At 38.8% G+C, this 144,179-nt stretch overlaps 1 non-coding gene across 1 annotated transcript; it reads left to right on the top strand.

Moving 5' to 3' along the window:
• Positions 1 to 129,989: 129,989 nt before the first annotated feature.
• On the top strand, positions 129,990 to 130,096 carry LOC127668286 (U6 spliceosomal RNA). Its single transcript, XR_007974058.1, has one exon. It is a non-coding gene; the product is annotated as a U6 spliceosomal RNA (small nuclear RNA).
• Positions 130,097 to 144,179: the final 14,083 nt, after the last annotated feature.

Genomic DNA, 144,179 nt, shown 5'->3' with positions numbered 1-144,179 from the left:
AATAGGCAAAAATAACTCTGCTATTTGGTGGTCAGGGAGAACTTATCTGTCTAAACAGAGCAATAGGAAAAGCAATGCAGATAAAAGATTCTGTTTTACAAAAACTTTGCTTCTACAGTCTTTGTTTCCCATTAATTATTTATTTATTCACTTTACATCCTGATCAAAGTTACCCTCCCACCTCTCCTCTCAGTTTAGATGCTTAAAAATTCCTCTTCCCATAATCCCTTTCCTTCTCTTCAGAGAAGATGGCCTCTTAGGTGCCACCCCACCCTGGGACATCCAGTCACAGCAGGAGTAAGCACATCTTTTCCCACTGGGGCCCAGCCAGGCAATCCAGTTAGGAGAATGAGATCCGATGGCAGGCAACAAAGGGACAGCCTTCCCTCCAATTGTTAGGGGGCCCGCATGAAAACCAAGCTGTACCTCTGCTCCAAATGTGTAAGGGGCCCACATGCTTAATGAACAAATAACTTGGGGGCTTGCTTGTTTATTTGTGTTTTAGGTCCCAGGGTCAAAATATCTAGGTATACTCTTTACACTTCTCACAAAGAGAAAGGAACCACGAACAGACTTTAAGCAAGGGATGCCGTTTTAGCTCCAAGGAGCTTGCTTTTATTTTTAATTAAGGCTGTTGCATTTTACATGGCAAATCTCATGTCTGATTATGTCTTTTCTCTGCCTAGGGGCTGTGAGTTAGCTTCACCATCTTTGCCATCAGTGATAATAGTCACCATCTGTATCCATTATCTGCAGCTCCTTATTGGATCACCTACAAATTTGTGGCTTAAAGCAACGATATGTATTAACTATAACTTATTGTTTCTATGAGACATCACTTTGGAAGTGACTTAGAAAGGCAGTCCTGGCTTTGTGAACTTTTTGAAAGTGGAATTACAGTGTAGTTTGCAGCTACAGTGCTTTAACACTTGACTGAGGCTGTGTCCCCGCATGGAGGACCCATTTCCACAGAGACTATGCAATAGCTGCAAGTTGGTATTGGCTGTCAGCAGGAGTCCTAACTATGACCTATTGTCTCCTCAACAGAGTTCCTGAACAAGGGGGAGGCTCCAACACCTTTCCTGGGAAGTCACACACCATCATTTTCTTTGTATCTTCTTGTTTATGTGAATTAGACCCGTGCGATGTAGAGGAGTCTACCCCAGGGTGTGAAAGCTAGGAGGTGTGACTTTCTAATGTGACCATCTTGAAGGCTGGTCACACCATCAGTATCCACTTTTAGGCAAATGAATGACTTTAGCAATGAGAAATAAACATTCAGGCAAAGTGCTCTCTATATAGACATTCCTTTTTTGTTTCTTTGTTTTTCTTTTTTAGTGAAGTATTTTTATTTCAGTTCTACTCAATATTAAAGTATGCCCCATATTATTCTTCTGTTTAATGCATCTGGCTCTTTAATATTGACTTCCCTTGCCTAGATATTGAAAGTACATTTTTTGCATTGAGAATATATTTAAATTCATGTTCTTTATTCTTCAGCTGCCCTAGGCACTATCTCAATGTATACATTTCTTATTGGATACATTAATTTCATTGTTATTTTCAGGCTTTAATTTACATATCCACTTCTCCATTTTTCTTTTTAATTAATTATTTTATTTATTTACATTTCAAATGTTGTCCCCCCCCTTCCTAGTCCCTCCCCCCACAAGTCCCCCACTCTCCTTCCCTCCCCTTTGCCTCTAAGAGGGTGCTCCCCAACCCACCCACCTATTCCCACTTTACCCCTATTACATCCTCCTTCTATGGGGCATTAAATCTCCCCAGAGTCAAGCACATCCCCTCCCACTGAGGCCAGATAAGGCAGTCCTCTGTTATATAAGTAGGGGGAGCCATGGACCCACCTATGTATACTCTTTGGTTGGTGGTTTAGTGCCTGAGAACTCTGAGGGGTCCTGTTAGTTGATATTGTTGTTCTTCCTATGGCATTGTAATCCCCTTCAACTCTTCAGTCCTCCACTAATTCTTCTATTGGGGTCTCCAATGGCTCAGTCCCATGGTTGGCTGTATCTGCACCTGTCTTAGTCAGGTGCTGGCAGAGCCTCTCAGAGGACAGCCATGCCCGACTCCTGTCAGTGAGTACATCTTGGCATCAGTAATAGACTAGACAGACTTTCTTAGAAGGGAATACAGTCTTTTTTTTAATTCCTGACATGCGATTCTTTAGTTTTTAGTTGAAAGGAAGCAGCAATAATTCCTATCTAAACTTAATGTCAATTAACATGGTAATTACAAGATAGTAGCTAGTCTTACATGATAATTGATGATAATTGCTTCCTGTTTTAATTGGGATATAAACAAGTCTATGCCATAGGAACTCAAACCTCTCCCCAAAGGAAAGAGAGAGAAAAATAAAACAAGGAAATTTGTCAAAGTCACTTGTTAGCTGATAAGACGTTAACAAATCCATCTTACACATCTACAAGTCACAGAAGCATCTGCTGGTGACGCTCAGTACTTCCTGGGAGCTGGCAAAGATTCCAGTGAGAATGAGAACTCTGTGCTGCCTCCAAGCTGTTGCTGGGATACTGTGTTGCAGCTCAGCCTCTCCCAGAAGTGATGCCAGTGCTGGAGTCCACAGTAAGCTCACCAGTCACTGTCAGGTCTTCCTTCTCCTGTTGCTTGTATTCTCCAGAAGGAAGAGCTCCAAGCAAAATCAGGACTAGCACTGTTTTTTCTTTTAGAGAAATGCTCTGCAAGCCTATGTATTATTATAGCATCCTATATTTTGCTTTACCTTAAATCTCAGAAAATATGATTTGCTGATTTTTATTGTGTTTCACTGAAAGCTAACAGTAGTTTTCATCCTTGTTCATTTTTTATATCGCCCATCTTTCCAAGAAAAAGACATATAAAAAGCATAGATACTATCACAGGTACATGGTAGGGACATTTCTCCTCACTGTTTCCCTAAGGACACGAGCCTTAGGACATCAACAATCAATTTTAGTTAGGGAAAAATGAGGACCAGAGGGAAGATACCCCTGGACGTTGATAACATAGATCTAAGCCATTCCAATCAAGAAGCAGAACTGATAAACACTGAGATGGTTGTAGAGTGGAGGGATACTTCTAGGATACGGCGAAGGGAATGCTACATCAGTATCTTTCTTGTTCTTATTTTTACTAAAGTTGGGATACCACTACACACTTGTAAAGGAAAGGGACCTATGTAATATCTAGTGACTAGAGATACCCGCATCATAATTTATAATTTTATATAACATTTACATTATACATTTACAATGTTGGAAAAAGTCTCCCAAGTACTATCCTCTATCAGAAGTACAGTTTGGCACTGATGACACTCTGTTCTTCATAGGTGAGTGGAGATTTAACATCACTTTGTCTGGAGGTCAATCCCAGTCACGTTTGGGTTCCTAGACCATGAACACATGACATGATTAGCCATTTGTGTTTGGGTTCTGGGCATGAACCTTATTCAGTCAGATAGGTTGAGTTTATGGAAGACACTCCACTCTATTAAAATTTTTCTCCTCAATCTTCTTTCAGCTTTTCCTTTGGTGATGTTTATATTCAGTTCCATGGATATCCGTTTTGTGGGAGAAAGGCCCCTTTGAATTGTATATTAAATTACAGGTGTTTAGGACCAGGATAGTGAGTCACATATGTTCTATCAGTTTAGACTCTTGAACAAACGAAGCTCAAAGGAGATTATTTACTGCAGTTCTAAGTAATTAAATGCCAGATGGGATCCATGCAGGAACCCCAGTGATAAGACAAGAACTGGACATGCTGCATTTTACTTGTGGATCTTTTTAACTTTCTTTTGATTGTACTAGATGCTAGTACCATGTGCCTTTCATATGAAATTCTGTTTCTGTCTGTCATTTGGGATAAGAGAATGATGGGGAACATGGGAAGCATAGACTCATGGTTTTTAGTGACATCCTTGGTGGTAATATTCAGGAGGCAGAGGGTATAAGTGGAAAGCAGAAGAAAATGGAGAATCCTGTCCAGGATTTTGTGAGCCTGATTTAGAAGGGGTTTGAGGTATATCATTTCTACCTCCATTTTATTGGCAAGACTTCAGCCCCTCACCAATGCTCGCCTGTCAAAACATTCTTCAGACTTTATCTTTGCAGTTCAATTGCTTTCTGAAAACATTAAATTGGGGATGTTTTAAAAATTCAACTTTAGGAAATGTATACACAATGGATTTTAAGTTGTCAAAATATCTCTCTGTTGTTCTTACATCTTACCACAGGATTTCTTTCTTTCTTTCTTTCTTTCTTTCTTTCTTTCTTTCTTTCTTTCTTTCTTTCTTTCTTATTTTTTAATTTTTATTAGATATATTCTTCATTTACATTTCAAATGTTTTTCCCTTTCCTGGTCCTTGCCCCCAAAGTCTTACAACCCATCTCCTCGCCCCCTGTTCCCCAGTCAACCCTCTTCTACCTCCCTGTCCCAGCATTCCCCCACACTGCGGCATCTAGCCTTTCTAAGACCAAGGGCCTTTCCTTTTGATGTCCAACAAGGCCATCCTCTACTGCCTATGTGTCTGGAGCCATGGGTAACTCCATGTACACTCTCTGTGATGGTTTTGTCCTTGGGCACTCTGGGAATATTGGGTGGCTCATATTGTTCTTTTTTTGGTGCTGCAAACCCCTTCAGCTCCTTGGATCCTTTCTCTAGCTCTTGGGGACCCTGTGTTCAGGTCAATGGCTGGCTGAGAGTGTCCCCCTCTGTATTTGTCATACAGTGGCAGAGCCTCCCAGATAACAGATATAGCTGGCTCCTGTCAGCAAGTCCTGGTGGGCATCAATAATAGTGTCTGGGTTTTATAACTGTATATGGGATGGATCACTAGGTGTGGCAGTCTCTGGATTGTCCATCCCTCAAACTCTGTTCCACACTTTGTCTTTGTATCTCCTTCTGTGGAAATTTTTTCTGCCCTTCTAAAATGGACCAGAGTATCCATACATTGTTCTTTCTTCTTCTTGAGCATCATTTGATATGTGAATTGTGCTTTGGGTATTCCAAGCTTCTGGGCTAATATCCACTTATCAGTGAGTGCATACCATTTGTGTTCTTTTGTGATTGAGTTAGCTCACTCAGGATGATATTTTCTAACTCCAGTGTCCCCAAAGGGGGAGCTAGAGAAAGGACCCAAGTTGCTGAAGGGGTTTGCAATGCCATAGGAGGAACAACAATATGTGTCACCAAGTACTCCCAGAGCTTCCAGGGACAAAACCATTAACCAAAGAGTACACATGGAGCTACCCATAGCCCCAGACACATCAGCAGCAGAGGATAATCTTGTTGGACACCAAATGGAGGGAGGCCCTTGGTCCTGGAAATACTTGATACCATAGTGTAGAGGAATACCAGGACAGAAAAGGTGGGTTGATTGGGGAAGGGGATATGGCTTATGGGATTTTCAGGGGGGGGACCAGGAAAAGGGACATTTGAAGTGTAAATAAAGAATAAACATAATAAAAAACTAAAAAATAAAAAATGAAAAAATTCATGAATTCATTTTTTTAATAGCTGAGTAATATTCCATTGTGTAAATATACCACATTTTCTATATCCATTCCTTCATTGAGGGATATCTTTCCAGCTTCTGGCTATTATAAATAGGGTTGCTATGAACATAGTGGAACATGTGTCCTTATTACATGCTGGGGAATCTTCTGGGTATATGCCCAGGAGAGGTATACAAGGTCCTCTGGTAGTATTATGCCCAGTTTTCTGAGGAACCGCCAAACTGATTTCCAGAGTGGTTGTACCAGTTTGCAATCCCACCAGCAACAGAGGAGTGTTCCTATTTCTCCACATCCTCACCAGCACCTAAGGTTTCCTGAGTTTTTGATCTTATCTATTCTGACTGGTGTGAGGTGAAATCTCAGGGTTGTTTTGATTTGAATTTCACTGTTGACTAAGGATGTTGAGCATTTCTTTAGGTACTTCTCAGCCATTTGATATTCCTCAGGTGAAAATTCTTTGTTTAGCTCTCTACCCCACTTTTTAATAGGGTTATTTGGTTCTCTGGAGTCTAACTTCTTGAGTTCTTTGTATATATTGGATATTAGCCCTCTGTTGGATGAAGGGTTGGTAAAGATCTTTTCTCAATTTGTTAGTTGCTGTTTTGTCCTATTGACAGTGTCTTTTGTCTTACAGAAACTTTGTAATTTTATGAGATCCCATTTGTCAATTCTTGATCTTAGAGCATAAGCTATTGGTGTTCTATTCAGGAAATTTCCTGTGCCCATGTGCTCAAGGGTCTTCCCCAGTTTTTTTTTTTTTCTATTAGTTTCAGTGTATCTGGTTTTATGTGGAGGTCCTTGATCCACTTGGACTTGAGCTTAGTACATTGCTGCCAGTTGAACCAGCACCATTTGTTGATAAAGCTATCTTTTCCCCACTGGATGGTTTTAGCTCCTTTGTCAAAGATCAAGTGACCATAGGTGTGTGGGTTCATTTCTGGGTCTTCAATTCTAGTCCATTGATCTACCTGTCTGTCACTGTACCAATACCATGCAGTTTTTAGCACTATTGCTCTGTAGTACTGCTTGAGGTCCAGGATACTGATTCTGCCAGAAGTTCTTTTACTGTTGAGAATAGTTTTAGCTATCCTGGGCTTTTTGTTATTCCAGATGAATTTGAGAATTGCTCTTCCTTTCCTTTTCTTGTCTTTTCTTTTCTTGTCTTTTCTTTTCTTGTCTTGTCTTTTCTTTTCTTTTCTTGTCTTGTCTTGTCTTTTCTTTTTTTTTCTTTTCTTTTCTTTTCTTTTCTTTTTCTTTTGGTTTTTTGAGACAGGGTTTCTCTGTGTAGCCCTGGCTGTCCTGGAACTCACTCTGTAGACCAGGCTGGCCTCGAACTCAGAAATCCACCTGCCTCTGCCTCCCAAGTGCTGGGATTACAGGCGTGTGCCACCACGCCTGGCTGAGAATTGCTCTTTCTAACACAGTAAAGAATTGAGTTGGGATTTTAATGGGGATTGCATTGAATATATTGCTTTTAGCAAGATCTGCCATTTTTATTATATTTAATCCTGCCAATCCACGAGCATGGGAGACAGTTCCATCTTCTAAGGTCTTAGATTTCTTTCCTTAGAGACTTGAATTTTTTGTCATACAGATCTTTCACTTGTTTGGTTAGAGTCACACCAAGATACTTTATATTGTTTGTGACTATTGTGAAGGGTGTCTTTTCCCTAATTTCTTTCTCAGTCTGTTTATCATTTGAATATAGGAAGGCTACTGATTTGTTTGAGTTAATTTTATATCCAGCCACTTTGCTGAAGCTGTTTATCAGGTGTAGGAGTTCTGTGGTGGAGTTTTTTGGTTTGATTAAGTATACTATCATATCATCTGCAAATAGTGATAGTTTAACTTCTTCCTTTCCAATTTGTATCCCTTTGACCTCCTTTTGTTGTCTAATTGCTCTAGCTAGAACTTCAAGTACTATATTGAATAAATATATATATTAGAGAGGGCAGCCTTGTCTAGTCCCTGATTTTAGTGGGATTGCTTCAAGTTTCTCTCCATTTAGTTTGATGTTGGCTACCGGCTTGCTGTATATTGCTTTTACTATGTTTAGGTATGGGCCTTGCATTCTGTTCTTTCCAAGACTTTTAACATGAAAAGATGCTGAATTTTGTCAAATGCCTTTTCAGCATCTAATGAAATGATCATGTGGTTTTTTTTTTCTTTGAGTTTGTTTATATAGTGGACCTCATGGATGGATTTCCTTATATTGAACCATCCCTGCATCCCTGGGATGAAGCCTTCTTGATCATGGTGAATGATTGCTTTGATGTGTTCTTGGATTCGGTTGGCAAGAATTTAATTGAATATTTTTATATTGATATTCATAAGGGAAATTGGTCTGAAGCTCTCTTTCTTTGTTGGATCTTTGTGTGTTTTTGGTGTCAGTGTAATTGCAGCTTCATAGAACAAGTTGGGTAGTGTTCCTTCTTTTTCTATTTTGTGGAATAGTTTGAAGAGTATTGGTGTTAGGTTTTCTTTGAAGGTCTGATAGAATTCTGCACTAAAACCATCTGTTCTTGTGGGTTTTTTTGTTTGTTTGTTTGTTTTTTTTTTTTTTTTGGTTGGGAGACTGTCAATTACCACTTCTATTTCTTTAGGGGGTTATGGGACTGTTTAGATTGTCTATTTGATCCTTATTTAATTTTGGTATTTCGTATCTCTCTAGGAATTGTCCATTTCCTCCAGATTTTCCAGTTGTGTGGAGTATAGGCTTTTGTAGCAAGTTTTGATGATTTTTTTGAATGTCCTCAGTTTCTGTTGTTATATCTCCCTTTTCATTTCTGATTTTGTTAATTTGGATTCTGTCTCTGTGCCCTTTGGTTAGTCTGCCTAGAGGTTTATCCCTCTTGCTAATTTTCTCAAAGAACTAGCTCCTGTTTTGTTGATTCTTTGTATAGTTCTTTTTGTTTCTACTTGGTTGATTTTAGCCCTAAGTTTGATGATTTCCTGACTTCTATCCCTATTGGGTGTATTAGCTTCTGTCTGTTCTAGTGCTTTCAGGTGTGTTGTTAAGCTGCTAGTGTATGCTCTCTCCAGCTTCTTTTGGGAGGCACTCAGAGATATGAATTTTCCTCTTAGCACTGCTTTCATTATGTCTTATAAATTTGGGTATGTTGTGCCTTCATTTTCATTAAATTCTAAAAAGTCTTTGATTTCTTTTCTTATTTCTTCCTTGACCAAGGTATCATTGAGTAGAGCATTGTCCAGCTTCCATGTATATGTGGGCTTTCTGTTGTTTTTATTGCTATTGAAGACCACCCTTACTCCATAGTGATCTGATAGGAGGTATGGGGTTAGCTCAATCTTCTTATATATGTTGAGGTCTATTTTGTGATCAATCAAATTGTCAATTTTGGAGAAGGGACTGTGAAGTGCTGCTGAGATGAAGGTATATTCTTTTTATTTAGGATGATATGTTCTATAGATATCTGTTAAATCCATTTGGTCCAAAACTTCACCACAGAATTTCTAATGAATTGTATTACATAATTCACCTATACACAACTGAAAGTGGGAAATATTTATAAGTATATTTTGTACTTGAATATAGGTTTCTAGAGTCATATAATAAAGTTATTGTTCAAATTACTTCAGTACATAGACCCAGTCTGGTTGGAGGTAGATGAAAACAAAATCAAATCTCAAGTGTATTAACAGAACCATCTAGAGAGGGGAATAAGTTGCATTTGCTTTTCTCTTCATTTCTTTGCTATAGAAGATATCCTAGTACACTAGGCTTATAATATCTTTATTCCTAGCAGGTTTAGTTTGAAGGGCCTTGGCCTCTTCTCAATTTTGGACTCACACATAAAAAGAAATCATTATAATCTGAACTTTGTTAATATATACAAATAATAGTCCAGCTGCATTCCATTCAGGAAACCTAGTTTGGGTGTGCAATTCAGCTATGTTATTCTACGTAAATTCTCTTGTCTGGTTCTATTATTATTTCTATCTATCTGATACCATCTGACCATATGTTGTCTGACTAGAACCAAAGAATTATATTCTAATCAACAAAACTAAAATTATGAGTTAGGATAAGATCATTGCTATTTTGTCTACCATCTGCATAGTATAGGGAAACGGTTTTTTGACTGTGAGCCTCAGTTTTCTGTCCATTGCACAGAGGTAATAATTAAACTTCTATAGTATTTGCCGTGAATATGTGATATAATAATGGCCAAGTAGTAATTCATGCAATAAATGACATGTCATCAACTCAATAATTAAAACTTTTCAGGAACTTCCGTATTGTGGAGGTACTAGAAACCAACCATTGTTTACTTTTTCTTTTGTTGATTCATGTAAATATATTTATTGCTTTAATTTCAGTAGTGCTGATCAGATTGAGTAATCCTAAGTAATAAATCTGTTTCTTACATTACTGGGGATTGAGTTATAGAAGATCTAGGTACTTGCAGGTGACATATTTGGTGGAGGTCTCTTACTAATAGATAATATCATTTAGGTGTTGTTGATTGGATAAAAAGACAGAAGAACAAACAGGGAATTAATTTAAGGCCCTCTCATGATGAACAATCAGAAAAAATGAGGACCAAAGGCCCTAATGCATCCATGAGGTAGAGGCCTTTTAACTTAAGTTTTTCCTAAAGGATTCAACCTCTTAATATTACCACAGTGTGAATTACACTTCAACACTAAATTTAGAGGGGTTTTAAACCATAGGATACCAGTGCCTGTGTGTTATATAACACTATTCCTGGGGAGATGTAGAAAGACATTTACAGCAAAACAAAGTAAGAACACCATCAAATTCCAACTCAACGGCCTGGAGGATTTTAACGAAGTTACTTATAGGCATATGGGTGAGGCATTATTTACAGAATAATGTACAATTCCAGGACAGTTGCATCACCAAAAGCTCACTCCAGCATGGGTGAAAGCTCACAAAAGCTGTAAGCTTGTAGTTCACTGCCTGACTGTCAGGAAGCTTTCAGATTGCAGAGTATTTCTTTCAGGTACCTCAGCTTGTCTGAGAGTATCTCCCATCAGTCTCTACAGCTTATGTATACTTGGAGATGGAGAGGCCTCCTAAATCTGTTCAGTTTCAGGGACATCCTGAAGCCCCTGACTGTACTTCCCGAGCTTAGTGAATTCCCTTGTTGGAGGGCATGCTTTGCCTATCTTAGAATATCTTGTGGTTTCACCTTCCTCTTTAATATCCGGTGCTTTATTGAGCTTCTCTCCAGGATGGAAGGTTTTTAACCTTGTAGGAAATTGCTGCAAAACACTGTTATCTCTACATATTGAAAAGTACCAATTTAATGGTCAAGTGAGGAATGTTGAGAAAAAGATACATTTATGCTGAGAAAAATTTTCAATTATGTATACCTCAGTTCAATTAAAATAAATGTGTTCATACCCACTGTCTCCATATACTATTTTGCTTTTACCATCTCATTTCTGCTTTTGCAATTTCTAGATACTTCTGTCATGATCAAGTCTGAACTTAAAGAGGAACAAATTTGTCTTACAGTCTATGAGCAATGAATACTTGAAAAGCAGGTCTCAAGAGATATTAGAATCATAGCTAGTGTCATTTCAACTATACTTGGAGAATCTTTCACATTTCCATAACTATAATAGAGCTCAAACATGCTCAGTCATTGCTTCCTACCCCAACATACACGAAGAATAAGATCATCTGCCATCATTGTCTAGTGGTTATTATGGGTACTGGTATCTCTATAAGGAGAGATGTATAAATACATCTTTATGCAGAGACCCAAGAGTGAAGAGTCCTTGGTGGTAATTTGAGCCAAAATGTCCTGAATGACTCAAGGTTGCTTCCACTTGACAAACTGAGAATTTTATGTGTGTTGTGGTGTATGTGTGTGATACATGTCATTTCCCCATGTTTGTACATATAGAGACCAGTAGAAGCTGTTTAGTATATTCCTCTATTGTTTTTAACCTTATTGATTAAGGACAGTGTTCTTATTGAACCACAAGTTTGCTATTTCAGACATTATCACTGTCTAGTGAGCTCTCAGGAGCCGCCTGTCTCTGCCCATTGTTGCTGAGGTCTCAGGCATGTGTGGCCTTGTACAGATTTCTGTGCAGGCATTAGGGACTGAAATTCAGGTCCAAATGCTGAAGACAAATGAAGGCCAGGATGGAGTCTAAGTGGTGGAGATAAATTGAATGAAAAGCCGTATATTGATAATTGACATGGGAAGGCTATTACACAAGCTATCACTGTCTCCTCCCTGGGATTCTGCAAGCATCTGACACTGAGCATTTTCTACTTTACTCACCCACTTTCATTTTATTTCTTACATATACAAAACTTTACTTTTTTAGGCAATAGCTAGGTAAAAGAGCTAATATCATGAATTAATTAAAACTGAGGTTTATATCAAATAATCTTTTTCTATTAGTTTGTACTAGGGAGTGTTATGACAGATTTTGAGTAAGATGTAGATTATTCCCTCTAATCATTTACAGTGTTCATGTGGAGGGCAAGCATTGGCATACAACACCTGCTGGGCTCCAATACCCACCGTGGAAAAGTCTGGAAGATAATGGGAAAAATTAAATATGTTTTCCCTGCCATGGGGTTAAGATGAACACTTATATGATAATCCTCTAGAGGGTAGATACTTGCATTGAAATTTCAAAGTCACAGGAAGTAGGACCTGAAGATCTGGTGACTGAAATGAGAATAAGAGGACATGTAATAACTAGATAAAAAAGAGTTGTCAAAATACTTGAGACAGTGATAAAGTTACAGGTAAAGTCCTTGTGTTGGAAGACAGCTCCATCAAACACCTAGAGAAAAGAAACCAAGTATTTGGGATGGAATAGACTTACAGACATAGATAAGAAATAATTGCTGTTCATCTTTCTAAGAATTTTGATTTTTATCTTAAGAGAAATGAGAAGGATTTAGAATGGAGGACATAGTATTTGACACAAAATTATATTTGGGGTTCATTATATTCATTGCAGTTGTAATAAAAAAACTTGATTGGGTAGCTGAGAGTAAGGAAGTTAGAACATTTGAGCTATTTTACAGGTGATTTTTATAAGTTATCGTTTTTAGGTTTCAATATTACATGGCAAGCACAAAAAATCTGTGGAAAACAGTACAAACTGATAAACTTCAATTAAGAACAAACTAATACAGAAAAATCAATAGTTTTCAAACATAAAATGTCTACTTAGCTGGCTGAATGTAAGACCCCTGGAATGTAGAAGATACATGGCAGGAATCACAGACATAATTTGAGATGTTGGTATAAATTAAGCTAAGTGCTGTTTCATAGTAATAGGGCTGAGTACTCATAACCTAGAATGACCTGTGTAGTCTTGAGTCTTGAGTAGGAAGATCAAATCTCTCTCTCTCCCACCTCTGTTCCTCTCTATCTTTCTGTTTGTCTGTCTGTTTCTCTCTCTCTCTCTCTCTCTCTCTCTCTCTCTCTCTCTCTCTCTCTCTCTCTCTCTCACACACACACACACACACACACCTCTATTGAAGCAACTATGCATTTAATGTTATCAGATGGCATGCTATTTCCTATTGGTTTCATATTTGCTGATTCTGATTGTTTGGTTATAGCTCCATGGTTAGATACTTGCACAGCATACCTGGGGTCTTAATTCAGTCCCCAACACCTCAAACCAAAATGAAATGAATGAGACACATGCAAAAAATAAACAAGAAACAATGAAAAAAAAGGACATTAAGGATCAATTTTCTTTGTTAGAGAGTAAACATGTCAATTGAAAGCTCCCCACTGTTATGATACCATCATGTAAATTAACATACAATTCTAAAGAATGAAATAAGACCTGTAGAAATAGATTTGAATGCATTCAGAGGTTTGGGGTCCAATATAGGTTAAGCCTATAAAAAGCAGTCTTTTCTGTTCTGTTTTATGGCAAAATTCTTAGTATCTAGATCCATGTCTGATGCACAGTAGCACTGAAATAATTGTTGAATAAACCAGTAAGTGAAGAATTGGATTCTTTATTTAATCTTTATGGAATAGCTGTGTAACTATGAATTTAAGCTGATTCATATATTTTACAACAATATTGTTTAAAATAGATTAAAGGTTTAACATGAAACATCAAAGTTGAATAGAAAATTATAATATTTTCATGAATCTAGAAGGCCCCTCTCACCATGACCCAAGTCTACAGTGCAGGAACAGCTACACAGGCTCTATTCAATCTCGTGCCCAACGCCCATTGGCTTTTTCCTTCATTCTCTCCTTTTCTCCTCCTTTATTTCACTCGTCTTCTATTCCTCTTTTTCTTCCTTACCTAACTCCTTCCTTTTTTGTTTTAAACATGGATCAAGACCTTAAAAACACTTGGGACATAATAAAAATGTCGACTTTTTAATGTGTATGTGTGTGGAGGATTCGTGTATATGTGTGTATATGTTAGTACATACGTTTGTAAGTATGTGTATGTGTGTGGGGGATTCGTGTATATGTGTATATATTAGTACATACATTTGTAAGTACAAGCAAGTATGTGTGTGGGGGGGATTCGTGTATATGTGTATATGTTAGTACATACGTTTGTAAGTACATGCAAGTATGTGTGTGGGGGGGATTCGTGTATATGTGTGTATATGTTAGTACATATGTTTGTAAGTACATGCAAGTATGTGTGTGTGGGGGATTCGTGTATATGTGTGTATATGTTAGTACATACGTTTGTAAGTACATGCAAGTATGTGTGTGGGGGATTCGTGTATATGTGTATATGTTAGTACATACCTTTGTAAGTACATGCAAGTATGTGTGTGGGGGGGATTCGTGTATCTGTGTGTATATGTTAGTACATATGTTTGTAAGTACATGCAAGTATGTGTGTGTGGGGGATTCGTGTATATGTGTATATGTTAGTACATATGTTTGTAAGTACATGCAAGTATGTGTGTGTGGCCAAATGATGATGTTGAGTTTCTCAATTACTTTTCACCTTACATATTCAAACATATTTGTTTGGTTTGCTTGCTTGATTCTTCATTTGCTTTTTGCTGAACTCAGAGCTTATGATTTCAACCAGTGGAGGCTCGCCAGTTTGCCATGGGGAGCCTCTATCTCCATGTCTTGAACACTAGAATTAGAGGCAGCAGCCTGTGCGCTCTGGAGGTCGGAACTCCAGTCCTCATACTGCTGATGCATCTCCCAGTCCTTCAGTTCTTGTACATTAAAAAAAATCTTTCCTCAGACTTTGAGTTGGTACACCTACATTATAATTAATCTTGAGTGAACTTCCATTATTTTCCCAAGAATCTCATTCCTGCCTAGTATCATTTCATTAGAGTTAGCATTTCACAAGGGCAAAGATCTCATATATCATTGATTGGCACCTCAGTACCTAAAACTGAGTTTCCCTCATGGTTGGAACTCAGTAATTAGCATTTTACTAATTAATGATTGGGGGAAAATAAAAGGAGGGTAGAAGGAACGTAATAAATCTAGGCAAGTGTTTCTTGAAGAGACCTTGGGACCTGTTCGTGAGGGAAGCCAGATTTTACTGTGGTATTCAAGGGTCCAGGAATGACACAAGAGGCGCAGATGGTAGATATTAGGAACATGCAGGGATTAGTCTAGTAGTACCTGTATCCGAACGCTGATGGAAATTGGCTGTTTGGGCCTGTGTTGGGAGACATAACCTCTTTGCTGCCTCTATACTGATCTAGGGTCCTAGCTTTTTTGGGGAGCAAACTGTCTTTGCTGAGCCAGCATTTCTGCTGTACTTCTTTTTTTATCGCCAGTTGATGTGCCTTTCTACCCACACCACAGATACCGAATAATGACTCGGAGGCTTATTATTTATTAATTGTGGCTTTAAGCTTTAAGCTAGGCTTATTCCCTGACTAGCTCATTAGCTTGTAATTCAATTAACCTGTTTATACTATTCTATGTCCACTACATGGCTGGTTACCTCTCCTCAGTTTCATATGTCTAATTTCCTCCAAGTCTAGACGGTAAACCTCTCCATCCTGGATTCCTTTCCAGGATCCTATCTCTACCATAAATCCCACCTTCTAATTTTTGCCTTTTGCTAATAGGCCACTCACTTTGTATTGATAGATGATGTTTTTACAGAGTACACAAAAGATTATCCTTACAAGTTGATGCTTTATGATTAAGCCTTTTATGCCAATGGTATAAGGAGGAGCTAGAATCATGGGTGGTGGCTTCTGTTTGTAATCTTAGTACTTGAGTGGCTGAGACAAGATTTCAGTGTTTTAGTTAAGCGTGGGTAGCATCATGAGTTCCAGGTCAGTCTGAGCTATAGAGGGAGAGGCTATCTCAATCCAAACGGGACTTAATTGAACCAAACCAAACCAAACCAAACCAAACCAAACCAAACCAAACCAAACCAAACTAAACATAACATGGTACAAATATCATAATATTACATAGCAAAAACCTTAGAGTAATGTGTCATGTAAAATTTGCAATTAATATAAGAATTTAGCACAAAGGCCAAAAGATTCTAACCAGAAAACAGTTTGACAAGGAAGACCTAACCTGAAAGCATATTGATACTGGATTGAAAGTATGGAAAGATGAAAGATGGATGCTTTGCTGAGTCACGAACGGCATCAACTTTCTTTACTTCAACTTTACTAGTCCTGGTAACATGCATGGCCAAGAGAGATTTCTGGAATTCTGAGGTCAAACCAAAAGAAACCTGGCAACTTTATGGCCAGGCCTTTTGGAAACATCTCCTCTGTTGAAAACAAAGTATGGTATCAGAAGTCTGACCACGGAGATCATGCTGTGTGAAAGCCTAGAAACCAGTATGGAGAAAGACAGATGCTCTGGCTTCTCTGAGATATCCCACTCATCCTACTCATGGCTCCAGACATGTGGGTAAATAGCAAAGATCAGGCCTTCAAAAAACAATGCAGAAAGAATCAAAAAGCCCTACTGAAGAATACAATGAGGACCTGGACTCAAGAATCTCTTTAGTTACCTGCATATTTGAGTCTCTCCAGCCCAAGCTCCATTGTGACAAAGAAAAGATGAACTATCTCTATAAGGTCTACCAGAAATCCCAATGTAAAAAGTTGTGAACACATAGGGATGGTGGTAGATTTATGAACATTGAGATGGTTCATTATGTGGAATTGAGAGTCCTGGTTCATTTTCTTGAAGACATTTGCTGAGCACCTACTGCTGTTTAGTGTTTTGACAATGCTCTATCTTTGAAATTTCCACATATTCTGAGGCATTCTTATGTTCTTTTGTTCTGTAAAAAAATTGGTGCTCAGTGAGTTGAGGAAACTTGCCTATGACTACACTGCTCATCAGAGATGGGACTTAAGTTCAGGTCCTACTAGAAGAAACTGAAGAGCTTGGCAAGTAGCTTGCTTAAGAAAACGTTTGAGTTTACAGTTGAGCTGGAAAGGAATGTGCCTGAGATGCCAGCTATTGCAAAATTCCCCTGTGACTCTGCGAGGAGCCCATGAATTCTGAGTGGGCTACTGACACTAAAAGGAATCAGCAGCAGACTGCACACAGATGCCACTACAGAGGATTCTTTGGTAAAATTTGTTTTTTTGGCCAAGTAAGGCACAGGAAATAAAGTGAAAACTGACTTTCACAGTGAATGTTTGTAGTAATTATCTCTACAGAAAAATATCTACCCAGTTCTAAATCTACTTTTCCAAATCGAATTCTTGCTCTATGCATAGAGAATTCATGGTGAGGGGGTGCTTGGTGAATTTATCAGTTGGAGTGGGATAAACAGCTGGTGTTTCTGCTCCATGATACCATTTTAGATGCCCAAGGTGTCAAATTTCTTCATAGTTAATGCATTGATGCCTCTTTCTCAATTTGTTAAAATTGAAGATAAAGATGCACAATATGCCTTGAAGAATAAAGCAGATAAAAGACCCAGCATTAACGCAGGGCCAGTTCTCTCTTTCCCCTAAGGGATTCTCCAGGATTTCTCTAACTTAGTACTTATAGTTATTCATGCCAGGTTCCCACTGGACCATATGAAGGAGACTGTGGAAAGCTGAAACATGGCCTTAGACATTTTATTCACTTTGCTTCAGTATTCTATTCATATCATCACACAGAGGCTCACAAGGATTTGTTCAATGTAGCTGATCATTGTGTTGTTTTTTTGACCTTGACTCTTGGGTTGGTTAACACAATTTAAATTTTTGTAAGGATTATTATAATTTCCTTCTTCATTTTGGGCAAGCTTCATTACTTTGTAGTTTTGATTTGTGTGGACTTCTTTATACCATTCTCTTATCATCCTGTGGCTGTCTGTAAGGTCAGAGGTGACATTCTTACCTCATGTCTGATATTGGGACATTATATCTTCTCCCTACTTTGTCAACCTTCATAGAGGTTTTGTTCATCTTATTGAACCTTTTACAGAGGTATCTTTTTTCCTTTTGTTGATTTTCTAATTTTTCCCTGCTCTAATTTTCATTTATATTTATTTCATTATATTTATTATTTTCATATATATTTAAAAATATGTTGTTTTACAAGTTGTTATGAGAAAGATGCAGATAACTAATTACAGCCTTATATTTTTCAAACCTGTGCCCTTTCATTTTTATTAGGTTTCATCTTCTATAGTTTTGAACTTTCTATGGTTCACACATATTTAAGTTTGCTATGTCTTTTTTCATCCCATAAATGCTTCTTTTTATTTCTGGTAATTTTCTTTCACTCTGTCTATTTCATGACATTTTAATATAGACATCTTAACATTTTTAAATAGTGTGCTTGTTTCTATTATATCATTTTCAACTTAGAAGTTTCATTGCATTTGTAGTGATTTCTTGTAAACAAAATGTAGCTGGGTCATATTCCTCCCTTCTTTCTCTCTGTGTTTCTGTCTGTCATATTCAGAAGGTAGCAATTCATGGTATTCTTTGTCCTTTAACTCATATTTTTTCTGCCTCTTCTTTGGGCTGGAGATGTGTGTGATAACGATGACCTATTTGGGGCTCAGCATTAATAATCAATCACTCATTCTTAACACTTTGACCACTCTCTGCATTGACTACTACTCACTTTAAGAAGAAGCTTCTTTGACCAAGATATACCATAAATATTTAGAAGGTAGTTTGACAAAGATACCATTTTACCAAATAAAAATAGTATCTCTATCCTAGAGCCTACAACTCCCACCCCATTCATGGAGTTTTGACAGGTTTACAGTACCAGGCATGAAATTCCTCCTGTGAATCAGATCGTGGTTCCAATCAGTAAGTAGTTGGTTGCCCCTTAAGAGTCATACCATACTGCTAGAGGAAGATTTATGTATAATGTTTTCATATCTCTAATTAGTGTGTGTACTGGGTATTGCATTGCATATCCGTAATTTTTTCAAATATACTAGTATACACACTTAACTCACTTTTTTGTGCCCTTCCCTAATTGCAATTGTTTTAGATTTTTCTTCCACATATGCTGTATAGTATTCTAAGTTTGGCTTAATTAAATTAAATTTAGACAAGTAGAGAACAGAAAGGAAGCTCACTCTAATTCCTCACTGCTTTATCTTTCTTGGGGCTATTTTTTTCTGATCTACCAAAACCCTTCTTTTATTACCACTTTTCTGCTTGGAGACCTTTCTTTAGTTATTTTCGAAATTTTCAGTTTCAAAATTTCCTATTAGTTCCCCCTTCTAAACTTGCTTGTCTGCTGAGACTTCCAACTTGAGTCTGAAGCTTTCTTTAATTTCAATTATTTTTCAAATGTGCTTACTTAGTAACAAAACACTGGGGTATGGTTGTTTTATGCTTCTATTTAAGATTCTTAACCACTTTAGTAATGACATATATTGATAAGATGTTTTTACCTTGTTTGAGCCCCTCTCCTCATTTTCCATATGGTAAATCACTTTGAAATGAAAACAGACATTTTAGATATGATTGGGTGATCTTATAATGGTCACCTTATTTTTAGCAGGCACGTCTCTAAACTAATTTGATGGGTGATATATGGAACCATCCAATTAAAAAGGCAGGTGAAGTCAAACTACTGTTCCACTCAATCTCTACTGATATCAGTGAGGGAAGGGAAGCTCTTATTTTAAAGCTGTATTTATTTATTTATTTATTTATTTATTTATTTATTTATTTATTTAGGTTGTGGGTAGGGACTTGAGCGGGAGGGTGCCACAGGACTCTGTGAAGATCAGAGAGCAGTCTTTTGGAATCGTTCTTTTTCTTATTTATGCATCTTGTGGATCAAATTAAGGTTCTCAGACTTGGCAGAATGAACAAGCCTTGTTATTCAATCATCTTTCTAGCCCTGATGAAGAAAGCTCTTCGCTACTGCAGTGTGGATGATGGAACTCTGGGCCTAGCTTAATTTCTGTTCCTATTTGTCCTCCCCTTGACTCTGTGAGTAGAGAGCTTACACATGAACAACGTTGTTTTCAGGGTCTTCCTTGATACTAACGCTGTAGGGCATAAGGGCGGGAGGGGGTTCTTGTTATTACATGGTCACAGTAGAAGCCCAGCTTCCTTATATGGTCCCCTCTGAAAATCAGAGGAGGCGAGTAGAGAAGAAAAGAGCAGAGCTTCTTCGTTGCTGAACTGTGGTGACAGCTGGCTCCCCACTAAGCCATTTCTGACTGCAGTTTAACGAAGGGTTTAGGGGTGCCTTGTCCTAGCCTGGCAAGTATGGATTTTGTCCCTTACTTAATATTCGTTGGTGGGGTTACTTTATTGGATCATTTGATTACAAAAAAAGATATCTGAAGTCTTTTTGACTGCATTTAGTCCAAAATATAATACGTAAGAAAAAAAAAATAAAAGCTACTACCTACCAAACAAACAGATAAAATAGGAAACATATCATGGTGCTTTTTTTACATCCCAGTGTCATGGCTTGTCTCTTTTTCTCTCCATCTTTCAGAATCATCATTTTCTCCTCCCCTTCTTCTTTCCTACCTCCTCTCCCTCTCCCTGACATATCCAGCGATTTTGATTGCATTCAGAAGGGACTAGAATGAAGTCCGTATAATCCATCTTCCTGGAAGAAGAATTTGTGCTCTTTATTAGGTATTTTGAAATGGCTCCATATTGAAACTTCAATCTGGAGTCCTGTGGTCTGAGGTCGCCACCATCTTTGCTCCTGTGAACAAGCAGCCAGCTCAGCCAGGTACACAGGAAACACCAGAGTGAAAGATTGCTTGGGACACAGTCCACCAGGGCTCTACCTGCACCTAAGAACTGGGCAGACCCACAGTTATCTGGGCACATATCCTGCCAGGGAGCATCTGACTTGCAGGGAATCCCACTGTTAGAGGGAGTCCTGCGTTCAGAGGTGAAAGATCTGTATGACAGGAACTTCAAGTCTTTGAAGAAAGAAATCGAAGAGGACCTCAGAAGATGGAAAAATATTCCATGCTCTTGGATTGGCAGGATTAATGTGGTAAGGATAGCCATCTTGCCAAAAGCAATATACAGATTCAATGCAGTTCCCATCAGAATCCCCACTCAGTTCTTCATAGAGTTAGAAATAGCAATTCTCAAATTCATCTGGAATGGCAAAAAATCCAGGATAGCTAAAACTATCTTCAATATCCCCATCCTCAGGCAGTACTACAGAGCAATGGTGTTGAAGACTGCATGGTATTGCTACAGTGACGGGTGGGTGGATCAATGCAGTAGGGTTGAAGACCCAGAAGTGAGTCCACACAATTATGGTCACTTGATTTTTGACAAAGGAGCTAAAACCATCCAGTGCAGAGAAGATGACCTTTTTGGCAGATGGTGCTGGTTCAACTGGAGGTCAGCATGCAGAAGACTGCAAATCAATCCATTCTTATCTCCATGTACTAATCTCAAGTCTAAGTGGATCAAGGACCTCCACATAAAACCAGACACACTGAAACTAATAGAAAAGAAAAGAAGCTGGGGAAGTGCCTTGAGCACATGGGCACAGGGGATTTTTTTTATTCGATATATTTTTTATTTACATTTCAAATGATTTCCCTTTTTCTGAACAGAACACCAATAGCTTATGCTCTAAGATCAAGAATTGACAAATGGGACCTCATAAAATTACAAAGTTTCTGTAAGGCAAAGGATACTGTCAATAGGACAAAATGGTAACCAACAAATTGGGAAAAGGTCTTTACTAACCCTACATCCAACAGAGGGCTAATATCAAAGATATACAAAGAACTCAAGAAGGTAGACTCCAGCAAGCCAAATATCCCTATTAAAAATGGGGTACAGAACTAAACAAAGGATTTTCACTTGAGGAATATCAAATGGCCAAGAAGCACCTAAAGAAATGTTCAACATCCTTAGTCATCAGGGAAATGCAAATCCTAACAACCCTGATATTTCATCTCACACCAGTCAGAATGGCTAAGATCAAAAAAATCAGGAGAAAAACAGGTGTTGGCAAAGATGTGGAGAAAGAGGAACACTCCTCCACTGCTGGTGGGGTTGCAAGCTGATAGAACCACTTTGCAAATCAGTTTGGTGGTTCCTCAGAAAACTGGGCATGATATTACCAGAGGACCCCACTATACCACTCCTGGGCATATACCCAGAGGATTCCCCAGCATGCAATAAGGACACATGCTCTACTATGTTCATAGCAGCCCTATTTATAATAGCTAGAAGCTGGAAAGAACCCAGATGTCCCTCAATGGAGGAATGGATCCAGAAAATGTGTTATATTTACACTATGGAATACTACTCAGGTATTAAAAATAATGAATTCATGAAATTCTTAGGCAAGTGGGTGGAAGTTGAGAATGTCATCCTGAGAGACATATGGTTCACAAAAGAACACTCATGGTATGCACTCACTGATAAGCAGATAATACCCAAGAAACAATTCACATATCAAATGATGCCCAAGAAGAAGGAAGGAAAGGCCCCTGGTCCTGGAAAGGCTCAGTGCAGCAGTGTAGGGGAATACCAATATAGGGATAAAAGAAAGGGGTGATTGGGGAACAGGGGAAAGGAAAGGGGCTTGTGGGACTTTCAGGAAGGGGAGATCCAGGAAAGGGGATATCATTTGAAATGTAAATAAAGAATATATCAAATAAAAAATAAAGAGTTTCATTATTGCAAAAAATGTATATCAACAAGTAAAAAAAATAAAACTTCAATCTGAAATCTTAAACTTTTGCATTGAGTGAGCTGAACAAAGTGAGACTACGGTTTGTGATTCACACTTTCATTTCAGTCATGTGGAGAATGTAGGTGTGTGTGAATTCAAGGTAGGAGATCAGAATTTGCCTTGTCCTGAAACAAGACAAGTGCTTACAGTTCTCTCCGCATCCTGCTTGATCCTTTGTGGGGTGGAGGAAGCAGACCATACATTAGCAGTGGGGAAACAATCCTAGTCACTTTTGGTCTTGGTACTCTTGGTCTTTTCGCCATGAACCTGAGATGTGAGCCACTGAAGAATATGGGAGGGATATTGAATATGTGGTACTCAGCTTCAGTTGGCTAAATCAGAAGCTGACTACTAAATCAGAAGTTGGCTAAAACAGGGCTCACTATTAAAAAAAGAAAGCTTCTTTATTGGCAATAGGGTTTTCATAGTTAGCAAATTAAATAGAAACTAGGCAAGGTGGAATTTCATCTAAATAGCATGTTTAAGCATAAGCCTATACCATGTAACATTTTGAACACACTTAAATTTATCTTTGTCTTAAATAAAAGGCTAGTTACTCTTTTCTTTTCCTTTGTTCATCTTTCCTTTTTATAACACGGGAAGGAAACTTCGATGTCTAAGGCTATTCCAGGTCAGTTACATATACCTCCTACTAAGGCCTGGGGGAGGCCAGGCCTGATTGTTTCCAGTACCCTTTAGAATGTGGGGTAATTAGGGCTTTCTTGTTCTCCACTCTGAGTCTTAGTCTTAGGAAAAAAGAAAAGTCATATTTGGCATGCTATTACAGAAAGCAGGATTAGACACCCTGTAATCAAATGCTAAACTAAATGCAATCTTCTTTCGAAATATATAATTCAGGTAATGAGTGTTGTGGACGCTGAGGAGCAAAAACATGGGGGAGGCTCGGGTTTGGCTCCAGGTGCTGATTTCTGTGTCAGTGTTTACTCATTAGAAGATGAAATGATTGAACTAGGAGACATCTGGGTAATACATGATATTAACTGCATAGTTTCCTGTTGCTTTTCGGTTCTGGCTAAGGACCTACAGCTGTGGGCAATAATGAAAAATAGCGAACATTTATAATTACGGATAAGAAACCGCTGTTGGAGTATTTCACATATTTATGTTCTCAGGCATTCTATACAATACTCCCTGGGGCAGAGACTATTATCACCATGTCTGTTTTATTTATCAACAAAGAAACCAAGAGACAGAGAGGTAAAGAAAATTGGTCCTGATAATTGTGGATGACAGGTACCTTCACACAGTAAGCTCTGTCATGTTGGGCACTCCAGCCTGGCAGGAAAAGGAGAACCTTTGAAAGACAGCTTTGAACGCAATTCTGAGAAATAAAAAGCCTGTCAATTGCTTCCTGTCTCAAAGGGAGGAGGGAGGCGCAATGCTCCACAAGCCAGTCATCAGGGACTATGAGAAGTTGGATGTATGCATGGAAACCGTGGGGACATCTTCTGTGATGTGAGGCAAGAATGCTCAGAACCCTACCAAGTCTTCTAACCAGAAAGAGAGCATTGGTAAGTTTGCCTTAGCAATGCCTTTAAAAGTAAAGGGAGGCTCGAAAAAAGATCTTCCATTATTTCTGAATGCTGGATCTTTGCAGGGGAACAGGTGGAGTTGGAGAGGAAAAAAAAAGAGAGAGAGAGGCAGTCCATATGTTGATCTCTAGTTGTACTCCTGGTTCCTCCGCTGCAGAGGAGCCATGAAAGCATGCTGATACTAAGGGTTGATTCTGTGGGATTAGGTTTCCTCCCACTTGAAAATGGAGCTGCTCTTATGGTGATGCTAATGTAACATCAATAATAAACAAAAAGAACTTCATTACTTTACCTTATCAAATACACACACTCATTGGTGAGCTAGTGGACCGATAGACTCTTCTAGTATATCTAGGCCTTGATTTCTTCATTCTTAGATTGTTTATGTTTGGCAATTCCCACATTTCCTACATGATTGGAACTTAATAAGAATGAAACCAATTCAATGTTGAGCCCAGACCTCTGCCTTCCAGAGGCTTATCACTTGCTGTGAGCATTCTTCCCTTTACGATTTGAATCTACGTTCCTAAGTCCATGTGGATTTTCCCTTTCCTGGATTTCTGAGAACCATGGAGTTGCTGTGTACAGGGGACACAACCACTGCCTTGTCTTCTTGCTAGTCCGGGATGCATTAGAACCATTGCCTTCCAGCCCAATTTAGATCTCTAATAATGCAGTACTCTACTTCTCCCTGCCCCTTTCTCCTTTTTCCACCTCTTCTAAACCACTTTCACATACTTGCATGTCTTAATTCTCTAGGCTCTAAATTCTTTTTCTCTAGTATTCTTCTTTTAAAACTTAAGTTTTACTCCTTGTAGTCCACCAAGTCTCCTCTTTGCCTCTTAGTGCATGAGGCTGAGAGGGGTGATGCTGCTCCTGATTGTGATGAGATAGTGATGATGATGATAGTGATGATGATGATAGTGATGATGATGACAGTGATGATGATGATGATGGCTATGATCTTCCTGTCACCATGAGATACACAGAGTGAAGTAGTTAACACATCTGACATTCTGTAAGTTGATCCCAGCAGACCACATTGTTTATTTCAAAACAGGGACAGAGATGACAGGATTTTTTTTTTTCTTGAGAGTTGTGTTCTTTTGAACATGGGTAACCATGAGAAAGGCAGCTATAAACTTGGATTCACCCTTTGAAGCATTATATTTTTTTTAAAAAAATTTTATACATCAATCTTGTGTAGGCATGTGAGTATATGTCAGAGTGTATGTCTAGGATGCTTGTGTGTGCCTGCTGTCTATATATCCCAGAACATGTGTGGAGGCCAGAGGACAGCTTTGTGAAGCTGGTCTATATCAGCTTCCATACCAGTTCTTTGTTAATACAGAGGTCACTATGTGAAGTGCAAAGCAAGGACAAGGAATGGATGTGTGCAAAAATCCTGGGTTGATATCAAGAGATGATTACACATTCTTAAGCCTGCCTTTTTGTTGTTCTTCTTTTACCAGGTTTTCTACGTTTATCTTAGGAGAACATTAGGGGTTTCCCATCTTAGGCGAAGGGAAAGGCAATATAAGTTATAGGTCCAACTTCAGAGCTCGAGTTTGTGTTTTCAAAACACACACACACACACACAATCATCATTACATATGATATAATAGTAAATAATAGGCTCTAATAGCAAGGACATAGTTCTCTGGAACAGTATGTCATTTGCAAAGTATATGTGGAGGAGAAAACATTGGCTAAAGCCTTGGAGGAGAACATATAATATATTAATTATCTTAGACAAGGACACTTGCTTTGAGAAATTTGGGAAACCCACTTGCTGCGGAGTATTTATAAAACATTCCTCTGTTATTTCATGCTATACCATGGGACAGAATCAAAATGCATTTATAAGTTTAACTAAATCACACTGGACGAAGTGGTATAATGTGTACCAAGTGCCAACCTTGAACCAAATGAAATCCATACAGTTTCTTAATGGCATGTTAAAGGTTAAGATACTTAAAGAAGAGGCACTTATGTGGTTTGTAGAAGTGAAGTATCCATTAACAATTGCTATAGAAAACAGTTAGTGAGCATGTAATATGTTCCAGACACTTTACATCTTTATTACCTCCACACTCATCGCCAGGATTATAGAAGGGAGGGCCCATTATTATTGGAGTGTGAGGGGATAATGAGCAATAGAAAGCTACAAGGCAGATGTAAGTCAGCTCAGCTAAGATATCAGTGAAAATGGTGGTGAGCAGGATGTAGGTGTGTGGATGTGCTGTGGCTCTTAGTGTTCTTACACACAATTTTGACCCAGGAAAAGCACACCAGTGGATATCAGGTCTACAGAGCTGACATGTACACATCATGGCATTTTATTCATCCAGGTAAGGTAGAAAACAAAAATGCATGACAAAAACTTTTATATTGTCATCATTAACACCCAAGTAGCTCACTGTATTTCCAGTTGGTGGGAAGGGTGGGAGAAAGGGATTGGGGAATTTAGGCACCATTTTCTTTCCTGAACATCAAAGGCGAAGGGAAAGGCAAGGAGAGGTGAGGGAAGTCACTCAAAGTTACATAACTGTTCTGTGGCAGATGCAGTAAAGCTGGCTCTGGAGTTAATGCCCAAACCAGGCTGCAATGTTCACAATCCAGTCTGCCTTGTTGTGGTTTCTCCTCTATTGTGTATTACCTGGCTTAAAGAGCTAAGACAATGGGATGAAAGTATGTTGACTGCCAAGTCTTCCAAAGGATCCAGGAACAACTCCCTGTGTACAGGGAACTAGAAACAGCTGAACTAAACTGCTTAGCTGTGTTTCTCTTTGGGCTGGATTTAAGCACAGCTGCTGGCTATCATTAATGATTCACTTCAGCAACCACTGCCTGTGTCTTTACTGACTCTCCTTATTCCTACTTGGAGCATTTTCAAACTTTATGAGCCCTTCACAGTCTCCCAGAGTCCAACCTGGGAACCATGTAGAACTAACAGAAAGCCAAGTTCTGGTTCAAGTTTAATGTAGCAGCATTGTCCTTGGCTCAACACTGTGACTGTAATGCCAGTGTAGGAAGTAGTAACAAGATGAATACAATGCAGGTAGAAACAATAGCCCTAGAAACAATAGCCCTACAGTCCTAAGACTAGAAACAATAGCTCTATGTTCCTGTGGCTAGAAACAATAGTGTGATGGTCCTATGGGAACCATCTTTCTCTGCTCTGGGATATTTTAATATGCTAAGTAAGATGTTTCTCTTCCTCAGCCTTTGTTACATGGAAAAACATTCTCTCTCCTATCAGGATCCCTTGCTTGTCTATGACTGAAGGGAAGGAAGGTATGGTTCTAAGTTGCCCTGTTAATTAAGGTCAAAGTCTCCTATTGACCAGATAGCCTTGTGAGCTCTATGCCATATGGAGAACTCCTTTCATTGGCAGAGCTTCCCTTTCTCTGACCTTGTCTGGGGAGCTCATTATTGTCATGCAGCCTTGGTTAAGATTATAGGTTCAACTTCCTTACTCCGAATAAGAACCAGTTCAGCTAACACTGAGACTCCTGAAATGCTTCCCTGTGCTAATGAAGCATTTTGGTATTTTTTTCAGCCTTCTACCAATGACCCTTGTCTATCCTGGATGTTTCTACCATCGCCCCATGTTCCCAAAGCTATATAAGCCTTGAATCATCCCAAGTGAAGTTGATCTGTCTCCCTGCAGCTGGTCCTGGTGTAGCCATTCACTGTGAAGCCTGTACTCATGGGGCTTCAGCCTGCCCCGCTCCTACCCCCCCACAACCTGTCATTCTGTTCCCTTTGCCCTTGTGGATTGATATTGGAGGCCAAAGATCCTCAGGGATAGGGAGGGCCACAGTTCTAGAGGAAGAAAGACACTGAAGTAACTGAGTAATTGATGTGTCTCTGGATGATACACTAAATGATTCCTCAGACATTACAGAAGGAATTATAGGGAAAGGACAGATACTACAAGGGTTCATTGGGGAACACCATCTCTCTGCTCCTCTGTATAGGCCAACAAGAGGAATGGTATCAGAGAAAGTCCTGCTTGCTGATGGCATCCAGGTAGAGGGATGACTTTTCCCAGGTGTGTTTGGAGGAGTATTTCTTTCTTTCTTTTTTTTTTTTATTTCTTTTTTTTTTCTTTTTTATTTTTTTATTCGATATAATTTATTTACATTTCAAATGATTTCCCCTTTTCTAGCCCCCTCCACTCCCCGAAAGTCCCGTAAGCCCCCTTCTCTTCCCCTGTCCTCCCACCCACCCCTTCCCACTTCCCCGTTCTGGTTTTGCTGAATACTGTTTCACTGAGTCTTTCCAGAACCAGGGGCCACTCCTCCTTTCTTCTTGTACCTCATTTGATGTGTGGATTATGTTTTGGGTATTCCAGTTTTCTAGGTTAATATCCACTTATTAGTGAGTGCATACCATGATTCACCTTTTGAGTCTGGGTTACCTCACTTAGTATGATATTCTCTAGCTCCATCCATTTGCCTAAGAATTTCATGAATTCATTGTTTCTAATGGCTGAATAGTACTCCATTGTGTAGATATACCACATTTTTTGCATCCACTCTTCTGTTGAGGGATACCTGGGTTCTTTCCAGCATCTGGCAATTATAAATAGGGCTGCTATGAACATAGTAGAACATGTATCCTTATTACATGGTGGGGAGTCTTCTGGGTATATGCCCAGGAGTGGTATAGCAGGATCTTCTGGAAGTGAGGTGCCCAGTTTTCAGAGGAACCGCCAGACTGATTTCCAGAGTGGTTGTACCAATTTGCAACCCCACCAGCAGTGGAGGAGTGTTCCTCTTTCTCCACACCCTCTCCAACACCTGCTGTCTCCTGAATTTTTAATCTTAGCCATTCTGACTGGTGTAAGATGAAATCTTAGGGTTGTTTTGATTTGCATTTCTCTAATGACTAATGAAGTTGAGCATTTTTTAAGATGCTTCTCCGCCATCCGAAGTTCTTCAGGTGAGAATTCTTTGTTTAACTCTGTACCCCATTTTTTAATAGGGTTGTTTGGTTTTCTGGAGTCTAACTTCTTGAGTTCTTTATATATATTGGATATTAGCCCTCTATCTGATGTAGGATTGGTGAAGATCTTTTCCCAATTTGTTGGTTGCCGATTTGTCCTCTTGATGGTGTCCTTTGCCTTACAGAAACTTTGTAATTTTATGAGGTCCCATTTGTCAATTCTTGCTCTTAGAGCATACGCTATTGGTGTTCTGTTCAGAAACTTTCTCCCTGTACCGATGTCCTCAAGGGTCTTCCCCAGTTTCTTTTCTATTAGCTTCAGAGTGTCTGGCTTTATGTGGAGGTCCTTGATCCATTTGGATTTGAGCTTAGTACAAGGAGACAAGGATGGATCAATTCGCATTCTTCTGCATGCTGACCTCCAGTTGAACCAGCACCATTTGTTGAAAAGGCTATCTTTTTTCCACTGGATGTTTTCAGCCTCTTTGTCGAGGATCAAGTGGCCATAGGTGTGTGGGTTCATTTCTGGATCTTCAATCCTGTTCCACTGATCTGGAGGAGTATTTCAATGAAGATGGGGCTCCACGGTGTGGGGCATTGTAAATATTTTTAACAAACTCATTTAGTAGGTACAGGTGGTCAGGTGGAAGATGGAGGGACTGAAACTATTTCTTTGACCTCACAGGAGCTCTAGGAAAGCTCAACAAGCCTCTAAACCCAGAAGGGTTGAGTTCTGTGGCTATGAGACAAGATCTGTTTTCCAACAGACCAGTGTACAAAGGAGATCACAGAGAAAACATTTTAGTATCTCACAGAACATGGGGTAATCATTTGAATCTTCACCTCTAAGTGTCTTAGAAAACTCTCAGGATCCATTTGATGTGTGTGTCTGTGTGTGTGTGTGTGTGTTGTGTTTAAAATGAGAATTTTATCATCTGAACTTTGAAATAGTAGAGGAGAACAGTGGAAGGTGAGGACCCCAGGGGTCCTCACAAATCAAGACCAGACAAATGAAGTTCTATGAAGTGATAATGCATTGGCCCAGAAATGAAGCAATCAATGGTAAAGAGACAACCTCTACCAAAGAAGGGGACAAGTGCAAACTGTTGAGAGGAGAGTATTGATCTAGAGTGGATAAGGAACTTAGAAACACCAACAGCAAAATTTCCAATTTATAGACAGAGTAAGTGTGCCTCTCACTCTCAAAAAAGAAGCTTCTTTTTTTTTTATTAGACGTATTCTGTATTCTTTATTTACATTTCAAATGTTTTCCCCTTTGCTGCTCCCCCCAGCCCCCACCCCGAAAGTCCCATAAGCCATCTCCCCTCCCCCATTCCCCAATCAACCGCCTCCTGCTTCCCTGTCCTGGCATTCCCCTACACTGCTGCATCAAGTCATTCCAGGACCAGGGGCCTTTCCTCCCTTTGATGTCCAATAAGGCCATCCTCTGCTGCCTATGTGTCTGGAGCCATGGGTAACACCATGTGTACTATCTGGTTGATGTTTTTGTCCCTGGGAACTCTGGGAGTACTGGGTGGCTCATATTGTTGTTCCTCCCATGGTGCTGCAAACCCAGTCAGCTCCTTCATCCTTTCTCTACCTCCCCTATTGGGGATCCTGTACTCAGTGTAATGGCTAGCTAAGAGTGTCCACCTCAGTATTTTTCGTGCACTAGCAGAGACTCCCACGTAACAGCTATATCTAGCTCCAGTCAGCAAGTCTTTGTGGGCATCAATAATAGTGTCTGAGTTTTGTAACTGTATATGGGATGGGTCCCTAGGTGGGGTAGTCTCTGGATGGTCTTTCCCTCAGACTCTGCTCAACAATTTTTCTTTGTATCTCCTTCTGTGGGAATTTTGTTCGTGCTTCTAAGAAGGACCAATGTATCCATACATTGTTCTTTCTTCTTCTTGAGAATAATTTGATATGTGAATTGTGTCTTGGGTATTCCAAGCTCTGGGCTAATATCCACTTATCAGTGAGTACACACCATGTGTATACTTTTGTGATTGGGTTACCTCACTTAGGATAATATTTTCCAGTTCCACCAATTTGCCGAAGAATTTCATTAATTCATTGTTGTTAATAGCTGTGTAGTATTCCATTGAGTAAATATATCACATTTTCTTTATCCATTCCTCTGTTGAGGGACATCTGGGTTCTTTCCAGCTTCTGGCTACTATAAATAGGGATGCTATGAGCATAGTGGTACATGTGTCCTTATTACATGCTGGGGAATCCTCTGGGTATATGCCCAGGGGTGGTATAACAGGGTTCTCTCTCTGGTATTATGCCTAGTTTTCTGAGGAACTGCCAAAATGATTTCCAGAGTAGTTGTGCCAGCTTGCAATCCCACCAGCAGTAGAGGAGTATTCCTCTTTCTCTACATCCTCACCAGCAGATCTTAGCCATTCTGACTGGTGTGAGGTGAAATCTCAGGGTTGTTTTGATTTGCATTTCTCTAATGATTAATGATGTTGAACATTTCTTAAGGAGCTTCTCAGACATTTGAAATTCTTTAAGTGAAAATTCTTTGTTTAGTTCTGTACCCCATTTTTAATAGGGTTATTTGGCTCTCTGGAGACTACCTTCTTGAGTTCTTTGTGTATATTGGATATTAGCCCTCTGTCAGATGTAGGGTTGGTGAGGATCTTTTCCCAATTTGTTGGTTGCTGTTTTGTCCTTTTGACTGTGTCCTTTGCCTTACAGAAACTTTGTAATTTTATGAGGTCCCATTTGTCAATTCTTGATCTTAGAGCATAAGCTATTAGTGTTCTGTTCAGGTAAATTTTCCACTGTGCCCGTGTGCTCAAGGCTCTTCTCCAGTTTCTTTTCTATTAGTTTCAGTGTGTCTGGTTTTATTTGGAGGTCCTTGATCCACTTGGACTTGAGCTTAGTACAAGGAGATAAGAATGGATTGATTTGCATTATTCTGCATGCTAGCCACCAGATGAACCAGCAGCACCATTTGTTGTAAAGGCTATCTTTTATCCACTGGATGGTTTTAGTTCCTTTGTCAAAGATCAAATGACTATAGGTGCATGGGTTAATTTCTGGGTCTTCAATTCTATTCCATTGATCTACCTGCCTGCCACTGTACCAATACCATGCAGTTTTTAACACTATTTCTCTGTAGTACTGCTTGAGAGACCATTACAGAAAGCCCTGTAGCAGGCCACCTGAAGAGGCCTGCCTTTCTGTAATAGTATTTATTCCCTAGGGACTCCACAAATCTTTTCAGGTTAAAAGTCAGAGAACAATTGACTATAGAGAGCCCAGAGCCAGTTGGCATATCCACAACACAAACTCTCTACCTAAGGCCCAGGGAACATTATGGAGTCCAGAGGCCAAAAGATTCTAATCCATTTGGGTCAGGGAAGTTTGCCATGTGATAATATCTTCTGTCTATGACAGGTAAGCTATACCCATGAAATCTCAATAGTATGATTACCTAAGTAAGAACTGAACAATTCCAATACCAGTTTGCATTCCAATGTAGATGGGAAAAATCATGTACGTTCCCACTGCTAGATGTAGAGCTATAAGGAATTGATTATTGTTACTACACACACACACACACACACACACACACACAATGTTCTACTTCCAAAGTATCCATAGGAAATGACCACATGCCCAAAAAATACACAATGCTCATATTCATTTTTACAGTGTTCTGATATCTTAAGATATGGAGTAAACCCATCAAGGGATAAGTGAGTACAACATGGGATATTATTAAACTTTATAATATGTGGTCTACAATTATCTTTGTATAGTAATAGACATGTCTAAACATGAACTGGGGAACATTATATCAAGTGAAATAAGTCAAAGACATAAAGGAAAATTCCACCTGGGTTTGTTCATATGTGGTCTTTAAAAAGTCAACCAGGGGAACCAATCTACCAGCTACACTGGCCTGGAAATCAACTGGCAATCAGATGATCTTCACTCTCCTTCCTGTTCTCAATTTTCAATTCCCCAGTCTCATTCTCAGCCCTGTAGCAGACTACCAAAGGACTCTTTTTTTTCTGTCTCCATTTCCTGTGGACTCCACAAATCCTTCCAGGAAGCAGTTGTTCTTCCTTACCCCATCACTTTTTATCAGCTGCCAACAGATGAGGTCCTCTCTACCGTGAAATCTGCTGGCCATGCCTGTCAGCTGATTTCCACTGTCTATCCTTAATAGATAGTCCTTAATTCCAACTCTCTAGTCTTTTTCCTAGCCCTATAGTAGCCTAAACGGAGGACATGTCTTCACTCTCTGCTTTCATTCCCTGGCAACTCAACAGATCCTCCAGACAAACCCAACTTTCCTCCTTCCTTTGGATTCTTTCAGCTCTTTCCTTCCAGCCCATCCTCATTCCTTCTGTAAGCTCCTAGAAACACATTCTGCTAAGAGTTCATAGTCACCACCCCTGGCAGAGACTCAGAGACATTCCCTCACAGACATCACACTCTCTGAAGATCCAGAGTGTGGGATTATAGGAACTAAGAAATGGAGTACCTACCTAACAAAGACAACATGAGATATAAACATTTAGAATCATAATCAGTCCAAATCCAGATTTCCCAGACATATCCAGTGTGAAGCCACAGTCAATAGTAGATAGAAAATATGTTTTCACCAGAACTCAGCAACTTTATTACAGTAAGGCCTGAGAAATACAATGTCATTGTAGCATAGGACAAACATTTCAGAATAGCTGTTATTACCATGTTCCTTAAAGACCTAACAAAGATATGAAGAAACCTATTAAATAAAATCTAGGAAAAATAAATAGTGAAAGGAAAGGAAAAAAAAACAGTTCAAGTTATGAACATAGAAATAGAATGACTAAAGAAAACCCAGACATAAGTAAAACTGGAAATAAAAAATTTAGAAAGTCAAACAAACACTTTAGAATTTAGAACTTTAGAATTTAGAACCTTGACAACAGAATACAAGAAATGGAAGAAAGAATTTCTGTAATTGAAGATAATATAAAAAAGTAGATAATCAAATAAAATGATAAATCTTAACAAATTCAGGCAAAAAAGATCCAGGAAATCTGGGACACTGTAAAAAGAACAAATCTATGAATTATAGGACAAGGGGAAAAGCAGAAATCCTGGACAATAAGGTATGGAAAATATTTTTGATAAAATTACAGAGGAAATTTTCACTCACTGAAAGAAGAGGTTTCTGTCTAGGTACAAAAAAGCATGCAGAACACCAAATACAAGGAACAAGAAAATTTTCCTCAGCACATATAATGAAAACAGAAAAAGTATAGATCAAAGAATATTAAAAGCTGCAAGGGAAAAAGACAAAGTAACATGTGAAGTCCAGCCCATTAGATTAATACCTGACTTCTCACTGAAGATTCTAAAATCAGAAGGGCCTGAGAAGATGCTCTAGAAACCCTTAAGAGACCACTGATGCCATCCCAGGCTAAATACCTAGCAACATTTTCAGTTACAATATATGGTGAAACGTAGAAAGAATATTCTTTTGTACTATATGCAAGCATCACCTATCAATAAAAAAGCTAATGGCAGATTGGTTGAGGCAGGAAATAGGAGGTACAAGTTCAGGTAGAGAGAGAAGAACTTTGGGTTAGAGTCAGGTGCAGGAATAGATAACTCCCCGAAGCTGAGGACCATGATTACATAAAACAGAGGAGAGGTAACTAAGCTTAGATTAAATGGATAGCTAAGATATGAACTAGTCAGGGGACAAGCCCTAGCTTATGGCCTCGACATTTATTCATAAATAATTAGTCTCAGAATCATTATTTTGGGAACTGGGACATGAGTGGAAAAGCCAGCATTTACAGAGAAAGAAAAACATTCCATGATGACATAAAATTTATCTATCAATTCATACCTACAGAATGTCCTAGAAAGAAATTCTTTACCTGAAGAAGTAAACCACACAGAAGAAAACACAAGAACTCTCAGGCCATTAAATCAAAAGGCAATATATCTACACCAATACAACAAATTTTGGAATCAGCAAATGTTGCTCAGTGAAAACTTTCAATATAAATTGTCTCAGTTCTTTAATAAAAAAAACATAGACTAGTGATTAGAATTGAGAACCAGGATTAATCCTTCTACTATATCCAAGAAACATCTTAACATCAAGGATGAACATCAATTCAGGCTACAAAGATGGAAAAAGATATTCCAAGAAAATGGAGATATGAAGCAAACTAGTACATAAATTTTAATATTTGATAAAATAAACTTCAAACCAAACTAATCAGAAGAGATGGAGAAAGACATAGCATACTTATCAAAGGAAAAACCCACCAAGAGAACATTGCATTCCTTAACATCTATGCACAAAACACAAGGGCACCCAAGTTCATAAAAGAAACACTTAAATTACACATTGACTTTCACACATTTTTAGTGAGTGATTTCAGCATCCTACTCTTGCCAATAGATAATCCAAATAAAATCTAAACAGAAAAATGCTGGAGCTGACTGATATCATATGCCAAATGGACCTAACTGATATTTACAAAACATTTTACCAATTCAAAAAAGAATATACCTTCTTCTCAGCACCTTAAAGGATTTTCTCCCAAACTGACCATATATAGATACAAAGCAGTTCTCAACAGATAATATTCTGCATCCTATCTGACCACCATAAATTAAATCTGGGTATTCAGAGAAACAAGGGAAAGCTTAACAACTCATGGAAACTCAACAACTCACTATTGAATGAAAATATGAGTCAAGACAGAACTTAAAAAATACTTTCTAGAATTGAATGCCCAAACTTATGGGCAATGTAGTTTAAGGGGCAATTTCATAGCACTAAGTGCATATATCATATATAATATATATATATATACATATATATATATATATATATATATATATATCATATGTAATGTATATGAGATATATAGTATTAGTAACTTAAAAATACCTGAAAACTCTAGAACAAAAGAAATCATATCCAAAAGGAGAAGAAACTAGAAATAATCAAACTCTGCTAAAAACAATAGAATAGAAACAACTAATCAGAGAAAAGAAATACAAATAATCAGTAAAGACTTGCTTTTTAAAAAATTGGTAAAATTGACCAACCCTTAGCCAAATTAACAGAAAAGGTTGAGAGAGAAGATTCAAATTAATGAAATTAGAAATCAAAAGGGAGACATAATAACAGACATGGAGAAAATCCAGAAAATCATAAAGACATACTTTATGTAAAAAACCCATACTCTACCACATTGTAAAAATCTGAAAAAAATGTATAATTTTCTTGATATATTCTACTTACCACAGTTAAATCAAGATCATATAATCAACTTATATGGACCTATAATCCCTAGTAAAATAGAAGCAGTATTTATATCCCCTGCCTCCCCAAATCAGCTCAGGGATGGATGGTTTTAGTGCAGAATTCTTCCAGACTTTCAATAAAGAATTAATGCCAATACTCCACAAATTATTACACAAAAATAAAAACAGAAGGAACTTTGTCTAATTATTTTTATGATGCCAAATTTTCTCTGATATGTAAACCACATAAAGAGCCAACAAAGAAAAAATCTACCGAACAATTTCCCTTATGACCATAGATGCAAAACTATAAATAAAATACTTCTCAATAAAAGACTTGCAAATTGAATCCAAGAACACATCATTCATAAAGATCAGCCACCTTGATCAAATAGGTTTCATCTCAGACATACAAGGATGGTTCAACGTACATAAGTCAATAAATGTAATCCAACATATAAACAAACTGAAAGACAAAGAAAACACGTGATCACCTCATTAGATGTCAAAATGTCCTTTGACAAACTCCAACATCCTTTAATGATAAAAGCCCTAAAGAGATTAGGGATGATGCAAGGTACTTGCCTCAATATAATAAAGGCAGTTTGCAACAGTCCTATAACCAACAACAAATTAAATGGAGAGAAACTCAAAGCAATTCCACTAATATTAGAAACAAGCCAAGGTTGTCCACATTCTCTATACCCATTCAATATAGCTCTTGAAATCTTAGCTAGAGCAATAAGACAACTAGAGAGCAAGGGGATACAAAAAGGAAGGAAAGAAGTCAAATTACTTTTAGTTGCAGATTATACACACACACACACACACACATATATACATATATATATATATATATATATCACCAAAACTTTTGGCAAAGTAGCAGAACTAAATCAGGATCAAATAGATCATCTAAATAGTACCATAACACCTGAAGAAATAAAAAGGGTCATAGAAAATCTCCCAACCAAAAAAAGCATGGGACCAGATGGCTTCAGTGCAAAATTCTATCAGACCTTCAGAGAAGACCTAAAACCAATACTTTTCAAACTATTCCACAAAATCGAAACAGAAGGAACTCTACCCAACTCGTTCTATGAAGCCACAATTATACTGATACCAAAACCACACAAAGATCCAACAAAGAAAGAGAACTTCAGGGCAATTTCCCTTATGAATATTGATGCAAAAATACTTAATAAAATTCTTGCCAACTGAATCCAAGAACACATCAAAATGATCATCCACCATGATCAAGTAGGCTTCATCCCAGGGATGCAGGGATGGTTCAATATAAGGAAATCTATCAATGCAATCCACTACATAAACAAACTCAAAGAAAAAACCATATGATCATCTCATTAGATACAGAAAAAGCATTTGACAAAATTCAGCATCCTTGCATGCTAAAAGGCTTGGAAAGAACAGGAATTCAAGGCCCATACCTAAACATCATTAAAGCAATATACAGCAAACCGGTAGCCAATATCAAACTAAACAGAGAGAAATTTGAAGCAATCCCACTAAAATAAGGGACTAGACAAGGCTGTCCTCTCTCTCCATATCTTTTCAATATAGTACTTGAAGTTCTAGCTAGAGCAATTAGACAACATAAGGAGGTCAAAGGGATACAAACTGGAAAGGAAGAAGTCAAATTATCACTAGTAGCAGAATATATATTCAAGTCACAATAAAAGATGACAGGACAAATGGACTGGAAAAGAAATCAGGGAAACAAATACCTTTCACAATAGCCTCAAAAATGTGTTGGGGGTAACTCTAATTATGCAAGTGATAGACTCACATAGAAAAAACATTCAGACTTTGAAGAATAAAATTGAAGAAGATAGAGAAAATGAAAAGGTCATGGATCGGTAGAGTTAATATCATAAAAATCCTACCAAAAGCAATCAGAATCAATGCAATCACGATCAAAATTATATCACAATTTTTCACAGAACTTGAAAGGAAAGGAAATTTAGCTTAACATGGAAACATGGGAAAACCAGAATAGCTAAAATTATCCTAAATAGTGTAAGAACTGCTGGAACTATCTCCATCCCGAAACTTGAAGCAATCCCACTGAAATCAGGGACCAGACAAGGCTGCCCCCTTTCTCCTTATTTTTTCAATATTGTACTTGAGGTACTAGCTCGGGCAATTCGACAACATAAGGAGGTCAAAGGGATACAAATCGGAAAGGAAGAAGTCAAACTATCATTATTTGCAGACGACATGATAGTTTACCTAAGTGACCCAAAAAACTCCACTAGAGAGCTCCTACAGCTGATAAACAACTTCAGCAAAGTGGCAGGTTATAAAATCAACTCAAGCATATCAGTGGCCTTCCTTTACTCAAAGAATAAGCAGGCTGAGAAAGAAATTAGGGAAATGACCCCCTTCACAATAGCCACAAACAGTATAAAGTATCTTGGGGTGACTCTTACCAAACATGTGAAAGATATGTATGACAAGAACTTCAAGACTCTGAAGAAGGAAATGGAAGAAGACCTCAAAAAATGGGAAAACCTCCCATGCTCATGGATCGGTAGAATCAATATAGTTAAAATGGCCATTTTGCCAAAAGCAATATACAGATTCAATGCAATACCCATCAAAATCCCAACTCAATTCTTCACAGAGTTAGAAAGAGCAATTATCAAATTCATCTGGAACAACAAAAAACCCAGGATAGCTAAAACTATTCTCAGCAACAAAAGAAAGTCTGGGGGAATCAGTATCCCTGACCTCAAGCAATACTACAGAGCAATAGCGTTAAAAACTGCATGGTATTGGTACAGTACAAAGGTATAGTAATAAAACCAGCATGGTTTGGGACCCAAAACAGACATGTTGATCAGTGGAATTGAATTATACAATTGAGGTTTAATCACATATAATTGAATATTGGACTGAAGTTCAAATATTTATTGACAACTGAGTTTTTATATAGAAGCACAGTGGAACAAAAAGGCAGCATCTTCAACAAATGGTACTGGTCAAACTGGATGGCTACATATAAAAGAATGCAAATAGATCCATACTTATCACTGTGCCCAAGCTCTACTCCAAGTGTATCAAAAGCCTCAATGCACAAAGCCATATTTACTGTCTGACAGATTCATTGATATATGAAAAGACTTTCTGAACAGAAAACACAGTACAGACACAAAGAACAACAACTGATAACTAGGACCTCATGAAACCGAAAACTTCTGCATGGCAAAAGAAATCACCATTTAGACAAAATGGCAGCCTTTAGAATGAGAAAAGATTTTTGACAACTACACATCCCATAAAGTGTTAATATATAAAATATATAACTTATGACAATACTGCACATTGAGAAAAAATTTGAATGAGGTACAGATCTAAACAGAGAATTCTCAAAAGAGCAAACTCAAATGACTGAGAACCACTTAAAGAACTGTCCAATAATTTTAGTCCTTTGGGAAATGCAAATCAAAAATACTTTCAGATTTCTCCTAATATCTGTCTGAATGGCCAAGATCAATAAAACACATGACAGCTCATGCTGTCAAGGATGTGGAATAAGGGAAACTTTCATTCTTGGTGGAAATGAAAAACTTATAGAGCCATTGTGGAAATCATTGTGGCAGTTCCTGGAGAAGCTGGGAGTTGATCTACTTCAAGATTCAGCTATATCACTCTTGGGCATATACCCAAAGGATGCCACATCTTCTGAGACACTTGATTAATAATGTTCATTGCCACTCTATCCAGAGCCACACATTGGAAACACCCTAGATAACTGTCAACTGAAGAATGGATAAAGAAAATGTGGCCCACTTACATAGTGGAGAATTGGCAGGTAAATGAATAGAGCTAGAAAAACATCATCCTAGGTGAGGTAACCCAGACTTCAAAAGACAAAAATGGTATGTATTCCCTAATATGGCAGTGTTAACTGTTAAGTCTTCAGTAAGCACGGTGAAATTTATATCCCCACAGATGTTAGGTATAGGGTGTTAATGCTCCATTGTTATGAAGAGACACCATGACCCATACAGCTCTTATAAAGGAAAGCAATTAATTGGGGCCATTCTTTTTTCAGATTTCAAAAAATTTTATTAGTTATTTTCTTTATTTACATTTCAAATGCTATCCTCTTTTCTGGTTTCCCCACCAAAAAACCCCTAGCCCATCCCCCTCCCCCCTGCTCAGCAATCCACCTACTCCTGCTTCCCTGTCCTGGCATTTCCCTATACTAGGGCATCGAGCCTTCACAGGACCAAGGGCCTCTTTTTTCATTAATGTCTGACAAAGGCATCCTCTATTACATATGCAGTTGGAGCTATGGGTCCCTCTACATGTATTCTTTGGTTGATGGTTTAGTCGTTGGGAGCTCTGGGAGTACTGGGTGGTTCATACTGTTGTTCCTTCTATGGGACTGCAAACTCCTTCAGTTCCTTGGGACCCTGTGCTCAGTCCGTTGGTTGGCTGTGAGCATCCACTTCTGTATTTGTCAGGTACTAGCCGAACCTCTCAGGAGACAAGAGCAGGAGATTCTTAAAACACATGCATGCATGATAACTCGGGAGACAAAGCCCCAACTTGACATTTCTTGTCACCAAATGAAACCTCCAGAATGGGTTACATTGAATTGAGTTGTTGGCCAAAGGAACCCCACAAACATTCCCAAACAACCCAGGCTATTTCCAACGCTATTGGTTGTTCTCCTCAAACTCATGCTAGGGCCCTATTGCTTGAGACAACACCTACACAAATCATTGACCATGAAAAAATTGAGCCAGGGCTTAGAGCCTTCACCCTGACTAGTGTTCATGGGGGTAGAATCTACTCTGCATGCTACTAATGAAAAAAGGTAAACATCAAAACAGCTACAAACCTTTCAACTGTGATGATGATCAGTCTGCAAGATACTCTGGTACAATATAGGCACAAAACATATAGAAGGAACCAACCAATATCTTATTTGATTTAAAATCCACCCTGTGAGATACTTTACATTGCTTGGGTGACTAGGAATCTGAGATTAGCTTGTGTAGTGACCTAGGGGAAAACAAATTAATACTGTTCTGCTTAAGGAATGTGCAATCAAATGAGTCTTAATGGCACTCTACTATATGTTTCATGGTGTATTTTGTCAGAAAGTATTTTTCTTATCCTCAGGTAAATTGAAAGTATCACATCTGTTTATTAGATTGATAAGTAAATTAGTTATAAGAATTCTGTTTGGCAATTAACTTCACTCAGAAATGAATTAAAATCATGAAATCTCTTTTTACAAAAAGTTATGCTAAGGAGCAGAAGTGGTCACATCCTCACACATCCTACCTGTATGTGAGTTTAATCATCATATGCACAAGTAAGTGTGATGTTTATACTGTTCAAAACTTTTCAACTTAGAATGTGATGGAGACATTAATGACTTGGATTTGATTGTTATATGTACTAAGTGTGTATCAAAGAATTACACTGTAACCATGCATTTGTATCATTAAAGAGAAATTACTAAAGAGAAAACAATGGAATTTCTCATAACATACAGGCAATAGATAACGTCCATGAGGCATGGCTCTGGACCCTAGGTAGAAAATGGCTGGTTGCTGCACATTTCTTTCAAGATCCTTGCTTTGTTGTGTGCATCACCAATCACTGTTGCTGGGTCAGGCACATTGCTTAGGTGAAATGTGTTAATTAAACAGTTAATTGTGGTGTCTGATCAGTATACATTTTTATTGATTGAAAATATGTCTGAATCTTATTTTCATGGCATTATCACATTCTCCCCAGCCAGAGGGTATTTTGTGTGTGTGTGTGTGTGTGTGTGTGTGTGTGTGTGTGTGTGTGTGATAGAATATATATGTACACATACAGGGACATCCATACACATGGATTATTCCAATTATTTTAAATGCAACAAATAAATCAAGGCCCAAAGAAGACAAGTGAGAAAATCCTCCACTGATAGAGATGAATTTTCTCACCATTCAAGGGGTGAGAGTTTGAAATAATTGGTTTGAGTTCAGAGTAAAAACACAAAACAAATAATTAATCTATGGTAAAACAAAATAATTTCCTGGAGGTGTGGGACTGACTTGGAACAGGTGGGTTCAGAGAACTTCCTAGCTATGATGTTCCATCTCTTGAAGTGGACATACATTGTATGGCTGTCGGTACTAATCAAAACTCACTAGAGTGCAATGCAAAGATAAGAATATTTCACTGAATAGAATTACATTCCAACTTAAAACTTCAGAAGTCTTAAAATAAGACTACTTTCTAGTGCTCTTAAATTAGTGACATTTGAGGTCTGAATAATTCCTTGAGGTTGTTGATGGTAGGCCCTTTTGTCTAATTCTAGAGCCATGAACTCTGCTTGAGAGCATTGGGTCTAGGGATCAGACCCCAGGACTGCTACCTTTTGCTGAGTCCTTAAGGAACCAGTGCTTTAGTAACTTTCTCAGCCATCTATGGATACCATCAGCTCTGGCCTCAAATAGTGGTTGGTTATTTATTTATTCATGGTATTTAAATATATAATTGCATGTGCATGAATGCTATGACGTGAGTGAGTATGGAGGTTCAAGAACAGCCTTTCACTTCCTTGGAGACAGGGTCTCTTGTTTGATGTTATGCATGCTGGCCTAGTTGGCCTGTGAGCTCCTGGGGTTCTTAAGTCTCTGCCTCCCATGTTACCACAGGGGCACTGGGATTGCAGGTGCTTGTGCTGTGTGTCTAACTTGTATGTGGCTCTGAAGATTTGATCTATGGTTTACAAGCAGAGCCATGTACTTTACCTACAGAACCCTTATCTCTGGCTCTTTTAATTGTATAGAAAGTTCTGAGACTGATATTGGTCAGAACAGTTCAATATCAGGATGGTTTCCTTGACAGCGATCTGGATCATTTGGGATTTTAGAGGTTAAGGTCCTTAATCAGTGTTACAAGTCACGGGTCTTGAGTTGTCCAAGAGCACCACCAGTGAGTGCCTGTTTGCTCTGCTTAATGAGCACTATAGATATGCATGCTTTGAAGACTGTTTACCAGGCCAGTTAGTGGAAGAGAGAGTGTTGTTCTCCTTACAAATCTGTGGTGACACTGTGTAAATTCTTGAAAGATAAGCAGGGCTGAGAACAGCACATAACCTTTCAAAGCTGAATAAACTCCATAGACATTATGAAAAGTTTTCAGCAAAGATGGAAAAGAAATGCAGCAATAGTTTGAGAGGTTTTAATGCTAGATCAATAATTCTGATAAGCGTTTGCTGGGCTTTTTTCTTTCTTTCTCTAGAGAGATTAAACTTTTGAAAATGGCAGGTGTGCATTCCCCCCTCAGGGAATAAATGCAAGGTGCATTCAAGTGATGTTAAATTAATGTTCCTTCACTGCCTTTATTGAGAGCCTATTATTATCTAGATACAGCTCTGGGAGCAGAGGTAGATGTATAAAGAATAGAAATTCTCTGGGGAATTTCAACTATGGGAGAAGGGACGAGTGTGCACAAATCACTGCAACACCCAAGCATAGCAAGCAGGCTGCCCTGGAGACAGAGTAAACCCTGCTAGGAGGGTTGTTGGGTGAAGGAGTTCTGAATGGGGAGTTAAGAGATGCTTGATAGAGCTGTTGCCTTGTGGGTCCAGTGATAAGGATTTCTCCTTATCACTGATGATCACTTAGCATTGATGGTATGATAGACACAGGGTCCAAGACCAACTGAATCCATATTGTCCATCATTCACACCCTTTCCTTTGCATCTTCAAGATAGGGCAATGAACAAGAATCAAAGTCAAAATAATTTTTTTAAGGGAATGCTGAATCACCTTAGCACAGTGTTTCCACATAAAGGCTAAGAGGATCATATCACTCAGGCTCAAAGCAATGACAGTATTTCTTACTGTGCCTAAACAAACAGTTATTACTACCTCCAAATGTTGGTTGTTTGTGGGGGAAAAGATTATTATATTTAATTAGACCTTTAGTTTCAATTATCATATAATTATGATAACCAGAATCAGGGAAGAATGAATACACCTATCCTGTCCTTAGGAACCAGAGCCTTTCATGATCTAGTTGTAAGCAATAGAGGGTGTATACATGCCTACTTCATGTCCTTTAAGATGAGGTAGAAACACCTTTCAGTGCTAGTCAGTTAGAATTCAACTTCTCCTTTTCTACCTAGAAGGAACACAGAGAGAATGTCCACATGACTTTAATGAATGACAGAGTGAAAGTGATCTCAACACAGGGAGGAATTTGTGCTAAATCTTAGGTCTCTGAGAGAGTGGTGGTATCTGGAGACAGACGAGTGTCCTGTGATTAGCAGGACAAGTAATTGTCTGGCTGTGATGGGTGATATTTCCTCAATGTGCTAGTTTAGAAGGAGATCAAGAATTGACCCTGCGTATTGAAGGGTTTCTAGATTCCATGATTCCTTCAAACATATAATTTCCTTCATTCACATTTCTTTTTTTGAATTTTTAAAATTTATTTTCTATATTCTTTGTTTACATTCTAGAAGCCTTCCCCTTTCCCAGTCCTCCCCCCCCCCATATGTTCCATAAGTCCTCTTCTCTCCATCCATTCTCCTATCTTTCCCCCTCCCTTTTCTCTGTCCTGGTACTCCCCTACAACATAGGATCAAGCCTTTCCAGGATTATGGCTGGCCCTCTTCTTCCTTCTTCATGGGAATCATTTGATATGCTAATTGTATCTTTAGTATTCAGGGCTTCAGGGCTAATTCATGTGTATTCTTTTGTGATTGAGTTACCTCGCTTAGGATGATATTTTCCAGTTCCATCCATTTGCCTAAAAAATCATGAATTCATTGTTTTTTTTTCTGATGTTCTTTTTTTATTATTATTCGATATAATTTTTTATTTACATTTCAAATGATTTCCCCTTTTCTAGCCCCCCACTCCCCGAAAGTCCCGTAAGCCCCCTTCTCTCCCCCTGTCCTCCCACCCACCCCTTCCCACTTCCCCGTTCTGGTTTTGCCAAATACTGCTTCACTGAGTCTTTCCAGAACAAGGGGCCACTCCTCCTTTCTTCTTGTACCTCATTTGATGTGTGGATTATGTTTTGGGTATTCCAGTTTTCTAGGTCAATATCCACTTATTAGTGAGTGCATACCATGATTCACCTTTTGAGTCTGGGTTACCTCACTTAGTATGATGTTCTCTAGCTCCATCCATTTGCCTAGTACTACATTGTGTATATATACCACATTTTCTGTATCCATTCATCCATTGAGGGATATCTGGGTTCTTTCCAGCTTCTGGCTATTATAAATAGGGCTGCTATGAACATGTGGAGCATGTGTCCTTATTGCATGCCAGGGAATCCTCTGGGTATATGCCCAGGAGAGGTATAGCAGGGTCCTCCGGAAGTGTCATGCTCAGTTTTCTTAGGAACCGCCAGACTGATTTCCATAGTGGTTGTACCATCTTACAATCCCACCAGCAGTGAAGGAATGTTACTCTTTCTCCACATCCTCCCCAACACCTGCTGTCTCAGGAGTTTTTAACCTTAGCCATTCTGACTGGTGTGAGGTGAAATCTCAGGGTTGTTTTGATTTGCATTTCCCTAATGGCTAATGATGTTGAGCATTTCTTAAGGTGCTTCTCGGCCATCCGAATTTCTTCAGGTGAAAATTCTTTGTTTAGATCTGTACCCCATTTTTTAATAGGGTTATTTGGTTCCCTGGGGTCTAACTTCTTGAGTTCTTTGTATATATTGGATATTAGCCCTCTGTCTGATGTAGGGTTGGTGAAGATCTTTTCCCAATTTGTTGGTTGCCGTTTTGTCCTTTTGACAGTGGCCTTTGCCTTACAGAAACTTTGTAATTTTATGAGATCCCATTTGTCAATTCTTGATCTTAGAGCATAAGCTATTGGTGTTCTGTTCAGGAACTTTTCCCCTGTGCCTACGTCCTCAAGGGTTTTCTCCAGTTTCTTTTCTATTAGTTTCAGTGTGTCTGGTTTTATGTGGAGGTCCTTGATCCACTTGGAGTTGAGCTTAGTACAAGGAGATAAGAATGGATCAATTCGCATTCTCCTGCATGCTGACCTCCAGTTGAGCCAGCACTATTTGTTGAAAAGGCTATCTTTTTTTCACTGGATGTTTTCAGCTCCTTTGTCAAAGATCAAGTGACCATAGGTGTGTGGATTCATTTCTGGGTCTTCAATTCTATTCCATTGGTCCACTTGCCTGTCCCTGTGCCAATACCATGCAGTTTTAACACTATTGCTCTGTAGTATTGCTTGAGGTCTGGGATACTAATATCCCCAGAAGTTCTTTTACTGTTGAGAATAGTTTGAGCTATCCTGGGTTTTTTGTTATTCCAGATAAATTTGAGAATTGCTTTTTCCAATTCTGTGAAGAACTGAGTTGGGATTTTGATGGGGATTGCATTGAATCTGTATATTGCTTTTGGCAAGATGGTCATTTTAACTGTATTAATCCTGCCAATCCACAAGCATGGCAGATTTTTCCATTTTCTTAGGTCTTCTTCGATTTCCTTCTTCAGAGACCTGAAGTTCTTGTCATAAAGTTCTTTCACTTGTTTGGTTAGAGTCACACCAAGATCCTTTATATTGTTTGTGGCTATTGTGAAGGGTGTCATTTCCCTAACTTCTTTCTCAGCCTGCTTATCCTTTGAGTATAGGAAGGCAACTGATTTGCTTGAGTTGATTTTATAACCTGCCACTTTGCTGAAGTTGTTTATCAGCTGTAGGAGTTCTCTGTGGAGTTTTTTGTGTCACTTAAGTATACTATCATGTCATCTGCAAATAGTGATAATTTAACTTCTTCCTTACCAATTTGTATACCTTTGACCTCCTTATGTTGTCTAATTGCTCTAGCTAGGACTTCAAGCACTATATTGAAAAGATATGGAGAGAGAGGGCAGCCTTGTCTAGTCCCTGATTTTAGTGGGATTGCTTCAAGTTTCTCTCCATTTAGTTTGATGTTGGCTACTGGTTTGTTGCATATTAGTTTAATTATGTTTAGGTATGGGCCTTGAATTCCTGTTCTTTCCAAGACTTTTAGCATGAAAGGATGCTGAATTTTTTCAAATACCTTTTCAGCATCTAATGAAATGATCATATGGGTTTTTTTTTTTTTGAGTTTGTTTATGTAGTGGATTGCATTGATGGATTTCCATATATTGAACCATCCCTGCATCCCTGGGATGAAGCCCACTTGATCGTGGTGGATGATCGTTTTGATGTGTTCTTGGATTCAGTTGGCAAGAATTTTATTGAGTATTTTTGCATCGATATTCATAAGGGAAATTGGCCTGAAGTTCTCTTTCTTTGTTGGATCTTTGTGTGGTTTTGGTATCAGTGTAATTGTGGCTTCGTAGAACGAGTTGGGTAGTGTTCCTTCTGTTTCTATTTTGTGGAATAGTTTGAAGAGTATTGGTGTTAGGTCTTCTTTGAATGTCTGATAGAATTCTGCACTGAAGCCATCTGGTCCCGTGCTTTTTTTGGTTAGGAGACTTTCTATGACCCCTTTTATTTCTTTAGGGGTTATGGGCCTGTTTAGATGATCTATTTGATCCTGCTTTAATTTTGGTGTTTGGTATCTGTCTAGGAAATTGTCCATTTCCTCCAGATTCTCTAGCTGTGTTGAGTATAGGCTTTGGTAGTAAGATCTGATGATATTTTTAATTTCCTCAGTTTCTGTTGTTATATCTCCCTTTTCATTTCTAATTTTGTTAATCTGGATACTGTCTCTGTGCCCTTTGGTTAGTCTGGCTAAGGATTTATCTATCTTGTTGATTTTCTCAAAGAACCAGCTCCTGGATTCATTGATTCTTTGTATGGTTCTCTTAGTTTCTACTTGATTGATTTCAGCCCTGAGTTTGATGATTTCCTGCCTTCTATTCCTCCTGGGTGAATTTGCTTCTTTTTGCTCCAGGGCTTTCCGGTGTGTCATTAAGCTGTTAGTGTATGCTCTCTCCATTTTCTTTTTGGAGGCACTCAGGGCTATGAGTTTTCCTCTTAGCACTGCTTTCATTGTGTCCCACAGATTTAGGTATGTTGTATCTTCATTTTCATTAAATTCTAAAAAGTCTTTGATTTCTTTCTTTATTTCTTCCTTGACCAAGATATCATTGAGTAGAGTATTGTTCAGTTTCTATGTGTATGTGGGCTTTCTGTTGTTTTTGTTGCTATTGAAGACCACTTTTACTCCATAGTGATCTGATAGGAGGCATGGGATTAGTTCGATCTTCTTATATTTGTTGTGGTCTATCTTGTGACCAATTATATGGTTGACTTTGGAGAAGGTACCATGAGGTGCTGAGAAAAAGGTATATTCTTTTGCTTTAGGGTGAAATGTTCTATATATATATATATATGTTAACTCTAATTGGTCCAAAGGTTCATTTAATTTCACTGTGTCCCTGTTTAGTTCCTGTTTTCCCGATGGATCCATTGAGGAAAGTGCAGTGTTGAAGTCACCCACAATTATTGTGTTAGGTGCAATGTGTGCTTTGAGCTTTAGTAAAGTTTCTTTTATGAATGAGGGTGCCTTTGCATTTGGAGCATAGATGTTCAGGATTGAGAGTTCTTCTTGGTGTGTTTTTCCTTTGACCACCAAGAAGTGTCCCTCAGTGTCTCTTTTGATGACTTTAGGTTAAAGTCAATTTTATCTGATATTAGAATGGTTACTCCAGCTTGTTTCCTGAGACCATTTGCTTGTAAAATTGTCTTCCAGCCTTTTACTCTAAGGTAGTGTTTGTCTTTAACACTGAGGTGTGTTTCCTGTATGCAGCAAAATGTGCGATCCTGTATATGTATCCAGTCTGTTAGTCTACGTCTTTTTATTGGTGAATTGAGTCCATTGATATTAAGAGATATTAATGAATAGTGATTATTCCTGTAATTTTTGATGTTATTTTTTATATTTGATTGGTTATCTTCTTTTGGGTTTGATGAAAGAAGGTTACTATCTTGCATTTTCCAGGGTGAAGTTTCCCTTCTTGTATTGGTGTTTTCCTCCTATTATCCTTTGTAGGGCTGGGTTTGTGGTAAGATATTGGGTGAACTTGGTTTTGTCATGGAATATCTTGGTTTCCCCATTTATGGTGATTGAGAGTTTTGTTGGGTATAGAAGTTTTGGCTGGCATTTGTGTTCTCTTAGAGTCTGCATGAGATCTGCCCAGGATCTTCTAGCCCTCATAGTCTCTGGTGAGAAGTCTGGTGTGATTCTGATAGGTCTTCCTTTATATGTTACTTAGCCTCTTTCTCTTACTGCCTTTAATATTCTTTCCTTGTTAATACATTTGTGGTTTGGATTATTATATGATGGGATGTATTTCTGTTCTGGTCCAGTCTGTTTGGAGTTCTGTAGGTTTCTTGTATATTCATGGGCATCTCTCTCTCTTTAGATTAGGGAAGTTTTCTTCCATAATTTTATTGAAGTTATTGCTGGCCCTTTAAGTTGTAAATCTTCGTTTTCATCTATGCCTATAATCCTTAGGTTTGGCCTTCTCAGTGTGTCCTGGATTTCTTGGATGTTTTGGGTTACAAGCTTTTTGCATTTTGCATTTTCTTTGACCGTTGAGTCCATGGTTTCTATGGTATCTTTGGCATCTGAGATTCTTTCTTCTATCTCTTGTATTCTGTTGTTGATATATGCATCTATGGTCCCTGATTTCTTCCCAAGGTTTTCTATCTCCAATGTTGTCTCCCTTTGTGATTTCTTAGTTGTTTCTACTTCTGTTTTTAGATCCTGGATGTTTTTGCTCAGTTCTTTCACTTGCTTGTTTGTGTTTTCCTGTAATTCTTTGAAAGATTTTTGTGTTTCTTCTTTCATGACTTGTGCCTGTTGATCAAATTTCTCCTGTACTTTTTTAAGTGATTTTTGTGTTTCCTCCTTATTGGCTACTATCGTTAGACCCATAGTCTCCTGAATTTCTTTAAGTGATTTTTCTGTTTCACTTGTAAGGGCTTCTAGCTTTTGATCATTTTTCTCCTTAATTTCTTTAAGAGATTTATTTATGTCCTTCATGTGTTCTTGTAACAGGATCACAAACAGTGATTTTACATCCAAATCCTGCCTTTCTGGTGTGTTGGGGTATCCAGGACTTGCTATTAAAGGGGAATTGGGTTCAGATGATGCCATATTGCCTTGATTTCTGTTAGTAATGTTCCTACGTTTGCCTTTTGCCATCTAGAACTCACTGGTGTTAGTTGGTCTTGTTGTCAATGCAGGACTCACCCTTGCAAGATGCCTCCCTGCAGCCAGCCTCCAGATGCACCACTGGCCCTCTGCACTGCTTGGGGACAGAGCATGTGGCCCAGGCTGCTTCTGATCCAGTGGTGGAGACCTGAAGGCTCCCGCCAGAGGCCTCCAGATGGATCCTCTGCTTTGCTGAGTCAGATGGACTCACCCGAGCAAGGTGCCTCCCCCGGGATGGGGACAGGGATGGGGTGGGTGGCCCAGGCTGCTTCCGATCCAGACGTGGCAACCAGAAGGCTCCCTTCATTCACATTTCATATATATTAATTTAGATTTGTTTTCTGTTGATGTGATCACATGACTGCAAAGCAACTTGAGGAGGAAAAGTCTGGCTTATAGGTTATGGTCCATTATTGAGAGAAGCAAAGGCAGGATTCTGGAACAGAAACTGAGAATGTGCTGCTGCTTACTGGTTTGCTCCATCTATCTTGCTCAGCTTCCTTTTTTTTTTAATATAGTCCAGGCACACCTTCCTAGGGATGGTAACACCCATAATGGTCTGGGCCCAACTACATCAATTAGCAATCAAGAAAATGGCCCAGAGATGTGCTCACAGACCAGTCTTTTGGAGGCAATTCCTTAGCAGAGTTTCCAGCTTCCCTAATATAGTAGGTTGTATCAAATTAATGATGAATACTTACCTGCATACGTACCACAAGTGTTTCATTCCACCAATATGAATAATGAGGGTCAGAGCACCAAAGGTATTTATCAAATTCACACAGCATGTGAATAAATGGCTGCTAGATACTCTCAATCTGTTTTTATTTGGTTCTAATATGCCCTTGATGATATTGCCTCAGAAATGTGAAACTGTGGTTCATTCAATGTTAGTAACAAAATGTCAGTACAAAAACGCATGCATGGGAACACAGACACACAAACACATACACACATCCAAACACATACACACACACAGAGAAAGAGTCCTTCACTTTTGCCTAAAGATAGTAGCTTTGATGGTAATCATGCAACTTCCTGGTTTTGTCTTGGGTTATGCCTATTATTTCTAATTCATCCACGGTCTTAGATTTTTTCTTAGACTAACTGTTATGGATCAAAATTTCAATAGTAATATGGATCAGGTTGGGTAGAATTCTATTCTGTATTTGCAGTTTCTGCCAGGTCTCATGTTTATAGAGAATACAGTTCTCTCTTAGCATATAGTGATTCTAAAAAGTCTTTTCTATCTCAGTTCTTAGCAGGTGCTACTTGATAACTGTACCATTCAGCTCTGGCACCAGTAGCACAGCACCTCTCTTATTAAAAATATCTGAACCCATTGTACTTACCAGATAATTATGATGCCAACAAGCAGTGACTGGGTAGTGTGGAAAAGTAGTGTTTGGTAATATGAGAAATGTGTGACGTCCGGGTACAGAGAAAAGGAAATTGAACTGAATTGTTGACTTCATCAACTCTGACACTTAGTGTAGGAGATGGAATTATAATTGTCTTATCTATTCCCAATATTTTCTCAATCAAAAAGAAATTGTAAATTGTGATGCTAGAATGAGTTGGTGGAGGTAGAAATGGCTGTCAGATCAGATCATTCTTCAATTTTAAAATTTTTCTGACATAGTAGCAACTGTCAAAACAATGAATATGAGTCTGGAGGAGCTTTGTGGGACTCCAAGAGTGTCCTGTTTCCCTGAGTAGGCCTGCATGGCCCTAAGAATACCCAGCTTGGGTACTTATTCCACCAATCCCCTTGCAGTCTGGTCTGCTAGAATGCAACCAGCAGAGGTGAGTTGTGCCCAGTCCCCTGACTACCATTAACTGGCACTGGATACACTTTTCGATCCATAGGAGCATTTTAAATATTTTAAAATACTTGCAAATCTAATCCAAGAACACAACAGGATCAAGTAGGAGTCATCCCAGGGATATAGAGGTAGTACGATAGTAATATAATCCACAATATAAACAAACTGAAAATAAAAAAGCACATGATCATCTCATTAGATGCTGAAAAAGCCTTTGACAAAATACAAGACACCTTCATGTTATAAGTCTTCGAGGGTGAGTGATATAATGTGCATACCTAAGTATAATGAGGGTGATATATGCAAGCCAATAGCTAAATCAAGTTTAATGGAGAGAAACTTAAAACAATTCACAAAATCAGAGAAAAGACAAGGCTGTCTACTCTTTCCCTCTCTTTGCAAAATAGTAAATGAAGTTTTATCTAGAGCAATAAGACAAGTAAAGGAGATCAAGGGAGTGAGTACACATTGGAAAGAAAGAGGTCAAAACTTCACTACTCACAGATGACATGAAAGTATGCATAAGTGACCCTGAAAATTCTATCAGAGAATCACTGCAGCTGGTAAACATCTTCAACAAAGTGGATATAAAATTTATCAGTAGCCCTCCTTTAGACATACATAAATAGGCCAAGAAGTTAGGGAGACCATACCCTTCACAATCGTCACAAATAATATAAAACAGCACATGCTGGCAAGGATATGGAGCAAGGGAAACACCCCTCCATTTCTGGCAAACTTGTACAACGACTCCTGAAATCAATGTGGTGGTTTCTCTGAAAATTGGGAATAGAGTTACCTCAAGACCCAGGCATATATCCCCCAAACGCTCTACCGTACCACAAGGACATTTCATCACCTGTGTTCATAGCAGTTTTATTCATAATAACCAGAAACTGGAAACAACTGGGGGGAGGGGAAGGGAATGTAGTGTGTGAGGTGATGAGGAGGGAATGGGGGAAAGATGTGTCAGGGGGGACTAAAAGAAGGGAGCATGGGGAATGATAATGGGATGTAAAGTGAATAAAAAAACAAAACAAAACAAATGTCAAAACCAATGGGCTGGTCAGATCTATTGTGTGCATGCCCCGATCTCTGACTGATAGCTGAAAATCAGTCACCAGGAAGACTGACATTAAGGGACATCACTGAAAATATGATTAGAATGGAAGGCTTACTGTCTGTTCCTCTTCCTGTTGCACAGTCTGCTCGCCGACATGATGAGTGTGTCCATTTCTCTCTTGCTCCAGAAAGGTTTCCTAAGGAAAGTATGCAAATTTATCATATGCTTCCCACTTGTCTGATTTCTTTCCATGTTTATTAAAAATTTAAATACAAACTATATTTGCTGCTCTAAGCTCTGTGAGCACAGAAGCAAATATGACCCAGTCCCTGACCTCAGACACATCATAGTCTAGTTAAGCAGCAAATGATAAGTCCCTGAGTCTTTCCCCTGCATTGCTGTGGTTGCTCCTACACAGATGTGCTGTCACAAATAGTGCTGCTCATCGTGGTAACTCCGACTGCTGTCTTTGTTCTCCTCTATTCCAGATAGAGGAAATCTTTTGAATCTAGAACCAATCACTTTACTGGTGAGGATGCACCTTAGCTGACAAGCAGCTGTCTTGAGTTATTTCCCTCCTTCATGTAAACAGTTTAGAAAAATATGACTCCACCTGATAGCACATCTGCAGTTACAAGAATAGATATAAAAAGAAATATGACTCCACCTAATAGCATAGCTGCAGTTATAAGAATAGATACATAAAGATGCTCTGTAGAGAAAAATTAGTGACAAGTGAAAATGGGAAAGTTATCCCATGATGTCAAATGTCATGCTCTCATGCCCTAGCTATCTCATGACATCAACCATGTACCTGCCCTGATGCATGTAGAATTTTCTAATCAATATTCTCAAAATAAGAATATCTGTATGATTATGTTAGCAGAGATGAGTCTTTTAATTTGTCTTATTTTTTGAGATAGGATCTTCCTGTGCAGTGCATGCTGGGCTTATTGCCCATCAACTCACCATGCAGCCTAGACTACTAAGCCTTCACCTTACCAACTTCTTGTCTGCGCCTCCTCAACAATAGGATTACAGTTGTGCACCATCATGCCAGGCTTAGATTGGATTTTAGTCATTTCTAGTGAAAAGATTCATTACAAATAGTGATAATTGGTACCAAAAGTGGCAATGAAAGTTTGGGGGGTGGCTGAAATATGAAGGTGGATTTATGAGGAAGCGATAAGGAACTCTGTTTTGTTTTGTTTAGAGATAGTTTTGCTATGTCCTGCTGGCTGACCTGAAACTCACTATACAATATACACATTGGCCTCAAATTCACAGAGATCCAACTGTCTCTTTCTCCTGAGTGATGGGAAATACCAAACCCTTTATCATTACTATCCCTCCTCCACAAATACACCTGCCATGCTCATTTACAATTTTGGAACAATTTTATTGCAAGATAGCACAGTATCTTGTTGTAGCTTTCTAGGGTTCCCATTGGACTTAAATGTTATGTCCAAAACTCCGTAATATTAGGGTTTTTTTTTTTTTGATATTTTGGATTGTAGGGTCAGTAATTTAGTCTTTAGTACACGTCTACAACTCTGGGACAAACTGATCCATCTGAAAGCAAAAAAGAAGCTGAGTGCTTCTTTTTCTCTATAAAGCCTCATCTAGGTGACTTCAGCAATTTCAACCTGTAAAGGTCAGACAGTGATGCAGACACTCAATGGAGTTGTGAAACCAAGTTTCCTAACCTCACAGTAAAGTTAGCATGAGCACAGAAAGGATGCTGTGAAATAGGGGGGAGGTGAGCATTTCCTGTGGCCTGGATAGCTGGGACCCAATGTGGGGGAGGAATAGGATTCGCCTTGCTCCATCTTCCTGCCCTATCCTTCACTTCTCATTGAGGCAGAATTCAGGGCAGAAACCATTAATCTGAGGCCAAAGAGGATAGTCGGAATGTCAGGGCTATTGATAAGCCATCCAAAGGGCAGGATCTTGATTCAAAGATAATGATCGGACATGGTGTATAGCCTCGGTCCGGCAGTCTGCAGAAAATGAAACTGTCAGATAGCCAACATGGATTTTAAAGAATATTTATGGCTAAGGAAACACTAAACATCATGAAAAGTGGTCTGCATTTTGCATTCCAAAATACAAGCCTCTGGTTCATTGCAGTATTGGAGGCTCAGCCAGAGCACAGGGTTTCTTGTTACTGTGTTGTTTCTTCCAAGAGTGGCCCAGGATGACAGCTAAGAGAGTTTACCTAATTGGGGGTCCTTGGAAATCATGTTGGTTCTGCAAAGAACATGGGTTTTTTTGTTGTTATTGTTGTTTGTATGTTTGTTAGTTTGTTTCATTTTTGGCACAAGAAAACAGAGGGCCCCACAGTTCTATCCATTACCATTGAAGTACTGTATATGCAGATAGGACTAATGTATTCTTCATCTCTCACTTCATAGGATGTTTGATATTTACATGGACTAATACTTTCAGAGCTATTCATGATAGGAATCAATTATATTTAACACTGGAACAAAACATTGAAACACCTTCCTGGTCCCCTGTAGATCTCAGAGATAGAAAAAAAAATCATGTCATTAACTAACCCTACATCAAAAAAAAATAACATCTGAGGCCAGAGAGATGGCTCAGTAGTGAAGAACACTTGATACTTTTCAGTCCTCAGAACACAAATGGCAGCTCACAACCATCTGCAATGCCGGGCACTGGGAATAAAACTGTCTTCTGGCCTCTGTGAGTAATGGGCACACACATGATACCCAGACATATATGCAAACAATAAACATTTTTAAAGGAGCATATGGAAATGATAAGGTTGGTAGCGGTGATTTTGTCTGTATACAAGGAATCTGCATTTTATTACATGGGTGTATTCAAAATTATATTCTTAAGTAAGGCTTGATATAAAATTTAAAACTGATTTGTATATAGTATGCAAATGTATTTTAATCTTGTGATTAGAAATCAACTCCCTTGACTACCAAAAATCTCTGGGTTAATTTACGTCTAAGACTCTCAAATGGTTCTGTTCCTTGGAGTTACCTCAAGGTTAGTCAGCACAACTTATAGGAGCTATCTTTGACCTTATGCCATTTGAATTGTAAGGAACAATTTTATGTCTCTGAATGTGGCAGCAAGTGTCCTTACTCTTTACTAATCTCACTGGCCCTTTATTTTAGATTATTTCAGTTTAACTCTTGAGAAGTGATTTCTAGAATCAGGAGACTTGGGGCTTCGAGATAAATCTTTAAATAATGGCTTTTAAATCATGTGACTTAAGTTCATATAAACTCAGAGAGACTGAAGTATCACGAACAGGACCTACAGGGTTAAAGCCCTGCAGGCACATATATTATAACTTTAAAGTTAGTGCTTTTATGGGACTCCTGCATGTGTGAATGAGTGAATCTCTGATTCTTGTACCATCTCTTGAGCCTCTTTTCCCCTTGTTGGTTTGCTTTGTTCAACACTGATGTGATAGTTTTGCTTCATTTTATTATATTAAAAAAAGAAACAAATCTCTACTCCATAGTCAGTTTGTTGTTGGGAAGGGAAGACATAATCAGAGGAGAAGAGAGAAATCAGTCCAATACAGATCTTTCATATGCTCCATGGGAACCCAGTCTCTAAGAAGAACTCTCAGCTTCACTGGAATTTTTGGCTCACTCTGGTATTGCCTGAACTAAGGTAGTGTCTTCCCAGATAATTCTATTTTGCATTATGATGACTAAAACATGGATTTTCCTCCATTTCAACATAAAGGAGGACTCCTTATCATTTTCATGGGGGCATTGCACATTAGTGTAATGTAGTCGAGAGTTTTCAACTGATAGAAAAATTCAAACTAAATTAAGGATTTACTGGACACTGTGAATTAGGACAGAATTATTATAAAAGGAAAAATTTATATGTTATTATTAACAATCTTCCAATCAATCATTTATTAACTTCAAAAGTAGGAGAATTCGATCAGGTACCAGGTGTTTTACTCAATAAAGACTATTTAACTAAATCAAAGTGCAAAGCAATGAGACTTCATTAGATCAGGTCCAGTCTGGGCTCCTACTCTATTACCTACTAATCGTATTTCTTTGAAGAGCTTAATTAACCTCTTGGTTTCTCTTTTCTTTGAAACTAATACGGTACATGAATGATGTGAGACTTAATGAAACTGTAAGTAAGGCAGTATAAGTATTCCAACAAGAAATGATGTTCTCGTTGAGGTGCCCAATTACTTTTCAGATCTTATCAACGTATTTTCATTTGTAGGATTATTCATGCTGAGTCAGAAGCATTGATTTTCACAGTGTTTTAATAATTATTCAGAACTTTATAACTGTTGTGTACTAATTAGTGATAGATCCTATCTAACCTCCTTGGACAATGCTCAGTGTCCTAAGAGGTGAAAGACATCTCAAAATAATAACCAACAGAGACTGAAAAAAATGTACAGAGGAAAAATTATTTATACTCAAGTTCCCTATACATATCTCTCCCTTTTTCATTTTACAAGAACCAGTGGAACCTAATTATGAAAACTCAATTAAGATAAGCTTGTCTTAAAAAATAAACACACATCCAATTTATATCATTTCTGAGAATTAGTTTGGTAGGGAAAAAGTTTGCATAATATTGTTGAATTTCTCATTCAACTTGCAGCCAGAGAACAAGGGCTGCTGGCAATAATTGCCTTTTTTTTATGATCCACTGCAATTTAGGGTAAGCTCTGCTGTAATTACAGTCTTGCAGAGGAAGTACCTTATGCTGAGACTTGAACAAAGCCCAAATACCATTTTGTCCTTTCTGCCTCTTTCCATGAAAGCGTTTGGGACATTCATTTCTGACACTTATCTACAGAGTTTATTTAGAGAAATTATCAACTTCCCTTGAAAAGCTAAGTAGGCAAGAGGTTTGCTAGGAGAGCCATAAAAGTGTCCTTCAAGCTGACTTAGGAAGCTCACTCAACTGTTAACTCACCCCCGTTTTGCTCTGGTTATCTGCTTCATTGATCTCACTTCTCAAACCCACTTTTTCTATTCTGCTGTGCACACAGCAAATAAATGAAGTTTTAGCCCAGGCATGGAGCAGTTCCAGCTCTAAGTTAGGTACTGCACTAAACCCACATCTATAAATTCAGTGGCCCAATTCTATATCCCATGAAGAGTAAATGGAATTGAATTAGAGTATGCCAGGGACTCTGCCTCTCACCAATTTCTGCCCAGGGAAAAAAGTTCACGTACAAACAGCCTTCACACCCTGAATGAACAGGAAGAAAAACAGCTTTTAGAGCAAGAAGATCTGGGTTGAAAAAAAATTCTGCAACATATCTGCTGCAAAAGTGTTCCTAGTTAAAGAGAAGTCACAGCATATTAGTAGTTTTTATTGTTTTCCTACAGCATAGTTCATCCTAAAACAACCATGAAAATGAAACAACATAAATAAATCCATGCCTTTACCATAGTAATGGCAGCCTCTGCAAAGGAACAGTGAGAGAGCAGCATACTGTTAAGAGCTACTCTTGTTAATGATAAATCATGCTTCCAGTGAAATATCAATCTTGAGATATTAGCTAGCAAGACCAGTAAGTCAATGCACTTAGAGGGAGGATTAACACCTACGTGAGCCAAACTTGATTCATAAGAATGTGCTTTAGTGAAGGAAAATGTTCCCTCTGTTAGGAAAAAACAAATAAAGTGTAATAATTTAAAATACATTATCAATTTCATCTTTATTTGGTTATATTTCATTTCATTTTTGAAGATTATGAGGACATGTGAGAAAAACTACTCTGTGGCTGATGGGCCCCTTCCATAGATCAAAAGGTTGGATTTTGGCAACTTAATATTGCTCAATCTCTATACTGTAACTGCTGTAGATAATTTTAAGTAAGTAAGTAAGTAAGTATGCATCTAGTCATGAAGTTTTCTAGGTTATTTTTGATAGATGGGGCCAACCATCAGGAAAACTTAGGAATGACTGTCTTGTATCATGTTCAACCAGAGAAGGGCCAACTTCCACCAAACATTGGATAAAACTTTTGGGGAGGAGAGAGCTCTTAAGAGATAGAAAACACTTGAGAGACTTAGAGAAGGATGAACCTTTGGCACAATGGCAGAAAGTGTTTTGCAAAATCTACATTTACCAAGATGGGAGAGTGTGAAGGTACAGGACAAATTCTCTCTTATAGAAGCATAAGGGTACAGACACAGTTGCTACACTACTTCCTTTTCATGAAGTATGCATAGCCTAAGACCTGCCTGAGTCCTCATAGGATCTTTTCCCTATCCCAATTGCCAGGGAAAATCCAGGGAGACAGGTACCAGTGTTTTTAGTGAACACATGCTGTTTCTAGGAACCCAAGTATTTTTTTACATTTACCTGGATAACATTAAAATATGTTCTGTTGTTCTTCGAACGTCACTTGCCCCTGATGACCCTACATTAATACATGATGCATGTTTAGGAGGTCCGCTTTGAGTCCTATGGGGAAAAATAGACAAAGAAAAGGAAGAAAGCTAAATGCTGTTTAAGAGTTTTATTTTTAATTGAAATAATATGTGTCAAGGTAGGATTATCTCTTCCTATAACATCACTCTATAATTATTATCACTACCACTATCACCTGTACAGTCACACTCACATCACCAAAATCACTACAACCATTACTACCACCACAGTTACTTTCATCACTACACCCTATTATCACCATAATCATCACTTTCAAAATCATTATCATCACCACTATCATAATCATTACCACTACTACCACCACCACCCCCTCCTCTACTACCACCACCACAATTACCACTACTACCACCACTATTTTGACCAGCCAGTGACGGTGCTGAGGAAAGGAAATTGAATTTGAGTTTCAAAAGAAAAAAGGGACTGTTGGAATTACTGCTCAAGAGCTCTTTCCTGGACTTTTAGGAAGCTTTTATTCCACAGTACTTCAGAGTTAATAGAAATAACAGAGAAGCAACAATAATTATATACAGAGTATTTTTTCTTACCATCTCCAGATGTGCACAGGATACAGAAGATCTCCTAGCAAAGAGATGCTTTTTGTACAATGCCTTTGAGTGGGCTAAACTGCACTGCTGAGGACTGGGCTGGGAGATCTTGCTTTGGCAGGGGAGGCCTTCCTTACAGGAGAGTGAGTAAAGTACTTTGGAAATGGAGCTCAAACAGTAGGATAGTGTAGGAAATTTTACTGAATGTAGGCTCCAACCACCACCACCACTACCACCACTATCACTTATACTATCAAACACACCATCATCACTGTCACTGCCATGGCGGTCACATACAGTAACATACACAACATCAACACTATCATGTCCACATACATACACATATATTAGCAGTAATGTGGCATTTCATGTCTTTCCTCTAGACACTGGTAAATCATGCATTAAAAATCAGTTAATTTTTGGTCATGTATATATCATAATAGTAATTAAAGACAAACCAATCCCTTAACCTTTACTATGACTCACATCTAAAGCAAAGGCAAACCTCCTATCCTTCAGTGAATTTTTTTCCTCTTCATGCATAAGTGTGTCTGGGGTTCTTTATGATTTCTCATTTGAAAGCATAGTTCAGTAATTTCTGTGCTTTTTCTAAATTCTTCATGAGAAATACTGATGAATTATTGAGTGTCTTGACCCAGCTTCCTCCTACTATCCATGCTTAAAGTAAATCCAAGTATTTTAACTATATTATCCTAATCAGAAATCACTAATCTCCTAGCTTCAACTAGCAGCATGACTCATGGGTATGCAAAGGATTACCCAGGATCTTGAAGGTGGCTCAGAAAACTCTGCCTTTCCTTTTGTAGAGCCCTCACTCATCCAACCACAAGCACTTTGATTTGCTAAGAAGATTAATAGAATCTCAAAACCTTATCAAGTATCAACCAAGTTCAGCTTACAGCATGACTCAGAAAAAAACGCCATAGTAAGGAACATACGCCCAGTACTGTTTAAAAATTACTTTTATGGTGTTGTTTTTTTTTACATTTAACACATAGAATGTATTTGTGAGTGAACATTATTATTACATGCTCTAGCAGGGGGATTGGAAGGACAGAGAAGTCAGTCTCTGTCTCCCTTTCCCTCTCATATGTGTACATGTATGCACATGTGGATACAAATGTGTGTTTGCATGGTAAGAATCTCAAATAGCATAGGAAAGATGGCTTAGTGTCTGGAGCCCTAAGCTTGAATGCCCAGCTAGCACCCATTTAAAACACAAGACAAGGCTTCATCTGCATCTGTTAGAACAGGAAGAAAGAGGACACCTGGGGCTATCCAAAGTCAAACTAGTTCTAGGTTCAATGAGAATCCCTTTATGTCTCAAAGAAAGAAGGCAAAGAATGACAGAACAGGATACATAGTAGTCTCCCTTGACCTCCTTATGTATTCATGGATAGACATCTACACTTGTGTACACATGCACACCCCTTGCCCCACCCTCCACATATCTAAAATAATGCTACACTCACAAAACATTGACAGCACTGAGCCATAGAGCCTTCAAATCTTTGTACCTTATACAAATCATGATGAAGATGCAGAAGCAATTTTCTAAAAGCAGCCCCTGAGTTTACCACATGTGATGGCTCTGTAAAGAGTGAGCACGGTTTTTGAAGTAGATAAAATGGACATCACCTAAAAAGAAAGCCATAGTGTAATTGATGGTCTTAATACATGTATATCGTTTCCAGCAGCTTTTCAAGTTGATTAGGTTGCATTAACATGTCCACAAACCCTAGTGATAAACACAATCAACAAAGATTATGTCCCATGGCTAGATCTACATGAATAGGAAGCAGTTGTACGCTACCCCACTCCATTTCATGTCCTGTAGTAATCTGTGGAAGAAATCAAACATCAATCTTAGAACCAAACATGGTTTGGTTCTTGCTGGTTTGGATTGGCATGGCATGTGCAATTTCCATCCATTTTCTAATGGAAAAAATGAGTAAAATTATGGAAATATAAGATTTGGGGAAGTGAAGCTTTCTATTGGGAGGGATCCTAGGAAGGCTTCTATAGATGGAGACAACTTCGACAGCTTTAGACAATGCAATAATGCTGTACATGTGTATACTAAATAAGATCATGCTAGTTTTTCCCCCGGCATGCAATAAGGACACATGCTCCATTATGTTTATAGCAGCCTTATTTATAATAGCCAGAAGCTGGAAAGAACCTAGATGTTCCTCAGTGGAGGAATGGATACAGAAAATGTGGTATATTTACACAATGGAATACTACTCAGCAATTAAAAACAATGAATTCATGAAATTTTTAGGCAAATGGTTGGAAATGGAAAATATCATCCTAAGTGAGGTAACCCAATCACAAAAGAATACACAGGGAATGCAATCACTGATAAGTGGATATTAATTAGCCCAGAAGCTCTGAATACCCAAGACACAATTAGCATAACAAATGGCTTCCATGAAGAAATAAGGAGAGGGCCCTGATCCTGGAAAGGCTTGATGCAGCATTGTAGGGGAGAACCAGGACAGAGAAAAAGGAGGGAGGTGATTTGAGAATGGGTGGAGAGAAGAAGGCTTATAGGACATATGGGGAGTGGGGAACTGGAAAAGGGGAAATGATTTGGAATGTTAACATAGAATATAGAAAATAAAAAATAAAAAAATGAGTAAGTTAAAAAAAAAAAGAATAGGACCATAACCCTACAGTGGATGTTTGGAAGACATGTCGTCAATGAGTATCTTTCTAGCACAGGTGCCCATCTCCATCCATAAAATTGAAAGCCTTATGAGAGCAAACTTCCATTTTGTTCACAGATGTATTTAGCTACTCTACACAGTTGAATCATGCATAGAATATCATAAAGTTGCTGAATTGGTGTATAACCAAACATTCCTCTACACTTGCAGATAACTGTTATATATTGTTAAATTAGCTTATCATTGCTATGATTTGGGTCTTAAATGTCTTCCCAAAGCAGATTTGCTAATGAAATTTTGAGCTGATGGTGTCATGGGATATCGGGGAGGGGAGGAGGGAGGTTATAGGAGGACAAATCACTGGCATATGGTCCGGGAAGGATATATTGGGATGCCAGACCCTTCTTGCTTATTCTTTGCCTCCTGAGTACCTTAAGGCACGCAGCTTTTCTCTGCCTCCAGTATCTGTCTTGGTATACTACTTTACCCCAGGCTGAAATTCAACTGAACCAAATGGCCATTGGTTGAAATCTCTGAAGCAGTAATCTTCTTTCATGGATGAAGGTGCTGGGAGCTGAACTCTGGTCTTCGGTAAGAGCAAGAAATTCTCTTAATGAATGGGCCATTTCTCCAGCCCCATCTCAGGAATTTTAAAACAGTAATATACAGCTATTTAGTATTATTTTTATTTTATTTTACCCTTTTTTGAACTACTTCATAATTGCGAATTTTGTCCAGTGTCAGAGTGGATCAATTGCATAGAAATCTCTCAAGAAAAAGTTTGCTGAATGAACATATAGTGAAAAAAATGAAAGTTATAATTGAATTTCATTTTATTTTTATAATCCAATGCATATGTTAAATTAGTTTCTTCTTGTTGTTGATGCATATTGTTTCAATTTCCTTTATCTTTATTTCTCCTTTTTACTGTCACTGTTCTAAAATGTACACACTATAGTTCCTTTTTTGCCATACTTTAAAAATTTGCCCCTCCAAATTAAGTATGAAAATGCATATTTGTTTACTTCTATATAGATTTGCCATACAATGTAAAGGTTAGTCTTCCTTTCCCACCGTTTTATAAAAGTTTGAGCATTTCAGTCCTACTTTCAATTTTCTTGCAGATATCCATTACTTTTGCTGTTTCTCTAGCCAGTGTTGCCAGGAGTTGCCCACTCTTAAGCATCATAGTTCTTCAGGGTGTCTCCGGCTTTCTCCCGGGGGTGGGGGGCAGTTTTCTTCTCTGTGAGTCATTCCTCCACTGCTTATTCAGCATGGATTCCTTGGTGGCAGGTTTTTACTGATGTAAAGTATCTGCACTTCACCTTCAGTCTGAGTTCATCATATTCCTGACAAGGGAACCTTGCAGAGTCCTTATTTTCTCTTCACCTTTGAAGGGATTTGCTCTCTGGCCTCCACAGAGAGAATAGGGGGCCGTTTTAGCAATCTGACATTTCTCTTGGGTTGCCTTTGAAACTTTTATCTTTGTCTTTGATGTAGAGCTGTTTAACTACAAAGCCTGGAGTTTGGGTTGCCTCTCTGTAAGCTGACTCTACATCTGATTTGAGAATTTCATCACCAATTCTTTTTGAAGAACACTTCTCCCTCTATACCTTTTGTTTTCTGAAGCAATTAGATAGGGTTTTATATTCTCACCCACTCCTCTTTCTCCTAGTCCCTCCCCTACTTCTCATATTTCTTCTCTCCGTTTTCATTATTTGGAGCTATTTCCTGTCAATTACATTAATTCTTCCAGGGTTTAATCAAATGTTCTTTATGTGACCTAAACTGGTTTTGTTTGTTTGGTTTTTTTGTTTTGTTTTTGTTTCAATGATCATATTTCCTTTTGCAAAGATCACTTGTATTAAGAGATATCTGAAATGGTGTTGGTCATATGTTATTTTTTCTTCTGCCTCTTATTTTTCCATTTCAACTTTTATATTATGTATATATGTATGTATATAAAAATGTCAGTGTACAAAGCTAGATCATCTATCCTGTCTTCTACCGACTCACAAGCATGACATAGTACCTCAGGGTTTCTATAGCTTTGGAGACATACCATGACCAAACACATCTTGGGGAGGAAAGGGTTAATTTTGATTATATTTCTACATCACAGTTGATCATTAAAGGCAACCAGGACAGGAGCTCAAAAAGCACAGGAACCTGGAGGCAGGAGCTGGTAGAGAGGTCATGGAGGAGTTCTGCTTACTGGCTTGTTCTTCAATATTTGTTCTATCTGCTTTCTTATAGAACCCAGGACCACTGGCCCCAAGGTGTCCCTATACCCAGAGTCCTTTCCAACTGATCAAAAATTAAGAAAATGCCATACATATTTACCTACCTATGTCCTAATTTTATGAGGGCATTTTCTCAATTGAGGTTCCCTCCTCACATATGATTCCAGCTTGTGTCAAGTTGACCTTAATACTAGTCAGCATACATAGTGGTGCCCTTTGTTGTATGTTTTGTGGTTTAGGATTGTGAGATGATCTTCTGAGAAACTAACATTAAGACTCTTCAGCAGTTTGTGTTGGAGGCACCAGCTTCTATAGGGGCCTGCCCTTGTGTCTCTAGATTCTCAAGTCTGCTGTCAGGCTACTTTGCTTTCCCTAATTGAGTCGCTTCTGTCTTCCAGACTTCAAAACCAATCTCAAAAAGAAGACTGTCAAACCTTTAGAGGGCTGTCTCTATTAACATTGAATTATAGTATTTTATTTGGAAGTTGGTGCAGGTTTTTTGTTTTTTGTTTTTGTTTGTTTGTTTTTGTTGGACAGGGTTTCTCTATGTAGCCTTGGCTGTCCTGGAGCTCTTTCTGTACACCAGGTTGGCTTCAAACTCACAGAGATCCTTTGGCCTCTGCCTCTTGAGTGCTGGGATTAAAGGTATGCACCTCCACTGCCAGGCTTCCCAGCAGCATTTTTTTTTAAAGTCTCAGTTTTAAGTTTTGGCTTCTTGTGGAAAATTTCAGACTGTATTATCAGTGAGGCAAAGCAGGTTCCTAAGCTCCTTGCAATGGATGGATCACTTTGGGCTTGTCACCAATTTTCTAAGCCACCACACCATTTCTGTGCTCTTGTTTCTCTGATTGCTGTAAATGCCAGATTAGCCTTCTCCAGGAGATTCTCTGTCTTCCATGCTAATTCCTTCATTTAAGCACTTTCCTAGTTCCGTCTACATGGCAGCAAGAACTCAGGCACTTAGATAGTTAATATATGTTTGAAGAGCTCTTTTATTCACTTTTCTCTTTTATATATATGTTCTATGTCCTAGGAGAAGAAAGAGAAAAGTAATAGGCTGGCACCCATTCCCTCTGCTTCATCTTTTATCTCTGAAGAATAGAAAGAGGCCTTAAATCTTACTCTTTTCTTCCTCCTGTTCCCTTGCTGTCTAGAAGTGACAGGGAGCAGCACAGATATTCATACAGCCATGGATAAATCAAGCTGGCCCTAGAAGGCAGAATCAGCCCTGGCTATTCAAGTGCTTGTGTCTGCAGTGAAGTGTCTATGTTCTATTTTCCCTAGGTTATAGAATTATAGATATACAAGAGAGCTCAGTGGCTCCAGAGGGAGCAGCACATCTGAAGCAGAGATAGACAAGCTAGTTAGTTCTCTTTTGCTTTGATGTTTATTTGGAGGCCATCACTTGTTAGACAGTCAGTGTGCTAAATGCTATGACTACAAAGATACACAGGGTATCCTTTGAACAGGCCTCAGCTAGTGGCGACAGCAAGGAGACTCAGAGATTCACACAAATCAATCACTAGGGAGAGAAAGATGTGTTCTGAAATGTGCAAAGAGTTTCCAGTAGGGATGAGACCTGAAATAAATTCTCAAAAATTACCAAGAACCAGAAGAACATGTATTGATTCATTGTTAATTCTGCATGGAGGATAAACAGGTAGGACTTTGGGGTAATCCAGTCAATGACAAAGGGATGAGCCACATATCAGGTACATGCATGAGTGACAAATAACATATCTGAGAGCTATCTCATTCTAAGATACCTGTCTTTTGACTAATTATACATCTTTTTCTATGCCTTTATTTTCTTTCCAGATGTCAATATTATCCTTTCTCTAATCCTAGCCTTCTTCAAGGGGGTGTGACAAATCCATTTAAGGTGGGAAGCAGAACTGTACCATTCCTTGTGGGGAGCTTTGGAGGGGTTAAGTGGAACTCTAGTGATTGTTCACTGAGCTCACTTAGCATTGTTCCCTATGAAGTCTTGCCTTGTTTGAACCACAAATGTGCATATTCTCATTTCTGTATTAGAATCGTTGGCTAAGCAGGACAACTGTGGAAGGGACAGATTTCAGGAAACAGAAGTCCAGACTTGGCACATCTTCTTGCTTCTGGTAGTTATAGATGGGCTTTTCCATGGCCATTTTGGAACAGGGGGAAGCTGTTGTGCTTTCCAACAGAAGAACACTAAATGACCTTGTCTCAGGGGAATTGTATGCTATATAGGGTCATGATTGACAGACTGGCTGACTGACTGACTGAATGAATGAATGGCAAGCTAGAAGAATGCATTTTTCTTCTTCTTAAGTTGATTGCTTTCATTGGATTTTCATCAAAATTTGTTCAAAAAAGCAGATCACAAACTAAAATATTCCCAACATCTGAGAGCTATCTCATTCTAAGATACCTATCTAATTATGCATCTTTTTCTATGCCTTTATTTCCTTTCCAGATGTCAATATTACCCTTTCTCTAATCCTAGCCTTTATAGATTGGCTTTTTCATGTAACCTCTAAAACACTTGAAAGGCTGGAGGAGAGGATGGGGAGGTGGCAGAGTGGGCGAAACATTTGCTCAGCAAGTATGAGGGTCTGACTTTGGATCCTAAGAACCTACATAAAAGCCAAGTGTGGCATTGCATGCCTGTAGTCTCAGCACTGGGAGGGGAAGGGCAGTTGGATCAAGGGGGCTCACTGACTAGCCAATGCTACTGAAACAGTGAGCTCTGGGTACAATAAGAGACCCTGGCTCAAACAAAACAGAATAAAACAAAACAAAATAAAGAAAAGAAAAATGTTATGTGGTGAATGATAGAGAACATGCTGTTGCTCTCCAACCTCTTAATTTATATGCACAGGAGAGAGAGCGCGTACACACACACACACACACACACACACACACACACACACACACAGAGGTGAATACTCCCCTCATCCCCCAACTATAAGAAACAATCTCTAGTATTAGTGTCTTGGCAAAGGGATTTTGAACTTAAAGTAAAAAGTGTGTTTTATGAGAGATTTTACTTATAAATCTTCAGTTCTCTGAATTAAAGAAAAACTTTTACATTGCGAAATTCTATTAGCAGAAGAAAAAAAGACTTGCTACAGATTGGGAGAAAATATTTCCAAATTTCCAGACCATCTATTCAATCAAGGATACCATTTAGAAAGTGAAAAATAGAGCCATAGAAAACAACTAAAAAAAAAAAAGCCAAATCTCTTAAAATTCAACATTTTATATTCAATTAAATCCAAGCATAAAATGGAGAATAGGTTTGGACAGCTCTTTCACTGAAGAGAATATACAGATGGTAAATAAGGACTTTAAAAGACAGATAGCATCATTTGCTACTGGGGAGATCTAGGATAAAACACAGTAATGCGTGGCTGCCCACCTTCCAGAATAGTCAAAATCTAAACTAGTGGAAACATCAAAGGCAGAGGCAGCTGCTACTGGCTACGCCAGAAAACAACTCAGACGATGGTTCAGTAATTTCTCTTAAAAAAGAACAGATGATTTACAACTCAGAGTGTATAGAACTGAATATTTTCCCTAGAGAAATATAGATTTATGTGTACACACACACACACACACACACACACACACCAAAGCAAAAACCTATGTCACATGAAAGTTTTGTTAGGTTGATGTCAGTGTTCACAAACTGGGAACATCCACAGGCTCTAGGTCATTTGAAGGGTTAAACAAGCCACTGTCCATCTATGGTATGACATGTACCGGAAAAGGAAGACAAGAAACCACCAAAGCACATAGTAACCTTGATGGCTTTCCAGAGGAATATGCTGCATAAAAAGCCATTGGTTTCTGTCTTCCATTGGCTTCCGCATATGCTACTGTTACTCTCTCCAAGGCTCAAGGAATTTTCCAGAAGAGAGACGGTTTCCAATGGTTGTTGGAAGAGGGACATTACACTTTTTTTTCCCATAGCTTCACCATTGATAAGTTGTCCTTGCTCCAGTAAATTAACTGCCACCCACACTTGTTCAAGAAACTCATTAAATGCAGTGGGCCACACAGAAAGAAGATACAGAGTAGGAGCAGGTCTCCTTGAGAATGGCTCCGGTAGAAGAGGGCGATGAGAGAAAGGACTGAGAGGGAAGAAAAGAAAGAAAGAATAAATTCATTACATAAATAAGGAATGGTCACTGAAGCTTATAGAGGAGAAAGTGGGGACAAACCTTGAACACATGGGCACAGAGAAAATGTTTCTGAACAGAACACCAATAGCTTATGCTCTAAGAACAAGAATAGACAAATGGGACCTCATAAAACTGCAAAGCTTCTGTAAGGCAAAGGACATAGTCAATAGAACAAAACAGCAACCAGCAAATTGGGAAAAGATCTTTATTAACCCTACATCAGATAGAGGGCTAATACCCAACATATACAAAGAACTCAAGAAGTTAGTCTCCAGAGAATCAAATAACCCTATTAAAAATGGGGTACAGAGCTAAACAGGGAATTCTAAACTGAGGAAGCTCAAATGGCTCTAAAACACCTAAAGAAATGTTCAGCATACTTAGTTATCAGGGAAATGCAAATCAAAACAACACTGAGATTCCACCTTACACCAGACAGAATGGCTAAGATGAAAAACTCAGGGGACAGCAGATGCTTGAGAGGGTGTGGGGAAAGAGGAACATTTCTCCATTGTTAGTGGGATTCCAAGCTGGTAAAACCACTCTGGAAATCAGTTTGGCGATTCCTCAGAAAAATTAGATATAGTACTGCCTGTGGAACCAGCTATACCACTCCTGGGCATATACCCAGAAGATGCTCCTATATGTAATAAGGACACATGCTCCACTATGTTCATAGCTGCCTTATTTATAATAGCCAGAAGCAGGAAAGAACCAAGATGTTCCTCAACAGAGGAATAGATACAGAAACTGTGGTATATATACATATACACACACATACAATGGAGTACTATTCAGCTATTAAAAACAATGAATTCATAAAATTCTTAGGCAAATGGATGGAACTAGAAAGTGTCATTCTTAGCGAGGTAACCCAGTCACAAAAGAACGCACATGCTATGCACTCACTAATAAGCAGATGCTAGTCCAAAAGCTCAAAATAAACAAGTTACAATTCACCCAGCACAGGAAGCTCAAGAAGAAGGAGGACTTAAGTGAGGATGCTATGGTTCCTCTGAGAAAGGGAACATAATACTCACAGGAGCAATAAGGGAGGCAATGTGTGGAGCAGACGCTGAAGTAAAGGCCACCCAAAGACTGCCCTACTTGGGGATTTATCCTATAAACAGTCACCAAACCCCAATACTACGACAAGAAGCGTGTACCAAAAGGAGCATGCCATGGCTGTCTCCAGAGGGGCCCTGCCAGAGCCTTACAAATACAGAGGCAGAAACTATCAACCAACTATTGGACTGGGCTTGGGGACCCCAACGGAGGATCTGGAGGGTGGTCTGGAGGAGCTGAAGGGGTTTACAGCCCCATGGGAAGAACAATGACTTCGGACACCCAGACACCCCAAGACTTCCAGGGAATGAACCATCAATCAAGGGGTACACATGGTTCCAGTCAAAAAGGTGGCAGAGGAAGGCCTTTTGGGGCATCAGTGGGAGGAGTAGTCTTTGGTTAGGTAAAGGCTCAATAGAGGCCCCAACAAAGGGAAGTGGACAGGGTGGGGTGGGGGGAAGGTGGGAGTGTGTCGGGTGGAGGGTCATATATGTGGAGGCAGGGGGTGGGAGGAGGGCTGGGAATCTATGGGGAGGGGGGGGCTTTTGGGAGGGGGGAAGTTGCGAAAGATTTTACCATTGACAATGTAATCAATGGAACAGGATTGAAGATCCAGAAATGTACCCACACACCTATGGCCACTTGATCCTCGACAAAGGGGCTGAAAACATCCAATGGAAAAAAGATAGCCTTTTCAACAAATGGTGCTGGTTCAGCTGGAGGTCAGCATGCAGAAAAATGGGAATTGATCCATCCTTGTCTCCTTGTACTAAGCTCAACTCCAAATGGATTAAGGACCTCCACTCTGAAGCTAATAGAAAAGAAACTGGGGAAGACCCTTGAGGGGGAAAGTTCCTGAACAGAACACCAATAGCATATGCTCTAAGATCAAGAATTGACAAATGGGACCTCATAAAATTACAAAGTTTCTGTAAGGTAAAGGACACCATCAAAATGGCAAGTCGGCAACCAACAAATTGGGAAAAGATCTTCACCAACCGTACATCAGATAGAGGGCTAATATCCAATATATATAAAGAACTCAAGAAGTTAGACTCCAGAAAACCAGATAACCCTATTAAAAAATGGAGCACAGTGTTAAACAAAGAATTTTCACCTGAAGAACTTCGGATTGCGGAGAAGCATCTTAAAAAATGCTCAACTTCATTAGTCATTAGGGAAATGCAAATCAAAACAACCCTGAGATTTCACCTCACACCAGTCAGAATGGCTAAGATTAAAAATTCAGGAGACAGCAAATGTTGGCAAGGATGTGGAGAAAGAGGAACACTCCTCCACTGCTGGTGGGGTTGCAAATTGGTACAACCACTCTGGAAATCAGTCTGGCGGTTCCTCCGAAAACTGGGCACCTCACTTCCAGAAGATCCTGCTATACCACTCCTAGGCATATACCCAGAAGATTCCCCAGCATGTAATAAGGATACATGTTCTACTATGTTCATAGCAGCCCTATTTATAATTGCCAGAAGCTGGAAAGAACCCAGGTATCCCTCAACAGAAGAGTGGATGCAAAAAATGTGTTATATCTACACAATGGAGTACTATTCAGCCATTAGAAACAATGAATTCATGAAATTCTTAGACAAATGGATGGAGCTAGAGAACATCATACTAAGTGAGGTAACCCAGACTCAAAAGATGAATTATGGTATGCACTCACTAATAAGTGGATATTAACTTAGAAAACTGGAATACCAAAAACATAATCCACACATCAAATGAGGTACAAGAAGAATGGAGGAGTGGCTCCTTGTTCTGGAAAGACTCAGTGAAGCAGTTTAGGGCAAAACCAGAACAGGGAAGTGGGAAGGGTTGTGTGGGAAAACAGGGGGAGGTAAGGGGGCTGATGGGACTTTTGGTGAGTGGGGATCTAGAAAAGGGGAAATCATTTGAAATGTAAATAAAAAATTTATCGAATAAAAAAATAAATTAAAAATAATAATAATAAAAAAAGAATTTTTAAAAGACCAAACTTCAAAGGGTTTGTAGACATTATGATTCCGTGTATAAACCAGTTTTGAAGTAGATAAGTTACAAGTTTATAGAATAGACTTGTGGCTGCCAGACTTGTGGAGGGGTCTGATGGAAGTGTTCTTAGAAATGACAAGAGGCATTCTCTTGAGGATAGAACCATTGTATCTTCTCAGTACTGTTGGAGTGGATATCTGAACCCACACTGGGGATCAAAGTGTACACATGTGTAGAGGTAAAACTACAGCATATGAAAGAGGACAGTGGGTGGCTTCACAGTCAACATTTGCCTGTGAGACTTCACCACAGCCCTGAAAGTTGTTATCCTTGAAGAAAAACAGTTAGGAGACACAGGGAAATCTCTGTATGTGAGGCTACAATTATGGATATGAATCTGTAACTATATAAAAAATTACAGTTTAATTAAAGCAATCTTTGAGGAAAAGCCATATGGCTTTCCAGCTGAAGTCAGTGTGTGTCCCGAGATGACATTTCAAGCTCAGCTCTGAGGTTGTCATCCTGTGTCTGGGAGTGCACCTGCCTCCAGCTGCTTCTGGGAAACTCTGGGCACTGACATGTTTTGCTGGAGGCAGCGATGCCAGCCCTGGAGCAAAGCCTACTATAGGCCCAATTCTTCCCTAGTCAGAAGCCTGGTCATAGGCTTCAGTGCTGCAGGCCTATGAGCCTTCTAGGTTTCCTATCCACCATGCCTGCAGGAACTTTATTTAGATTGCATGCCTGCAGAAGACATTTGAAATGGATTTCTAAGTTGAAGAGATCCTACTTGCCTTTGCCTGAAGTCATGTATGCTGAGGAAAAATCTTCAACTTTCTCCACAAGGGACCTTTGTTCTTGTTCTCTGTGTAAGAAGTGCTATTTTGGATTAAATAACTAGAGCTTCAAGCTTACTGTTTGGGCAACCAGTTCTGAATTAGGGCAGCTGGACTAGTGGACCCCAGCTTTCTATGTCTAGAAAGAGCTAATTCAGAGCTTGCAGCTATAGAATGGGCTTGGATATGTGAATATACTCCTGCATTTCCAGCCAACATCTCTGGGGCCTGCCAATGGCCAAAGGTCATAGAAGGCAACACAACTAATGGTCGTTTATCTATCTGTCAGTTCAGGTTTCCAAAATGAAACACTGGAGATGGGGTACCGAAAACAAAAGAGATTTATCTCTACCGATTTCAAAAATCTGAGAGACTCCAAATCAAGGGTCCAGTTGCTTTCGTTCCAAGTATGGGCTTTCTTCTGGCTTGCTAATGGGGCCTTCTCACCTCCATCCTATTTGTGTAGAGAGATTCTCTTCTCCTCTTCAAACTTCTATTCCTTTTTCTTGTCTCTTCCTCGATTTCCTTCTCCCTCCTCCTCTTTTCTTCTCTTTTCCTTTCTTCCTCCCTCCCTTGTTTTTCTTCCCTCCCTCCATCCCCCCTCTTTCCCTCCCTCCCTTCCTTCATTCCTCTCTCCCTTCCTTCTTCCCTCCCTCCCTTTTTCTCTTCTTCCTTTCTTTCCTCCCTCTCTTTTTCCCTCCCTCTCTCCCTTCTTCACTCCCTTCCTTCTACCCTCCCTCCTCCTTCTCTCTTTTCCTCCCTTCTTTTCTTCTTTTCCTCAGAGTCTGGCTACATGGCTCAGGTATGCCTGGGACTTGTTATGTAGTTTAAGTTGGCCTACAAGTAGTTAACTGGCCCAGTCTCCTGTGTGTTACAGACATGCACGATCATTCCATGCCTGTATTTCCCTCTTCTTAAAAAGCAAGCAATTTTTTACCAGACTTTAACCTTCAACCCATGTTAGGTCTTAATTCTCTCTGTAAGTCCTGTTTATAAATAGAATACTCAGATGGATTGGCACTTCAGTATATGATTTGAGGAAAACAGCAGTCTGCAGCAGTTCCCTTGGAGAAGTTATCTGGCATGCAGTGAATAGTCAGAATATGGAGGTGTTTATCATTCAATTATTTTTAATATTCTGACAGTAAATAGCAGGATTAAGTGAATTATATTTACCTAAGCAAAAGAGGAAATTTTTTATATAATAAGAAAGTGTTATCTTTCAAATACAGGTTGGGGATGAAAGTAGCTTTCAGGAAGTTGCTAGAAATGAAAAAGTAAAGCAGTATCTCTTCCTGTCTCTTCCCATCTCCTGTATACACACCTGTTGTACACTGGGTTCCCCTCCCTTATGGTGTTCAGTGACAAATGTCACAATGTTTACTGCCCCCATGATGCTGTTTGCTGTGGAGATCTAACCTAAACTCATTCACTTGCTGGTCAAATTCCAAATGTTCAGTGAGAAAGGAAACTGCTATGCTTGATCCAAGGTCTACCGCTGGTCTATGCTTAGCAGTTAGAGACCACAGCCTTTACAAACTCAGGTATGCATTTTTACAGGAAAAAACACAAAAATCAAAACAAAACCGTCTTCAGATAGTGGTTATCTTAAAATAGTTATTCTCTTATAGGATGTATGTGCTTGAGAACTGGTGGGTTGAAGGTCCTGATAATACCCACAGAGCTGAGCTGATGTGTACCTGACACCTCCCACTGTGTAGCATCTCCATATTGTTAAGCAGAGCTCTTTGTAGGAAGGTACACAACCTTTCCTCTTCTCTGCCTCTCCTTTTCTCTTGCTGAGTGGCTTTCTGGCTATAGACTGCTTTTGAAAGTTCAGGCTTTTACAATACAACAAATTACCTCAGGAACAATTGTTCCAAGGGTTGGCAAACTGTCCAGTCAGTCCTTCAGTTTTGCAAAGCTAAGTTTTAATGGCTCCAAGCTGTCCCCTGTGCCCCAGGGCATCTCACTGTCACCTCCCAGAATTCTCAAGTAGCAAGAGAATGTTTAAGAGACTGGCTTCTTCGGCAACTACAATTATGGGCTCCCCTACCCCACTGTGTATTTTATACATTGGTTCTTCCACATCAGGTATCTTGAGCTAGTTATGTCAGTGATTCATACCAGCTGGGATGGGCCAGTGTCCTCTCTGTCTGCACTGTCCCAAGGGTAGGCATGATGACATCTGTAGCAAAATTCTAATGGATGTGCCTGAGTGGCATGTCCTTTTTGGAGGAAGAGACACAGGGGACCTGCCTGGCTAACCAATAAGGTTTGAGTGCTTGCAAAGCACTCTAGCTTGGAGCATAGACAGTGGTTTCCAGTAGGAGGCCTTGGGGCTTCTTACAGGCAAGTATCATGTAAAAGCTCTATTATAATCCAAGGCTACTATAGGGCACGAAGAGAATATTATTTCTGAAACCACTGAAAAACGATGAACCCTGAAAAGACAAAGCCATTAAGAAATGCTGCTTTACAAATTGACGGTCATTATAAGTAGAAAAAAATTAGTTGTGAAATCAGGAAGATCTAGATGACCTCTATATTCAGAAGGTATCTTAACCACCTTACAGTCTTTCACCTTAGAAAAGACAAACTGTGAGAATAGAAAGTACTGGCATATAGTTTATGCCAGTTAAGTAGGACTCTTGTAAGGAAGCCAAGTTCAAAGCAACAGTCATGATCTGCTTTCCAGGAGGTAAACATGCGCATTAACAGTTGTGTATGTTGAAACCAAATGCTACGATTATAGCTGTACCTTTTAAAGTACTCTACTATCTTGAATATTTTCTTTATTTTCAAAATTTTTATGTACTTAAATAAATGAAATATGATTAATATATACTCTCTTAGTTAGGATTTATATTGATGTAACAAAAACACCATGACCAAAAATGCCATACCCTTAAAAATCACTCACTTTCCCTTCTCCAGAAGCCTTCAGCTGTCTTATAGCTCCTCAGTTAGGGGCAATGTCTAGCAAGAATATTGACTGGTTTGATCTTGTGCAGATCTTAACAGAAAACAACATGAGCAGGAAACAACAGTTCATGACTGCGGTGGACTTGTCAAGTCAAAAGACAATGTTGTTCTGTGTTCTTCAACTGCAACGCTTCTGCTTTTTCTCCTCTTCTTTCTTGATAACCCTCGAACCTTGAGGGTGGTGATGGTATATATGTCCCACATGTGTCTGAGGACTCATTCCACTGACATGAAAGTGTGAACAAAGAGATAATTTAAATTCTCAAAATCTCAGTCACCTTGCCTTAAAAGTGGCTGTAACCAATGCCTCCTATAGGTAGTTGTATTAAGTAATTTCTGATAAGTGCCTGTCATATGTCCTAGCACAAAAGAAGTATGCATTCAACAAGAACTAGAGACAATGACAGTGGTGATATTTCTGAATTCATAAGCAGTGATTGTCAGGTACTGGTGGTCTACATGGTGAGTTCATGAGGCAGCGAGCATGATACTTGTTATACAAACTCATGGGTTGCCAGGAAGCAGAAATGTAGCAGAACAGCTGGGTAGATGCATTCATCAACCTTTATTGAGGGAACACCTGCCAGGTACCAATAAACTACTGTACAAATTGACGTAATTACAGTACCTTGTTCCTGATATCAGTGGCAGTAAAGTCTAGGGGAGGAGACGGGTACTAAATAAATCTCTGCAGGAAATCCACTGGGTGCACATGCCTAGAATGAATTTCCGGGAGGGGGGAGCTATCCTGATGTAGAGATTAGGAATTTTGTGAAAATCTACTGAACAGAGTTAGAAGGGCTATCACTCTACACTGTAGACACCATGACAGAAGGTCTAGCAATGGGATATGAGGTTAGTGTTTGATAAAAGACATTCAAGAAGCTATGGGATAGGGAAGTCTGAATTCATCTGGATTTGAGTAACAGAAAACAACATGAGCAGGAAACAACAGTTCATGACTGCGGTGGACTTGTCAAGTCAAAAGACAATTTTGTATGGCCTCACAAAGCTTTTCAGAGGAAATGGCTTTGTGAAAAAGAAATCGTCCCTGTCCTTTTAAGATAGGGTCTTTCAGTGATAAAGTAATCTATCTCCAAGTCCTACATACATCATTTATATAAGCAGAAATTGCAGAGGAGGGAATTATTGGTACCTATGAAGAGAGCCTCAAGAGAGTCAGAGCAACAGCCACAGAGAAGGAAGCATGCAGAAGTGAAGATAAGTACTCTTAGAAAGAATTGATTTCAGGTTTTATCGTTTTAAATGCTGCACCTGTAATTTAATCTCTTATACTTGAGTACTTAAAATAACATTAATCCATACACAAATGAAAGTAGATAATGGCTTAATATTTTTCATGTGTCAGATAAAGAACTTTTAAAAAGTGCTTCCAACCCTCTATACATAAGAATCTGAGAAATTTAGTTAAGGAGAAACTTGGGTCATGCTCTTTTCTTAGTTCTTAACACAGGTTTGTATTAGACCTTTGACACTAGGGATATTGGCATTTGTGAGCTGTCCTAAGTGAGTGCTGAGATCTGAACTCTGGTCCTTAGGATTGGGCAGCAAGCACTCTTAACTGTAGGGCCATCTCTCCTGCCACTAAAGGCAGGAGAGAGTCCCAAAGTGCCCCAAAGAGCACTGTACTTGAGAAAATGTTTAATTACTTTAGAGATTTGTAACAGGGATTTAGATTGGGGTGGGGTACTGGTGATGTGTAGAGATGGGTTGTTATAGTGGTATGGGGAAAAGGCTGCAAGTATTAAGTCAGCGACTGTCAAGGAAGTTACTCATTGTCTAGGATGAACAGAATTGCAACACAGCTGAGAAGGACTCATCTAATGGAGTATGAATAATACTGAGAGAAAGACACTGCTTTAGATCAGGAAAGAACTCTTAAGATCATCATTGAAAGTATCCTACATCAGATAGAGGGCTAATATCCAATATATATAAAGAACTCAAGAAGTTAGACTCCAGAAAACCGAACAACCCTATTAAAAAATGGGGTACAGAGTTAAACAAAGAATTCTCACCTGAAGAACTTCGGATGGCGGAGAAGCATCTTAAAAAATGCTCCACTTCATTAGTCATTAGGGAAATGCAAATCAAAACAACCCTAAGATTTCATCTTACACCAGTCAGAATGGCTAAGATTAAAAATTCAGGAGACAGCAGGTGTTGGAGAGGGTGCGGAGAAAGAGGAACACTCCTCCACTGCTGGTGGGGTTGCAAATTGGTACAACCACTCTGGAAAGCAGTCTGGCGGTTCCTCCGAAAACTGGGCACCTCACTTCCAGAAGATCCTGCTATACCACTCCTGGGCATATACCCAGAGGATTCCCCACCATGTAATAAGGATACATGCTCTACTATGTTCATAGCAGCCCTATTTATAATTGCCAGATGCTGGAAAGAACCCAGGTATCCCTCAACAGAAGAGTGGATACAAAAAATGTGGTATATCTACACAATGGAGTACTATTCAGCCATTAGAAACAATGAATTCATGAAATTCTTAGGCAAATGGATGGAGCTAGAGAACATCATACTAAGTGAGGTAACCCAGACTCAAAAGGTGAATCATGGTATGCACTCACTAATAAGTGGTTATTAACCTAGAAAACTGGAATACCCAAAACATAATCCACACATCAAATGAGATACAAGAAGAAAGCAGGAGTGGTCCCTGGTTCTGGAAAGACTCAGTGAAACAGTATTTGGCAAAACCAGAACGGGGAACTGGGAAGGGGTGGGAGGGAGGACAGGGGAAGAGAAGGGGGCTTACGGGACTTTCGGGGAGTGGGGGGGGACTAGAAAAGGGGAAATCATTTGAAATGTAAATAAATTATATCAAATTAAAAAAAAAAAAAAAAGAAAGTATCTAAATCTGGAATTGGAAGGTGGCTTAGTGGGTCAAGGGCTCACCATGCAAACATGAGAAACTGACTCAGCACCACCAGAACCCTTGCAAAAAGTCCTATTTGGTAGTAAAAGTTTACAATGCCAATGCTCCTATGACAAAATGAGACAAGGAGACAGGAGCTTATTAGAACAAACCCATAAGGCCATTGGGTTTTCCTATGAGCCTTTGCTATTTTCTAAGAACCACAACTCCAGCATTCCAGGAAGTTACTCAGTACTTGGGTTGGTAGGGCTTACTGGTTAAAGGCAGGTCTTAAACAGGTCGAGGCCAAAGAGATTTGGATGGGACCATAGTCTTTAGCAAACCCCCATGTCCTACAGTTAACTGGTGCTTCTGCAATGTGTTTAATAGAAAAGGATGTTGGATAATAGATTATTGAAAATAAAAGTTGAATCTATATATTGCTTTTGGCAAGATGGCCATTTTAACTATATTAATCCTGCCAATCCACGAGCATGGAAGATTTTTCCACTTTCTGAGGTCTTCTTTAATTTCCTTCTTCAGAGACTTAATGTTCTTGTCATATAGATCTTTCACTTATTTGGTTAAAGTCACACCAAGATACTTTATATTGTTTGTGGCTATTGTAAAGGATGTCATTTCCCTAATTTCTTTCTCAGCCTGCTTATCCTTTGAGTATAGGAAGGCAACTGATTTACTTGAATTGATATTATAGCCAGCCACTTTGCTGAAGTTATTTATCAGCTGTAGGAGTTCTCTGATGGAGTTTTTGGGTCACTTAAGTATACTATCATATCATCTGCAAATCCCAACTCAGTTTTTCATAGAGGTAGAAAGAGCAATTCTCAAATTCATCTGGAATAACAGAAAACCCAGGATAGCTAAAACTATTCTCAACAGTAAAAGAACTTCTGGGGAAATCAGTATCCAGGACCTCAAGCAATACTACAGAGCAATAGTGTTAAAAACTGCATGGTATTGGTAGAATGACAGGCAGGTGGATCAATGGAATAGGATTGAAGACCCAGAAATGAACCCACATGCCTATGGTCACTTGATCTTTGACAAAGGAGCTGAAAACATCCAGTGGAAAAAAGATAGCCTTTTCAACAAATGGTGCTGGTTCAATTGGAGGTCAGCATGCAGAAGAATGAGAATTGATCCATTCTTATCTCCTTGTACTCAGCTCAACTCCAAGTGGATCAAGTACCTCCACATAAAGCCAGACACACTGAAACTAATAGAAAAGAAACTGGGGAAGACCCTTGAGGACATGGGAACAGGGGGGAATGTTCCTGAACAGAACACCAATAGCGTATGCTCTAAGATCAAGAATTTACAAATGGGACCTAATAAAAATTACAAAGTTTCTGTAAGGCAAAGGACACCGCCAAAAGGACAAAATGACAATAAACAAATTGGGAAAATATCTTCCTACAGAGGGCTAATATCCAATATATACAAAGAACTAAAGAAGTTAAACCCCAGAAAACCAAATAATCCTATTAAAAATGGGATACAGAGCTAAACAAAGAATTTTTACCTGAAGAACTTCAGATGGCTGAGAAGCACCTTAAAAAATGTTCAGCATCATTAGTTATTAGGGAAATACAAATCAAAACAACACAGATTTTACCTCACACCAGTCAGAATGGCTAAGATTAAAAACTCAGGAGACAGCAGGTGTTGGCAAAGATGTGGAGAAAGAGGAACATTCCTCTACTGCTGGTGGGATTGCAAGCTGGTACAACCACTCTGGAAATCAGTCTGGTAGTTCTTCAGAAAACTGGGCATGACACTTCTGGAGGACCCTGCTATACCACTCCTGGGCATATACCCAGAGGATTCCCCAGCATGTAATAAGGATACATGCTCCACTATGTTCATAGCAGCCCTATTTATAATAGCCAGAGGCTGGAAAGAACCCAGATGTTCCTTAGTGGATGAATGGATAAAAAAAATGTGGTATATATATATACAATGGAGTACTATTCAGCCATTAGAAACAATGAATTCATGAAATTCTTAGACAAATGGATGGAGCTGGAGAACATCATCCTAAGTGAGGTAACCCAGTCCCAAAAGAATACTCACATTATGCACTCACTGATAAGCAGGTATTACCCTAGAAGCTTGGAATACCCAAGACACAATCCACATATAAAATGATGTCCAAGAAGGAAGGAGTGGCCCCTGGTTCTGGAAAGTCTCAGTGCAGCAGTGTAGGGGAATACCATGACAGGGAAATGGGAAGGTGTGGATGGCGGTACATGTTAAGGGAAGAGGGCTTATGGGACTTTTGTGGAGGGGGAATCCAGGAAAGGAGAAATCATTTGAAATGTAAATAAAGACTATATCAAATAAAAAAATAAACAGAAAAAGAAAATAAAAGTTACCTGACCACGTGATTGCTTTCTATGCTCTTAAAATGCTGCTACACTATCGACGGTGGTCATGGCAAGACCTCTGAAATCAATAAACATTAGGAAGATCAAATATGACTTCCAGGGTCATTGAAATGCCCTGCTCCTGAACCATGTTGGGGCTGAAGCCTTTGAAATCCTTAAGCCTGAGGCTGCTGGTTGGTTCAGTCACATCATTGCTTTGGAACTAATTCTATAATTGCACAGGAAAGAGGTCATCCACAATGAGGCCCCTGGGGAGTAAACACAGCTAACTCTGTTACCAGAATGGTTTTAATATGTGATCTGAAATGCAGACATTCCTTGTGTAAACAAGGTATGAGCTTACAGGGTTTGTTCCCGTTACTGTTTACAACTTGATGCACCTTAAGAGCCGTTACAAATGTTTCCTGGAAAATACTTGACCTTAGAGAAGCAGTGTGACCCTTACTGGTGTAGTGTGGGAAAGCCTGGGGTGTTTCAGACTTCTATTGAGCTGCTGTATCTTATGGCAAGTCAGGACTAAGGCTCAACTTCTGACTTAGTGAATGCTGGTTTAGGAAATTCAGATGACTGAGAAGCACCTTAAGAAATGCTCAACATCATTAGTCATTAGGGAAATGCAAATCAAAATAACCCTGAGATTTCACCTCACACCAGTCAGAATGGCTAAGGTTAAAAACTCAGGAGACAGCAGGTGTTGGCGAGGATATGGAGAAGGAAGAACACTCCTCCACTGCTGGTGGGGTTGTACAATGGTACAACCACTTTGGAAAACAGTCTGGCGGTTCTTCAGAAAACTGGACATGACACTTCCAGAGGACCCTGCTATACCTCTCCTGGGCATATACCCAAAGGATTCCCCGGCATGCAATAAAGACACATGCTCCATTATGTTCATAGCAGCCTTATTTATAATAGCCAGAAGCTGGAAAGAACCCAGATGTCCCTCAGTGGAGGAATGGATTCAGAAAATGTGGTATATTTACTCAATGGAATACTACTCAGCAATTAAAAACAATGAATTCACGAAATTTTTAGGCAAATGGTTGGATCTGGAAAATATCATCCTAAGTGAGGTAACCCAATCACAAAAGAATACACATGGAATGCAATCTCTGATAAGTGGATATTAATTAGCCCAGAAGCTCTGAATACCCAAGGCACAATTAGCATAACAAATGACTCCCATGAAGAAGTAAGGAGAGGGTTCTGATCCTGGAAAGGCTTCATCTAGCATTGGAGGGGAGTACCAGGACAGAGAAAAAGGAGAGGGGTGATTGGAGAATGGATGGAGAGAAGATGGCTTATGGGACTTATGGGGAGGGGGGAACTGGGAAAGGGGAAATCATTTGGAATGTAAACAAAGAATATAGAAAATAAAAATATATAATAAAAAAAAGAATAAAAAGAATAAAAAATGTGGCATCTTTGTGCTTCCAGACAACTGACTTCTGGAAAACTTAGGACTACAGTTAGAATTTTATGAACCTTTTAAAATCTTGCTTAATTTTGGATGTATTTTTCAAGGAAAGAATAAAAGTAATGATTTTTCATTTTATTTATTGAAGTGGTTCATTAACCTTTCATGCATGTGTGTGTTTCATTCTGATTGCTTATCCCCCACTCTCCCCTCCAACCTCCCTGCTTCAACCCCAACACCTCCCTTCAAGTCCCTTTTCCACAATAATGCATTTTTGTTTTGTTTTGAGATACAGTAGATTTGGTCAGGAACTTCTGGTGTGACCTTATGTTCGGAGAGCTCTATTGTAGCCATGTAGGCTCAGTGGAGATTACAGCACTAGTGGCAGTGCCTCCCGAGTTCCCAGAGTTTGTCATTATTTCTTAACATAAGAAAGATACATGGATAATTTGAAGGCCAGAACCAGATAGACACAATGAGCATCAAGTGATTTACTGATTACAAACTTAAGACTCTCAGAGCTCATTGATTAACAGAGAGACAGCCTCAGACTTGAATCACTCCCATATTGTGGGATAAATGGGCCCTATTGAAAGGAATATTCTAAACCTAGACCTGCCAGGAATCACAGAGGTGGGTTCAGAGTAAATAAGCTCAGATTAAAAACGTTAACATGCCCAAGGATGCACTGACAATGAGAGCAGAAAAAGCAAGATGTTTAGATTTCTAGACTGTGTATATGTATATGTTAGAAATTAAGTATTGGTTACATTTACATTTATTTTTACTTTTTAAAAGTTAAAAATGAAATAATAACAAACATAAAGGAGACAGAATGAAGTTCTCTGTGTGAAAAGTCATGTATTTTTACAGAAGAACCAAGTCGAACTTCCAGAAGTGACAAATGTCGCTGCAAATAAAATCCCAATGGACATATTAGATATGCAGAGAATTGAAAAATAATTAGGAAGCTGGAAGACTAAACTGAGCACATTCACTCATAACACAGCAGAGATAAATACCAAAGCAAAGAACAGGCGATAATGAACATGAAAATGAACTCTCTAACTTATGTCTGAGTGTAGGTAGGGTTGGGGAGATTGGAAAGGATCCGAGAGAGAGAGCAGCTGTATATTGTTCAAATTGGTAAATCACAGCAACATTGAACAGGAAGCACAAGGAAGCACTTTGAACTAGATTTGTTATATATATACAGATTTGTTTTATAGAATGAGTAAACCTGAGACCAATCAGGGAATGAATATATGTCTATTCATGAATACACACACACACACACACACACACACACACACACACACATTCTTCAATAGTTTACTTGGATCCAAACAAGTTTATTGGGCCATAACTAAGCAGCACGAAGAGTGAATGGTGTACACACCATTCTATCTGATTTCAACGTAATCAACTTAGAAATAAGTCTAACAAATTTACTTAGTCACTAAAATCATGAGAATGTCAGCAGCACTAATAATTTTGCACTAAGGGTCTCACTGATGGGTCATGAATAACTCTTAAGTATATGATGTATTTCTGTCTCTGGCTTAGTGTGTGGCAGTGAAGGATCTGGGACTTGAGGAGGTTTCTCTCTTTCTTCCCAGGTAATTTCTGCTCACTGATATGTTAGCTAAGAAGATATTTATATTGCAGCTGAACTAAATGTATTCCATGTGTATAAAGAGGCTGTTCCTAGTAAATGCATTATCTTGGATTAGCTAATTAGGTCTTCTGTAGCAATTTTCTTATTCATAAAATGAGGACAATAATAATGCCTGACTAAAGTATGATAAATCACATATTTAATAATATATGTTAAATTCTTATGATACTGTTTCTATCTTGGTGTGCTTATTTTTCTATGGCAAACATGCAAGACTGGGTATTTTAGTGTGGATGCCACAACTACTTGGTGTTTGGTGAGGGTTCATTGCATCATATCCTGACAAAGGTTGTTGCATGCTAGGACAGCAAACATCCTAGATAGAGTTTGTTTGATAGATACTGTTTGATGGTACCTCTAATACAATTGTGGGGTCAACTATAATGAAGTCCTGTAATCTCAGTAGTTTCCCAAAAGCCTTACCTTCAAATGTCAGTAGAGTTAAAAGTACAGCAGCTGAGAGTGTTGTGATTCAAGGGCATACTAAGTGATCAACCCCAGCCTACAATTAGAGAATCTGGTATGAGTGGTCTATAGGACCCAGAGAAGAGAAGGAGTGGGTGCTGTAGGGTGGCCTAGAGGCTCTGGGGTTTATTTTATATGAGATAAAATTTTTGAAAAAAGATGTCAGAAGAATATGTGGACATACTAGATTTTGCCACAATGTCATAATGCCATGAGTTACAAATTTACCAGCTGTATTGATTTTATTGGCTTTGATTCACCAATTGCAGCAGATTAACTTTGTATACATGACTGAGAACAATAAGAAATTTCTTTATTTCAATCTTAATTTCTTTTTTTTCTTTTTTTTTATTCGATATAATTTATTTACATTTCAAATGATTTCCCCTTTTCTAGCCCCCCCACTCCCCGAAAGTCCCGTAAGCCCCCTTCTCTTCCCCTGTCCTCCCATCCACCCCTTCCCACTTCCCCGTTCTGGTTTTGCTGAATACTGTTTCACTGAGTCTTTCCAGAACCAGGGGCCACTCCTCCTTTCTTCTTGTACCTCATTTGATGTGTGGATTATGTTTTGGGTATTCCAGTTTTCTAGGTTAATATCCACTTATTAGTGAGTGCATACCATGATTCACCTTTTGAGTCTGGGTTACTTCACTTAGTATGATATTCTTAATTTCTAATATTACCTCTCAGCTTGCATGTGCTTCGCACAATAATGTGCACATACGAATACACAAAATATACACTATATTCATACATATGTGTTTCAGAATTGCTGTGAATGGGTTAAAGCATCTTCTGAGTTCAGGGGTCCATACTGAAGATGGAGGTAGAAAATAAAACTGATCTTAGGAAGTCTCTATAGGGGACCACAGAAGTTTTAGAATTACAGGCACAGAGATGTTTAGGGAATAGTGTTGTCAAACTCATGTCTGAGTAGCTGGAATTTCTTAGTGTCATATAAAGAGTCTGTGTTTCCAGGTGGGGGACATATGTCCTTTGGCCTAGGGACAATGTCAGTGTCCCTTAACTTAGGTGATCTTCCTAAGTGAGGTTCATACTGAATGACTGTGTGACAGGTCAGTATTGCTACCTTGTCTCAGTCTTAGGCTACTGCTCTTTCTATAGTCCCACATGAGTGATGTTCATCATTCACCAATATATCAGTGCTCAATAACCTCAAGAATCTAGGTTACCTGATATGATTTTGATACTCACATGGATCTGGGTATTACTGAAATAATTTGAGAATTTAATAGGTGGTGATATATTATTTTCATAAATAAATCATTTATAAATCTGTATTCCTAAGATTATGGTGTACAGATGCCCACTGATCCTTTATACAAAAGATGTGAAGTCACTCTGTCTCAGCACATGCACTCAAAATGAAGCTAACTGCTGATATATACTCAGGGCAAGACATAGCTGGAATGCTGCTTATGGTGGTTTGAATAAGAATGCCTCTTATAGGGCTGGAGAGATGGCTCAGCAGTTAAGAGCACTGACTGCTCTTCCAAAGGTCCTGAGTTCAAATCCCAGCAACCACATAGTGGCTTATGACCATCCATAATGAGATCTGATGCCCTCTTCTGGTGTGTCTGAAGACAGCTACAGTGTATTTACATATAATAAATAAATAACTCAATCTTTAAAAAAAAACCGACTCTTATAGAGTCATGTGTTTGATTGCTTGACCAATAGGGAGTGATGTGGGTGTGGCCTTGTTGGAGTAGGTGTGGCCTTATTGGAGTAAGTGTGTATTATGTTATAGATACAAACCTATGGGGGATAGGAAGTGGAATATGGTGGTTTGAATAGGAATGTTCCCCCATAGGTTCCTAAGGAGTGGCATTAATAGAAGGCATGACTGTTTTGGAGTAGGTGTGGCCTTGTTGGAGGAAATGTATCACTGGGAGGGATATGCTTTGAGATCTCAGCTGTTCAAACTAGGATTAATGTGGCATTAACTTCTGCTGCCTTTGGATCAGAATGTAAAACTCTTGGCTCCTCCAGCACTATGTCTGTCTGTAGGCTGTCTTGCTTTGGCCATCAGGATAATGGACTAAGCCTGTGAAACTCTAAGCCAGCACCAATTAAATCTTTTCCCCTTATAAGAGTTGCCTTGCTTAGATCCTTACAGAGGATCCATATTGGGTTCCCACCATCCACAATGTGAACAGTCACTATAATTCTAATTCTGGAGAATTTGGCACCCTCTTCTCTTCTGTCCTCCATGACACACACACACACACACACACACACACACATACACACACACACACACTTTAATTAAAGAAATGCCGAAATAGCTAGAACAGAAAATGGGTGCAGGATATATATGAGAAATAGCGTATTTGTGTAGCATATACAAGTCCTAGGATCAATTCCCTAGCATCACTCAAATAATAAATAAATAAAACAAGAAAAAGACCACTATTTAAGGAAGACCAACAGAGTCAACTAATTTAGACCCCGGGGGCATCTCAGAGACGGAACCACAATCAAAGAGCTGGACTTAGATCCCCCGCATGTATGTAGCAGATGTGCAGTTCAATCTTCGTATGGGTGCCCCAACAACTTAGGTGGGGCTATCCCAAAAGTTGTGGCCTGTCTGTGGAATACATTTCCCTAAGTGAGCTGCCTTGTCTGGCCTCAATGGCAAAAGATGAACCTAGCCCTGTAGAGAGTTGGTATGGCAGGGTAGAGGGATATGGGGAGTTGGGGGTTGGGTGGGTGGGTGGAGCACAGGGCTGGCCTCCACCCTTTCAGAGGAGAGGAGGAAGGGGAAATGAGGGGAGGTACCATGGTGGGGGGAACTATGGGTGGAGGGGAGGCAGCAATTGGGATATAAAGTGAATAATATTTTTATAAAAGAAAATATTTGAAGAATATTTTATATAACTCCTAGTTGTCCTAGTTTGATTCATTGTTGCTGTAATACAACAGTTTGACTCAAAGGTAAAAAAAAAAAGAAAAAGTTGCCTTGGTCATAGTGTCTCTTTACAGCAGTAGAAACCCTAACTAAGATCCTGCTGGTCTATATCGTGTGAGTAACCTAGAGGAGGCAGAGCCTAATCCCACATGAGTTATTTACAGGGGTTTGCACAGGACATACTCAGACAAAGTGCAACAATGGAATGTAGATGGATGGCTGGTAGGCTATACTATTTTCTTTCGTCATTGGGCATTTCCAGAAAAATGAAGCTGCAGACTTGGAAACCATAGGATGTGGAGATGGGTGTTGGGGCCAATTGATGAAGTAAGCAGACTGCTCACAGAGACAGTAAGTTCTGAAAAGAAATGAGATAGGAAACAAAGTAACATTCACTGGCTGATTTTTATAGCTTGTGCCACTTTAAAATAATGACGATTCAATGTGTTAATCAGTTAATGTTTATACACGCAAACGGTACCTGCTTTTCTAAATGAAGCATAAAGGAAATGGATCATAACAGAAGCAATAGAACTCCCCAGCGTAGTTCTTACATCCATAAAGTGGCATGTGAAATGCATCCAGTGGGGCCATCATGAGGAATACATGAGCTCATAGGTGAAATAGACCTAAAACAGATGAGTTGGTAGTAAATTTTAGTAAATGCAATGAACTGCAATGTGTTCATATATTTTGTGTGCTGTGATGTTAGCTATTCCTTGAGATGTTCCCTGTGCATTGTCATTTATATGTATACTTATGGTCATATTGTGTATATAAACTTAGACAGATTGTATGCCTTTGTGGTGTCTTTTGCTATAATTTTCAGTTCACCTAGGGAGTTCTCCTTTGCATTCCATTCCCTGGGTCTCAGTTCGTCTCCTGTACTTCCATCTGGGCTTCTTTCTTATTGTTTTGCTTTCACAGAACAAGAGTTTCTTGGAAGAAAACAATTTTGGTCATAATGAGCTACTTATTTTCAGAGACAAGCAGCCTGTGGTTTTGTCCTGGAGATCCTTGAACATTGTCAGGAGGAGTTATTTCTCTTGTACCTCTCTGCTGGCTGTGCATCTCTGTCTCTTTCTTTGGGAAGAAAATGCATATTGTTCCTAATTGACTGGCTTCCTTCATGGCATAATAAAGAAGATGGTGGGAACAGGTTATAACAAACTAGTTAGTATGTTACCATGAAGGTCTTTGTTTTCACCTCAGATTTCCAGAAGGATCTATAGGATTAAAACTAAAGAACATATATTTCCTGAAGCTCTCAGCAACTCTGCTCAGGTCTTCTGACCTCTCATTTGGCTCTTCCTTTACCAAAGTCAGAACTTCTGAACTAGAAGTTCTATGGTCTATACTCATAGCAACATGGAAACCAAGGGTTTGAATATATAGGGATGTTACACTCAAATGAGCTACTAAAACATACAAGGAACATTTCTTCAGATATTTGTGTCCCATGCTGCCCTTACATTTAAAACACATTTTATTTTGCTTAGAATAGTAATAGTGTTAGAATCTTATTCAACATGAAAATTGAAGGAATCATTTGTGACCCACATGTCACCTTATTTCTTTAAGTCTCAGTATTATTTGAAAAATTTATAAATATAGTAAGTTACATAACAAATGTGAAGACTAAAGGTGATGCTACATCTTAGAAACAAGAGGAATAGTTTTTAAAAAATAGATCTTCAAAATAGTTTGAGTGTTAACGTTTATGTTTGAAAATTGTTTGTATATGGTCTTATTAAATAATTCCTAGTCAATCTATATTTAATCACACATTTTGCAATATTTGCTTTCTCACAGAATATTGTTACTAAAAGATAATATTATCAATATCCTCAAAACAACAGATCATTCTTCTGAAACAAACCAGTGCAGTGCTAATTTATTGCCTCATCAGAAGGTCATAGAATATTCCTGGGTAGTTTGAAGACCAAAATTCCCACATTTCTACCCTCCGCTTCTGTTCTGTAGGCTACCCAAGGTTAAGGAGATAGTGTATCCTCTTGCCTTGCTTCGGGGGAACTGCTGTGTTCTCTTCACATTCTGACAAGTAGAAGCTGTCAATCAGAAGTCAATCAGTCATTAGTTATCTTTCATGCTGTAATAAAACACCATGTCAAAAATAATATCTGGAAGAGAGAATTTATTTTGGCTTATGGTTCCAGGGGGATGAGATCCTCCATCCAGGCAGAGAGACATGGCAATGAGCAGGAGGTATGGAAGCAGGAAGCCCTTCCAGCAGGAAAGACTGGAAGCTGAAGGCTCACATTTCCACCACAAGCATGAAAATAGAGAAAGTAAATTAGAATTAGCATGATGTTTCAAAGTTTCAAATCCCACCTCTAGTGCTGTACTTTCTTTGGCAAGGTCAAACCCCAGAGATCAAGTGTTCAAGTACCAAAGCCCGTGGGGGCCATTTCTCTTTTGAACCATCACAATTAGCCAAGAGGAATAATAAATCAATGTGTTTTCCAAAGTTCTCATCACCTCTGCTGAGAGAGAGTAAAAGTGGCATTGAAAAACAGAGATGATGGAATTTGTGGATCCTTACCAGTCTCTAGGCAAAGCCTCCTGGAGATCTGCCTGTTTACAGGTGCATCTGTTCTCAAATCTAAGAGCCTGAGACTCTGAAGTAAGTGGTGACACATTGCCACCCAGGTGTCCTTAGAAAATTGATGGCATTCTGCAGGGCTCTGTCTTTGACGCAAATTAATCAATTTACTTAGGAAGAAGACACTGCACAGATGGAGAAACAGCGAGGTGCCACAATGGAGCCTGGACTTTGCAGGAGGAGCAATAGGTACAGACAGTACTGACTCCAGAGCCCACTGTCTGACGCCTCATGCAGCTTTGGTTTCTTCCTGGATAATCATGGCACTGGCTCTCACAGTGCATTGCAAGGATGCTCATGCTGAATGGAGAATTTTAGAAATGGTCAACGCATGGTCCACCATAGAGCTTCTATAAAACATGAGACACCCCTATTGGCCAGAAACTACTCTAGAAGCTTTCTAAGGCACAGAAGGAAAGTAACAGGCAGGAGGCGCTGTGAAGAACAGCTTGGCAAGCTGTCCCCATCTTCTGATGTCAATTCTTCTGATCATCTGCTTATCGTAGATGTTATTGCTGAAGGTTCCCTATTGAGTACCTTCTCTCGTGTAGCATCGCTGGCTACCAAAGACTTTCCCAACCAAGGATGTGTAATGTCTTTTCTGTTTGTTAGGGAATCAAAGGTCAAAATCATTTGCTTCTCATCTTTCCTTTCAATCTTTTTATATTTCATTATAGAAGGCTTAAAACACTATTAAAATAGAATAATGACTATAAAGACCCTCCATGTACCCATCTCCCAATTTCAATAGACTGGATTGTGGTAAATCTTTTATCTATTACAGGGCTCTTGCTCAAGTTAGTGATGGTCTTCCAATCTTCAATATCCCTATGAAGTTGCTTGATGCCTCTGTTGGGTTTGCACCTGGAACTCTCTTTGCCCCAATCAGCATTTTTCACTCCTTCCTAGCCTCTGATTCCCCACATCATATCCTCCAACCCTCTGCTTTCTTGTCACAATCTACATCCTGGACTTTTAGTTCAGGGATACCAGCTTCCAGTGAGTATGACACACCAAGATACTAAGATGTATTTGAGTCTGGCAAGAACTTTAACCTGATCCACTTCATTCAAATCTCTCAGGAACCTTACTGTGACTTATATTCCATAAGGTGTTCCAGAGCCAGGTGACATGTCTTATTGATAAATTAATAACTGTAACAACACAGCAATGTGCTGTAGGATTTCTGCAGGCTGTGCAAAGTTATATGGTAGGAATAATTTATCTCAGGGGACAGATGAGACAGCCAGAAGAGGAAATGCTATCCCTTTGGGGATTTCTCCAACATTTCCCTACATTAGTGTTCCCCACAGACATATATGCTCTCTTCTCAGCTGGTTGGTGATTTTGTTTTTAATTTTTCATCTCAGAGCCTCAAATTGTGACTTCATCTCTTGAATTCTTTTGGATTTTATTCACTGGACTATGAGATCATATTAATCCTAAATATGTTTTCACTGTTTATACTGTGTATCCCATGACTCTATTAGATATTGTGAATTTCACTTGTCTGTTATATAGCTCTTTCATAGTTTTTGCCCTCCCCTTTTTCATCAAACATAAGTTCCACAAGAACAGAAGGCTTTGTCTATTCGGTTCACAGTTTCTATCTTCAGATCTAGCATCTAGCAAAGTTAATCAAGTTTTGAAAGAATAGATAAATGCTACACAAAAAGTTTTCCAGAATATCCAGTTTTCATGTCTGGCTTGATTGAATAATGAGTTTAGGTTTAAATTTCCTTGTAAGAAAGAGACAAAAAAATGTAATGTTTGTATTTGACTTGTAAGCTCTTTTGTTAATTTAAAAACTATATGAATACATTTGAAAACTTTTTATTTTATTTTATTTTCTTATTTGATATATTCTTTATTTACATTTCAAGTGACTTTTCCTTTCCTGAATCCCCCCTCCCTGAAAGTCCCATAAGTCCTCTTCCCTCCCCCTGCTCCCCAATCTACCCTTTTCCACTTCCCTGTCCTGGTACTCCCCTGCACTGTTGCACTGAGCCTTTCCAGGACCAGGGGCCACTCCTTCCTTCGTCTTGGGCATTATCTGATATGTGAATTGTGTCTTGTGTATTCCAAGCTTCTAGGCTAATATCCGTTTATCAGTGAGTGCATCCCATGAGTGTTCTTTTGAGACTGGGTTACCTCACTTAGGATGATATTCTCCAGTTCCATCCATTTGTCTAAGAATTCCATGAATTCATTGTTTCTAATGGTTGAATAGTAGTTCATTGTGTATATATACCACATTTTCTGTATCCATTCCTCCGTTGGGGGACATCTGGGTACTTTCCAGCTTCTGACTATTATAAATAGGGCTGCTATGAACATAGTGGAGCATGTATCCTTATTACATGCTGAGGAATTCTCTGGGTATATGCCCAGAAGTGGTATAGTGGGGTCCTCTGGAAGTAGCATTCCCAGTTTTCTGAGGAACTGGCAGACTGATTTCCAGAGTGGTTGTACCAGTTTGCAATCCCACCAGCAGTGGAGGAGTGTTCCTCTTTCTCCACATCCTCACCAGTACCTGTTTTTTTCCTGAGTTTGTGATCTTAGCCATTCTGACTGGTGTAAGGTGAAATCTCGGGGTTGTTTTGATTTGCATTTTCCTGATGACTAAGGATGTTGAATATTTCTTCAGGTACTTCTCAGTCATTTGATATTCCTGAGGTGAAAATTCTTTGTTTAGCTCTGTACCCCATTTTTTTTATTTGATATAATTTATTTACATTTCAAATGATTTCCCCTTTTCTAGCCCCCCACTCCCGAAAGTCCCATAAGCCCCCTTCTCTTCCCCTGTCCTCCCACCTACCCCTTCCCACTTCCCCGTTCTGGTTTTGCCAAATACTGTTTCACTGAGTCTTTCCAGAACCCGGGGCCACTCCTCCTTTCTTCTTGTACCTCATTTGATGTGTGGATTATGTTTTGGGTATTCCAGTTTTCTAGGTTAATAACCACTTATTAGTGAGTGCATACCATGATTCACCTTTTGAGTCTGGGTTACCTCAGTTAGTATGATGTTCTCTAGCTCCATCCATTTGCCTAAGAATTTCATGAATTCATTGTTTCTAATGGCTGAATAGTACTCCATTGTGTAGATATACCACATTTTTTGCATCCACTCTTCTGTTGAGGGATACCTGGGTTCTTTCCAGCATCTGGCAATTATAAATAGGGCTGCTATGAACATAGTAGAGCATGTGTCCTTATTACATGGTGGGGAATCCTCTGGGTATATGCCCAGGAGTGGATATACCACATTTTCTATATCCATTCCTTCACTGAGGGATATCTTTCCAGCTTCTGGCTATTATAAATAGGGTTGCTATGAACATAGTGGAACATTTGTCCTTATTACATGCTGGGGAATCTTCTGGGTATATGCCCAGGAGTGGTATACAAGGTCCTCTGGTAGTATTATGCCCAGTTTTCTGAGGAACCGCCAAACTGATTTCCAGAGTGGTTGTACCAGTTTGCAATCCCACCAGCAACAGAGGAGTGTTCCTATTTCTCCACATCCTCACCAGCACCTAAGGTTTCCTGAGTTTTTGATCTTATCTATTCTGACTGGAGTGAGGTGAAATCTCAGGGTTGTTTTGATTTGAATTTCACTGTTGAAATTTTTAAGGGTGATATTTGGCTCTCTGGAGTCTGCCTTCTTGAGTTCTTTGAATATCTTGGATATAAGCCCTCTGTCAGATTCAGTGTTGGTAAAGATCTTTTCCCAATTTGTTGGTTGCCTTTTTGTCCTCTTGACAATGTCCTTTGCCTTACAGAAACTTTGTAGTTTTATGAGGTCCAATTTGTCAACTCTTGATCTTAGAGCATAAGCTTTTGGTGTTCTGTTGAGGAAAATTTTCCCAGTGCCCATGTCCTCAAGGGTCTTCCCCAGTTTCTTTTCTATTAGTTTTAGTGTGTCTGGTTTTATGTGGAGGTTCTTGATCCACTTGGATTTGAGCTTAGTACAAGGAGATAAGAATGGATCAATTCATATTCTTTTGCATGCTGAGCTTCAGTTGAACCAGCACCATTTGTTGAAAAGACTACCGATTTTACACTGGATGATTATAGCTCCTTTGTCAAAGGAGTCTATGTCAACTGACCATAATTCTGTGGGTTCATTTCCGGATCTTCAATTCTATTCCATTGATCTACTTGCCTGTCACTGTACCAATACCACAAAGTTTTTTTTTTTGTTTTGTTTTGTTTTTTTTTTTAACACAATTGCTCTGTAGTACTGCTTGAGGTCAGGGATACTGATTCCCCATGTTCTATTACTATTTAGGATAGTGTTAGCTATCCTGGATTTTTTGTTATTCCAGATGAATTTGAAAATTGCTCTTTCTAAGTCTATGAACAAATGAGTTGGGAGTTTGAAAGGGATTGCATTGAATCTGTAGATTGCTTTTGGCAAGATGTCCATTCTTACTATATTAATCCTGCCAATCCAAGAGCATGGGATATTTTTCCATCTTCTGAGGTCTTCTTGGATTTCTTTCTTCAAAGACTTGAAGTTCCTGTCATAGAGATCTTTCACTTGTTGGGTTAGAGTCACACCAAGATACTTTATATTGCTGTGGCTATTGTGAAGGGTGTCAGTTCCCTAATTTCTTTCTTGGCCTGTTTATCCTTTGAGTATAGGAAGGCTACTGATTTGCTTGAGTTAATTTTATATCCACTCACTTTGTTGAAGTTGTTTATCAGCTGTAGAAGTTCTGGTGGAGTTTTCTGGGTCGCTTAAGTATACTATATCATATCATCTGCAAATAGTGATAGTTTGACTTCTTCCTTTCCAATTTGTATCCCTTTGACCTCCTTTTGTTGTCTAATTATTCTGGCTAGAACTTCAAGTGCTATATTGAATAAATATGGAGAGAGAGGGCAGCCTTGTCTAGTCCCAGATTTTAGTGGGATTGCTTCAAGTTTCTCTCCATTTAGTTTAATGTTAGCTACTGGTTTTCTGTATATTGTTTTTACTATGTTTAGGTATGAGCCTTGAATTCCTGTTCTTTCCAGACCTTCAACATGAAAGGATGCTGAATTTTATCAAATGCTTTCTCAGAATCTAATGAAATTTTAAATGTGAGAAGTAATTTGTTTGGGATTCAACTCTGATTAAGACTCTAGTTTTGACCATGACTGTCAGAAATCCAGCTTTTAATTTAGTTTTCTCCTAACTAGAGCTGAACACTGTGAATCATATTGCTTTAATCCCATAGATATTCTGGAGATTTGGATTGTCACATTGGAAGGGAGGTGATTTTCGGTCATATGCCAGGTCCTTGCTGTGCTTCACTTACAGGATAAGTGACAGTGTTTTTGTATTAAGACAGAGAAAGAAAAATAATTTTGTCTCCTCTGGCACCTATTTCTCTGTAGCACAGGGAATTCTTTCTGGATATAACACTTCCATGAGGATACAATGGAGGCATTTATCTCACCTCTTACACTCTGCATGGTAGATTTATAAGATTTGTCTGGGAACCAGGAAACTATCTAAAAGATGAGAAATAAACAGACTCTCCAGTGATGCTGTCTCAGTAGCTGCAAAGGACAAAGCATGGACTTTGCAGTTTTCTTTTTCAGACTCTACATGGTAGGCAGCTTTTGTAAGATTTATCTGGGACCCAGTGATGAGGAATAAGCAGGCTCTCCAGTGATGCTGCCTCAATACCTCTCCATAGCTTGGAAGGACAAAGCCTGGGCTTTGCATTTCACTTCTTGGAAACTATATTCTATGTATGATAGTTCATCAAGTCTCTTCTTCTCAAATAATGAAAGTTCCCTAAATATATATTAACACAAATATATAGTATATTAATACACACACACACACACACACACACACACACATACACAAGACATAAGTCAGTCAACTGAGACTCAAGGGAAGGATGATTGAAAAGAGAAAGACAATTAGACAACACTATAACATGACTCAAGCCAGTGCTGAGGCTGAACCAGCTTTATTTTTTCCAGTCTGCTTTTATATCATTCTAAGTACATCCAAAAAAACATGGTCAGTTCTTAGATCAAAGACAAAGTAATCAAGTGAAGTCGTAAACAAAGATAGAAACAGAGATAGAAATCAAGCAAAGTAGTAAGCAAAGAGATCACACAAGGGAGTAATCAAGCAAAGCAGTAAACAAAACCCCATGGTCACTGTTTCTAATATTCTTATCTGAGCCTACTTCCTTTTCCAAGCCTAGTGGAAAATGCCAAATTTCTAGAAGTGGCACCAAAAGCTTTCAATATACACAGATATAGATACATGGACATACTACACATCTGCATATGCATATGTATACGTATATGCATATACATATATTACAGTTCCAGAGTTATTCAACCAATTGGAAACAGGATTCAACCAATTGAAAACAGACCTTAGTGCATTCCAAAGACAGCAAGTGCTTCTTGAGTTAGGACAGGAGAAAGTAGGAGAAGTAAATGCGGTATTTGTCAAAGAGCAAGAGTTGAAGAAACAAGCCCCGATCTAATGTTGGCAGCAAACAAAAAGATATGTTTCATTTCGAGGCACCAGGAAATCTTCTCTGGAAGGAACATAATTAATCAAAGAATGAATAACTGGATTGCAGAAATTTACCATAGACTATACTTGATTTTAGCAGAAAAGTAAAATAATTCAAAGAGTATAAAAGGAGAAACTGCAAGTGATCATGATTGTTTGCAAAGATGGAAGTTGTAAGAGAATAATTAGACCTGAGAAAGAAGTTCACTTTCCTACCTTGTGTTTGAGATTATTGAACATGGGTTTCTCCTTTAGATTTTAAGCCATTTCCTCCCCTTCTCTTTCACTGTGCCTGTACTGAGCCATCTGTATTTCCAGGCAATGTTATCAGGAGGCTCTCTGTACCTATAATCCACATTCATGAACACCAGTGGGAATAGAAAGCTGGTGATCGTCAGGAGGCAAGTTTGTAGTAAGGAAGGGTTGGGTAAATGAGTGTGGTTATCAAGGAGAAAACAATAGTGAGCAGAGTCCTTACCCTCTTGGTGTGATAATGAACACATATGTGATTAAATAAAGATAGGATATTCAAAAGTTAATGATTTAATACAAAAATGCTTCCAAGGAAAACCTATAACACATAGATTACTACTCATTATGGTTTGAATATAAGATGTCTTCAACAGGGAGATATTTGAGGAGAGTCACAGAGACTGGTGGTGCTGATGGTGCTGTTTGGGGAGGCTCTAGAACTTAATAGGAAGTGGAATCTTGCTAGGAGAAGTGGATCACTACAGGGGTGGGAATGGGTGTAGGTTTGTGACTAGGTAGCCCAGATCTACTTCCTCAGTAAGGTCTCCTTTCTGATTGCACATGAATCTTCTTTCTGATTTTATGCCTTCCCTATCTGCCTTTCCCACCATGCTGAAATGTCTTTGGAGAATACTAGGCTACATCAATCTCTTGTCCTAAACCTTACGTGGTCAGTGCACTCTGTCACAGCAACACCAAGTAACTCAGACAACACTGCCTAGAAGACGGCCTTTCAGAGAGTTGTATCATACACTGAATATTGAAAACCCAATATTATCTTGGGAATTTCATATGAAAGGGTGTCTGCTTTTCAGTGGGAGTCATGGCTGCTAAAGAGTTTACCTCAAATGAAAGTGCAATGGTTACATATACATAAAGTATATGATAAAGTGTTTGCCTCTGGGGAATGGGAGATGTGAGCAAAAGCTGTAGGATCAAAAGGTGACAAAGAGGTATAGCAGATATAACAGTCTCTCTAGATTTCCCACAACAGAAATATGTGCACGTGCTCCCTTGGACAGAAGAAATATGAATCATGAAGCCATCTCCTATGCAGGGGATTTGAATCTTCCTAGTGAACTTTCCATTTTGTTGGCTACCTCAACTTTTGTGCGGGGCTTCATGGAAGTATATTTTCCTTTGACAAAAAAAAATCATGTAACTTTTTTTAAATTCTATTTATTTAGGGTCTATTTTTAAATGTTCATTATGTATATTTATTGTATATGATAACCTATTATATAATGTCATTTTCATTAAAGCATGTGTGTGTTGAGAATATTCTCTCCCATGACCCCTAGAGCTCTTTTCAGCACTCCTCTCCCTTCCCTTTAGTCTACTTATGTACCCTAGACAGTTTCACTTTCATATAAAACATGAATACTTGATTTTATGTGCCCATATAAAATCTATAGAGGTATATATATATATATATATATATACAAGTGAGAGAAAACATTCTGTATTTTACTTGCTTAGTTTACTTAATCATTGAATGTGTTTTCCTGTAAACAATATAACTTATTATTATTTCTCCTTCCAGTGAAAGAAATTTCATTGTATACATATACACCAACTTTTCTTTGTACAATCATCTGTTTTTGAACCTTTATGTTGTTTATGTGACTTAGCTATTGTGGATAGTACTTGTAACAATAATATTCATGACTCTGTGATCATTGAATTTGGAGTTTCTTGGATAAACACTCAGAAGTGGTACTCATGCCTGGTACATGAATTAAAAAACAAACCTATGTGCTATGGTCATGGGGAGTCAATTATCAAAGAACATTGCATCTCCAGAAAATCCCTTTGTGAATAACATACAACTTTATGAGTTTTACAAATTGACCAGAACCAGCCAAGTCAATATTTCATAGTTCCATCATTTTTTCTGGTAGCCTTTCCCCTCTCAGATTTAATGTTTAAAAGTATTTAACACATAGATATTCCAATCTTCTTGAAGACCCACTGGTGTCTTTCTTAAACTTATAGATTTGTACAAATGTAGCAATAACTCATCTTTTGTCCTGGATCACTCATTATATCTGACCAAATTCTAATACTGCTTCATCCTTCAGGAGGTATCTGATCAGGAGGTATAGAGTTAGTTGGATCTAACCAAAATTCTGCTTCACCCTCATGTTTTCATGTACTTTTCTAATACAGATACTTAGCTCCTTGTCTATGAATTTTCACTTGCCCATATCTATTCAGAGTTGATCCCAGAATTATATTCACTGTATATGTATCATCATTACGATCCCCATGTATATATGTACACACACATACACACACACACACACACACACACATCATAACAATCCTAAAAGACAACATGAAAAAGTGAATCCTTTGTATCAACTTTAATGGTGTTTTTTCTCTACAAGTACTAACAAAAAAACCAAAAGTAAAAACATCTACTGATAAAGCTTCAGCATAGCATATGAAATGATCCAAGAATGGAAAAGGCAGCATAGTGAGTGGTAGAACATATTTATGCAAACATACACACAGCAGAATATTATCATAAGATGAGATCCTGTCATTTTCAATAGCACAAATAAACATAGATGACATTTTTCTAAGTAAAATAAGCCATACACAAAAAGAAAAATACTCATTTATGCAAATCAAAGAAGTGGTTGAATATGTAGAGAGAGGGTAAACTGAAAGTAAGCAGATGGGTAATAAAAATGGAAGGACTTAGGCCAATGAGTAAAAAGATGCAGGTTTGTAGAATGAGAAGTCTAGTGATTTGATATTAAATATGTTAATAATATTGTTGTGTATCCTGGATATTTGATAAAATAAGAAAGAATACTTCAGGTACTTTTACCACAGATAAATGGTCTTGTTAGATGATGAGTATGATAATATGTCTGACTATAGTAAACACTTAATGATCTATCTATCTATCTATCTATCTATCTATCTATCTAATAATCATCTATCTACCAGTCATCTGCCATGTTTCTATCTCTATACTACATCTCTATGTCTGTCTGTCTATCTATCTATCTATCTATCTATCTATCTATCTATCTATCTATCTATCTATCTTTCAAAACATATATTCTCTAAGCAACTGAAAACCTTTACCCTCATACCTTCTAACTTTCACATTCTTTTTATTTTCAGCAATATTTGATGTATTCTTTGTCAAGTTATTGTCCTGGTCACCTTCTGAAGCAGCCATCACAGTGTGTTCCTGTGCCTCTTTCACCCATTCCATTCATATTATTAAGTCTACTTCCCTCTGTTTTAGTCTGTATTTTCCTTATTCCCCACCTCTATATATTTGGGATTTCCTTTGAACATCCCTGCAGCTCTCCAAGAATCATGTAGGAGGTTAAATCTCTGCTTAGGTTAGCCTCCGCTTGTTCATAAAGCCTAGAACAATATTTCACGGCTCAAGTGTATCAATAGCCTTTAGCAAACATGCAGTTATTGTGTAGCTGGCACAAGATTCTTAATGTCTTCTGGGGGTTTCATTATTTTCTTTGTCACATCAACTAGTCATATATCAAGCATCTGCCAGCTGGCCAGCAGCCAGCCCAGGATGAAACACTGCCAGGTCTTTTGTGCAGGTTCTGTGGTTAAATGTGCTAATTATACATTGGCTATTATGGCTGTATTATTAGGTATCCAAATTCTTTCATATTGCTAAGCAGATCACACAAAACGAATCAAGAAAAATAAGAACAAGTTAAATAGAAAGACATATAAATGGGAAAATAGACAAATACAAATTATTGAAATGAAATACTAATGAAATTGAAAACTTCAGGAACATTAATTTGATAAGGTGCTGACCAAAATTATAGAAGAAAAAATTAGAAGCACATTAACAACACCATCACATTTGGAGAGTACATTAATTTGGCTTCCATGACATGAAAATCACAGAAAGCATAATAAACACAGCAACAAATACAACAAACAAATTAGTGAAAGTAAGTAAATACTTTGAAAGTTAAAAATCCTTGACCAAGTTATCACTGAGTAGAGTATTGTTCAGTTTCCATGTGTATGTGGGCTTTCTGGTGTTTTTGTTGCTATTGAAGACCACTTTTACTCCATAGTGATCTGATAGGAGGCATGGGATTATTTCAATCTTCTTATATTTGTTGAGGTCTGTCTTGTGACCAATTATGTGATCGATTTTGGAGAAGGTATCATGAGGTGCTGAGAAAAAGGTATATTCTTTTGCTTTGGTATGAAATGTTCTCTGTCTATATATCTGTTAAATACAATTGGTCCAAAGCTTCAATTGGTTTCACTGTGTTCCTGTTTAGTTTGTTTTCCTGATCACTTCATTGAGGAGAGGTGGGTGTTGAAGTCACCCACAATTATTGTGTTAGGTGCAATGTGTGCTTTGAGCTTTAGTAAAGTTTCTTTTATGAATGAGGGTGCCCTTGCATTTGGAGCATAGCTGCTCAGGATTGAGAGTTCTTCTTGGTGGATTTTTCCTCTGACCATCAAGAAGTGCCCTTATGTGTCTCTTTTTGATGACATTAGGTTGAAAGTCAATTTTATCTGATATTAGAATGGCAACTCCAGCTTGTTTCCTGAAACCATTTGCTTGTAGAATTGTCTTCCAGCCTTTTACTCTAAGGTAGTTTTTGTCTTTGACACTGAGGTGTGTTTCTTGTATGCAGCAAAATGTAGGGTCCTGTTTATGTATCCAGTCTGTTAGCCTATGTCTTTTTATTGGGGAATTGAGTCCATTGATGTTAAGAGATATTAAGGAATAGTGATTATTGCTTCCTGTTATTTTTGATGTTAATTTTATATTTGAGTGGTTATCTTCTTTTGGGTTTGATGAGAGAGGGTTACTATCTTGCTTTTTCCAGGGTATAGCTTCCCTCCTTGTATTGGTGTTTCCCCCCATTATCCTTTGTAGGGCTGGAACACATGCTCCACTATGTTCATAGCACCCTTATTTATAAAAGGCAGAAGCTATAAATAACCCAGATGTCCCTCAATGGAGGAATGGATACAGAAAATGTGGTATATTTACACAATGGAATACTACTCAGCAATTAAAAATAATGAATTCATGGAATTTTTAGGCAAATGGTTGGAACTAGAAAATATCATCCTAAGTGAGGTAATCCAATCACAAAAGAATACACATGGAATGCAATCACTGATAAGTGGATATTAATTAGCCCAGAAGCTCTGATCTCAAGACACAATTAGCATATCAAATGATACCCAAGAAGAGGGAAAGAGAGGGTCCTGTTTCTGAAAAGAGTTGATCCAGCATTGTAGGGGAGTACCAGAACAGGAAAATGCGAGGGGATGATTGGGAAATGGGAGGAGGGAAGAGGGCTTATGAGACCAATGGGGAGGGGGGAACCAGGAAAGAAGAAAGCATTTGGAATGTAAACAAAGAATATAGAAAATAAAAATATGCATGCTAAAAAAAGAAAGTTAAAAATCAATCCACATGACAAAACATATACAAACTCTGGAAGCTCCAGGCTTTTCATCTTTATGGATATCAATGTTAAAATTCAAAACTGAAAACATACTATTAAGTTAATTATAATAAAATATTGCAGCTTAGAAAATGTTATTCTAATTATGTTACTTTGGACTTTAACATGCTCATACATCAGCACAGTAAGTGCAGGGGAAGAATTCCTCAGAAATCCCTTATATGTCTGAAAAAGAACATAGTTGTCTTTGGGACTATTACTGAAATGTCATCAAAGAAGATTAAATTTATAACATGGGAGAAAAAGACTTACGGTCAAACAACCCCTGTGAAGCCCAGAGAAACTGTTCCACATGATTATCCATTCTTCAGGCTCACACATTTCCCTTACGAACTAATTTTTAACACTCTAAGCTGTCTATAACAACCACTACCCTCTTCTTTACAACGAGGGTATTTAAGACTCAACCACCTGGTCCTTCTTCAAGTTATAATGTTCTCTGTGACATTTGTGTGTACTAATAAATATGTATGCTTTTCCTTCTATTAAACTGCATCAGTAACATCAATTTCAGAACTCTCAGAAGAGAAGGTTGACTTCCATATAAGAATTACAAACAGATGATACTATGACCAAGTAAAATTTACCATGGGCAAGTAAAGCTATATTGACACAAAATCAGTCAATAAAATTCATCGAATCAACAGACAAATTAGAAAAAAAAAGTAACTCCAAACAGAAACCTTGCAAAAACATAGAATTATCTTGTGGCTAAAACAAAATCAAAAACAAATATAACTTGGACTACTCAGGCTGGGCTGGAGAGATGATTAAGTGGGTAAGAACACTTATTTCTTTTACAGAGGACGTAAGTTCAATTTCCAGCTTTTATATGGTAGCTCACGACTATCTATAATACCAGTTACAGGGGATTCAACAGGGATACAACTGGATCACTTAGATGCACAAAAGCAAAACAGCCATATACCCAAGGTAAAATAAGATCTTTTAAAAATTACTTAAGAACAAAAATGGAAGGAGAAGCTCTTAGCTTGGGGGGAGCATACACAATCACAAAAAGTAAAGCTATCGTGATGGTTTGTATATGCTTGACCCAGGAAGTGGCACTATTAGGAGGTGTGGCCTTGTTGGAGTAGATGTGTCCTGTGGACATGGGCTTTGATTCCCTATTTCTAGATGTCTGGAAGTGAATATTCTGATAGCAGTCTTCAGATGAAAATGTAGAACTCTCAGCTCCTCCAGCATCATCCTGGCCTGGATGTTGCCGTGTTCTGTTCTTACCTTGTTGATAATGAACTGAACCTCTGAAACTATAAGCCAGCCCAAATTTAATGATATCTTTATAAGAGTTGCATTGGTCATGGTGTCTTTTCACAGTAGTAAAACCCTAACTAAGACACCTATCATTAACTTAAGTTGAAAGAACAAATTCCTTCAACTCAAGAACAATAGTGAAAACAATGAAGAAAAGGAAGAAGATAGTTCATAAAGATTGAAAGAGAAGAATTAAAAGTCTATTTATACACTCTAGTCTTGCCACATAGACAAGTTTACAAAGGTGCCTGAAAGTTCTGAAAAGTCATTGCAGGAAGCAGGTAAGGTGAATCCTAATCAACAGTGGGCATGTTATGACTGAAGGATGCCCATGGAGAAAAGCTGCAGGGACAAAGTTGAATTAAGGCAAGAGATAAGCCACATAAGCTATAGTCAGCCAAAATAGAAGTGTCAGGCTGACCAAAGCCATTGGAACCTAATCCATTTCTTGATAATGCCAGTATGCCAGACATAGAGTTTTAGAATTTGATGTTTTGCCCTGCTAGAAATGGATCTTGCATAGCCTGATTTGTTTTGTTATCCCCATATTCCTCCTTGCTTGGAATGGGAATGATTTTTTTTTCATGCCATCATATTTTGGAAAGATACAACTTAATTTTTTTATGTAATTAAATTACTTGAGAATCTCACACATGAGTAATATGTTTATATCATTCCCATTTACCCTTTCCTCACAAGAACTCCTCCCATTTGGGGCTCAACTTCTAGAATCATCCAAGCCCTTATGCAACAGCAAATGCATTAAAAGATGAAGAAAATGCTAAAACACAATCAATGCTCAGAAATATATCTACAGTCATAAAAAAGAAATTTGAAAATGATTACAGACTGAACCATAAAGTTAAAATCATTTAGGACAAATGTAGAAAGAGTAAATTAATTAGGTAAAGGGTAGAGAAAGGAAGGAAGCACAATGGGGGAAAAGCTAAATGAAAGTAAAAAAGAAGAGAGAGGCACAAGAAAGAGCAAAAGAGTCAAAAAATAAAAGGATTAACCAATAGTGAGGAAGCTCAAGGGTGACCTGGTAAATTAAGAAGTATTAAAAATAAAAAAGCATACTGTCTTTAAATAAAATGAAATAAGAAAACATTAAAATATGACTAAAATATAGTAGAAAGGAAACACAAGAGAGGTGAATGCATAGAATAAAAAGGAAAAGACTGATAAATAGTGAAAACTGTACAAAATTAGATACATGTATGAGAGGAATAAAAGACTATTTTGCTATTTTAAAATGCAAAATGGATAAACTACTTTGCAATTAATAGGAAAGATAAAGAAGATGTACACGGGTATGTACGGTATGTGTGTGGGGAGCATGGAGTGGAAGATGATGGGTTGAAGCAGCTTCTTTGGGGATCTTAAAAATATACAGACTTCTTGATATGTATATGGGGGCAGTAGCTGGGTGGATGGTAAGGTGGAACCATTGATCCTTTGGGATCTTGTCTGCACCCATGGTTGATGCTGATGTTGAACCTGTAATGGGCAACTTTCTTATGTCTATCAGAGGTATATTTACTTTATTAGATTTCTTCTGAGAGGTCTTATGAAGTAGCTTCAAAGTCTGAACAGCTAACACCACCACTTGGCAGATGGCCAGTTCCAATGGTTGATCCCTTGCTGACCTCAGTCTTATTGCTAACCAATTTGGGAGTCACTGCCAGTTTATGTTGTCTACTCTGGGTCACCAAAGTCAGAGATATCAGCTCCTGTGCACTTCTCTGCCCGATTCCAGCCTCCTGTGCTCCCCTTCCTGCATCTGTCAGCCTTCCATGCCTTTCTCCAGTGCACAGCTGCTTTCCAGTGCTATGATCATCCCAATACTCTGGAAGGGTAAATTCAAATTTTCTGATACGGAGTTGCTCCTTATCCTCAGGGCTTCAGATATCCTTGACTTTAAAAAATAGACTCTTTGCCAAGATGACATCCAGTGACTTCAAGTTATACAGAGTGACAAAATTGTGTTCCACCCTCCTGCTGACCTGTAAGACAAGGGAAAGCAACCGCTTCACCAAAATACAGGAATGGAGTTTGAAAAGTTTTGGAGGCTGTGAGCTTGGCTCTTTTTGTCATTGTTGCTTAGGTTATATTTTGGTGAGAATTTCTGCTTCCTAACATCCCACTGGGGAGCCATATTGCCTCGGTTGTATTTGGCTTGGTTTCTATTTTGCATCTCTCAATTTCCCATCTCTTTTGTACTGTTCTATTATGGGTCAACATTAAGTCTCAGTGGAGTGTGTGAACTCTGCTTGGGCAGACAAAATGCAGAGTGCTAGGCTACATTTTGCCCTATGTCTCTCTCTGGTGAAGGACTTGCAGGAAGCTCCCATGTGGTGACTCAGGGGTTGGAGAACACAACCTAAGATGGGGACCCCAGCCAGGCAGTGGTGCTGCATACCTTTAATTCCAGCACTTGGGAGGAAGAGGCAGGCAGATTTCTGAGTTCAAGGCCAGTCTGATCTACAGAGTGAGTTCCAGAACAGCCAGAGCTACACAGAGAAACCCTGTCTGGAAACAAACAAACAAACAAACAAACAAACAAAGAGAACCCCAGTCCAGGTGAGAAATGATCCAGGCTGAGCCTGAAACAGGTGTTCCCTAACTTTTGGATACCCAGATATCTCTGGGAAGCATGAGGAGTTGAGAATGGGGCCCACCATCTGACGATGGAGAGGGTCTTCTGTGGGAGACTTAGGCTGAATGGCTGGTTAACAAAGACTTTCACCCATGGCAGTTCTTGATGTGAAAGACAGTCCTTGCTTGTCCATACCGTTTATTCACTGTTCATCATGGAAAATGGGTGCATACAACTTCCTCAAATTGTATCAGAGATTAAATACCCTTCACAGGAAGGAATGTTTGGGGAGAGAAGCTTATTGACTAAACCCTCAGGGCCCATGTAAATACCTCATTAGCATGGAGAACTCTGTGTTCTGTGCTATGTGACCAGTGGTCTCTGTTTTATGTGAGTAATCCAGCCCAGTAATCTAGTTAGGAGTAGGTTAAACATGTACAGTCCTCAGGTGGGTACTGGGACTTCTGAACCCACTTGACCTTCCCGAGTTGAGTGGCACAGTCACTCCCTCACGTTCTCTCAGTACCTATGTGACTTTCTGAAGCTCCTCTTCCTCCTTCCTTTGGAATGATCTTTTTCTCATATTGATTATTCACCATAACTAGGTCACAAGAAAGCCATTTCTAGTCTTCCATTTTACACACATACAGAATTTTTATAAAGCCACAATTAACTTATATCAAAACCAGACAAAGACACTAAGTCAGATGCATTTATAGAATATGTACAGTACATATGGATATAAGCATAAAAGTATGGCCAAGTATTATGTTCTGTGTCCATGATAATATATATGATAAACATGATAATATGCAATTCACATATACACAACTCAAGAAAATTAGGTTCTTTTAACATGCAAAAATAAACCTGGTAATTAACCTTCGATACAGAATGAAAAGAAAATATTATTTTAATAGTATGGTATTTTATATATTTTACAGTATGGTATTTTTTATATAAATAGCCATTTATGACTAAACTTAATACCTTTTTATGACTAACCACTCAAAAATACTATAAAATTTTTCTTTTTTTGAAGTATTTTTATTATATATCTTTATTTATATTTTAAATGTTGTCCCCTTTCCTAGTTCCCCCTTCCCCCCAAAATCCCATAAGCCATCTCCCTTCCCCAAGCAATCCTCCCCTGCTTCCCTGTTCCAGTATTCCTCTACACTATGGCATAAAGTCTTTCCAGGACCAAGGGCCTCTCCTCCCTTTGGTGTCTAACAAGACCATCCTCTGCTTCCTGTGAGTCTGGAGCCATGGGTAACTCCATGTGTACTCTTTGGTTGATGATTTTGTCCATAGGAGCTCTGGGAGTACTGGGTGACTCATATTGTTGTTCCTCCTGTGACACTGCAAGCCCATTCAGCTCCTTGGGTCCTTTCTCTAGCTCCCCCATTGGGGACCCTGTGCTCAGTTCAATGGCTGGCTGAGAGTGTCCCCTTCAGTATTTGTCATGCACTAGCAGAGCTTCCCAGGTGATATCTATATCAAGCTCTGATCAGTCAGCACTTGTGGGCATCCACAATAGTGTTTGGGTTTTATAACTGTATATGGGATGGATACCTTGGTTGGTAGTTCTTCAGAAAACTGGGCATAATAGTACCAGAGGTCCCTGCTCTGCCAATCCTGGGCATATATCCAGAGGATTTTCGAGCATATAATAAGGACACATGTTTATAGCAGGCCTATTTATAAAAGCCAGAAGCTGGAAAGAACCCAGATGTCCCTCAACGAAGGAATGGATACAGAAACTGGTATATATACACAATGGAGAACTATTCAGCCATAAAAAACAATGAATTCATGAAATTCTGAGACAAATGGATGGAACTGGATAATATCCTGAGTGAGGTAACTCAATCACCAGAGAACACACATGGAATGCACTCACTGATAAGTGGATATTAGCCCAGCAGCATGGAATACCCAAGAAACATTTCATATATCAAAGGATGTCCAAGAAGGAGGAAGAACAAAGTATGGATACTTCGGTTCTTTGTAGAAAGGGGAACAAAATACTCTCAGAAGGAGATATAGAGACAAAGGGTGGCGCATAGTCTTAGGGAAAGACCATCTAGAAAAGATAACTTCTTAAAACTAATAAATAAGATTACCTTCAATACTTTACAGCTAGTACCATTTTAGTAGGAAAGATGCTTCTGAAATCATTAGGAAGGAAGACATGATACTTACTCTCATGACTTTGTAAACAATTATCCTGGAAAGAACAAGGCAAATCAAGGTGATAAGGCAAAAAGAGAAACAGAGTTTTGAAAAGAAAGAAATAAAATATCTGTATTCATTGGCAGGTTTTTATATATTAAAATTTCTTTTTTTAAATTAGTTCTTTGAGTCAAAGACTTTGATAGTTTCCTACATTTTGCTTATATTCAGCACTACAGCCCCTTCCCCCAATATACTCCACTTTCCTAAGCATCCAATTATTTGTCCTTAAAAAAACACTACCAACAACAATAAAAGCACTGTTCAATGTCCAATTTTTGTTGTGCAAAATAATTATGGTTGTGTGGTCTTTCCCTGGAGCATGCTTGACTTGTGAATGGCTACACCCTTAGAGAAAATTAACTTTCTTTCCTAACAGCTAATAACTGCCAATATTGCAACATCTGGGGCTAAGATTATGTGCCCAGCTCCCTCTCTATGCTGTGTTCAGGTCTGGCTTGAACTCGCACAGGTTTTGTAGATGCTGTCAGCACTACTTTGAGTACATGTGTGGGACTAACTTTATGTGACCAGAGTATAATATTTTCTTGTAACCATTCACCAAATTCCTTAAATAAAAATAATAAAAATCTCTAAAGATAGTCAGTGAGTTTGTCAAAGTTGTGAAATATGAAGTCCATAGAAACTTTGTCTTTGAATAACAACCAATTGTGAAGTGAGACAGAATAAATAACAACAAAAAATGTTAAATTAGAAATTTTAACATGGTTTAATCCATGACTTTACACGGACAGTTAAATTCATTTTTTGGAATGAGGTATATGTGAAAGGAGGCATATTTGAAATGAGATATATCACTTTTGTGGATATAAGGAATGTCACTATTAAGATGTCAATTCCTTATGCAGCAGAGGACACTTTGGAATTCTTAGTGGTCTTGAAGTGGACAGGTTTCCAAGGAGGGTCAGTGTGATCATATAGTTCTTGTGTGAGCGATAGATTAGGAACCAGGCAAAGAAGAGATAATAGAAATAAAGAATGGAACAATTTTCTTAAAGCTATTGGAAGGGAAACAAGTCAAATAATAGAGGCAAGTGTGAGAAACAGAAGGCACAGAAAAGCCTTTCCTCTTGATGTCTACAAAGGGAATCTGCCTGCTATATAACCTGACAATATATTAGTGAAACTGATGTCCAACTTCTGTGCCCTCTAATGAATGGATTTAGTTTAAGTTGCTTAGTATGAGCTTCTTTGGTATAGTAGCAATTAAAAATAATACCTGATATCTAAGCTGAAAAGAAACTATTCTAATTACTGCAATATTCACATACTCCATTGTGTTCCCATTTCACAGGTTAGAATAGTTTAGATTTCCTTATATTGTTTTTGTCCCATATCAGTCATAATCTGACTCCTTGTTCATTTTCACTGTATACAGAGTCAAGTGGAGTCTACAAATGAACAGCAGAAAGATTCTTATCATATTTATGTTTATAATTCATCCAGACCATTACATTTCAGTCCTACATCCTTATCTATGTTGGAACACCACTGTCCGTTCCCCTTTACTCTTATGTTTAATTATTCTGTAAGTGTCCATTTCCCTTTGTTTCCACCAATTGTCTGTTTTTCATCAAAATTCTGACTATTCCTCTATTGTTATTTTTTATTTTTTGTTTTTCAACGATAATGTGCCTTTAAACAAGTTTCTCTCCTCCCACCAATCAATCATGCTGAGAATTGTATACTCTCCTGTAAGAGATTTTTGTTCTTCAAAGAATAACCTGAGGCCAAGATAGGAGGTGGATTATCCTTGATTGAAAAGTGTCCAGAAAGGAAGAAGAGGAACTGATATGAGATTATTTTGTTGCAGGATTTCCCTTTGGTAAATGTCAGGTCAAAGACCATTAGAGTTATCGCACCCACATAATAAGAAAGGTTTGGTAGAAAATCCCAAGGCCCACCAGTCAGTTGCTGGAAGATGCTGAAGAAAAATATTAGTGTCCCTGTTACTTCTGTCAATTGAATAGCAGCAAGGTTGGTTGTGATAGCTATGAGTCCCCTGAAGGCAAGGAAACAAAAGTGCTTCTAGCTGGACATCAAGCAGGTGATCACTGATGTTCACCATCACCACTGACAGTGTTCACACTGCAAGAACCTCCCACAGAATGAGGGAGAGGATTGGGGAGGAGAACCAAGGAAAGGTACGGAGTCTTAATTACTTGATCAATATATTAACAATGCCTATGTAATTTTCAAAATATTCATTAAAAAAAACTGGACAGAAGTTGCAACTAGGTCAGAGAAATCAACTCTGGTGTTCTATAGCCCAGAGAGATATCTGAAACTAACAGTGAGCTCTGTATGAAGATAAAAGAGAAGTTTTAAGAAGTTCTTATCACAAGGACTGCATAAGCAAGTGAAGAGTCAGCTCTATTTAGTCTGATCTGAATGTTACATATCATGGTTATGCACTGAAACATCATGTAATATTTTATAAATATGTACAATTTTTATGCATCAACTTAATTAATTGCACTTAAAATGCACAGAGGACTACTCAGCAGTGTGAGGAACAGGGCTTCCAGCTGGGCATTTCCTCCTGGGGAAGCATAGGCCTGTTGTTTTAGTCCCCACAGGGCATGTGAACACAGCATCTCCATGTCACTGCCACTGCTGTCCTCACATTTAATTTCCCTATTTCACAAGCTGACAGTTTAGCTTGGTGTGCGCTGTAAGAAACCAGACCTTTCCAGGTTGTGCTCTGACTTATGCTATTTCTATTGCTTTTTATTTTATTTTTTTCTCTTTCTTGCACCTGCAGGGGGGAAAAGCATTTCATCAGAGATAGGGGTAAGGTCAAAATTGAATGTAGCAAGAAAATTTGAGTGTTTCTTGTAAAGGTTCAAGAAAACCTTCCCCTTCCAACCTCTGTGCCTTCAGGAGCTGGTTTTGAATTGTTTCTTAACTTGTCTCTGAAATCTACCAAAGTAAGGTTAAGGGCCAAGATTTGTTCTTATTTCTTGCTCTGCCAGATAATGATTTTTAGACTGCTTATCCATGGACAGGTACTACACATTGGGTAGAAGTGGCTGGTCACAAATGTGACACAGACATCTCATTGGCAATATTTATGAATAGCAATGGTCCAAAGGCTTGGCAGAAAAGTAACTGACAAGTGAAAGGTGTGGACATAATTTGAGAAAACAAAACTTCAGTGGAGTGGCTTTGAGAATGCCATTCATATTTTTCCTGAAAGCGTGGGTTAGTTTAAAGCAACAGTTCTCAACCTGTGGGTCACCTCTTTGGTGAACTTCTGTCTCCAAAAGTATTTATATTATGATTCAAAACAGTAGCAAAAATACAATTATAAAGTAGTAACAAAAACTATTTTATGGGCAGGTACCACCACAATATGAGGAACTGTATTGAAGGTTTGCAGCATCAGGAAGATTGAGAGCAACTGCATTAAAGGCATTCTTTTTTTTCATAATTTATGTTTTTCTATTTACATTGAACCCCTCCCCCCACCACCTTCCTCTGCTCCAAGTTACACCCTTACAAATCCCTCCACCACAGAAAGTTGCCATTGGGTACCATCCTACCTTGGGACTCTAGTTCCAGCAGGACAAAGCACCTCCCCTCCCACTGAGATGCAACCAGGAGTCCAGGTAGGGGAAGGGGATCCAAAGGCAGGCAACAGGTACAGAGACAGTCCCCTGCTCCAACTGTTTGGGAACTCACATGAACACCAAGCTGCATATCTGCTACCAATGGGGGAGGAGGAGGCATAGATTCAGCCCTTACATGCTCTTTGGTTGGTAGTTCAGTCCCTGTGAGCCTCTGTAGGCCCATGTTAGTTGACTTTATAGGTCTTCTAGCGATGGTCATGACCACACTGGCCTGCCCAATCCTGTCTTCTACTTGTCCACAAGACTGTGAGGATCGCCATGGGTCTCTGCATGTTTCTGTCTACTATTCGATGAAGCCACTCAGGAGACAGTTATGCTAGGTTCCTGCCTGAAAGCATAGCAGAGAATCATTAATAGTTGGTTCTCTCACCTGGGGCATATCTTATGTTGGGCCAGACTTTGGTTGGCTGTTCCCTCAGTCTCTGCTCCATCTTTATCCCTACACAGCTTGCAGGCAGGACAAATTTTGGGTTAAATGTTTTGTCCGTGCTTTGATGTCCTCCTCCTTTCACCAGAAGTCCTGCCTGTCTGCAAGAGGTGGGCATTTCAGTTTCTATATCTGCGGCTGGTAGGAATATCAGCTGTGGTCACCTCCATTGATTCCTGTAGCCTCTCTAATTCCAGGTCTCCAGCTAGTCTCAGAGATGTTCCCCACAGATTTCTACTCTCAATTCCACCCCCATTCTGTCTCCCTACCTCTATACCTGATTGTCATTTCCATACACCCCCTCACTCCCACTCCCACCCAGTTGACTCCCTCCAAACAAATCCCACTGATGATTTGTTTTTCCTTCTGAGTGAGAGGCATATATCCTCCCTTGGGCCCTCCTTATTACCCACTTTCTTTGGGTCTGTGGATTGTAGTATGGTTTTCCTGTACTTTATGTCTGATGTCCAATTATAAGTGAGTAGATACCCTATGTGTCTTTCTGGGATTTGCTTACCTTACTCAGGGGGTGGTACTTTCTAGTTCCATCCATTTGCCTTCAAATTTCATGATGCCTCTGTTTTTAATAGCTGAGTAGTATACCATTGTGTGAATGAACCACATTTCCTTTATCCAGTCTTCATTTGAGGGACATCTAGTTTATTTCTAGTTTCTGGCTATTACAAATAAAGCTATTGTGAACATAGTTAAGCAAGTCTTCCTGTGGTATAATGTGGCATCTTTTGGGTATATGCACAGGAGTGGTATAGTTAGGTCTTGAGGTAGAACCATTCCCATTTTCTGAGGAACTGCAAATTTATTTCCAAAGTGGTTGTACAAGTTTGCACTCCCACCAGGTATGGAGGAGTGTTCCTCTTGCTCTGCATCTTTGCCGGCATGTGCTGTCACTTGAGCTTTTAATTTTAGCCACTCTGATGGGTGTAAGATAGGATCGCAGTTTCTTTGATGTGCATTTCTGTAATGACTAAAATGTTTAACTATTCCTTAAAGTGCTTAACAACCATTTGAAATTCCTCTGACGAGAATTCTGTTTAGTTATGTACCCCATTTTAAATTGAGTTATTTGGTTTGATGATGTTTAATTGCTTAAGTTCTTTATATATTTTGGATATTAGTCTTCAGTTGGGTTTAGGGTAGGTGAAGATCTTTTCCAATTCTCTAGGCTGCGGTTTTGTACTATTAATGATGTCTGTAGCCTTGAAAAGGCTTTTCAGTTTCATGAGGTTCCATTTATTAATTGTTGATTTTAGTGCATGAGCCATTGGTGTTTTGTTCAGGAGTTGGACTCCTGTACAAAGGAGTTTGCCCACTTGTTTTCCTATTAAATTTAGTGTGTCTGGTTTTATGTTGAGGTCTTTGATCAAATTCAACTTGTGATTTGTGCAAGATAATAGATGTGGGTCTTTTTGTATTCTTCTACATGTAGACATCCAGCTAGACCAGCAATATTTGTTGCAGATGTTTCTATTTTTCCATGTCGTGATTTTGGCTTCTTTGTCAAATAACAAGTGTCCATAGGTATGTGGGTTTATTTCTAGGTCTTTAATTCAATTCCATTGATAAACCTGTATGATTTTATGCCATTACCATGCAATTTTTATTACTATTGCTCTATAGTACAGCTTGAAATAAGGGATAGTTATACCTCCAGATATTTTTTATTGTACAGGATTATTTTAGCTATACTTGTGTTTATGTTTTTCCATATGATGTTGAGAATTGCTATCTCAAGATAGGTAATTAATTGTGCCAGACATATTTCTGGAGGCTATACATTAAGTAGCTATGACAAGCACTGAGGTGGGGATTAAACCCTTTAGAATAAATTTTGTCATGAACTTCTTCCTATGGAAGGAGAAAGGGTCAAAAATGAAGAGTGATATTGTGTGGACACTCTAGGAAAAGAACAAGCTATCTTGAATGGATGGCTTATATTTTGAAAACAGGGGAAAGAAGGGGCATGTGGAAGATAAGTGGGACTGATGAAGCATCTCGGTGAAATCCACAGCAGCAGAATAGCCAGGAGAAGAAAAGGCACAGAGAAACAGATCCCATGGCATTAGACCCTGTTCAGTCCCTCAGGGTTCAGGCATGGGTCACTGTTACTCTAGAATCTAGTACCCTTTATTGGCTGAGAAGTTCCACATCACTTCAGAATTTTTCAAGCATTAGTTAAGTGGAAAGAGGTGGATAAACTTGAGAGATCTTTCATGTACAGTGTGCTTCTTGGGCACAAAGCATCAAAACTTGCCCTGTCCTGAACTAATCCTTAACACTATGCAGAAACAATGATTTTGGCCTAATTTTAACATGAATACAAGAAAGGAGCTATTATAGACTCATGTTGCAACAAGAGATATTAAGATGCAGAGAGGTTTAAGTACTGGTTATTCAGCTTGCAAGTGCTAGCCGTAGTTGAATGGTCCCTGGAGCCCACAACGTGGATGGCTGAAATGAAATCATTGGGCTCATTTCTGCAGTGACTCATATACCAGAAAATGCAGCCTCCACCCATCTGTTCACATTGATTCCAAATGTTCTGAGTTCTACACAAAAAGAGTCAGTGCTGAGCCCAGAAGATTTGAAGATGAAAGAGATTTAGCTTCTTTGATGAGTGATCTCATGTCATGGAGCATTCCAACATTCAAATTGTGGATGAGAGCAGGAGATCCAGGGTGATTAACAAAAAGTGAGTAGTCAGGAGTCCTGAAGGAAAAAAAAAACAATCAAATCTGAACCCAAACCCAAACAACCAGCCAAACACCCCCTCCCCTAAGAATCTTGGTGAGAGCTCCTTCTAGAAATTATTTATCTAATGGTAAAGTAGGGAAGCATTAAATGATTTGGCAAGATATAAGCTTGAGGCTGGGAGGCACGATAAAACATTCCAAGCCCTTAAAAGACAGTACAAAATCAAACCAAAACAAAAGAAAACAAAAATGGAGAGCAAGATTAGCAGGGTTTGTCCCAGGTTTCTTTACATCTCTCAGTGCTCACTTAGAAAAGCACAATTAACAATCCAGTTGGCTCTCAGCTCTCACTCAGTACACAGAGTCAGAATTTCAATGTGAATATGAAAACCAAAAAGGATTCTTTTGACATCATCCCCACCAATTTGAGGTTTATTTGCCTCAGGCCAATGACAGATATAGCTATATCCTGTGGGTTCTGTGGTTTTATGAGGGCATTCTGGTGAGGAATGCTACTCTAAGCACCCTTCGGTTTTGCTCAGATTGTTTTTATGGGGACAGTTATGAGTCTTGGTAATTGCTAGAGTTTACTCTCTACGCCTCCTGCTTAGATGTGATTGTGGGCTTCGTTGCCTTCTTAAATTCTTATCACGATTGCTGTTGCATGGCATCGTCCCTTGGTTGCTAGGTTGATGTTATTTATGAGCTAATGACAGAGTAATAAATACTGTAGTAAATAGTTGCGGGGTGACATTTGCTGAACCAAAGTTACAGGCAGTTGGAGATTGTTTCCATGCAAAATTGCTTTCACTATTCTCCCCATTATAATGATCTACAGCCTAGATAAAAATACCTCTGCACCCCACCCCAAATGCATCACCATTTTCTTGTAAGGTCAATAGAACTTCAGCAGAAACTTGTCCATTCATACTGTGCTATAGGAAGCTTTTGACAGCCTCTATGGTAACCTTTACCGATCTGAAATGAGTACATTTCTAAGTTTTTGTTCAGATGAAATTAGCTGCATTTATTAATTGATTGTGTGAGACATTTAGTAGGTTTCTATCATGAGTGACGCAGTACCTCTGTCTAAAGAGCCTACAATTTTGAAAAAGGAAGAGAACCAAATATAAGCAAATTCAACACACACACACACACAGAGTGGGGGAGGAGGAGGGGGGAGGAAGAGGGGGGAGGAGGAGGGGAAAAGAGAGAGAGAGAGAAAGAGAGAGAGAGAGAGAGAGAAAGAGAGAGAGAGAGAGAGAGAGAGAGAGAGAGAGAGAGAGAGAGAGAGAGAGAGAAGCCAGGAACTATAGAAGGTACAGAGAAAGTGGCAGACAGATTCAGAGAAAGTATTGAGTTTAACTTTCTTTAGTCAGAGAAATATTCCAGCAAAGATCTGCATTAGCCCATGTTTTGATAGATGGATAGGGCATTGTACTGGCTGGTTTTGTGTGTCAAATTGACACAAGCTGGAGTTATCACAGAGAAAGAAGCTTCGCTTGAGGTAATGCCTCCATGAGATCCAGCTGTAAGGCATTTTCTCAATTAGTGATCAAGAGGGGAGTGCCCAACCCATTGTGGGTTGTGCCATCTCTGGGCTGGTAGTCCTGGGTTCTATAAGAAAGCAAGGTGAGCAAGCCAAGAGAAGCAATCCAGTAAGCAACACTCCTCCATGGCCTTTGCATCAGCTCCTGACTCCAAGTTCCTGCCCAGTCTGAGTTCTTGTCCTGAATTCCTTTGGTGATGAACAGCAATGTAGAAGGGTAAGCTAAACAAATCCTTTTCTCCCAAACTAGCTTCTTTTTCATGATGTTTTGTGCAGTAATACAAACCCTGACTAAGACAGGCATAGTTTTTCTCTCAGATGACTCTGGGTTTTAACCATAGTATATGCCTACTACATATTCCATTCCTGTTCCCTATGTTTTCTGTGTCTGTAACATAAGGATTCCTGTAAGGTTGATCTCTCCAGGAAACCTCCCCTGGTAGACCCAGGGTGGCCAGGCATGCCTTGCTTCTCTCACAGGCTGATTTGTACATGTTCACTTTGTGTGGAAATGTCCTGTCCTCCAGCTATAAATGATTCATAACATAGACAATATCTAACTCTTCCCATAGCTCCTGTACATCTCGATGACATGCAGAACTGAAGATGGTTTGACCACAGCAGTGGGCACTGCACTAATTGCAGTGAATTGAAAACGAAGAGCTTTCCAAGTGGATAGAGTAATACAAACAAAGATATCCAGGCAGGAAATTCAAATTATGTGAAAGAAATAATAGGGGGCAAGATCCTAAAAGAAGTGGAATATTCTGGGATGTTGAATTGTTCCTGGGACATTAGAAGATGCCACAGTCTGTTGATTAGAATGTTTGTTCAGATTGCTAAGATGCTCTCCTGTTTGTACCTGCATGCACTCTTCTGTTTAAGAGCTTCCCCTAGTTTTCCTGTCATAGATGGCCTTTGCACATGACCTTCCCTCCTAGATACAGCAGTTGCTCAGAAGTGTACAGTGCACTAACCAGGAAATCCTGTTTTGTCTTTTATTCAAACATATATACAGAACTCAAGTAAATACTGTTATCAGGCTTTTCTGGATCATTTGCCAACCTGCCTCAAGCAAAGAAATGTCTTCCCCTATAAGGTTGTATAATGACATTGATCAGGGCCTGTGCTGCATACAAGTGGATGATGCATAGTTAAGGAAATTTAACACAAAAATGCTAAGAGCAAAGGTGGAAAGAGAGAGGAGCCAGGCTGTCATTTGCTGACCTCAGTCCTGGTGAGGCCAGCTGACCTGGGTAAGATGCTCAAGACTACGAAGTCCCTTTACTCACATGGGAATTACCAATATTAAGAAGGCTTTCGGGAGAGCTCAGGGGCAACTTGTAGGTTTCACACTTTTCTTATCTATTCAAGAAGCACTGTGAGCATCCTCTAACCTGTGTCACGATGAAGGCCATCATCCCTACAGCTTCATCATTTTGTCTCAAGAACCACATTCTGAGAGAGCTTTCCTAGTTAAATCTTCTCGATGTCTCCAGCATTTTATAACATTCACTGAGTCTGATGCCAAAATAGCAGCAAATTTCCCAATCTCACAACATACAATTAAAAGAACATTTGAACAACTATTTATTTTTGCTGCATTGAATGACCCTGTCTGTTAAAGGCCCAGCACCCCATGTGCTATGGGACCCCTATCTCCTCTTCTTTATGATGATTTTTATCCACATTCCATCTCCTTTCCTCTCTACTATCTCATTACCTTCTATCTCTTGAGTTACTCTCATGTGTTTATAGCATTCCCTGTGAAGTTCACAGTGTTTCAAGAAGAGAAAAATGATTGTAATCCTCTTCTCCAACAATTGCTTCTTCTCTATTTTAAAAGCTGAATTTCGTGAAGTAGTTACAAATGGTTAAAAGCTTCAAACCAAGCAATAATAGTCACACTAAACCAAATTGTGTATTAAGAATATGAAATGGGACAACAACCTTTTCAGGGGTTCTTCGAGATCAAGAAGATATCAGCAACTGTGTCCTAGAAAGCTAGTAGTTCAGAAAGATTTCTTATCTTCTCATTTTATGCTATGGAATGTAATAGCAAGAGGAAAAGAAGCAAGAACTAGCTGTGAAATCCAATTTTTTTTTTTTTAAAAAAAAGACATTTTAGACACTCATCTTGGCAAGAATTTGCATCTCATTAACATTGAGCTGATAGGTCTTATTTTCACATTTATTATAGAGAGAATTATCTCTTTTCAATAGCACTTGAGTCCAACATTATACACAGAGGGAATGAATTTCATATGAAGATTTAGGCCCATCATATCCCAGATTTGATGTGAATAAATTATGTTTTAAAAGTTGATAACAATTATGCACCATTTTTTTAAAGCCATAGCCTAAAATGTCATTGAATTTATGTGGCCTTTCCAAATAATCCTGACAGAATTAATCACTTTTTTTCATGTGGTTTTATAAATTTTCTAACACTTCTATATCATGGGGTAGGCTATGGTAGAGGAAGCACACAGCCACACACTGAAATTTTACTGCACCTTTATTTATGTATACAATTGTTAGGTTATAGAAACAACTACTTATAAGTGAGGGAATTTTTAAGTACTAGGGAGCTGGCTCAGTGACTGAGTACTTGCTACTCTTGCAGAGAATCTGGGTTCAGTTCCTAGCAACCACGTGGCAGATCGCAAACATCTTTAACTGCAACTCTGGGGAATCTGATACTGTCTCCTTATCTCCACAGGCACCAGGCACACAGAAGGTCACATACCTACATACAGGCAGTCAAAATTAAAAGCAATGTAAGTGGATTATCAAAATCTTTGCTATGAAGAAAATGGTTCTTAATTTTTCAATATGAGAAGTCTTTCCTTGTATCCAGATAAAAGAGTAAGCTGTCCCTTTCCTGCCTACAGAAAGACATTTCAAGATTGTTTCAGTTGCAATGGCAAGGATCTCTTTTTAACTTTTTTGAAGAAAATAGAAAGGAAGATTAGAAATAAGCCCTCTTCTCTTTTTAAGAGTTGCTCTTCCATAGATGAGCACATTTTTAAACCTAATTTTATGGTTAACTGTCTAAATACAGAGATGATAAATATTAACAAACAGTAAGAAGCAACATCTATAGCAATTATTTCTTTGATCCTTTATTTCATGTGATCATGAAACTCATGTTCTTTGTGTACTGGTACAAGAGGTTTAGTGTGATGTCATTGTCTCTAGTACCAAATGCAGTGGTGTGCTCAGAACTGATGGTAGATGCAGCATGAAAAAGGCTATTGTAGCTATTGATGTAGTGTGTAGGGCTATTTGTCCCTAAACTAAATAGTCTTATGATTATTTTGAGGTTTGTGCCTTCTCTTTATAGCCTGTCTTCTAAAATATCATAGCAGCTGTCAGTTTGTTACAGTCTATTTGCCTTAACTAATACTGAATGTGTTATTACTATCTTAAGGCAAGGGTAAATAGGATCTAAATGAGGCCAAGAAGAATAATTTATCACTACAAAAAAAAGCACAGAGTACAAGCATGTTTTGATGATATTTTGTTTTCATTTACCACTTCCTTTTTGAATAATTGAGGTTGAGTAAGAAAACACTTTTGATAAGGTACGGGTGAGTGTTTATAATCTATTCACCATGTATGCCATTTAGAATGAAATAAAGCACCTAAGGCAAAAAAAAAGGAGACGCCATTATGGAATCACTCTAGCATGTGCATCGAAGAATGAGAATTCGGGCATGCAGCGCATCCAATTTTATCGCACACACATGGCTCAAACACATCCTCTTTCACTCTGCCTTCTATACTCAGCATCTTTCCACCTGGGATTTCACCAACCAGCAGTAAACAAATTGCAAGTTTCATTTCCAAAAGGCAATAGAAGATGGCTCCCCTGAGCAAAGGCTGCCTTCCTGCCTTCATCTGAGGAGTTTAAACTGGCAGGTTTGATAATAAATGTTAAGGGTTAACAATTAACATACAAAGTGGCAGCTGGAAAGGGCACAGCAGACACTCGTCTTGCTGAAGTCACTTCTGTGCCCTGAAGGCATTAAATGGCTAATAAATTCTGTTCTCTATCTCTGCATTACCTGTGAGAGCCTCTGCTTGAGTATTTCTTTGGTAAGGAGTTCATTTGATCTCATGAACTCAACCCCCAAAGATGGAAAGGCCACTCACTGTCTTTAGATTTCTCTAGATTGGCAGTTGGATTAAATGTCAAACTAAGAAATTATGTAAATTCCCTAAAGAAGAAAGGAAGGCTAGGGATGACCCTTTTATGTGAGGCATAGGTTAGTGTGTATGCATTCTTCCAGCTGATATAATACACTTTAAATGTTTACCAAGAATTCATAGGATCCAATTAAGCGTGAAAAATGCTATCATCTTTATTCTCATCATAGGTCATTGCTTGCCATTTTGCTGACTGCCTGGAATTCAGCTTCCAAAGTTTCAGAAGATTTTTTTCCCCAAATTGAAACATTCTTTTATAGATATTGCCCAGAAGATCCTGTAGGATAGTGAAACTCTCAAGACATAGAAAGATTAAAAAGTTATAAGATTCATGGAACTAGAGTGAGTTAGTTCAGTGGCAAAACATGTCTACTTCTCTTTCAGAGGACCAGAGTTTGGTTTCTAGCAGGATGGATGTCACAAAGTCACTTGTAGCTATTCTGGCCTTCCTGGGCACTTATATTCATGTAGTATGCATATACATAGATACATACATATAAATAAATACAAATATCTTAAAAATAAATACAATTATCTTAAAAAAATAAAACTAGGCCTGAGAAGCCTCAATGCCCCAATGTAGGGGAATGTCAGGACAAGGAATCAGGAGTGGGTGGGTTGGTGAGCAGGTGGAGGGGGGATGGGATAAGCAGGTTTTCGGAGAGGAAATCAGGAAAGGGGATACCATTTGAAATGTAAATAAAGAAAATATCTAATAAAAAATCTAACCTTACAAGATTCTCAAAGCTCTTCCCCATGTTACACAGGACTTCTAGGAATGAAGCTTTTTATATAACTCTTGCTGGGGTAGATAGTTTAGTGATGTAGCTTTCTTTGAGTCGTGGTCATGCAGGATCCTGTAGGATGAACTCACATGCATAAACTCACTAGTGAGTTGTAGCTTGAGTTGAATCAAGCTACACTTGGGTAGAATAATTTACTTGATCTGCCATTGATGCTTATTTGAAATGAAAAGACCATTTTCCACCCCTCCCCAGGAAGAGTTACAACATACAAATATTAAATGCAAATAGAAGTATTCAAAAAAATCTCTATGTATTCAAAATATCTGAGGAAATAAACTAATAGGTGCAACACTTGTCTTGGAAGATGCTTCACACGTACTCATGGAGAATGGTACTTATATATACTGGAGCAGCAGAGGAAGTAAAGAGCTTTTCAAAGAGGAGATAACACAGCCCAAGGAGCCATTCACCACTCAGGCAAGAGACATCATCAGTATCAACAAACAAATATCAACAGTGTTCAAGGGAACACAGCAGGGAAATATAATGAGAGCCCAGGACTGGCTTTGAAGAGGTGAGGGGAGACCAGACAAATACGATCAGGGACCATATTGTAGGATTAAAAACTAAGGAATTTGAGCCGTGAATCAGGTGATCCATTTGACCATTTGCAAGGGGAGTATGTCACGGTCATTAAAGGCAATAGAACCTTAAATTTTCACAAATATAATTTTACCTCCATTTGCTGGCCTCCTCACAAATGAAATTATTATTAGAAGGAGTAATATAATAAAGAAATTCTGAAACTGTAGAAAGATTCAGTCTATTTTGAGTTGGCAATAACAGTCTGGAAAGGTAGGGTGGAGATCATCTCATCTTCACTTAGCATTCCTGATTTATGTCTGAGAGTCAGAACAGGTTTGAAACATAGTGAGAACACTGGTGAAGATATTGTACAGCATTCACTTGGATTTGTAATATTGCTATATTGCTGCTGTTGTTATATTGCTGAGTCAAACTCAATGACTAAAATTTGGCCTATAGCTGCTCTTCTAAAAGAGTATCACTTGTGTTTATTCCAGGAATCCATAAGACAAAATTGGATGATGTCTGACTTTTCTTTTTGTAAATAAAGTTTTATTGGGACATGTCCATGCCTAATCATTGATACATTGCCTAGTGTTGCGATTATGCTATATATGAAGAGTTCAATAGTTGCAATGAAAACCGCCTGGCACACAAAGCTGACACTTTTCCCATCTAACTTCTTACAGAAAATGTGGGCTGATCCTTGATATATTAAAGTACAAAGTAAATCAGAACGAAGCTGCTTTTGTGTAGCCTAGACAGAATTATACCTACCTGAAGTTATCCAGGCCAGGTTGGTGCCTATGTTTTCATCAAATTCCAGTTCACTGGAACTTCAATTATTTGATATTCCATAGAGCATCTTGCTGGATCGCTTACACATTTGATCTTTTGTTAACAAGACCAGATGATCAGAAAGTGTCTTGGGAAGATAAATACCACATCATCTCTATCGCATGTAGAATCTTAAAATGTCAAATTCCAAGAAGCAGAAAGCAAAACAGGGGCTACCAGAGTCTCAGAGGAACTGAGGAAATGTTTGGCATGGGATAGAAAATTTGAGGTATACTAGAGGAAAAGTTCAAAAGATCATTTTATCATATAGTGACTGTAGTCAATAATAATGATTGTACAACATTGCTAATGGATTTAGAAATTCTCATCACAAAGATGTTAATCATGAGAGTAATGAATATGTCAATAGCTTGGTTTAGCAATTCCACAATGTTTATATGTATCAAAGTATCCTTTGCACATCATTAACATGTAGATTTTGCTTGCCAGTTAATAAAATTGGTAATAAAATTTAAAAATCATGAAGCAATTTAAGTATCTTGATATATAAGAAATATTGCTAAAGGTAGAGAAGTCTCTCTAATGAGACCAATGATAATGTGAGTCCTTAATTTAGTGCATCTCAGGATGTCAGATGTGAGTACATCTCAGCAAAGATATTCCAGCAGGACAGGCTGCAGCTTAAGATGCTGTTGTAAGACACACTAGAACCAATGGGGAAAAGCATGGCAGTAACCTCTAGGAAATATATGAACTTTCTTGCAAGCCCTAAACAGGAAAATTAATAGTGTATTCTAAGATTCTGAAACAAAGCCAGACACCCTTTTAAACAACCAACAATTCTCTGTTGACAAAGATGTTTGAGCTTGTTATCAGACCCTGATTGAAAGAAAAGTCACCAAATAGCAAACTTTCAAGAACTGGTTTTCTTTGTGCCTTCCTTCATCCTTTTGCCTGGAGAGCAGATACAAGTTAAAGGTCACATGTCAGTGTTGGTAAAAGGAGAGTTGAAAGTAGTTTGGAAGTATGAGGAACTTTTTTAGCAGAAGGGCCCCACAAGGCTCTGCATTGAAGAATCTTAAGCATTTACCCTATGAAGATTCTGATGCTCTCTGGAGGAACATGATACAGTCCAGAGAAGCATGAAATTGCTGCCTTAAATCAAGAAATTACTGCTTTAATCTATAAAGAGGAAGGGGAGTAATGTGTGTTATTTGTTCAATAAAGGAAAACCTAAAGGGGATTGTGATGGATACAAAGAGATGAAAACAAGCTTTGGACTCAAATAGACTGGGTACCACTTATGAACTGTGTGTTCTAGAAAAACACAACTCCTTTTTAGCATCACTGTTCTCACAATATTACAATTACATGAGTTTATGAGACTGAAGTGGTAATCTGTATAAAGACCAGAGATTCTCACTTAATAATAAATGAGAACAATGATCTAGTTCTGTTCCAACCCACCTTCTTTCATTAACCTAAAAGCCAACCAAGCAACGATGCCAACAACTGCTGTGGAGGTGCCACTATTTTTCACTGCTCTGTCTGTAATTATACGATTGAAAGATAATTATTCTTACCAGACTATCAAAGGTGTACTGGTTGGTTTTGTGTGTCAACTTGACACAGGCTGGAGTTATCACAGAGAAAGGAGTTTCAGTTGGGGAAGTGCCTCCATGAGATCTAACTGGGGAGCATTTTCTCTGTTGGTGATGCTCCTTGTGGGTGGAATCACCTCTGGACTGGTATTCTTGGGTTCTATAAGAAAGCAGACTGAGCAAGCCAGTAAGAAACATCCCTCTATGACTTCTGAATCAGCTCCTGCTTCCTGACCTGCTTGAGTTCCAGTCCTGACTTGCTTTGGTGATGAACAACAGTGTTGAAGTGTAAGCTGAATAAACCCTTCTCTCACCAACTTGCTTCTTGGTCATGATATTTGTGCAGGAACAGAAACCCTCACTAAAACAAAAGGCAAACAATGAGTGGAAGCAAAGGTGATTGACATAGAGGTTGATGTTTGTGTATTAGAGTATAGTCTAATCTAGATTATAATCTAGAGTATGATCAATAATATCATTTCTGATGAGACAAAGACATGTAAATGGGATGTGAAAAGTTCTCTGGTTTTGTAAGCACATAGAAGATGTAACTAAGTTACGTGCTTTATGACTTTATTATAAAACCTAGTTCATGATACTTTTCTAACTTTTAAAGTAATGCAAAAGGTCAGATATGACAGACTTAAATAAATGACAGATATAAAATTTTATAGCAGTACTTAAGTACTTTAAGTGCTGTCTAAAATCTGTTGCTATGATAAGCAACAAGACCTAAAGAAACTTGGGGCAAAAGGGTGTATTTCATCTTCCAATTTTAGTACGTCACGGAGGGTAGTTGGGGTAAGATTTGGAGGCAGGAACATGGAGGCAGGAACTGAAGCAGAAGCCAGTGGGGTAACATTGCTTACTGGGTTGCTCAGGCTGCTTTCTCATACCTCTCAGGACCTCTTGCCCAGAGGTTGTGCAGCTCATAGTAGGCTGGGTCCCACACATCAATCAAACAAGAAAATATCTCATGGACTTTCATGTAGCCTAATGTGATAGAGACATTTTCTCAGATGGAGTTTCCTCTTGCCAGATGATTGTAACTTGTGTCAAGTTGACAGAATTTAGCCAGCACAAGTACATATTTAAAATAAAAATAAAAGTAGAGATGGATATGTATTGAAGGAAACATGAGATCTTCTTTTTTTTATACAAATAAGGACAAAGGTTAGGAAACCTAATTGGATTATTACTTTTTTTTATTGGATATTTTATTTACTTACATTTTAGATGTCATCTCCTTTTCCAGTTTCCCCTCTGCAAACCCATCCCATCCTCCTTCCTCTGCTCCTATGAGGGTTCCCCCCTACCCAGCTACCCACCCACCCACTCCTGCCTTACCTCCCTAGCATTCCCCTACACTGGGGCATCAAGCCCCATAGGACTAAGGACCTCCTTTCCTATTGATGCCAGATAGGGCCATCCTTTGCTATATATGCAGCTGAAGCCATGGGTCCCTTCATGTGTACTCTTTGGTTGGTGGTTTAGTCTCTGGGAGCTCTGGGGGTCTGGCTGGTTGTTCTTCCTATGTGGTTACAAACCACTTCAGCTTCTTCAATCCTTTCCCTAATTCCTCCACTGGGGACGCCATGCTCAGTCCCATGGTTGGCTACAAGTATCCACATCTGTATTGGTCAGACTCTGGCAGAGTCTCTCAGGCAGCTATGTAGGATAAGAGGTTGAGTAAGAAAATGCAAGAGACATCATTCTTACAACAAGCTCACTTTTGGAGTAACTCTATACCATGATGATTCTAATATGTTCAGATGGGCTCTGCCTTAGTGACCTCATCATGTCCTAGAGGTCCCACTTGTCAATGCCATTTGTGGATTTGGGAACAAGTTTCTGATACTTTGCTTTGGAGGGCACTTCTAAATCATAGCACCATCCATATTACAACGTGTTAGGGGTACTTGCAATAATGAATCATTTTAGCACGCAAACTGGTTGAGAATTAATACCCAACATGAGGCAGCATCTGATGGTTCAGAGCACATATTTTGGAGTCAGAATGGCCTGGGTCTTAGTTCAGTTCTTCTATTTATTTCTTTTTCTTTCTGCTGTCTCATCACCTAGTATCTTTTTCAAGATGGCAGTGCCTTACTCATGAGATTATTGTGACATAATTAATAAAGCAGTCAATAGACAGATTTTGTTATTATTATTAAGTAGTTAGTAACCCCTAACATTGAATATTTGTGTGAAAACATGTTTCAGAGACATAGTAATTTAGGAACATGCCCATCATGAAGAAAATTGTTAGAGCTGAAAGTAAGAAATGAAAGAACAGATGAAACCTAACGTGAGCAAAGAATATAATGAAACAATAAAAAGATCAGACCAGACACCAAGTAACCTAAAAGAGAATGAACAATAGGAAAATAAACCAGGCCAAAAGTTAAGTACAGTACCACTGCAAAATTCTCATATAGAATGTTAAACAGAACACAGGATATTGTTATTCGGAGTTTAAAATTGATGTTCCTACAAATTCCATATATTGAATGTACGTATTGGATCTATGTATGCATTGAAAAGGTATTCAAAAGTATAGTTGTTTTATAGATATTTCCTCTGAATTGTGATATTCTGTCTTGAAAAGAAGATGTAAGATTTAAAAATGAATTGAAATTGACTAGACTTGGGAAGTAAACAAGCTCAAGTCCTGGGGAACTCCTTAAACTTTGAAGATGGGTAAGCAACCCTTTCAAGGTTATACAAAATATACAGTTTCTGCGGCAGAGACTTGATGACCAGCTGAGCTGCCTGCATATCATGCACAGAACTGTAGAAATGCAGATCATATTAGTTGTCAACTATAGAAGAGCAGTGGTAGGGAGGCTATAGTGCAGCAGCTGCCTTTGAATCATTCTGTTATCCATTCTTCCTTCAGTAAGGGACTCCCAAAACTCAAGGGTTTGTTACACTGGACTTGAATAGAATTGTTTCTTATATCTGTATAGTGCTCTGGGGTGAATAGATATTTGTTTGTCTCTCCCCCAGGAAATGTCACACAACTGTGAACAACTTTGTGCCAATAAATTTGACATCTCATATAAACTAAAAATAAATTATAAAATTACAACTTTGCTAACAGAGTATAAATATAAAATAAAATATAAAATATAAATAAGAATAAATTTTTTAAAATAAAATTAAAATCCTTCCCCCATAAAAAGCATGCCGGGTCTACACTTTTCATTGGTTATCTCTATAGATATGAAAAAGCAATTCTGAGTGCACTTTTGCTCTTGCATAGCATGCTTTATGAATAAAATAAGTGTGACTCTGTTATCTAAACCAGAATACAACATTAAAAGAAAACTGTAGATTAATATCTCCCAAGAACAGCAGCACAGAATTTCTAAACAGAGTATTAGCTGATAAAATCAGAAGTATATAAAAGAATGCTTTATTGTTACCATGTAGGGACATTTGCACAAGTACAAGGATGATGTAGCCTGTGGAAATTAATACAGGTGATTAACAAATCTTACAACCAAAGCGGAAACCACGCAATTTCAATAACTATGGAAAATATCCAGTAAGGTGATTCTTTTATGACATTGTCCACAGACTAGTCACAGGAGTACATTTCCTTCATTTAAAAGCATTTTCTACTGAGAGTTTCATGCTTAAGGACAGAATATCAATAGATCATTAGCAAAACAAGAGTATTTGCTCTCACCATTTTTAGGTAATGATTTCTAGTAACATGTCTTTCTATTACAATAAGGTATAATATTAAAAGAATCATAATTAGATTGAGAGTCTGGTAGTGATAGCAGCATGTGTCACTTGAAGGCTTGACAACAGCGTCAGTGGGATGAAAGACACCAGAAGTAAGTTCACATTCTTACAGCAGGGCCTGAAGGCAATATGGGAGGAGAATCAAGTCTTTTCAGCTGTGGCTAAAAGAAGTTTAAGTCCTTACTTCATACCACATGAAAAAGGAAATAGAAATGGAGCATTAATCTAAATATCGACATAAAACATAGATTGTCTAGAAAAAAAGCACAAGGTAAAAGAGAGCATTAGAGTAGGCCTCTATTTTTAGCAAAGTTTAGAAACCACTCTGAATTAAAAATGACAGACTAAACTTTTGAACTAAAATAAAGTCTCAGAAAAAAGCCTTGTAAAGAAAACCAGGAGAAAAGACATCCTCTGGGAGGAGGCATCTGCAACAAATACATCTGGGAAAAATATTTTCATATAGGATACATAAAGAAAATTTACAATTTAATAATAAGATGGCAACCCAATTAAAACTAAAACTGCAAGAGAACATGTTTACAGTGTGACTCCTTTGCCTCCTTTATATAGTAACTGGTTCCTCTCACATCACTTTCCTGCAATATATGAGCATCTATCCTTAAGACAGGACAGCATCGTGCTCGCTTTGGCAGCACATATACTAAAATTGGAACGACACAGAGAAGATTAGCATGGCCCCTGCGCAAGGATGACACGCAAATTCGTGAAGTGTTCCATATTTTTATTGTACTTGAGGTACTAGCTCGGGCAATTCGACAACATAAGGAGATCAAAGGGATACAAATAGGAAAGGAAGAAGTCAAACTATCATTATTTGCAGACGACATGATCGTCTACCTAAGTGACCCAAAAAACTCCACTAGAGAACTCCTACAGCTGATAAACAACTTCAGCAAAGTGGCAGGTTATAAAATCAACACAAGCAAATCAGTGGCCTTCCTATATTCAAAGGATAAGCAGGCTGAGAAAGAAATTAGGGAAAAGACCCCCTTCACAATAGCCACAAACAGTATAAAGTATCTTGGGGTGACTCTTACCAAACATGTGAAAGATCTGTATGACAAGAACTTCAAGACTCTGAAGAAGGAAATGGAAGAAGACCTCAAAAAATGGGAAAACCTCCCATGCTCATGGATCAGTAGAATCAATATAGTTAAAATGGCCATTTTGCCAAAAGCAATATACAGATTCAATGCAATACCCATCAAAATCCCAACTCAATTCTTCACAGAGTTAGAAAGAGCAATTATCAAATTCATCTGGAACAACAAAAACCCCAGGATAGCTAAAACTATTCTCAGCAACAAAAGAAAATCTGGGGGAATCAGTATCCCTGACCTCAAGCAATACTACAGAGCAATAGTGTTAAAAACTGCATGGTATTGGTACAGTGACAGGCAGGAGGATCAATGGAACAGGATTGAAGATCCAGAAATGAACCCACACACCTATGGCCACTTGATCCTCGACAAAGAGGCTGAAAACATCCAATGGAAAAAAGATAGCCTTTTCAACAAATGGTGCTGGTTCAACTGGAGGTCAGCATGCAGAAGAATGCGAATTGACCCATCCTTGTCTCCTCGTACTAAGCTCAAATCCAAACGGATCAAGGACCTCCACATAAAGCCAGACACTCTGAAGCTAATAGAAAAGAAACTGGGGAAGACCCTTGAAGACATCGGTACAGGGAGAAAGTTTCTGAACAGAACACCAATAGTGTATGCTCTAAGAGCAAGAATTGACAAATGGGACCTCATAAAATTACAGTTTCTGTAAGGCAAAGGACACCATCAAGAGGACAAATCAGCAACCAACAAATTGGGAAAAGATCTTCACCAATCCTACATCAGATAGAGGGCTAATATCGAATATATATAAAGAACTCAAGAAGTTAGACTCCAGAAAACCGAACAACCCTATTAAAAAATGGGGTACAGAGTTAAACAAAGAATTCTCACCTGAAGAACTTCGGATGGTGGAGAAGCATCTTAAAAAATGCTCAACTTCATTAGTCATTAGGGAAATGCAAATCAAAACAACCCTGAGATTTCATCTTATACCAGTCAGAATGGCTAAGATTAAAAATTCAGGAGACAGCAGGTGTTGGAGAGGGTGTGGAGAAAGAGGAACACTCCTCCACTGCTGGTGGGGTTGCAAATTGGTACAACCACTCTGGAAATCAGTCTGGCTGTTCCTCTGAAAACTGGGCACCTCACTTCCAGAAGATCCTGCTATACCACTCCTGGGCATATACCCAGAGGATTCCCCACCATGTAATAAGGATACATGCTCTACTATGTTCATAGCAGCCCTATTTATAATTGCCAGATGCTGGAAAGAACCCAGGTATCCCTCAACAGAAGAGTGGATGCAAAAAATGTGGTATATCTACACAATGGAGTACTATTCAGCCATTAGAAACAATGAATTCATGAAATTCTTAGGCAAATGGATGGACCTAGAGAACATCATACTAAGTGAGGTAACCCAGACTCAAAAGGTGAATCATGGTATGCACTCACTAATAAGTAGATATTAACCTTGAAAACTGGAATACCCCAAACATAATCCACACATCAAATGAGGTACATGAAGAAAGGAGGAGTGGCCCCTGGTTCTGGAATGACTCAGTGAAGCAGTATTCGGCAAAACCAGATCGGGGAAGTGGGAAGGGGTGGGTGGGAGGACAGGGGAAGAGAAGCGGACTTACGGGACTTTCGGGAAGTGGGGGGCTAGAAAAGGGGAAATCATTTGAAATGTAAATAAATTATATCGAATAAAAAAAATTAAAAAAAAAAAAAGACAGGACAGCATCTATTTGGCTCCCTATTGCTTCCTTGAACAACTCTTTTTTATGTATATTAAGATTTATTATTAGATGTATTCTTTATTTACATTTCAAGTTTTGTCCCCTTTCCTGGTTTCCTGCACCAAAAACCCCCTAACCCATCCCTCCCCCCCCCCCCCCCTGCTCACCAATCCACCCACTCCTGTTTCCCTGTCTTGGCATTCCCCTACACTGGGGCACTGAACCTTCTCAGGACCAAGGGCCAACAAGACCATCCTCTGCTACATATGCAGCTGGAGCCATGAGTCCCTCCATGTGTACTCTTTGGTTGGTGGTTTAGTCCCTGGGACTTCTGGGGGTACTGGGTGGTTCATATTGTTGTTCCTCCTATGGGGTTGCAAACCCCTTCAGCTCCTTGGGTCCTTTCTCTAACTCCTCCATTGGGGACCATGTGCTCAGTTCAATGGTTGGCTGAGAACATCCCCATCTGTATTTGTCATGCACTGGCAGAGCCTCTCAGGAGACAGCTATATTAGGCTCCTTGTCAGCAAGTACTTCTTGGCATCCACAATAGTGTCTGGGATTGGTAACTGTATATGGGATGGATCCCCAGGTGGGGCAGTCTCTGGGATTTTTCTTGTACAAGTCTTTGAGGCGAGTGAGACCCTTTTACTGTGCTCCTATGTAGGTCTTCTGATTCTCTCACATTTTGATTAACAAGAGACTCAATCTGTCTTCCAGCCTAGAAATATTTTCTTCTGTTGCCACTGATCTGTTGTTTAATCTGCTCACTCGCTAAACGTGTCTCTCCTATCAGAATTTTTTCCTTATTCTCTAAGGATTTCATAGATGTATAATATGATTATAGGTACTGGAGGTTTCTCCCAAATTCTCCATAGTCTTCACTATTATGTTCTCTTCCCAAATCCATTTCCTTTTATTTTCCTTTTCTTTCTTTTCTCTTCCTTCCTTCTTGCCTTCTTGCCTTCCTTCCTTCTATTTCTTTCTTTCTTTCTTTCTTTCTTTCTTTCTTTCTTTCTTTCTTTCTTTCTTTCTTTCTTTCTTTTTCTCTCTTTCTTTCTCCTTTCATTCTTTCTTTTTCTTTTCTTTCTTTCTCCTTTCTTTTTTCTTTCTTTCTTTCTATACCTTCCTTCCTTCCTTCCTTCCTTCCTTCCTTCTTTCCTTCCTTCCTTCCTTTCTTTCTTTCTTCATTTTTTTCTTTTTTTGATAGCCCCCTATATCTGATTAGTGATAGATATTTGTAAATGTGGGGCTGTTCACTGGCATGTAACCACAGTCCCCCAAAGACTAACTCTTCCTCTCACACTAACTGCCAGCATTGTCTCAGTCAGAGGTGGGGCCTTTTGAATTTTTTTTGTCTATTCAGGAATTTTTGTTGTTTTTGTGTATTTCTGATCATTTGCAGTTTGTTTTGATCTAGTGTTAAACATTTGTAGCACTACATGTTGTGAGTCCATGAATAAGAACAGTAGTCCTGTGAAGGTCAGAAGGCAGCGTCTCATGGCATTTGTCCTGATCCAATGGCTCTTACACTTCTTTCCTCCTTAATTGTAGTGTTCCCTGAACCTTGGCTAAGGGGGATGGCACTGACCTGGTGTCCTAATAGTGTGGGCATTCACTGTCACTTATCCTCAGCACTCAGATCAGTTATGAGTCTCTAAATTAGCTTTTATCCACTGCAAAAAATTAGCAATGTTGAGAACATCTCAGGTCTACAAGTATAAATATTTAGAATGAAGTCTGACCACATGTCCACTCAGCAAATCACAACAGTGGGTTGTTGTAGAAACTTAACTATATCCTTTGTCAGATTTGGTTATATTTTACTTACTGTCTTTTCAGTTGCTTTATTTTCCACATTGTGAATGTAATTTTTGTTTCTTTTTATGACTTTAGCCATATGCTTAATGCTCCTGTTTTCTGACTGTTCTCTCTGCCTCCAGGCAAACTAATACTGCTGTGTCCACAGACTCATGGAGAGTGATGATTTCCAATTTTGTGGTTATTGTTTATTTTAAATATGGGAGTGATATAGTCAAAAGGCCTATGCTGAGCTTCTTTCTTCTCTTGAAAATTGCTCTTGTTGTGAGGTACAAGTATTTTCCTCAAGAGAATTCTTGGACTCCAGTGGGAGTCTTCAGCCCAAAGCCAGATATTTTACTTGTGTGCAGTTTCTAGAACCATGTAAATCATGTCACATGGAGCTGTATGTCCACAGAAGGCTAGTCCTGAATTTTCTGTTCCCCAGGAAGATTCTGGTTCCTGCCAGGTCCCTTGAAAATACTTTTTCTCTCCTCCAAACTTCTTTTTGTTCCATCCCATTGAAATGTTGAATTATAAACACGTTATTTTTTTATTTCAACTTTGGCTGGAAAAAAGTGTAGTGAAGGCAGAATCTAAATGAAACTCATTTAACAGTTAATAAAAAAATCTGTGAAAATGGAGAATTTGTTGACTCAGATACCTTGAGAAGATTAACTCTGAGCCTGCCAATATATCTTCTCAGATAAAAAGGAAGGTATTTTCAAATATGAGCATACCTGTTAGCATAAAATGGAGTTAAATATGAATTCTGCACCCTGTCGTCATGGATTGTAGGTTTTAATTGACTTGCTGAAGTAGGCTGTGGCCCTTTCTGATTATATTGACAGGTTTGTAACTGCTCTACAGTATTACTAGGTCTTTTGATTTGAGTTTGACTCTACTCTGAGCTTGGCACCTAACAAATATGCTTAGGATATTTGTTCCATAATATTATGTTTATTATGTCCTATTCCAAACTATAGGATTATTAAAGGTTGATCTTGCCCACCTACTCTGGCAGTGAATTAACTTATAATTTCCAGAGTGTAATATCTCTGATTTAGACCTAACTAGCTTCATAGATGGAAAAAGACTTAAAATAAATCTTAAAATGATGCAGGCAGATAAAAACCATAGCTTAGGTTATAAAATATTTACAGCTGAAAACAGGTCACAGATTTGTGTGAAAGGGGAGTCTAAGTTCTTGGGTCGGCTCAGTCATCTTTGTCTAGGGAGTTCAGAACTTCAGCAGAGTCAAGGTTCTGATCACCATATGGTTTGGACCCAGAACTCCCCTCCCTATTCTCATTACTCTTATGACCAAAGCCCACAGGTCACAAGTGGTAACTGTATAGTTTGTCAGTTCTGCCTATCTGGAATTCTATTGGCAAGAGTCCCCTTCTTGAATAATTCGTTGATAAACATTATTCTCAAGAGACATTTGTGCAAGATTTAGGAGGTAGATGTTTGGGGTCATTTAAGTATATGTGCAGCAGGTCCATGTGTGGTCACCTTGTCAAGCTCTACCACCTTGGCATTGGCATAAATCTATTCCTGAGCACTTTTCCTGGAGCTTCCTACCAAAGACACCAAGTTCTGCACAAGGACTAATATTTTTGCAAGTGGAATTTGGTGGAAGGTAGCAGAAGTCAGATGTAGGTTTTAGCGCGTCCTTAGTGGTCCCAGCTCACCCCACCTCTCCTCATTTTGTGTCTGCCTTTCTTTCCCAAGTGACAGACTGCTCACTTCCTCTCTTCTCTGCACCTATAGGTGCTGACTTGGTCACCAGCTTCGGTGGTCCTTGTGACAAGCTCATTACTCTGATACCTTCTGAGCAGTGTGCTTCTCCTATTATTTTGCCTTGTGCATTCAGCCCTAGTGCAAACAGAAAAGTATCATGTTCCAAAATCAGTAATTCTTTTGTATCATCAATTCATAATATCAAGACTTGTGAAAATTTTCACTTTATGATATTAACCATTTCTAATGATATAGGTTTGGCTTTCTCTTGACTTTAATGGATCTCTCTCTATCACATTATAGAGAAGAGGGTCAGGGAGGAGACAAAAGAAATGTTCTCATATGGTTGCAAATAAAGGAGAAATGACAGATTCTTATTCCTTAATGAAACTCTGAGTGAGGTCTTTATTAGTAACCCTAGAAACCCCTATGACATTTATGGAATCCACATTTAAGTTTTTATATATGTTTCCATTTTTGATATTTTGCCACCTCATTTGAACATTTCATTTTCTTTCCAGTAAATTTTCATATGCATGTGCTGACATGAATTCTTTTGTGGAGAAGTTGTATTTCTTGGTAGAAGGGGCATTGTTGGTATCATATTATCATCAGTAAATGAAGTCTTTTCATTCATCACCCCAAAATCATCTTTCCAGCATGTGCATCTTCCAGGGAAACCTCCATGGTCAAACTCTGAACAGCATGTGAGAAATCACCCACCCCCTGGCCCTTACCTGTATCCCAAAAATGCTAATTGGCAGAGACTCACTATCTTCCCAAGATTTGGTTCACCTGGAGATCAGTGGCAGGCTCTACTCCTTGGAGCAGAAGGAAAGCACAAAGCTGATAGTCTGTTCATCCTAAGCCACCTAGGACAAAGAGTTGTCATCACAAAGTGGCTTACTTTCCTTTTGAAGATAACACAGTTGAAATTCTTATAGAAAAAAAATCCTAGCTCTCAATATCCCTTATTACCAATTCCGTGCTGAGCCAGCATTAATTATAAAGAGTCATTAGCTTATTGGAGAATGGCTCAGTGTGTGCCATCTCCACAGGCTAGAACAATCACCAAACACATTAATCAGATTGTTTATCCTGGTGAAAGTTGCTTGCTCCAGGGCTGTGGACAAAGGGCAGAAGAGCTATTGAGACAGAATGCTCAGAGAGGTCCATTCTATCTGCAGGAGATAGAGACTGGGTAGAAGTGTGTATTTCTCCAGGACTCACAATGCAGTTTGATATAGCATGGAAACTGCTTCTCCCAGTCTAATTTATGTATAGCAATACTTTTCTGTTTTCATCTAATGGTTGGAATGTCAGCTGAAGATCTTACTATGTCTCTTTTTTAATTGGAATGCTTTCTTCACCTCTGACAGAAGCAGATACAATTATTCCCCTTTCTTGCTTCCAGTACTTGTTGTATTTCCTTTATTTGAATTATGTGTGAGTATTTCTTTGTCTCCCTGGGTGTGTGTGTGTGAGCATGTGTGTGAGCATGCGCCAGTCTTCCCCAACCACCCCCCCCCCCCCGCAGAGTGAGAAAGAGAAATAGATGAACAGAGAAAAAAGAGAGATACAGATATACTCATAGAGACATACAGAGAAACAGAGAAAGATATGCACATACACATACATATACAGCAAGAGAATGAGAGTGATTAAAGTATAGATTAAAAATGTCTTTCCTTTTGTGAGAAAATGTACAGTTATCAACAGGTAAGATGACAGAAGAAATATTCCACCAATCATAGTTTTATAAATTTCTAAAAGGAAAAAATGAATGGGCTTTGAAGATGACAATTTTAGGATTAATAGGACATCTGTGATATTGATATCTATAGTGTTTACTCCAATCCTGTATGACTGCTGCCCTCCCTCACCATGTGATGGAACTCTTGATATATAAGCCAGGTATTTCTTTTTATGGAGATTTTCAACTAAGTCATTTGAGTGAAGAAATGTCCACTTAGTTAATTAGCAAGTTGCAGGGACTGACCTAAAATAATACATCTATTACTTATGGTCTAGTTACCTAAAGTTAGATTACACAGGGAATGAACATTATCTCTAGTCAATATCAAGTTATACAAAGGATAATGTTAGGAATGATCATATTCCCAACTGGAAGAAACATCCCCAAACCAAGATGTCATGACATCTCTTGGCTAAAGTCTATTCTCCCTGTATTTGACTTTGACATCATGTATTACACATTTGTGGGATGACTTGAGTGCATGGTGAAGAGTTTCATGGTACTGGAGTAAGATTGAGAGGTAAAAAACAAAAACAAAAACAAAAACTAAACTCAGCTCACAAAAGTCGATAGGCATAATGGCAAAAATATTTCATTGCAGATACCAGGGTTTGATTCTAGTACTGTCACCATGACAATGTCCCTTCAATATGATGAGCTTCATTTATGTCATTTTTTAAGTGAGAAGAGTAATCTGCCAACGGTTGGTGTGTAATTATCCAATAGGAGTTTAAGGAATCCTTCCTTTTCACCCCCATTCACATGAGGAGGGAAACTATAGAGAAAAAAGCAGAAGTCCATATTTGTATCTGGGAACTTTTCAAGGCCAGTTTATTCCTTGTGTTTCGATAGAATATTGTCTCACTTACTTTTCTGTTGTTGTGATATAACAGCACGACCCAGGCAACTTCTAGAATGAAACGTTTCCTTTGGGCTTATGGTTGCAGGGAGCTTAGGTCCATGGTGACAAGTGGAGTTAACAGGCAGCAGACGACTAGAACAGTAGTTTCACCTACAACACAGCAATAACCTGAAATGGTTCCAGTCTTTCAAAACTTCAAAGCCAGTGGCATACTTCCTCTAACACGATCCTAATCCTCAACAAGCAGTCAGAAACTGGGACCAAATATTCAGTGTGAGGGATTTATGCAGAACATATATTCAAACCACCACAAATATATTATGTGATAATCCAAGTAGCTAGTAATATTGTGGAGTAGGTAATAAATGCCCACACACAGTATTTATATTGACATACAGATATTTTAGCTTTCATATAGACTGAAGCCATCTTGCTCATAACTCCCTTTAAGTAAGTTCAGTCTTGGCACAGAAAATGCCAATTTCTTCCAAATATTGTGCTTGGAGAAAATTATTGGAGCAACTGTAGATATTTTCCTTTGCAATGATCTATTGGCATCAGTGTTTATTGATGGGTCCATACTATTAGCTACAATAAAATAAAAAGTAAGGCCTAATCCCAATGAAATTTTAGGACTCACAGGGCCATCTTCTCTTAATATGCATTTCTTTCCATTCCTGGGTTCTATTTCTCTGTGAGAATGAAGAGGCCTTGTTTCTGGAGAGTGTATAAACTACAGAGCAGAGAAACTCACTATCTACCAGTGTCAAAAAGCAACAAGTGGTTCAAGTAAATAAAAAAGCTTGTCTCAACACATGTCAGCAGAAAGCTGTCTAGTCAATAATGAGATGGGTGTCATAGAAACATGGGGGTAGAAGCCTTTGATAGGAATGAAAGTAAGAAATGGGGATATGGTGGCTTTGGTTCATCTTCTGGAGGCAAGGCTACCAGGTGACTCAAAGAAAACAGACTTTAACAACAGCAGTGGCCAACTCCTAAGTAGATGACCTGAAGCAGTCATGGACAGTATTTCTTCCCACATATGTTTGTTTGTAAAAAGTAACGCAAAATAGTCAAAAGACATCAGAAGGCTTTGGTTCCAATCTCAGTGTCACTGTGTAGCCTCAGGAATATCAGTGTCAATGTGTCATGCTGACCTTCACAACAGTATCCCCAATGCCCCTCAGACAGGGTTAATAGGATTTCATATGTCTAGCAGATAAAGCAGTCCTTATAAGCCAAGAGCAATGTTAAGAAAGGATCTCAAGCATCACTTCCTTGTTGTGCAAACTTTCCTTATTACTTTTCCCTCCAACCTAGCAAAATAAAATGCCATTATTTAGCATCAAATATCTGTGAATGAGGCTGAAGGGCTATGTACTAGACACATACACACACACACACACACACACACCTACCCCCATACACACACACCCCCACATATATATATAAATTTTGCAGTGTTGGAGATTGAAGCTGGAGACTTGTAGATGCTAATCAAGAACTCTATATTGAGCTACATCCTCAGCATTATGGTTTTTCCATCCTCATCCACTTAACTCATATACCATTATGTGCTTATTTGTGTTCATGTTCATATTATAGACCTATCCATATGTATATTGTATATGTCTTACATGTTAATGGCATAATAAATGTGTATAGGCAAATATATTTCTACATACAAAGATAATGAGAGAATGAAAGTTCATGGGCTATTTATTTATTTATTTATTTATTTATCTTGTATGTGTTTCTGTGTCCCACAAACATACTTCTTCATACCTATGCCTAGTACTCTCTGAAGCCAGAAAAATAAAAACAGACCCCTTAGAACTAGAGTAACACACAGTTGTGTGATCCATTATGTGGGTGTTGGGAATTGAACCTGTATCCTCTGTAAGATCAACAAGAGCTCTGAACCTGTGAGCCATCCTTCTAGCTCCAGGTCTATGGTTTTTAGCAGGTGAATTTCTAGTTTAAACTTCACAGGCAAATTCTACTTCTGGTGTGGCAACTGGGATTCTGCTTTAACTCTACCCCTTCCTCTCTTTGGGGCCCAGCTGTTAATGTGATCATGTTTCCCACAGACATATATGCTTCAGATCAGGATTCCCCCTTAAACATTTCCTTAAAATGTACCTTTCCAGAGAAACACGGGACAGTTTTTATGAGTTAATCCATCCCAGCAGAGGAGAGAGGCACCAGAGCTAGGAAAACAGGCACAAAGGAGGGATCATGATGCTGGAAGGCAGGTGTGAACTGGCCCAGGTTGGCCTCTGTTCTATTCACTTAGCATAGGGTTGAGACCACAACCTTGTAAGTGGTTTTCTTTACCATGAATGTTTCTGCAGCCTCACACTTTAAACACTTGTAAAAATGTTGTCATTGTCAGAAATCTCCAAGGATAATTCTGAGATAAATGTTGCAAGGGGGAAAAAGAGAAAAAGAAAACCTTCCGAATTCTGTCTCAGAGGTCTCGTTTACCACAAGCAGATGTTCTTTAGAAAGATGACGGGGACACCAGTACACTTCTTTCTGCATGGGAATATGCCCTTCTGGTTTCGACCATCTCATTAGTTTGTGTGTTCATAGGAGGGCAGGCCAGGCCAGGGAGGAAGCAGCTAAAGTGTAGCTGAGAGGGCCTTGGGTGACATTAATAGAAGAATGGGCAGGGAGTATGGTACACTGTCCAGTGAGGTGGATGAAGGGCTGTCTTTGCAGGGAATAATGGTCCCCGGAGAGTGTGAAGGGAAAGCATGAGGGGAAATCAGTGCCTAGTGACCTTGTGAAATTTAGCCCTTTATTAGGTCTGATGTGGCTTGATTAACAGGGTATCTCTAAATTGGACATAGTCTAAGGAAAGGGAGGTACATGCTGTGAAGCTGGAGACTCAAGAGAGACATTTCACTGTTGAATAGGAAAAGAGATCCTGGTTAAGATTTAGAATACAAGCACACAAAGAAAGCAATCATTGGATTTCTCAAGTCCTGGGTAGTCATAGCCATAAGAGTTCTTATTCTAGAAAAGAGACAGCTGAGTTATCTTTACACGGTCAGTTCTTATAGCAGCAGAACACAATTCTCAGGTAGCATTCTGCCTTGTTAAGGGTTCCATAGAAAAACTGAGTTATTGACACAAAAGATTTTGCCTTTTTGTAGGGTTTGAGTTTACACAAGTCTCTGGCTAGTAGGAAATATTTAAATGGAGCTCAGAGAGTAGAGTTGAAGGGGCAACACTGGTGAAGGGGCAACACTGACATAAAATCTAAGACTGAAGAGACATGATGATTTGCTTACAGTCAAAGATCCAGAACCTGTGACATAATTTGCAAAGAACTGAAAGAAAGTAGCATGAGATAGAGCATACAAGGTTGTGGTGGATTGAGTAAAAAGGGCCCCCTAGGCTCATATATTTGAGTACTTGGTCACCACAGAGCAGAACTTTTTGGTAGGATTAGGAGGATAAGGAGGTGTGGCCTTGTTGGCTATAGTGTTCCACTAGGTATCACTAGGTACTTTGAGGTGTCAAAAGTCCATGCGAGGCCCAGTGTCCTTCAGCTCGTGAATCAGAATGTAGTTCCCTGCTACTCCTACAATACCATGCTCCCTACCATGATGATAATGGGCTAAGCCTCTGAAACTGAAATCCAGGCTCCAGTCAAATGCTTTGTTTTATAAGAGTTGCCTTGGTCATGGTGTCTTTTCACATCAATAGCACAGACTAAGAAAAGGATGCGTGATAGCCAGGTGAAGCAGTTCTGATGGATAGTTTTAATTGCCAAGTTGATTGATAGGGAGAAAGTCTTCTGGGTGAATCTGTGAGGATTAACTAAGGGGGAAGTTCCACTTTGAATATAAATGCCAGCATCGTAAGTTCTGGGGTTCTGGAGGGAAAGAAGAATGTTGGTTAATGCAGGCAATTTTTTAAGATCCCTGCCCACTTTCCAGTGTGCAACTTCTGTCTTGCACTGTGCCTCTCCACACAGCAAGAGTCAATGAAGTTTTAAAGCCTTGGAACTGAAGAGGGAGCATGTGTATGAGGAAAAAGAAGCTCTTATTTCTCTCAAGTTGTTTATTAGGAACTCTAAAAGAGTGGAAATAAAAACATTAGAAAAAAAAAACATGTAGAGCCCACCTATAGTAGGAAGACAGGGCATCAAATGAGGGTGAGGGGGGGGGTATCCCACAGTCACAGCTCTGACCCATAACTGTGCCTCTCTAAAAGAATTACAGGGATGGAAATGGAGCCCGAGGAAAAGAAGATCCAATGACAGACCCAAAGTGGGAATCCAGCTCAAGGGAAGGTCCCCAATTCTGATACTATTACTGAGGCTGTGGAGTGCTCACAAAAAGGGACCAAGCATGACTGCAACCAGAAGACCCAACAAGCAGCTGAAAGAGTCAGATGCAGATATTTGCACCCAACCAATGGACAGAATCAGTTGACCCCTGCTGTTGAATTAGGGAAGGCTGAAAGAAGCTGAGGGGAAACCCTGTAGGAAAATCAGCAGTCTCATTTAATGAGGACCCCTGAGATCTCTCAAACACTGGACCACCAAACAGGCAACATGATGTCAAAGATGATACACCTAATCCCCAAGAGATTGGAGGCCCTAGGCAGTTTAGGGGTCAGGTGGAGTGATGGGTGGGAACATCCACATGGAGTCAGAGAGGTGGGGGAGGGTATGGGATATGGAACAGTCAGAATATGGACAGGAGATGGGGGAATAAAATATGGAGTATAAACCAGAACGGAGAAGTGGGAAGGGGTGGGTGGGAGGACAGGGGAAGAGAAGGAGGCTTACGGGACTTTCAGGGAGTGGGGGGCTAGAAAAGGGGAAATCATTTGAAATGTAAATAAATTATATCAAATAAAAAAAATAAAAATAATTAATTAATAAAAATGATTCTCTTAGAAATAATAGAAAACCTACATAACTTAAACATTGGGAAAAGGAGTCGGGATGTCCTTGCTGTGTCAGGGGAATAGGAATTATGGAAAAGGAGTTGGAGAGCTTCAGCACAGCTGTACTTATGTGGACAATGTCCTTGCAGGTGCCCTGGGCTGCCTGGTGGAATGATACGATGGGAGCGAGGCTTGCATAGACCATGCCAGTGCTCAGGCAAGTTGCCCAACTTTGTGTCTCAGGCTATAAGGAACAGAAGAATGGCTTCTTTTGAAATCCAGTGTGCAAAGCCTGTGAATTTGTCACCTTACATGAAAGAAGAGGCTTTCACAGGTACAGTTAAAGAGCAAACCTTAAAACAGATGATGACCTTGCATGAATCTAGCCTGAACCACAGGGAACTTTCTCAGAATATTTCAGGGCACCTGCAACCAAAGCGTAAGTTAGAAAGACTGAAACCCAAGAGTATTTTGATGTGTTGTAGATGGGTAAATGTCAGAAAGGCCTACAGGGTCCCAAGAAATCCAAGGAACCCCAAGAAGTCTGAAAGACGATAGTGCCCCCAAGAACAAAGCCAGTCCCAGCTGGCAGCCTCTCCCACCAGTCTTTCCATCCTCTGTACCTTGTTTTGTTTCCTAGTGGCACACATGCCCCACTTAACATTTAGTGTGTTTTCTTTGCAATCAGTGACTCACTTTGCAAGCCTCCCTCCCCCCCCACCCCCACCACCACTACTTCCTTAGCTCCCAAGCTTTACAAAGGCAGGTTCTGTGTTTTTATGGCTATTTCTCATTCTTCCAAGAGGTGTGGCTCCTGCCAGGTCAATATTTAAGTGAGTAAATGGTTATAGCATGTGCCCTCCCAAGTACCCCATGTAGTAGGGTATGTATATTGGAGGGCATCAGGCATTAGAAGCCTGGCCTTTCT

The sequence above is a fragment of the Apodemus sylvaticus genome, chromosome 17 (assembly GCF_947179515.1).
Source record: "Apodemus sylvaticus chromosome 17, mApoSyl1.1, whole genome shotgun sequence".
In the NCBI taxonomy this organism is placed as follows: domain Eukaryota; kingdom Metazoa; phylum Chordata; class Mammalia; order Rodentia; family Muridae; genus Apodemus; species Apodemus sylvaticus.
Note: the sequence above shows the minus strand (reverse complement) of the source record. Positions and strands in the feature narration are given on the sequence as shown.